Here is a 127,044-nt window from a genome sequence, read left to right on the forward strand (position 1 = left end):
GCATTTGGAGGAGATATTCATTTGCAGTAAATTAAAGTATTTAAAATCTTGGAGTTAAACTGAGAAGAACACAAACTCTAACAGAAAACTTTGTTGATACGTTTTTGTTAGTGGTTAGCACTATTGCCTTGCAGCAAGAAGATCCCCGGTTCAAATCCCGGCTTGGGCCTGGGATCTTTCTGCATGGAGTTTGCATGTTCTCCCTGTGCATGCGTGGGCTTCCTCCCACAGTCCAAAAATATGCTGAGGTTAATTGGTTACTCTAAATTGCCCGTAGGTGTGAGTGTGATTGTTTGTCTGTATATGTAGCCCTGTGACAGACTGGCGACCTGTCCAGGGTGTCCCCTGCCTTCGCCCAAGTTTGCTGAGATAGGCTCTAGCCCCCCCGCAACCCTAGTGAGGATAAAGTGGTGTATAGAGAATTGATGGATGTAGGGATGAGAATTTCAACTAATTTCCCCACCGACTAGTCTCAAATTTTATTTGCGACTTGTCGACTCGTCTATTAAGCCACATAATGACAGTGAAGAAAACATTTTCATTTATATTCCGCTCCGTAAGTCTGGATGGGATCTGTAGTGACTTTGTGCATGCGCGATTCATCTGTCATCTAGCCGCGGAGTGATGTGGGTCTCCCCTAATCAGACACTGGGACTGCTGCGGGGTTACTGGATTGATATCCTGTGCTTTGGGAGGGGGAGAAACTCACAGCAGCACCTGCTGCTCGTTGAGGACAGTAACTGCAGAATGATCCGAGTTTTCCTGTCAGAGTTAACCGACTAGTAAAATACTAAACGTTTAATAAATGAGTAGGCGATTAAACGACTAGTCGCGCACATCCCTAGTGTTCATCATTACTTTTGTCATATTCCAGAAGTTTATTTTTTTCAATCTACACTGCAGGAATATGTACTACAACATGTGAATCAATCATTAAACAATGCTAACAACTAGAGAGTAGATTTACTGTTTTCTCCAGTTTAACTTCAGAGACTCAGCAGATATTCAGGACTACTGACAACACAGAACCTTAACCTTACCGTTTTAAACACATTGTGGTTTTCTAAATGTTACATTAATGTGAACCAGCGTTTTGTATCTCTGTCACTGTTTTCTATCATTTTGTAGTTGTTTTACAAGTGTATTTGAGAAAAAAAAAACACACAACCATTCATTTGTATTTTAATTGAAAATATCATACAAGGCATTTTTCATGAACATAAATATGGAGGATACAAACGCACACTGCACATTAATGTCCACAGTTTGGGCCTTCTGCATAAATAAGCACGTGTTTGGCTACCAGTTAGTCCACAGCAGTATTACAATCCATCCTGGTTTACAGCTCAGTATTCACGAAACATTTATGATTTATAAATTCTGTTCTGTGCTCCTTATGTACTACTGTATAAAAATAAAGGCTTGTCTTGAATAGATTTCAAAGTTCATAATGTACACTTTTTAAAGGACCCATTCACAATTTCTAACGCCAAATCAGAAATAATTCCAACTCATCAAAAGCATTTTCTTTTAAAGTTAAAAAAAACCTCAACAAAACCATTGATAGTTCACGTTATAACTACAATTTGCTTTAACTGTCCTGCCAAGCTTATTTTCACTAATGGTCTGTACATGATGCTTTAACAGTGTGTTTCTCTTCAACATCATTAAATGATCCATTTCAGAATGGTTGGTATCATAAATGGAAAAATTTCATTGCACACTAAAGAAAATAAAACAAAAAAGCCAAAAAGTAAGATTAAGCTCCAGTGTAGTGACAATACAGCAGAACAGATAGCAGGACCCACTTTTATCCTCCCTCCAAATCCTTAGAAAAACAAGCAATTCAAATTAACATTTGGATTTCAGTTCTTAACTTTTGCAGATACTAAATTTCATATTTATGGTATTGAATCTGTCAGTATGCGTGTGGCAGGATCACTCCAGCTGTTCGGATACATTCTTACAGAAGTGAATGAGGTTTACAGATACGATTCAAAACGTGCAGATATTCTCAGATATTCTCCTTTCCCCACACAATTTTTGGGCACAAATCTAGTGCTCATTTACAATATACTATATTATAGTTTACCAGCAAATATTTGATGCAATATTCTGTGGTTATTCTAAACAGACATAATGACTCAGAACTTTGCGGAATAGAGCATCTTATCTTCCCTCAAACTAAAAAAAATAGTACAAAAATCACCAATTAGGCACATCGAGGCTCGAAAACATCCTCACATTAGTTTTTGTGCCAGAGGAAATGGAATCAGCTTCTTGTCACCATTTCCTCAAAGTTTTCGACAATCAAATAAGATCGTGAGCTGTAGTCATAGTTACAATGACATCACGTCACAGAAATCTTAAACAAATCCATGGATCCACACTATGAGCAACATCACTGCCAGAATTTAACCACGTGGTCCTTGTGTTATTTCTGACCTTTCCAAACAAAAATTCATCCAAATCCGTTTTTGAGTAATGTTGCTAACAGACAAACGTACGCCGATCGTCACATCACTCTGCCGTTCCTTGTACGAAGTTTGTCTGAAAGGGTTTTTGACAATGAATCACAATGTCCTGTTGCTTTCCATACTTATTTACCCCTACACTAGAAAACAACCTAACACAAAAAGACAACAGTCTGACATAAAGATGAGACTCATTGCTGTATATCTTTGGCTAAATATCCAGTGTTGCAGGCAAACTGGTCACCTGTGTCATACAGCATGTTCCCTACAGGTTATAGTCAATAATATTCTATGCTCTGTCACACATTTACCACAAAATAAATATCATATTTACAATTCCAATGCTGCAGACAACTGTAAATCATTACAACTCAAGAGTGAGCTTGCGTATTAGCAAAGTCACCAAACTGCAGTTCTGAATAGTGTTCAATATTATAAGAAGCTTTTGCTAATCTGTGTTTTAAGAATTGAGTCTAAGAGCATTTCGTAAGATGAAAACCTGACAGAAGTAAAGCCAAAATGAAGATTAGGAAACCATGCTGTGCTAAACTTTATCGTATGTATGGCAGAAACATTATGTTGTCGTTGCTTTCTTTTCATAAGCCTGCAACAGAAATGTACTTCTCAATACATACATCTTCATATATTACACCCGCTACCCTTGAGCAACATTCAACACACTGAACCACACTGTGCTTTATCATATTTTGGTCTTGATGAGTCGTCCTTCAGGTAGTTTTTCTTGGTACAGATGATGGATATAGCGTATCGGACTGGCACCACCATCTGTGAGACTTAGATCCACATGAAAACCTCCAGTGATGTTTTAGCTGCTGCTCATAGGAGGAAAAAACATTACATCGAAAAAGCTAAATATGAAAAAAACAAACATTAGAAATGCACTGATAAAGTAGAAAAGAGGATACTGAACAAATATATGAAAATCTATACATAGTTTGCAATGTATACAGTGCAGAATATAAAAGACTTGAGTATACTTAAAGCAAGTAAACAGTGAGTCTGTTGGCTTGAAAGCAAGCGGCAGTAATTGACCTTTTCATCTATAATAAATCTTTGCTTAATAGTTGTGAAGTAAAGCGTTCCCTTTAAAAAAAAAAAAATCAGCAGCTGACCCTTGGTAAAATTGTACAGGGGCAGTATTTCACTGTTTCTTGTCAGCGCTGGCTGCTGTTAGACCAGGGACCCAGCCTGGTTCTGTGCAGGCACCATAATGGGCACCCCTCCCATGCGGGTGATGTTGGAGGCTGTGATGGTGGAGGTGGGCAGCGGTGGGGGTGAGGGAGCGACCTGGAGCTGCAGCTGTGGCTGGCTGTAGGTCTGTGGCAGTGCCTGGGCCTGGGGCAGCTGGGTGTAGCGCTCCGGCCCGGGTAGGGAGCTCCCGTTGGTGCTGGCCACGGAAGAGACGGCCTGTCCGCGCGGCAGGGTGCTGTTGTTGTTGTAGCTGTAGTGGGTGGGGGTGGAGGCACCGTGCTGGCGGGACGGTCTATAGCCGGCCGTGCTGCCGGTGGCAGTGATGATGGACGCTGTGTCTGAGGGCGGGCGCTGAGGGTACTGCTGCAGGTGGTGGTGGTTGTGGTTGTTGTGGTGGTGGTGGGGGGGATCTTTGTGGTGTGGGCTGGAAGCGATGGAGGACAGGGTGCCGTTCTTGGAGATGATGTCAGAACCCATGCCGCTCTTAGCCCAGGACACCCGCTTGGGAGCCTGAGCATCCTCCCTGGAGGGGAAGAGGACAAAAACTGTTTGCCTTCATTTCACAAGACGTTCTGCAGCTGCATTCTGAATGTGTCGGACTGTTTTCCACTGCCATTTGTGTGCCCTATAGGTATTTATTGCAGATAATCACACTGTGAAGGAAACATTACGCTCTTTCCCCTTACTAAGGTATTTCCTTTTGCTGTTAGCTACTTACTTCTCTCAAGCTAAGACTGTGAGCACGTTTAGGCTTTCTCTCCCTCTAATGTTTCCCTGAGAAAGACAGATGCTGCAGAAGACAACTCCTGGTCGAGGTTAGGTATTGTCTAGTCTGACGTGTCTGAACAGATAAGTTGTCCCCATGTCCACATGTAATCTAATTACAAATTTCCTTCCAATCCAATGTATAGAATAATACAGAATGCTCAGAATTGATGCTGGCAATGCTCACATGAATGCGTCGCTTTGTTGTATAATTTCTCCTGAAATCAGTAAACCTTATTCTCAGCCTAAGCCATCTGAGTCTCCAGTGTGTCTGTGTCTGCTCCACAACGATGAAATTCCACAACAAACAATATGTAACACAACAAAAACACCATTTTAACCCAATGTAACATCATGATATCCTCCTGAGAAGCGAGGAAAAAAAGCATCTTTAAAAATGTAACTTTTTTTTTGTCATTTCTTGTCTTTTACAATATAAAAATATTTTTATTTTGGAGACAACAGAACAATTTTACTATGAAAAAAACAAAAGAGCAACACTTCAAAATCAAAATAGGCTGACAAAAAAAAACAAGAATGTTTATCCATTTTCTACTGAAACTTTAAGAAACTAAATCAAATAAGAACAGTGGAAAAAAAATTAAAGGTTGAATGAAACATAGCAATAAACAACTATTTATTTATTACATGAATTACTTTACATTCAACGTGTTCATTACCCCACAAAGAAACGTGTTTTGGGGCAGAAATTTGAATGTAAACCAAGAACCAGCCAGCTAGTTAGCTCTTAGCTAACCCCATTTAATCGTTCTAATGTCCATAACAGCTGGCATTCATAAAGAGGTTAGTATTTTTCCTGACAAAACGTTTAACTGAACTTTGACCCCAATTTCTAATTCCCAACATATTCATTAACAAGATGATTATCTTCAATAAAACAATATCTTAACCATTTTTGACTTAACTTTTCTCTTTTTCTGGCAGGTGCATTTTGCTGCCGTCTCCTTTTTGTCCCATTTTCCCACCCAGTCACTTCAAATATCATTGGAAAGGCCAGGATGTCATCTATTAAACATGTCAGGATTTAGCAGGGTAGCTCAAATGAGTCAAAAGATAAAGATCAAAAACAAATGTCCAGCACAGAGGGCATAAATGAATGGGCCAGGTCTCAGGCGGATATACATATGATACAGGTAATTGCAGAACCACCTCTCTGACTGTCTAAATATTACCTTTAATAACTATCTACACCTGCGTGGTTTCGGCCACTGGCCTGTTTGTCGGTCATGTTGCTTTGGCTGCCAGCGGTTGCTTTTTTTCCAATGAGCAACAGTTGAGCTGCAAAAAGCATCCAGTCAGAGCTTTTTGACACTGATGGTTCAGTTCAGTCACTGACAAAATAAATCCTTCAGCCACTTCTTATTAAGAAAATACGATTCTTTATACAGCACCCTCCATAATTATTGGCACCCCTGGTTAAGATGTGTTATTTAGTTTCTAATAAATTCAGTTTTTTTCTAAATAATATAGGACCACAATGGAAAAAAAGAGGAAAATCCAACCTTTAATTCAAGTGCATTTATTCAGTGGGGGAAAAAAATAAATAAAAAAATCACATATTAAGAAATAATTCTTTTACATCAAATTATGTGTGCCACAATTATTAGCACCCCTGATGTTCACACTTTGTACAACCCCCTTTTGCCAACAAAACAGCACCTAATCTTCTCCTATAATACATTTTTCTACAATCTTCAGTGTGAGAGTATGCTTCTGCAATAAAAGGCTGATTTATTTTAAGGCTTTAAACACATCTTAACCAGGGGTGCCGATAATTATGGAGGGCGCTGTATAATTCTGCTTGGATTTAAACCACATGAACTCACTTGATTTCATTTGCCATGTCATCCTCGTTGTCTCTCCGCCTCTTCACCAGGAAGACGAGGCAGATGAGGATGAGGAAGAGGAAGCCGACCACGGAGCCCACCGTGGCGCCAACAATCATCCCCACATTAGTGGCTGGAATTAAGGAAACACAGTGATCACATGTTACCAAACAGCATAACTGTACACGGCGTACACATCGTTGCTGGCAGTGGTATCCGTGTTGCCACGTACAGGTGACGATATCCAGGTCGATGATGCAGCTCTCCGACCCGGCTGTGTTGCTCGCTGTGCACACGTACTTTCCTGACATGTTGCCACTTAGGTTGCTCAACTTCAGAGCGCCAGTCTTCTCATCTAAAACAGCAGGAGACACAGAGGAGGCCACGCATACACGTCATTCTCTGCATATATATCCACATACAAGGTAATCCAGGCATGCACACAACAACCCAAAATCAGACTGCACCCACTCCTTTGACACTTTGGACTGAAGGCATTAAGACAAGTCTGCAGTGTGAAGAGGATGCGGTGGTGCTGTGAGTTAGATGGAGGACTGTCAGTTCACAGAGCAGGGTTTGGATCCTGGCTGAAGCTTACAGACTAATGTCGACTTTGAGCTTTTCCATCACTGCGGCAGGTGAAGTGCTGTGCATTTGAAAGCTCTGCGTTTTATTTGATTTTTTTTTTTTGTAGCCTTTTTCCAAATTTCCACTGCAGACTGATTATGGGCAAAACAGAAAAAAAAGCTAAGCAGTTATAGAGAGTGCTCCATATAAAATAACTCAATCAGAATAATCACTGACATTCCTTTACTTCATTTAATCAGCTTATTCATCAGAAAAGGTATTTACCAAACCACATTTGAAACACGTAAGAAGTGTTATTTCAGATGAATATATGATTTAACGTTTAGTCAGAGAGAAACTATCTGCTGCTTTTATTAATTAAGTGCCCATTTTGGTCCTTACAAGGAAAAAGGCTCAATATCTGATGGCTTAAGTTCTCAAATGTGATCATTTACTGACTCTACATCACAGAAATGAAAAGATAATCGGGTTGTGGACTTTTTCTGTGACAAAATATTACATTACATGTTGTCACAATGGGTTTCAGGAAATTGCAAAAGTACAACTATTGATATTTGAAGCCCCATTTAACACAGAAATTATTGTACACAATTTCTTATGACTAAGGCAAACAGTCCGCAAGGCAAGAAATGTGCAGGCTAAGTTTTATGACCCATTTTAAGTTTTAAAAACAAAACAACAACAAAAAACATTCATGGATATTCTCTTTATCTGTTTTGTTTTCTTTATCTTCTTATTTGAAGAGAGAGCAGAACAATATGATCATAATCATAAAACAGGATATCAATAGATAATTCCATCAATAACAAGAAAAGCACTGGGAGAGTGCAGTGTATATATATATATATATATATATATATATATATATGCATGCGTGTGCGTGTGTGTGTTAATAGACTGTACATACGCAACATTAGGTCACAGTAAGCGTTCACTGAGCTCTCTGCTGGTAATATTTACAACTCCTACTGCTGTTATTGAAAAAACAGCCAGTTAGTTAGAAAGATGCAATAAACTACTAACTTTCGTTGCCCTAATTAGCATTGCTGTCCGAAAAAAATACACATATGAAGAATATTTCAGAAGACGTCTTGTGCTGTCAACACCTGTAAATAAAGATTTGTGAAATTTTAATAAACTTAATAAATGTAAACTCATTCTGTGCACTCACTGAGCATGGGGGAGAAGAAGACCTCAGAGGTTGGACTGGTTTTCTTCCATTTGTACACAGGGATGGGTTTCCCAGAGCTGGATTTACAGTTCAGAGTCACGTTTCCTTTCAGCACCGGCTTCCCTGATAGAGAGCACTTAGGAACAGCAGGAGGGACTGAGAGAAGAGGAGAGGAGCATCTTTAGTGTGTTAGCTTTTCCGGCCTAATGTACGTGATTCACTCTTCCTTAGTTAATATAAGAAGTGCAGCTGTGGGGCAGACAAGATGAAGTAAACTGCACTTCATTTCTCACCTTTAACGTCCACACTGAGATCACCAGAGAGACCATCCTTTTCAGGAATGATGACCTGACAGAGGTAGCGTCCTGAGTCGGACTCCAGGGTGTTGTTGATGTACAGCGACACATTGCTGGAGGGCATGTTATTGGCAAAACCAACGCGACCTTTGAACTGGGAGCTGACCACACTCATGGAGCCTTTGGTGTAGGAGATGATCTGTACAGGAGGACAGAAAGTCGGTGTCAGGTGGAGCGTAAACAAGCAGCCAAAGAGGCTTTTGAGGTACATCTGAATATTGTTTCTCCAGTGTCACGACAGCTCACGCGGTCTGAGAGCATTTGCATGACAGAGGAAACTGTTTCATTGGGTTTGGCGGTTTTGCTGGGTCAAGAGTCAGAGGGATTTGCAATCCCAACATCTCTTGCCCAGAAAATTGTGATTGTTTGCCATTTCGCCGACATTTGCAAATGCATTACAAAGTAAACTTATGTGAACACAATTTGATTCGACTGACAAAGTCACATTTTTGGTCCATTTCCATTAGCCAAAGAGCTGCTCAAATGCAATCTCTGGATTTGCTGTTTTTTGTCCGCCCCATGATATAATACTAGAAGGTCTTGGCCTTACTCTGTGAAGTGCCCTGAGATGATTTATGTTGTGAATTGGTGCTGTAGAAATAAAACAGAATTGAAATTAACTGAACAAAGTAATTCCGCTCAAAGTCGGATTCAAACTGAAATAAAAAAAAAGGATCGTACACATTTGTGCTTGAAGGAAAAACTCTCCTGTCTGCCGCTGTGTTTGTTCCATCTTCAGCTGTATTTCAAATGTACACACGTGGACAAAATTGTTGGTACCCCTCAGTTAGAGAAGGAAAAACCCACAATTCTCACTGAAATCACTTGAAACTCACAAAAGTAACAATAAATAAAAATTTATTGAAAATTAAATAATCAAAATCAGCCATCACTTTTGAATTGTTGATTAACATAATTATTTAAAAAAACAAACTAATGATGTAGGGCTGGACAAAAATGATGGTACCCATAACTTAATATTTTGTTGCACAACCTTTTGAGGCAATCACTGCAATTAAACGATTTCTGTATTTGTCAATGAGCGTTCTGCAGCTGTCAACAGGTATTTTGGCCCACTCCTCATGAGCAAACAGCTCCAGTTGTCTCAGGTTTGATGGGTGTCTTCTCCAAATGGCATGTTTCAGCTCCTTCCACATATGTTCAATGGGATTCAGATCTGGGCTCATAGAAGGCCACTTTAGAATAGTCCAACGCTTTTCTCTCAGCCATTCTTGGGTGTTTTTGGCTGTGTGTTTTGGATCGTTGTCCTGTTGGAAGACCCATGACCTGCGACTGAGACCAAGCTTTCTGACACTAGGCAGCACATTTCTCTCCAGAATGCCTTGATAGTCTTCAGATTTCATCCTACCTTGCACACTTTCAAGACACCCTGTGCCAGATGCAGCAAAGCAGCCCCAAAACATTACTGAGCCTCCTCCATGTTTCACCGTAGGGACAGTGTTCTTTTCTTCGTATGCTTGGTTTTTGAGTCTATGAACATAGAGTTGATGTGCCTTACCAAAAAGCTCCAGTTTGGTCTCATCTGTCCAAAGGACATTCTCCCAGAAGCTTTGTGGCTTGTCAACATGCATTTTTGCAAATTCCAGTCTGGCTTTTTTATGAGTTTTTTTCAGCAGTGGTGTCCTCCTTGGTCGTCTCCCATGAAGTCCACTTTGGCTCAAACAACGACGAATGGTGCGATCTGACACTGATGTACCTTGGCCTTGGAGTTCACCTTTAATTTCTTTGGAGGTTGCTCTGGGCTCTTTGGATACAATTCCAACGATCCGTCTCTTCAATTTGTCATCAATTTTCCTCTTGCGGCCACGTCCAGGGAGGTTGGCTACTGTCCCGTGGGTCTTGAACTTCTGAATAATATGAGCCACTGTTGTCACAGGAACTTCAAGCTGTTTAGAGATGGTCTTACAGCCTTTACCTTTAAGATGTTTGTCTATCATTTTTTTTCAGATGTCCTGGGACAATTCTCTCCTTCGCTTTCTGTTGTCCATGTTCAGTGTGGTACACACCTTTTCACCAAACAGCAGGGTGACTACTTGTCTCCCTTTAAATAGGCAGACTGACTGATTATGAGTTTGGAAACACCTGTGATGTCAATTAAATGACACACCTGAGTTAATCATGTCACTCTGGTCAAATAGTTTTCAATCTTTCATAGAGGTACCATCATTTTTGTCCAGGCCTGTTTCATTAGTTTGTTTTTTTAAATAATTATGTTAATCAACAATTCAAAAGTAATGGCTGTTTTTGATTATTTAATTTTCAATAAATTTTTATTTATTGTTACTTTTGTGAGTTTCAAGTGATTTCAGTGAGAATTGTGGGTTTTTCCTTCTTTAACTGAGGGGTACCAACAATTTTGTCCACGTGTGTATGTGTGTTAGAAAAAAGAATAATTCAATCAGTAACAAATCCACAACTGTAATGACACAGACACTTGAAGTACTTTTAAATCCAATCAGGCCAAAAGACAAAACAACATTGGGTAATGCTGGAAGGGGAAGACAGATTTCTGACCTGCTGAATGTATACGCAGATTTACAATAACCTGGCCTCTCACCCACTGTCTGCTGGGATGTCTGCAGCCAAGGCAGGACAAAGTGAGTGTCGAAAATGGACGGAGGGAAGGACAAAAGCAGCTACCTCATTTTATCTGCATGGCTGTGAACCACACATCGCTGCTACAAACACAGAAAGCTCTCTACAGACATTGTGGCGGCTAGCGTTTGGCTTTGAGGTAGTGACAGTTTGTTCTTTTAATTCATCTTTTTGGCTACAGGTGACAGTAGAGCAGAGTGAGACACTGGATATGTGATGAGAGAAAAAAAAAAGAAAGAAAAAGAAAAGTCTTTTTTAATCTACTGTGTCTTTTGCAGCTCTGAGTTCCCCGCCTGTTTTCTGTTTGACTGTGATCCTCTTTTTGGGTCACCCATCTGCACAGCCCAATAATCTGACCTAGGCACATACGTAAGCTGGGCCACAGCCAGGTCACTAGATGATGTGTAAAAGGACGAAAACAAAAACAATGCAGGGTTGAAGAGGGGTGTTTTCAGCAGCTTTATCTAAAGCTGTATCGCTATAATGATTTCATAAAAAATTTGATGTGGAAAAAAAAACAACTTTCTTTTGGCATTACTTTCATAGCAAAGATGAAACACACTCTAAAACACACTTGCTAATAAACAAAATAAATCTGCATCATACATTCCATATACCTTCTAAAAGCTTTAAGCCTTTTTTGGCTTGGATTAATTTCTAAGGGTTTACAAAGTAAGAGCTTTGCCAGATTAACAGCATAAGAACAGGCAAGCATCCCTTCACTGTAATCCCAGATATCGTCGCCACAGATGGTAAAGTAAAAAGATTTTACTGCAGGGCAGATACAGTACAAACGTGTGGAATGACACTGCAGGTGAACATGTTTAACTATTGACTTCATCAAACAGTGTCCTTGAATGCCCTCATTTCAAAATATTAGACTCAAGGTTTCAACAAAGTATCTCTCTCTCTTTTTTTTTTTAAATCACCGTTTATATACACAGCCAGAAAAATCCTTCACTTCATGTTTTAGGAATAAAATGCTCTATAAATCAGGCTGGGATCGATATATGAACAAACCCCTCTGTAAAAACCTTCTAAATGTATAAGAGAATAAAACTTAAATATTTGGTGTATGTAAATGCTGCCGTATTGATATTATATAAACAAACTAGACTCCACCCCCTCGTGACCCTAATGAGGATTAAGCGGTGTATAGATAATGGATGGATGGTTATAAGGCTGTTTGCAGCATCTCCGTTTGGATTTCTCACCATCTGGGTGGGGTTAGTGACGAAGTTCCAGACGACGGTGTGGGTGTCGAGATCACTGCCAGGGTTTGCGTCGTATGAGGCCTGCAGCACCACCGTCTGACCCTTGATCACATCTACACTTTTTTGGGGCATCAGGAACTGGACCTGGGCCCATATGCCTGGAAGGAAGAGAAGAGAAATGAGAGAAGAGTACTCATTCATATTATCGTCATATTCATCGCTGCAGAATGTTCACAATCTGTATTTAGAGCAATAAGGCTGCTATAATTCTTTACTAAATCTGATTCCTGACGATCAGAATATCCAAGCAGCACGTGTGTTGTGCTCTAAAATAACACCGTAATCTAGAATTGGCTGAGGGGATTGTGTGGGACTTTATGTGGCGCTCATATGTGATGCTGATACGCAAACAACACTCTATAAACACTTCATAAATTCAGATTCTCGCATGAAATAGTGAAGAGTTTGTGAAATGTTATCCTTTATTGAAAAGCAAAGTATTTTCAAATACAGCTGAATCAATCTATTTTAACTATTTTTTTATCACAAACCCTAAATATTTCACGATTACATCTACACTACCGTTCAAAAGTTTGGGGGTCACCCAGGAAATTTCATGCTTTCCATGAAAACTCACACTTTCATTCATGTGGAAACATATTTGCACAAGAGTTTTCTAATCATCAATTAGTCTTTCAGCACCGTTAGCTAACACAATGCAGCATTAGAACTCAGGAGTGATGGTTGCTGGAAAGGATCCTCTGTACCCCTATGGAGATATTCTATTAAAAATCAGCTGTTTCCAGCTAATTTACCACAATAACAATGTCTAGGCTGTATTTCTGATGAATTTCAGGTTATCCTCATTGAAAAAAAATGCTTTTCTTTAACCCTCCTGTTGTCCTGCGGTTCAAATTGACCCGTTTTAAAGTTTTAAAAATGTGGGGGGAAAAAAAATTCACAGTGAAAATTTCCACATTTTCAAACATTTTTAGGAAATTTTTGAACATTTTTTGGTGTAAAAAAAAAAAACACATTAAAAATGTTTAGGAACATTCAGAAAAATCAACCAAAATCAAGTGAATTTCGCTGTCAAATTTGGGGATTTTATATTTATAAATATAAAACTTTTGAGGGAAACTTTTCAGGAATTTTCTTTCTGAAGATTTTGCAAATTTTTATAAATTTGGGGAATTTTTTTCAGAATTTTTGGACTTTTTTTCAGTCAAGGCAACAACATTTTTTGGTAAGGACAACACGAGGGTTAAAAATAAGGACATTTCTGAGTGATCCCAAACTTTTGAATGGTAGTGCACATAAGATGAAATGTGAAGGTTTCATTTTTTTACATTTGAAGTCCATAACACAAAAATAAACAAAGCATAAACACAGATAAATGAGAAAAAAAGAGCAAGTAATTCAATCATAATAAAGTAAAATGGATGACTGCACACAGAAGAAGAGTTTAATGACATAATAGACACAAAGGCCATTTTCCGCACTGAGTAATTAGTTTTCAGTTCTTGGTTCTTGTTTCTTGATAAAAATTAAATTAAATACTTTCATTGAATTAAATTGGCTCTTTAGTGCTTTTCCCCTTCTATTAAAGTATTTTAAACATGTGGTATTAGTACTTTTACAGGAGTAAATGATTTGAATATTTCTTACATTACTGTGAAATATTTAATATAATATTTGTGTTGCAGTTATTCTGGACACAATCATCTCCTTTGTCACTGGTATATTACTGGATGATCACAGGAGAAACTGACCTTTACCTGGACTCAGTCTATCAGGACAAAGTGTAAGCAGCCATAGCGCTGTTAACACTGAACTAAAAACTCTGTCCAATGCACCAGTCCAGACTGACCTATGAGCTAAATAATTAAGGGGCTGCAGACATTGAAACTGGAACTGTGCGGCTCATTGTCAGGGGAAATGTAGTGCGCATTTATGTCCAGAGGGGGGCAGCAGAGAGCCAGCACACGTCTACAGCTGCTCACTGACACATACAGTCAACTACACAAATGAGAAAAATGTACGTTAATGTTTACATTTATGGGTTGTATCCACTTTGTAATCATGTATTGTGTCAGAAACATTAATAACATTCTGTCAGGTTCAGGGTCACGGTGTGGCTGCACATACAAGACAGGGACTGTGAATAATCTGTGGCTGACTGAGTAATTTTGTGTTTACTGTAATTAAACATACTCTCAAAGGAATGCTAGCCCCTCCTTCGGTGAGAAATGACAGTGCTTTGACTCATGTTATGAGTAAACAGATAGCGTACATCTCCTGTTTACCGTCTGTCCACGGCAGCAACGATAACACAGAAAATCAGAGATAGTGGGAAAAAAAATTATATATCAGGACAAACACAGCAGAGCAGCTGTTTTTGTCCCCTGAATTGTAACCCTTCTTCTTCTTCTCTGGCACTCTCCATCGCTCACACAGCCTCTCTTCCTGTGTTCTTTTTTCCTTTTTCATCTCCAACCTCCCTGCTTCCCCTGTCCAGAGGAGATGGTGAGGTTACAGAGGTGCCTTTCAGTCTCTACCTCTCAAATGATATTCCTTTCAAACAACCAAACGCTGAGGAGAGGTGAAACTTATTCATTTTTGATTATTCACATTGCTGCCAGCTCCACAGTGTGTTTGGTTGTGAGTGTGTTCAGCAGAAATCACTGTTTGTTGAAATACAGCAGGTGTATGCACATTTTTCTACAATGAATTGACCTCCTGTGTGTCGGACTTAGATGTGAACACACAACGAAAAAAATAATTAATCAAGCTAACCACCTACAAGCACAATCAGTCTTCATTGACCACAGGATATTTCAAAATGAGTGTTTTACACACAAATACACAGGATGCCCCTAAAGTCTGGGCACATAGGAAATGTCATTAACTTTATATTTTTTTTGCCTCCACAGATGAAATATGGCTTTGTGGAAAGAAGAACGAGTTGAACTGGTACTTCTCAGTGGATGTGAAGGATGGACATATCGAAAGCTGGCAGATGAATTTCATTTCATTTCTTGAAAACATGCATTTTTGCCTATGTGGTCAGACTTTAGGGACACCCTGAACATATTGCACTGGCCCACTTCACTTTGCTGCAACCAAATCCATCCATCTATTCTCTATACACCGCTAAATCCTCATTAGGGTTGTGGGAGGGCTGGAGTCTATCCTAGATGACTTGACCCTGGACAGGTCATCAGTCTATCACAGGGCTACCTATAGATATTGGATTTTTTTTTTTTTAATTCTTTCAAAACTATAAAAACAAAATAAACCCTCTCTTTCATGTCAAGCTTGGAAAACAAACCTCAAAACACGGCAGCTTTTCACACCCCTAACCATAAGTGAAGATGTCATTAGAAGTGGATTAAAGTGTCTTGGACTAACAGAGCAGCTTTTAATCAGGATTGCGCTCTCGTATGATGACACACTGAAAACAGAAATTAGACCCTTAGTGCAGAGGTAGGTGTATGCTTTCCATCAGTAGTGAATTAGGTTTGCTAATATGTCGACTGTTTAGGCTTTAAAAAGAATTTCAAACAGAGTGAGAGTTGATTTCAGTGATATGGAGTGACAAGACTAGCAGCATAGTTTTTGCATTATGGATCATGGATTAAAGGAATACTCTACTTTTTTTTTTTTTTTAGCACACTTTGTCGTGCAAGTAGAAATGCTTATATGAATGACCCCAGTGAAATTTCTGCACGTTAAATAGACATACAGACAAACAAGGAAGGGAGGAAGCCGGAGAATCTGGAGAAAACCCACGCATGCACAGGGAGAACATGCAAACTCCATGCAGAAAGATCTAGGGACAGTGGGGATGCAAACCGGAGAGCTTCTAACTACAAGGTGACAGTTGTAACCACCAACCACTGTGCAGCCTGAAAGCAACCAAATGCAAGTGCAAATTGAAATTGAAAAAATGTTTTCAGTGGCTGAACCTCTTCACTGCCTTTTCAGCGGCTGGACGCTACAAAGAAGAAACTCGGTCTGCTAATGTGACGGCATGTGGCTTTTGGGTTTTGAAATCCTCAGTACTCGTACAGTTGCCTCAGGCTTGCTGCCATTCAGGGCCACCAGCTTGAAAAGTCTCAGTGTGCTGCTTGAAAGTCAAAATGAAACGGCAATTCAGAAGTGTGTTGCTTGTTAAGTCTGTGCTTGTAAAACTCAACTGTTCCTTTTTTTAACTTTTTGACTGAATTTATGAGTTTATATCCAAAATAGTGATCAAGGGCTATAACTCTGTTAAATATTATCGCACAGGTCTCATTTTCGAACTTGATCAAGTTGTCCATGGTATGAAGCTACACACTAAATTTCGTAATCCTAGCTGTAATAGTTTCCGAGAAAAGCTGTCCCCTTCATGTTGGATGGACGGACGGACGCACGGACGGAGGCCAAACCTATATCCCCCTTTTCCACTTCGTGGAGGCGGGGGATAAAAATACATATTTACTGATAGTAATGAATTTGTTAGATCATTTAAACATAAAGATTGGTAATAGAGTCAGCCACAATAATTAAAGCAATAAAGCCAGACAGGCATGAAATACATGCAGCAATGTGATGTGACCTGCATGTTCTAAGCTCACTTCATCATATAAAGTGGATTATTAGGGAGACTTTCCAAGGGCACTTTGAATGTGAGCGCTGATAATGTTTTGGCACTTTTAATAAAATTTTTAGCAAACGCAGAGGATTTTAGAAATAACATAAGTACAAACAATCCAGTTCTACTAGTACTACTGGGAAAAAAAAGATCATATTAAATCCAGTCAGGATGAATTGCTTGCTGTTATTTCTAATTTCGGCTTCTGCACGCTCTAATTTGTACGAGTGTGACAGTGAAATTAGAACTCCAACAATACACCATGTAAAGGGATCTCTGCAGCGAGGAGCTGGAGGTATCGGTTTCTGTGTCACAAGTGACAGTGATGAGGGAGTGTGAGAAACTGTGTGGGCTACACTCATTAGAGAACATTGCTTCTAATAAAGAGTCAGACTAATGAAATCATGAGGATATCGATGGAGTAAAGGAAAGGCAGGAATCTTTCTGGAACAGAAAAAGGTGCTGCAGAGGGGGAGAGGAGACACAACGGACATGGGACGGCAAACAAAAAGAAGAGATTCATTGTGTCAATTGCTCCTTAGACCCTAAGAAGATTTGCTGTAGCAGTGAGAGGCAGCCCCGTTGTCTGCAGAGGTGCTGACTGATGGATGGATGGCGGGATCAGTGGACATGTAGAGATGACAGAAAGAGGCTTAAACATAAACGCAATGAGTCACTGTAGAGCAGCTCACTGATGATTGCTTTAAGCTTGTAACCGACTCCACGGAGAGGCTGCTGTAAGTCTGAGAGAGAGGGATGAATGGAACAGAAAATATGAATCTCTGGGACAAGGAAGATACTACGAGACACACAAGTATCTATCTGTATTCAAAGGCTAAAGCAGCAACAAGACTATTTGTTTGAATGCTTGCAATGGATGCAATGATGGCTCGCTGAATGTTTGGAAAATGTTCTTATCTACAGTATGTTTTTCTTCCATAGTTTACCAAGAAGGTAGAAAAACAGCAGCTGATTAGTTGTTCGGAAAACGTTCAGCATGGAGCTGCCCAAATCTTTGGACAGATCCTTTGTGCTAAGCTAAGCTGAGCATGTGCAGGCTTTAGCTGCATGTTGATGGGGAAGACATCCTGCCAAATCACTCACAAAAACAAATCTATCCATGCACTTGCTGGAATGTAACCAAAGTAACTACATGATATGCAACCATTTGGCACCAGGCAAAACAACCTGGACTATCTGTCTACCATGCTTTGGGTTGACCCTCTTTGACCACTTGGACGTGCCATAAAAACCTCAAGAAAGTCGCCCATCCTGCTCAAAACTAGGGCTGGCCCGAATAGTGGTTTCTGGCCTCTGAATATTCGGGCCCTATTAAAGACGAATATCCGAATATTCGTTCCGCCCCGTAGCGGTGGCAGCGGGCTTGTGTGTGTGTGAGCCTCTTAATTCAAGGATTCAAGGTTCTTTATCTTCATACCAGCACATGCATTCACTTCAGATGGCATGAAATTAGTACTCTGGTCTCGGTTGCAAGCAACAGAAATAAAGAAAAAAAAGGCAAATTACAAAGCACTGTAAAAACAGTATTGGAAAGTATAGATATAGTATAAATAGACAAATGAAACTGTGCTACGAGGTAGATGCACCAACAAGGAGCAGAACTCTGAATTTCAATGTGTTTTACATAATATAATGATGATAAAAGCGTTCTATTCTACTTTATTCTATTCCACTCATTCTTCATTCAGTCACCACCCAAAGCTTATGACCATGAATGAGTGCTATAATGTGGATTGACTAATAAAGTTTATTAGTTTGTCTCATTTTCCATTTCCCCCTCAGTGTGAAGACCCAGTGTTTAAACTCTAACTTCGGGGAGCAACTCACTCCCAACCCGGAGGCACCAATCCAATGTTGACCAACAGAGAACCGTGGCCTCGGACTTTGAGGTCATTCTAACATCTTCACTCAGCTTCAAAATGCCCCAGTGCATGCTAAAAGATTGATGAAAGCTGACAGAACAACACTGTCTGCAAAAAGGTAATTCTGAGGTTCATACAAACTATTCCCCTCTTTGTAAAGTCAGAAGGACGCAATAGGTCCAGTTATCGCTGGTGATCCTAGATTTAGATACAGAGCTAAATCACTACTGTGAAAAAGAAAAAGTTGCCTTGTTATTCAACTCAAATTTTAGATTTGTGATGCGTAGACATGCCAAAATAACCTAAGCTTCAGTATCAAAGTTCTGAAAACACAATGGAAGCTTTTCAGAGGCTCGGAAAATGTGACAAAAACCCACATCAAGTCCTGTAACTGTGTTTATTCTTTTTCCAGTTGCTGTTGAAATGCATTAATTTATTTTTTGTTGTGGTAATGAATGAAATTGGTACAAACTACAACATTTCTGATATGACGACATCTTTTGTAGTGTGCACCAGACTTCCCAGCAGGGCTCACCCAGACAGTTACATTTCATTGGGGGGGAAAAAAGGGCCAAATCCTCAGCTCCTCATTAGTGTGGATAGGCTACTCCTTATGATTTAGCCTGATCAGTCGGGCTTTTTTCCCTTTTTTTTCTTTAAAAATCTTGCCAAGTGCTACTTTAAGAAGATTTTCTGACAGAAATCCTTAATGATTCCGATGAGAGTGCATCCCACTGGTGGAAAAAGGATGAATGAATGCAGAGAGAGATGGAAAATGGAGGGATAAATAGAGAAATGAACAAGGCCACAAGGATCACATTCATAACATTCACTCTTCACTCTTAATTTGGTCACTGAGGCTTAATCTTTCCCACCGTGGCAGGTCTGAAATCCACTCTGCAGGCTGCATGACGATTGGCTTTAAATATTCCATGGTGACTGATGGCAGGACAGATGGGAGCGAGTTCACTGAGGGGAGTAATGACTTCTGGATGGGTCTCACTAGAGCTAATGGGAGAATCTTACTAAGTCTGATATGACAAGGTTTTTCATGGTTAGCTAGACAAGGTTTGATTCATCCTTCTACTTTAATTGATGAGTATATATTTTTACCAATACTTCATTTTGAAAGGTATCATTATAGGCTTAAGGTGAAAATTTGATTAGCAGAAAAGCCCATGACCCAATGTTTCCAGTGTGATCCAGTGGTACCCGACCATTCAAAAGTTTGGGGACATTTAGAAAGGTCCTACTTTTTAGAAGAAAAACTTTTTTCCCCAAAGAATATGACATTAAATCAATCAGAAACACAGTCTTGAAAAAACCCTTGTGCGGTTATGTTAGCACATGAATAAAAGTGTGAGTTTTCATGGTTTACATGAAATTATTTGAGTGACCCCAAACTTTTGAACGGTAGTGTATGTTACTGTGCTGCAGTATGCACAAAGCCGGCAATAATGATTAAAGGAATAGGCTGTGTGGATTGTCCCACTCCACCATGGCAGAGCTAATCACAATTTAACTTAAGTATATCTGTAATCTTTCTCCCTCTCACTGAGAATCAACAGCCTCCTGAAAACATTTATTTCACTGCTTCTGACAGAAATCTGAGAAGAAACATCAGCCTAAAATAAGGAAACATGTCCCCTTGTAATTCTGTGTATTGAAAAACAGCCCCAGGTTTTATAGGCTTCTTTGTTTTAGATTAGCTAGCAATTACATTTGCTTTGTTATGTCACATACTCTTGCGCTGCTTTCATGTCTCTGTGGGCTAAAGAAAACACTGCCTTACAAAGCTACACATTTGAAACTGAGTTCTGACTATTTTCTTTTTAAAGAGTTTATGTTTCTAATTTCTTTATTAGAACTATTAGAAAAGAATGTGAGAAACTGTATAGACAGCAAATAGAAAAAAAGAGGTAAAAAACAAACCTCATGCTGTGGTTGGACTGATTAAGGTCAGTCTGAGTGCAGTCACAGCTCGCCTTAGTTAAAGCAAATTACATCAACAGCTCAGAAACGGAATTTGTCAAAACACATAATAGAGAAAAATAACACACAGAGTCCTGCTAAAATGAATTACTCTTGCTTAAATGTCCAAACTGAGAGAACAATATCAAATCTCAACAGACAGATTCCTTTTTCTTTTGGAACGCTTATCACTTTAAAAGATGATTTAATGACGGTTTTGAAATGTATGTAGCTCTTCAATGTCGCAACTAACTGTGCAAGGTCAGGCTGGAATAACATCACAACACAAGTGCAAAACTATGTATAGAACTGTCAAAAAACGTCAAACCATTGACATGTTATGTATAGAATCTAATGCAATAAATTAACCTCATTTTCACTTCAATAACATTACTGTGCCCCATCCTGCTCTAGTCTACATGAACAAGGTTTCCAGCAGGTTAAATATGATGACATTTGTTGGGGAAATGTCTTCATAACAGTTTTGTTCAGTGCATGCCATTACACAGAACTCCACTGACATCTTTTTAACGTGAGTGACTAATCTGTGAACTTTTCTGGCAGTAAAACAACAAGACTGGCTCATAATGCTTGAGTAGGACAATAAAAAAATCAGCCAAAATACCAAAGAAGTCATTATTTGTGCATTGAATTCAGCTTTCCGAGCACAGCGTCTCAGACACGTGTAATACAGTATCATTAAAGAATCTCAGCGAAGTACAGTTGATGCAAAAGACATCAGCCAACATATCAGTGTTCTGAGATCAGCTGAAGCTGTCATCAGATTCTTCAGCTGAACCTCAGAGCCAAGTGTATCTTTGCCTTGATGAAAACAGTTTGCTGTGTGGGTTTCTGTATGTGCTAATCGCCTAATTACAGGAAACGCTTCCGATTGAGCCTGTTTACTTCTCCTGGCTTCATGGAGATAAAGCCGAAACCAAGCAGCCTTTGATGGGAGTGACCTTAGCTAACGTCTTTCATGCTAAAAAAGATGGGTGGAGTGGGTCGGCCACTTCCTCTGAGTATTATCAGCTGCTTTGGCCACACTGCAAGAGCAAAAGAGCCGCTGTAGAAAGCGAGATGGAAAATGAGAACGTCATAGCCAAGTGAAGTTTCTACCTCATTTCAAATCCATCTGTTCATAACCTCCGACTTGAATAAAGAGCTTCGGAAAAACTTCACCGCAGCATCATTACAGAAGGAGAGAGGATGACAAACGAGAACAAGGGCAAAGAAGACAGATAGGAAAGATGATAAAATCTGGATGATCAAGAGTGGGAAGTACTGCAGTGATACAAAGATGTCCCCATGGAAGGCCACTAAGTCGTCTCTCTGGGGGCTGGGTGTAGACGTGAAGCCATGCTCTCTCATGGAGATAAACTACTGAACCAACTCCAGGGACAGCTTATCCCATTTTCTACAGATTTGAGTTTGGATTGGTGGGTCCTCTGTGCAAAAATTTGAAAGATTAGGAGTCAGAAGAAATGATAATTGCTTGCCCTGTTGTTAATTCTGAGGTAAATGGCTGCACGGGAATGTCTTTCATGTTCTCCTTTATATATCAAGACGCTTACAGTACTCTGTGGTGTTTCAGGGAGATGAAAAATGCTCATCCTGTCTCACAAATAGAATTTGAGAGTTCTATTAGATATATTCGGCACATGTCTTAGCACCATACAAGTGACTTCAGGTTCAATATACTGAACATAACTGAAAACAGCAGTTGTCAATTCAACAGCCTTACGACCTACAAACATACAGCCAGCGTGTTTATATAGCAGAGATGCACAAGAGGCCGAGCTGGAAATTGGTAGAAATGATTCTCTTTAGTGACACAAACTAATGAGCCAAAAAATACGACCTCTTCAACATGCTGGGTTTTTAGCTCCAACAGTTCAGACTACCAGAGACTCTACAGGATCTGCTCTGTGCTACCTGGCACCGAGAAGTTAGCAGAATAAGTCAGGTCGTGAACTGCAGCCATTATGGATCAATCTTGTTTCCGATCATCCCTAAGCATCCTGTTGCTGGTTCATAGTTCGCCTCTCCTCTGACCAGTGCGTACTTACTACTGCTGACCAGCTGTGCCCCTCAACCCTCGTTCTTTCTGAGATGCTGTGATTCAGCTGACTAGCCTTGATGACTTGGCCCTTGTCTAACCCTTGCCTGCCTTTTCCTGCCATATCCAACATGTACACGAACTGGTTCTTCACTGACAGCCCAATGTTCACAGCTTAATAATACAAGAGACCCTGACATGCAACGTTCTTACAAGATAATAGATCATCTGCGGTTATTTGAGCCATTCTGTCTCATCAGTGTATGTGCTGCTGTTGTTGTTACATCCATCCATCATCTATACACCCCTTAATCCTCATTAGGGTCACGGGGGGCAGGAGTCTATCTCAGCGGACTTAGGGTGAATACAGGGGACACCCTATAGAGGTCACCAGTCTATCACAGGGCTACATTTAGAGAAACAATCACACTGACATTCACACCTATGTTAGATTTATCAGTTAACCTTAGCATGTTTTTGGACTGTGGGAGGAAACCGGAGAACCCGAAGTACACCCATGCCTGCACAGGGAGAACATGCAAACTCCATGCATAAAGACCCCTCGAAGGCCGGGACACAAACCGGAGATCTTCCAGCTGCAAAGTGAAAGTGTTAACCACCAAGCCACCGTGCAGCCCTGGTTTGAAGAATGACTTTGAAAAAAGAGAAAGCTATAGACAGAAATCTAAACAATTATTTTAGTGTTGTTGGTATACTAATGAGACAGAATAGTAGCTTAGATAAAGCCACCAAGGTACCAGCCTTCACTATCAGATCATGTAGCAAAAATTACACATGTGCAACATCAGCTAAGCTTTATCCTGCACTGAATGGAAAGGGGGAAAAAAGGCTGCTCCTGATTACCCACATTAAATATCTGTGTATTGGTGTACAACTTCTTTATTTACATTTCTGCTAATCTGCATCATGGAAAGTCCTGCTGCTTTGGCTGCTGGCTCTTCCTCTTCACACTGCACACACAGCAATGATATGAATCCCTTTGATCCTGAAGAAACGGTGCGTTTGACTTAGTGGTGTGACATTTACGGCAAACTGGTTTTTGTGGTTACCTGGTAAACAGGCCAGTGAGAGGAAAAACACATATCACTGCAAAAATTAACAAAGCATTTCGAATTAAAAAGTGACCATTCCAGCTGATGCACTGCTTTCCCTCTTGTTTTACTGCACACACGTACAACCATGCATAATATAAAACATACACTCGTGTTTATACATTAACAGAAATCTCTCTTCTGTTCAAGTTTTAATTATTTAGACACACACCTAATATCAGTTATTCACAGCTATAGGACATGCAGAAAATGCTTTCACATTTAGCCTTCACCTCTAATTTGTAAAACGTTGCCTGTACAGAGCATGAATATTTGATAGCTCACGTTTATAACAAACTAACCAACAAGTACTGCTACTAGTTACAAATTATTCACTGGAAAAAAAAAACTGAAAGAAGACATACAGTGTAGCTATATCAGCTTGCCATTTTAAGAACAAGCTTTAGGATTTGTTGGTGTTTACTGCAAATTAAAACTGTACCATTAAATGTCATTTAGTGCTGTGCCTTACATAGCCAGCTTTCAAGATGTTGCACAGTCACTGAGACAGAAACAATGAGATGTTTTGAGTGAAATTAAGCGCAGTGTTGGTTATTTCCGCTGAGATCTTTTTGTCTTTTTGTCAAGTGTAACATTAGCAGCAGATTTACACAAAGGCAGAACAAAAGCATCGTGAATAATAGATAAGAGAAAAGTGAGAGCAGAGGAAGAAGACAGAAACAGTGGCACAGTCCAGGCATCTGCTTTAAAGCATTTCAACATGCTTCAAAAAGAAATTAAAGATGAAACCACAAACCACAAGTGAATGGTGGCTCAGATCAATCAAAGCTAAAACGTCCAGGTATCCTCATAACATTTGACTGATTAGGACATTAATTCACATTTGAAACAATGTTGATGCTGCATTCACTCCTCCCAAACACAGAAACAGTCCTGAACTCATCCCATTAAAATGAGAATAAAAATAAGAAAGCGCCAACTTCAGAATCTTACTCCATCAGGCCCTCATAAAGACAGAAGCACAAAAGTAATGACACACACTCATAGAAGCTCTCATTCACACACAGGGCTTAGGGCCAGAGACCGAGGCACAGCTCATCATCTGATAACTGTGTGAGCGCTGTCCCTTGCAGGATAATTAAAGGACAGACAGCGGTGGGACTGCTGGAGAGAGGAATGTGTCGTCTCTGTCCTCGAGCTGCAAAACGACCAGCCGCTCATAAGCTGGATATACTGAGAGAGAGACATGAGAGGAGGAGGGAAGCAGCTGCTTAATTGGGAGAACAGAGATAGTGTGAGGCCAGGAGGGTCAGCGGTGTGTGTGTGTGTGCAGTTGTACACGTCTTGCATGTGTGCTCATATCTATATGCCTTTCAACCTACCTTTGATACAGATCTCTAGTGCTGGACTCGTGCAGTCTCCCTCAAAAGCTGCAAGCGTATCCTTGGATGCATACTGAATGCTTATTCCGCCCGCATTTCTGACTTCTAATTATGAATAGCTATATGTAGACATACGGTCTACCATTTTCCTGCCATTGTTTGAAAGTGGGTAGAGGTTTTGTCTTTGCTACAATGACCATGTTCAGGAACCCACATTTATATGGTGAGCCAATAAGTGACCTCTACTGCAAACAAAAACTGCAGTTATGTTGTATTGTATACAAGTTCATTAGCATTTTCACGTTCAAAGTCACCAGAATGTCAGAGGGAAACGTGTAATGGTTGAAACTCGGTGCAGACCATCAGCATATTTGTCAGGAGAATAAACAGGCGATTTGCAAAGCTTCCATCACCAGCAGCTGTCAGCCAATCAGATCCATTTCTGCATGATTCCCTGATGATATGATTTGGTTTGGATCATTCTGTCTGGCAAACGAAAACTGGATCAGAAGCTGATTACAGCATTTCACAGCTCTGTTCAGCTGTTGATGGCAGCGTTTCTGCCTCATGCTGTGATCTACAACTGTTGGAGGGTTTACTGTGGTACTTTGTCCAGATATCTATGGTGCCCCGAGGATCAATCCTAATGATTTAAGTGAGCCTTTACTTTTCCTCGAGTATTATTAGAAGCCCAGAAATTTCACTTGTCTGGTGTAATATCTCAATATCTAATGGCTAGATTGGCACAATTCATTTTGAATAAACATTAGTGGCTGCAAGATGATGGATTCCAATGAATTTACACCAAACTCTAGTGCCTCCATGTGTCAGAGCACCTGGTGCTGCTGTAACTGCTAACCTGTTAAGACTAAACTAAAACAAGAAAAGCACTCAGAGTGCAGTACTCTGCCAAGGCTGCTCAGTCATTGTATCATTTCCAACGGATGAAATTCTGAAAAACTTCATGGCAGAAATCACGGCACCATAGAATGTGACCATTTAATATAGATGTACCCACAAACAAAATGACCTCACGCTGAGCACAGGCGTGTATTATGCATGTTTACGTTATGTACGGATACCAAATCACGTGACCTAAATATGTAGCAGACGGCGGGAATTGAGACTCCGAAACACACCCACATTTTAATTAATTGTTCCTTTAAATAACTGTTCCTTGTATCACTTGCGATGGATAAGTCCCGATAAGTCGGCAGTGGTGAATTTGTAGTAGGATCGCAATCATGTGATCATCAGCAGGCAGCTGATGTAGTGTTCAGTGGCTGTCACAGTTACAGTGATGCTGTGCCGCAATGATACAGAAATCATTAACAAATCTGTGGATCCAGACTACAAGCCACATCATGGACAAACGGATGCAGATCATCACATAGTTCTGCCGTTTCTTGGCGGAGTACTAACTAAACGGTTGTTTTCAGAGCATGGCATACATCTGTCCCTTTTACTAGGCTGTCTTTTTTGTACATTACTATTTAAATCTTTGCATTAGAATCACCATAGAAAGCATAATGCTGATCTGACTTCATTTTCCATGAACATTATGAATAAAAATCCCGTCTCCAAGAAGCAAGTTTTCTAGACTTAAAATGTGACAGCAAATACATTTTGAAGGAAATTAATGTGAGGAATCAAAACATTTGGCAAGTTATAAATTGAACAAAATTTGCTATAATGATGATGACAATGTTATTCAAAGAAAATTTGCCCATGAACATAAAGCAGTCATACATTATCAATTTTATTACTTAGTTTGTTACCACAGTGTAACTGTGTAAACTATTTACTGATATATAGAAATACTTGGTCATATAACTTCTGAAGACTACCGTACACTACTGACTAGCAGGCCAAATTAGCTACCGATAAAAACATCTAATATAGTCAAACAAAAATGTACAGGTCATAAAACATATGTATGATGATGATCCACAGTAATACATTGAAACAATAGTCCTTTTCCCTGTTGTTCATTAAGGATTGCTATAACTTTCAGCATCATTACCTCCTCATCTGTGTTCTGTTGTTAAATGCAATACCAACTTATAAAAAAACAATTCACCAAAATAAATCATCTTTTGCAGCCCACACAAATGCACCAGCACATCGTTTGCACTATAAATGCCTGAGTATGGGATCATAATCACAATAAACTGCTTACACCAGCCATGTCTTGCATTACAATTGCAATTCTGTTCTCTGTGCTCATTAGTGCTGAGAGATGAAACAGACACATCCTTGGCAGGTGACATGATTCTTGTTCTCGTGTTTCTGTTCTCATGTTCATGTGACATTGTGATGTGCAGGTTTCTGATAGCAGACGAGCTATTAGCAAGAACAGACGCAGCTTTGGTTAATTGGAGCTGCCTTCCATCTAATCGAGACATCATGGGAACTGCTGCCGAGGAGAAATGACTAAATGCCTTCCAATTGACCGAGCTTGAAGTACTTATTAAACACGTACTGCAGATAAAAACCCAACCTCGTCAATCTGACGCAATCCGTCTTATGAAGTGGCAGAAAACAATGAAACCTCACTCCCAATCCAGCTGCAGACAGAAAAGAAGAGTAGTCAAGTCTATAATGGCTCCAGTTTCATCCATTAGAAGTGCAACCAGGCAATGAAATAGCAAACGTTCATCATTTATTATCAAAATCAAAGGCTCTCTCCCTCTCCCCCTCCCCCCCCCCTCTCTCTCCCCCTCCCCCTCCCACTCACTCACTCACTCTCACACACAACTTCCTCTACATTGTGTGGTTGCTGGCAGGGAGGAAAAGCTGTGCGTCCTGATAGCACTGTGATGGAGCTTTATTCTAGGATTAGCCTGTTTGTCTTGGTAGGTAGTGTAAAAGTGAAGTCCAGCAGTCGGGGTCGGACGGGAAGCGGCCTGCTCTGACACACCGACAGTCTTAAACACTCCCACATTTGAATAATTCACTGACCTTTCCTTCCAGGCAACAACCCTATCAGCTAACATTTATAAAATGCTTAACTAATAATAACACTAATTTGTAACATTACAGTAACTTTATTGTTTCAAATTAAACAACTGTTTATTCTTTGCCAATTTAAAAGAAATGCTGGTGTAGTATTTACTTTGCTAAACTTCTGATTAATTTTCATCTATATACATAAACATGACCATTCAAAAGTTTGATGCCACTAAAAAAATTCATGTTTTCCAGGAAAATTCACGCTTTTACTCATGGGTTTACATAATTGCACAAGGACTTTCTAAGCATCAATTAGCCTTTCAACATCATTAGCTAACACAGTGTAGCATTAGAACACAGGAGTGATGGTTGCTGGAAATGTTCCGCTGTACCCCTATGCAGATATTCCATTAAAAACCAGCCATTTCCAGCTAGAATAGTCATTTACCACATTAACAATGTCTAGACTGTATTTATGAGTCATTGAATGTTATCTTCACTGAAAAAAAACAGCTTTTCTTTCAAAAATACAGATGTTTCTAAGTGACTCCAAACTTTCAAACAGTAGTGTATATCAATTCCATACACGGTCACAGTGTTTGAAGCACAAAAAGTAAAGTGAAGATGCTTGAAATATAATACCAAACACATAGTTTCATCAGTTTCATACCAAGTACAGCAAAGACAAAAAAAAAAAAAAAGTCAAATGAGTATTTGCCATGAGCTCCCGTTGCCTTTAAAGCACACACCATTCTTCTGTGCTTTTTTTTTCTTCTTGATGTTGACATTATGGCTCTGTCTTACTAATTAGATTCCTGTCTGATATGAATCTAAAGCTTTTGCACAGTACTGACATCCATGCAGAGAAAGTTGTTAGTCTCGAGCAGAGGTGTCAACACGAGGCCCATGGGACAAAACCGGCCAACCAGAGGGTGCAGTCTGGCCCGTAGGACCACTGGGCAGAGTGCAAAAATTACAGGGCAAACTGTAAATTTGTACAACTGCAAAATTTTAAATAATTTATAGATCTTGACAAATTGTTTTGATCATAAAGTTAAATACTATATCATTCAGTTCCAGAAAATTGAGACCTAATGTTTAGTGCCTTTTGTACACACATTGATCTGTACGTTTTATTTATAAAATCAGTTTGACACCCCTGGTCTAGACCATGATCCTCAGCTGTCACACCAGACATATGTCACTGAAAATATTCTGGAAATGTCTTGGAAAACTATTTATTGATATACATGTACTGATCATCGCTTATGGTCCCAAAAACCTAATGACAGCTTGCAGTTATGCCACTGTTTTATAAAGTACGAAAAATCCAGCAACTGGTTTCAGCCCATGTCACTGTCCACTGCGCAGCAAAAGAAAATGTACTAAATGCAGACTTTACTGTCATGTAAATTACCATAAAGCTTGCTGCGATAAGACTCTTCTCATCGTAACTGGCTGCGGACGTGTCACCTGGCAAGTCAGTTCTCATTTCTGTATTTACATTTATTCATTTGGCAGCCACGTTAGTCCAAAATGAGGCACAGACGAGGTACAATCTAAGCCACAGTAGATCAGATAGAAGTCTTGAGAGAAAGCCCCTCTCCACTCTGATCCATGTTCCACCCGACACCCTGACACATGTACCTGCAGGTGCAAGTACATCCAAGTTCATGTGACAATGTTTTTTTTTTCCCTCCTTTCTTTTGTAATCCCCTGGGAGGAGGAATACATATCTTGCAGGAGTGACAAGTTATCCTTATTAAGCCAAGACTGTCACAAAGAGATCTGATAAACCTCCACACACTTGTGGTCTTCCCAGGAACTTTGGCGCTGTGACAATTACCAGAAATACATCACACAAGTCAGCACTTGACTCCCCACAAATACTGCAAGTGAGAGTACTGGAACAAACCCACAGGCAAGACGGAAGATTGAAAAGATCATCTTTATCTGAAACTGAAAGGAGGTGACAAAGTTGATTACTGAAGTATTATTCTGCAAATAGCTGCGGTGCTTGAAAGTTCTTACAGTAGTGCTGAACTCTTTTCTGATGCTCCATAGAGCCATTTAGAATTCATGCGGCACACGACAAAGCAAGTGCTAATATGTGAGATCCTACGAAAACTGCCATCTGGACCATTAAGTAGTAAACCCACCTTGTTTTGTCCTGTGAGTACGCTGCTGCCCCAGGTTAATCAGTGTCAATTTGAAAAGCACAGAAGCGTGAGGCAACATTTCCTGCATTTATTTAAACCTGAGCAGCAGGACATTGAAGTGCCACTGGTACACAGAAAGCAGAAAAAGAAAATAAAGCAAATGAAGCCAGCGAGTATTTCACAGACACTCGCACAGTAAAGACATTTTTTTGTGTGTGTGTGTGTGTGTGTGTGTGCGGGGGCAGCTGCTGGAGTGAGATGACAGGTGACATGATCTGCTCAGGACACCACTGGATCATTGTGAATTCAGCCCAGGGTTACTCTACTCCACCCCCCCTCCTCCATCTACTGGAGTATGACCTGACATGAAAGTGTGTGAAAGCCAGCGAGAGAATCAGTGTGCTGACACAGAAACCCACAAGCCTTCCATCTAGGAATCAGGCATCGTTTCTCCACTTTAATCAAAAGATGGGAGACATCACTGTATGACGTTATTGTCGAGGAAGATGGACGGAGACGTGCCCTCACTGGTGACTGTGTGTGTGTGTGTGTGTGTGTGTGTGTGTGTGTGTGTGTGTGTGTGTGTGTGTGTGTGTGTGTGTGTGTGAATGCCATTAAAGAGATGTGGTGGCCTGGTTGGAGGCTGACACCGTTAAAGCAAAACAGGAGAGATGAATTCTACTGGAGATGAGGGAAGTAAGGACAGTTGAGTAGAATGACAACATAAATGGATGACCAGTAAAGAGGCGTGTGCACTTTGATAATTGGATCTCAGTAATGGATGCTACCTCATGTACAGCATTTGTTGCGTGTGTTTGTTTAGTTGTCGTGTTATCCCGGCATCACACTCGATCCATAATGCATTTGTCCTGCTGTCAGAAGAGCTCTGAGCCAACACAAAAAAACAAGATGTGGCGTTCGCGAACGACTCAGTCATTTGAACGGCTCTTTTAAGTTGCGAGCCGTTCGTTTATGCAAATTGCCCATGCTTTCTTCACGTGTTACCTGTGTGTCCCATTGTCCACGCTGCCTTTATGTGAACGACTAACGACATCTTCGAGTTCGAGTTGTCCACAGCATGCTCCATTCACGTGAACACAGCTATACATGAGCAGCTAACTTAGAGGAGAAGGAGTGTGAGCACCACCTGACTCTGACTGGAGACTGGAGCGGAGTTACATTTACTGCTTTATCAGAGAGGAGGAGACATTAGCGATGGGAAAATTAAAAACATAAAATGAGCCAGAATCAAAGGAAACGTAGCAGAATTTGGATGCACTTTTCTGAGGACGACACGCAAGGTAGAGAAAGCACTCATAGTACTTTCGCAGTGCTCTGCCAAGGATTCTCAGTTGTTGTATAATTTCCGATAAGTCTCGATAAGTCCGCAGCAGTCGATTGTAGTTAGTTGTAAGTAGGATCGCAATCATGTGATGGTCAGCAGACAGCTGATGTAGTGTTCACTTGTTGTCATAGTTACAGTGCCGTTGTGCCGCTATCTCACAATGATACAGAAATCTTTAACAAATCCATGGATCCAGACTGTAAATCTAATCACTTGGTCCTTGTGTCATTACTGACCTTCCCTGAAAATGTTATCCAAATCAGGTAGTCTATTTTTGAGCAATGTTGCTAAAAGACAGACAGACAAACATACGCCAATTGTCACATAGCTCAGTCGTGTTCCTTGGCGGAGCAAAAATAAAAAAAATTAAAAACCCTATGTAAACCACAAAAAAACATTTTAACAATACAGAAACAAAACATAAAAGTAATAAATGAGAATAAAATGCATATCCATATATAAAAATATAAATGAAACTCAAAAAAGTTATCTTGGTGGGATGTGTATGTTTGAATTATTCTGATCAATATCGTATCTTATAACCGCTACCATTGATTGTTTCCTTTAAAAAAACAAAAAACAAAAAACAAGTTACCCCTTGTTGTCTTCTAAAAAATAAATGAATATAAGAACGAGTCGGTCTGTTGAACGGCTCTTTAAAAGAATGGCTCGTCAGTATTCGGCTCCCTTCAAAGAGCCAGAAATCCCCATCTCTAACATGGATTTCCAAAATTTTAGAGAAAGTTGTTCATGCCCAGCTGAAGTCCTTTTGGATGAGCACAATGTATTGGAGGTTTTCAGTCTGGTTTTAAGACCCTGCATAGCACGGAGTCAGCACTGCTGCGCGTTTTTATTGATATTCTCCTGGCAACAACTCTGGGGATTATGTGGTTCTTGTTCTCCTGGATTTAACGTCTGCATTTGACACAGTGGTTCACAATATTTTAATATCTCGCTTGCAGCACTCGGTGGGCATTAATGGTAGTGCACTGCAGTGGTTTAGGACCTATTTGTCTGGCAGAACTATGAGTGTGAGCCTGGATATCTTTGAATCCCCCCTACGCCATTGTCTTGTGGGTCCCGCAGGGTTCAATTTTAGGGCCTCTCCTTTTTCCTTATACCTACTTCCTATGGGATCCATCCTCAGGAAGCACGGCATCGCTTTCCATTGTTATGCAGATGACACTCAAATTTATGTGCCATTGAAAAGAAAGACTGTCAATCGGTCACACCGCTTCTGTCCTGTCTTTACGACATTAAAGCCTGGATGGCCTTAAATTTTCTACGTTTCAATGAAAAGAAAACAGAGGTAATGGTGTTCGGTCCCAGTGGCCCTTGTGAGTCTCCCCCTGTTGACTTGGGCCCCTGGCTCACTATGTTAAGCCAGTGGTTTCCAATCTGGGTTTTAAAATGGACTCCGATTTTAAATTTGACCATCAAATCAGGGCAGTGGTGAAGACTAGCTTCTTTCACCTACGTCGATTAGCCAAGGTGAAGCCCTTTTTAACACAAGAGCACTTTGAGATGGTCATCCATGCTTTATTACCACCAGACTGGATTATTGTAATTCATTGTACTTTGGAGCCAGCCAGTCTGCCTAGCATGTCTCCAGGGTGCTCAAAATGCTGCTGCCCGTCTTTTAACCAGTACTCAGAAATATGAGCACATTACACCCATTTTAGCTTCCCTTCATTGGCTCCCCGTGCGTTTTAGGGTTGATTTTAAGGTTCTTTTATTTGTTTTTAAAGCTTTAAATGGTCTGGCCCCTCCCTACCTCTCTGAGCTGCTCCATCCTCATGCCCGCTCACGAACCCTCAGATCAGCTGATCAGTTGCTTCTGGAGGTTCCAAGGTCCAGGCGGAAGTTCAGAGGAGATAGAGCCTTCTCGGTTGCTGCTCCCAGATTATGGAATAATCTCCCTTTGCACATCAGAGAGGCTCCCTCACTTTTGGTTTTTAAAACTAATCTTAAGACCTATTTTTATTCACTGGCTTTTAAGACAGCTTGAGACTCTGCTCTTGTTTTATTGTGCCGCTGTTTTAATATGTGTATGTTTTATTTGTTGTTTTTTAATGTTTTAATTTATTATTTATTGCTTATTGTACAGCACTTTGTTTCAGCGGCTGCTGTTTTAAAAGCACTTTATAAATAAAGCTGAGTTGAGTTAACACAAAGCTAGCACAGACTGGGGTAAATCTGATTAGATATGTTGATCATCAAAACTATCTTTCATTTTTAACTTTATCAACCCTGGGAACACACTTTCATCAACAAAAAAGCTAAGAGAGGTGCAGGAATTCAACCAGGCCTTGGGGAACGGAGGGCTGTGGAGCGATACACTTAAAAAGATACAGCAGAGGAAGAAAGACTTGGTTTTGAGGAGATGAAAGCAGTTTGTCTGGCACTGGAGGAGCGGGCAAGGTCCATAATGACGCCATTTGGTCCTCCCATGGTGCAATGCACACCCTACATTCGAACCGCCTCTTCTCTCTGAGCTAACAGATGCTGATGTTTGGATGGTTAGTTCAGTGTGTGTGTGTGTGTGTGTGTGTGTGTGTGTGTGTGTGTGTGTGTGTGTGTGTGGTGGCAAATCCATCTTCCTTATTGGAAAGAAAGACTTCAAGAATCAGGTATGTGCACAATAAAGTCAATCATCCGAGTCTGATCCTAATCCTAATATTCTTGATTAGCATTTTCTTGCAAGCTCATTTCCTGAAAGATCTCGAGATTCTAGCAGTATCCTCCTATTAGGATTTATCACTTCCATCTTATTTTAAGTGCTTTATTAGGTATTATACATCCTTTCAGATGTAACCCTTTCGTGTTGAAAATGGGTTTCTCCATAATTAAGAGCGGAGTTTTACACACCCTTGAAAGAGGCGAGGAAGCAGAGAGGACGACGATGCTCGGAATCAAAGATAAGAGCTCTGCAGTGAGAGAAGGAGAGGCATTCATCTTGTTTGACACAAAGACTGATAAAGTAGGGGGTCGGGGGGCGTATAGAGAGAGAGGATGGGGTTGTCTGCCAGGTACTGATGCTAACTGAAGATGTCAAACAACTTCACATGCAAATTTGACCTCAAATGTCAGTGATGAAAGAAAATTTTAGCCATATGTGGCTTTTTCCTCAGTGATTAAAACAATAAATGAAGATTACATGATCACAGGTATCACAGCAGTGGATAATATATCTGAATTGAAAGGGTCACTCCCTTCCCATGTGGCCCTGCATATTATCAGGATAAGAAAATTATTTTTACTGTTTTCCGTCAGGGCTGCACAGTGGCTTAGTGGTTAGCACTTTCACCTTGCAGCAAGAAGATCCCCAGTTCAAATCCCGGGGTGGGCCTGGGATCTTTCTGCATGGAGTTTGCATGTTCTCCCTGTGCATGCGTGGCACTCCGGCTTCCTCCCACAGTCCAAAAATATGCTGAGGTGAATTGGAGACTCTAAATTGCCCGTAGGTGTGAATGTGAGTATGATTGTTTGTCTGTATATGTAGCCCTGTGACAGACTGGCGACCTGTCCAGGGTGTCCCCTGCCTTCGCCCGAGTCAGCTGGAATAGGCTCCAGCACCCCCGCGACCCTAGTGAGGATAAAGCGCTGTATAGAGAATGGATGGATGGATGTTTTCAGTCAGTAAGTTTGTCTTCTTGGTCAGCTATATCTAGCTTCTACTCCTGAGAAAAAGCTAAAATTAGCATGGATTAGCAACGCTGTTACTGTGGTTAGAGTAGAGTTAGCAAACAACAAATAAAACGTAGAAAAAATGGTACCATTGATGTGTAAGCTGAGCAAATCAAGCCTTTGATAGTTTATTACCTATTATTGATGAATATGCAGCGGAAGATTGTAAAGGAGAAGGTTGATTTTTCAAAAATTTTGAAGCCCAAATGTCCTCCAATTCTGGAATGACACATTTACAGAGAGGCCCACCCTGATAAAGAGGATTATCAGGGAACTTTGGAGGGCATATACATGATGTTTCTCTAACAACCTTGCAACAACTATATTTGAAATACTGACGTCAAGAATTAATGAATCTGAGATGTCTTATTATGCAGCTCAGGGAAAAAAAATGGAAAAAGGTGTTTTCTTTTGGAGGTTATTGAAGCTTTAAAGGAGTATGGTAGAAATTTGTCCAGAGCCACATGAAAAGATTGATACCCCATTGATATCTGTTCATAAAATATCAAGCTAAAGTCAGCAGCCAGTTAGTTCAATTTAGCATTAATACAGAAACCTGGGTGAAACAGCTAGCCAGCTCAGTTCACAAGTAAAAACCTACCGGCGACTTTAAATCTCAGCAACTGTCACATTACGTATGTCTTGTTTGCTTAATCCATATTTGATCTGACCTTCTGACCTCTATACTTACTATATCCGAAGCTAGCAGCTTCCCCATATTGACAGGCTCTATGCTAGGGTGAGTTTTTTGTCTAAACGGCTGCTAGTTACTGCACCAACTTAGTGATGCAGACAGATGGAATGGTGGTATTGATGTCTCATGCTTCCTGAACCGCTCATTCTCAGTTTAAGCCCCATGAATCCTGGCATTGGCATCTTGGAACATGCCCATGCCACCAGGGAAGAAAAACTCCATTGATGGAAAGACCTGGGGCCTCATTTATAAAACATTGTGTAGGATCCATACTAAAGTTTGCGTACGCCGAAAATACGGAAAGGGCGTATGCCCCTCGCCCCTGATTTATAAAACTTTGCGTAAGCACAGCTGCACGCAATTTCTTGATAAATCACACACCAGCTGGAAGATTGCACAGGTGGATCCACCTCACATTCCGCCCACAACACACCCACATTTTACCATGAATGGTCAATGCAAAGTAACTCATGAATGTATCTGTATATAAATAAGCTGCTGATCCACGGCATTTCACGCAGCGCCGGCCGGCAGTCTTTTCACTGCTGTGTGTCAGGATGAATGAATCATGTGTTGACCCAGGCCACCCTGCCACTAAATTTGTTATGATCATGTCCGATGTACAAATAATTTGCACACTGATTGAATGTGCATTTTTTCGGTTCACATAGAGAATTTCATTTTCACTCGGGATTTGTGGTGTGAAGCATGTGTGCCTGCGTGCCTGTACAGGGCTGATTAATGGTTGGACGCTCATCCCATTCGGCCGCATATGGATAAATAAACAAAATTCTTTACTTGTTTTTGCCTTTTTACTGTGATAGTTGCAGTGAAGAGTGACAGGAAATGGGGAGAAGAGTAGGGGGAAGACATGCATAAAAGTGCCGCAGGCAGGAATCGAACCCGAGCCACTGCGTCGGAGACCACCCCTGCAAATGGATGAGCCATACAGGCGTCGGGTGATCAGTAAACAAAATTATTTAATAAAGATCACCGCACCGGCCCCAGATACCGGCCCTTCGGTCAAACGACCGAATGAAATAACGTTCAATCCGCTCCTGTTAATATATGAACATAGTTCTGCAAATACAGTCGTCAGCCGAATGGCGCACTATAGGAACATCTACAACAATGAGGGTTTATGATTATCAGGCTCTACAAGTCTAATATGTGATAACAATAAAGGTTTGAGATCAATCTGGTTTCAATTCGCCACTTCACCCTCCGGCACTGCCGTTCCCTCTGTCTCCAAAATGTGCTTAAGCAAGCATCAAAGTTGGCGTACCGGTGCGCACATTCTCACGCCAAGTTTTTTTTAGAAATCACAACGAACACAGCGTACGCCACTTTCTACGCAAAGTTTGTGATTTACGCCCTGTTTTGTGCGTAAAGAAGCATCAAGAATCAAGGTTGGTGCACCGGTGCGCACATTCTCACGCCAAGTTTGTTTTTATAAATCACAACCTTTGCGTAGAAAGTGGCGTACGCCACTTTCTAGCCCTGTTTTGTGCTTACGCAAGCTTTATAAATGAGGCCCCTGGTCATTCAGTATATTCAGGTAGTCAGCTGACCTCAATCTTTGGGAACATAATGTTGCTGAACCTGACCAACCCCAGATAATAACCCTAACCCCCACAGGGTTGTGGGCACTAGACATTACTCTAAAACAGGGTAAATCTGGACTCATCAGACCATAGTAGCTTCTTTCAGTGCTCCAGAGTCCAATCTTTATGCTACCTAGCAAACTGAAGCTTTTTTTTTCTGATTAGTCGCACTGATCAGTGGTTTTCTTAGAGCAACACAGCTGTTTGGTCCCAGTCCTTACTTTCACTATTAAACATAGCCATGAGTTCAACTGTTGATTTAATACGAATCCGATCATCTAAGATTAACCACATTTCTTCCTCAAAAATGATGGTTTAACACTATCCTTCAGCTTTTAATAATGCATTGGATGGTTCTAAAGCCAATTTTAGTTGTTTCAGAAATCTCCTTAGCTGTTTCCTTTGCTTGATGCAGGCCAATAATTTGACCCTTCTGAGACAGATTAACATCCTTTCTGCGACCACAGGATATGGGTTCCAACATGGTTGTTTAAGAAATGAGAAGCTCCTCACTGTGTCAGCTAGTGTTAAATAAGTTGTTGCAGCTGAAACATAATTTTCACTGCAGAATTATCCAATGGAAGGCTCTGACCTATTTACTTAGTTAAATTCAGGTGGTGACTTATTTTTTTGGACAGCCAGTGCATTTTCAAGCACCGGCTAACTGCTGCTTTGTAACTTTAAAATTAAATCTGCTGCAGTCCATAGATGTTAACTTACCCCCATTACAATACACAACTTAATGAGAAACTCAGTTTTACAGTGTTGTGCTGCATCCCAAAAACAAATTGAGACACATTATCGCTGTCAATATCATTTAAAAACTATCAATCAAAAAAAATCATCACACTTCACTTGAATTCTTTCAGTTTCTAATTGACAAAACCAATATTTCCCCCCAGAAATCCACTATAAGCACAGTTTCAGCTTCGTAACAAACATACAGAGGGATGAGCTGACTGATAAACATGCTTTCAGTTCCTAAACTGTACATCAATCACATCACCATACCACACTGAGGCACCCCCAGCATCCTCTGAATACATCCTGTCTTTCCCCCTTACAGAACACACTGCATATCCTAATTAGGGAGCTCACAATCCCAGAGAGAGTATGTGGGGGTGGGGGCATCTTAAACAAACAAAAGAGCTCTAAGTGGCGGGAAGTGACAGACAAAGTTCACTGTCCCCAGAGGAAATGCTTATTTTTATGTTTGGTCTCCGATATCCCCTCCAGCCTCAGTGCAATTGAACTGTCTTTTATTGTTTAGTTCACAGCAGCTCTGATGCACTTGAAGATGTCACCTCAGAAAAAGAAAAAACACCTGAAGATTGAGGCAATAAATGAGCATGGCTGGAGCATAAGCCTCTAGAGATGGAGAAAAAACACAGTCAGTCTCTTGTGTATTCATGACAAGCTATCAAAGAGCCACTTGTGGATGGATTATTCAAAGGGAGATCCATCTGATAAAGCTAAGTCTCTCAACTCAACTGTGAGGAATGTTTACGGAAAAATACCAGTTTGCTGAGAGTCAGCTCTGTGCTGGCAGCGATCCAGGAAATATGACCGAAGATAGACTTTTCAGAGAGACTATATTAAAGATACATGCAAACTGTCATCTAAAACACACAGTACTTCTTATACTGAAGAGCGGATGCAGATTTAAGACAGTTCAGGCCTTCTATAATTTGTCTGAGAGGCTTAAAAGCAAAAGAGCACACTGCATTATTGTCAGTGAAGTTCAAACATAACCTGACTGTAAAGATATTTCTGACTGTCTTTCTGTATTGCCTGCTTCCCAAGCTGTTAAAAGCCTTTGATAAAAGTGCAATTTATTCACCTGCTCATGTAACTGTGGCCTCAGAAGTTAGAGTTAAGACTTAAAGGCCTTTAATCTATCAGCAGATACACAAACTGCTTAAAGGAAAAGCAAAGATTTGGTACCAATTTCGCCTATAGGCCACTAGCATAAAGTTCTCTTTGTGCCACTGTGAACAGTACTAACACCAACACATCTTTAATTACCAGGATTAGTTGTCACCATCAGAAACGGAAGGCCTCTGTTAGTGATTTTGAGTTACAAAATGCATTTCCTTTGGCTACTTGGATAAATTTTGAGTACAGGGCTTCCTCAGTTTACGACATCCTTGACCTGAAGCGTTTTGTTGGAACTGGTTACGCTGCGTGGAAGTCGTTGGCGAGCAGAGCAGCCAAATATGTTGTCACACGGCGTTATAAAGAGGAAGCTTTGTTTACATTTGCCAGTTGTATACCACATGCAATATTCATGACTTTTCCGAAGAACTGATCGACATCATGACGCATGTCGTGAGTTAAGACTTGCAGCGCAAAATCGACTTCCATTGTATTGTAGGAATGAAACTCTGACTTTCATTTTAGGCTGTTCAACACTTTATTTTTCTACACTAAATCTCCGTCAACAGCTGGATACTACTTAATTTTCATATTGAAACAGTTAAATGGAAACTGCAACATTTTAAAACAGACATCTACTATTTTGTTAAAACTTTTCGATCGAGGTGGTTTCGGACTTATTTCAAAAACAAACTTAAAGGGAAGTCATTATGCCTGGACTATTTAAAAAAATAGTAAACCTCACTCCTAAACATCAGAAAACAGTCTCAAAGTGTTTCTGTTGCTCTGGATCAGTCTGTCTTCAGTTAGCTGATGTTATCACTGTGTCCAGTGGATTTTGCGGTTGTCACAGATAATTTTGACGATGAACATAAAGCTTAGCTGTCTGAGCCGTATGCTGTTTAAAGGCAGGAGTGAGAAAACAAGTGTTCTGCACTGTCTCAGTTCAGAAGCGGGGTGTGGCTCATATTTCATAATGAGTAGCAACTTCATAATGTAGGAAAAATGTATTATGATAATAGCAATTGTGTCATGTAATTACACACTGGCTGTTGTGGCTCACTGCGGGGCTTGGGTCAGTTTGGCTAGAACAGCTGTTAGTGAACACAGTATAGAATGAACCCCAGGGAGAGCCTATATTTATGCTGTAATTATTGTTGTTGCTGGAGAGAATATAATTATCATACTATAGCCCCGTCACTGACAAAAAGCCAGGCACTAATGGAAATACACTCAGCAGTGACACTGATCACAGTTCAGTATAGCACTCTTTTCCATAATCTCATTTCCCTGCGTCTCTCAGACAACACATCCCATTGCCAGGGTCACTATTTAACACAGCTGTCACAAAGGGTCACAGAATGAGTAGTCTCGCTTGGCTAGATTACGTAGAGCATTATGGGCTGGATGCACCACACTGTGTGCATTATGCTATATGTTTGTATTCCTTTAAACCAATCACAGTCTTTATGGGCGGGGCCAAGCGAGGGACACAGCTTTAGTGTTCCCTGAAAAAAGTGATTAGTTTGATAGTTGTGGAGGAACACTTTCAAGCTGGGGGACGAGCACTGTGATTAAAATGGATAATCCACTGAAAACTAGCAGGGCTTGCCTGACTGTACGATCCAAATCCTCTGCAAAAGTTTTAGTTTCATTGTCAGGGCAGTAGGTTGAAGCCTGCAGCTTGTTGCTGTTGTTTGCCACGGCAAAGAAAACAGAAGCACGCAGACAGTGGAAGGGGTGGGGGATGCCGACGGAGATTATCGGCCACAATCCTTGCCAGCTCTCTGTTAATGATGCATTTCTGTCTGATAGTGTGCATAAAGGCAGAGTAGGGTTGCTTTACTGACTTCACCTCAACTGTGACAGATAACTTAAGTCATGACCATCTCCAACTGCACACTGCTACTTCCAGCTGTTGCACAAGTAACCTCCACACTTCTTGTATTGTAAAATGCGTGGCACTTATTAAACGAGTTTAGCCTTCTTACTAGCCGAGAGCTAGCAAAGATTAGCTCACCCAAAGATTCTGTTGGGACTCAACTTTACAGACAGAGGTTAACATTAGTCAGAACGATGAAACGTCATATTTATAAAGTTAACAGTAAATCTTTGTCAAATATTCCTGAATGGGATCCATCAATTTACTACTCCGCCAAGGAATGTGGCAGAGTTATGTGATAATCAGTGTTGGTTTGTTTGTCTGTCTGTTTGCAACATTACTCAAAAGCATCAGCAGGATGCAATGGAACGAGTTTTTATTCACAGAGGCCCCACTGCACAACCCTAAGTACTCAAAGGACCCACTGCCAAACCCCACAGGGCACCCTGAGAGGTCCTTCGGTCCAGGCCCAATGGTTCAGAGCATTTTTGACCACATAAGAGGAACCAACACAATGACAGGCAGGTGGTCATAATGATATGGCTGATTAATGTAGAACACACACACATAGACACACATACAAACACACTACAACAATTAATTGCTGTAAGAGAACCTGTCTAACCAAAGATTGCATCACTAGTATGCCACGCTAGCCATGTATGATTTCATAGACTGTGAATCCAACGCGTGTTCATAAATACTTCATTTTAAACACAGCAGGATCTGTCACACATTAGACATTAGATGTGAAATGATTATGAAAAATGACATTCAGTTCCACTAAGAAAAACACTAAGCTGCGAATGGAAATATTGTGTATGTGTGGACAGAAGTGTTGGCATGGTAGCTGCTGCACTCAGAGTTGATTGGGTTAGATGGTGAAGCAGCGAGGACTCTTTGCTAAGCCTCAACACTCCTAATCCTATCAGTGTTCAAAGGCAGAGCTAAAGGTAAGGCTCCCCAAAGAGACAAGCACATCTGGTGATGGGGTGGAGGAATGGTAGCAGCAGATGGAGTGGATGTCAGACATATACATACAGTCATGGTGAACCATACGCTCAAATCCACCTGCTAACACATGAAGCTGATAAAACTTTGCTACTGGCTATAAATAAAACTGACTGACAGTAAACACGTCACTGATGGAAATCAAACTCGCAGTGAGAAATATTAGCAGCACCATGTTGCCAAGCGTTATCAATCACCAAGCAAGCTGTTAGCCTGTCATCAGGAGATGGGTTTTTAATGAGATTAAATGAAAAATGTCTTTTTATCTTTCTGAAATGAAAAATAACAAGAAGGCAGAAATACTGATGTGCATTGAGGAGTGACAGTCAGTTATCAATTAAAGATTTCTTTGTACAAAAGCACAAATTACACTTTCAATATAAGTTTGTCTAAAATAGTTTGTTTTGAAGAATTGATTGAATGAAAGCCTCAGATGTGGTTTTTTGTTTTACATTTATTTCAAATGATTTTTGTGTATTAACCCACTAAACCCCAAACCCACCAGCAGGTTGGAGAGGCACATTACCTTTAAAACATTTTTTTTTTTTTAAATCACACCATTTATCAGCCAGAAACTGTAAAAATAGAAAAAAAATATCAGATTCCTTGAACTAATCATGTGTGATCTATCTATCTATCAGGAAAATTAACCAAATTTAAATTGAAAATCACTTTACTTGTTACATCAAAATTGACCAAAGATGAACCATTTGCAGTGTTAATGTGTAAACGGGGAGACGAGAGCTTACCGCATTGAGTAACAGAGGCATGAGAATCAGTGATTTCTACTGTCCTCGATCAGTTGCTGTTGATAGCCTTTTAGAACCACAGACAGCTTTATTCAGGTTTGTATTGGCCAGCATGGCTTTAGGATCAGGCTTATGTCGCGACCTGTTGTTCTGGCATGCCTACCAGTGCTTCAATTGCAGTTTTGCTGTTTCATGCAGATGAAGATGATATTTGAGAATGAATGTGGGAATAGCTTGTTCAAGAAAAAATAGCCTTCTATATCCAGACCAGAGGGGTCACGCTCATTTTAGTTCAGGGGCCACATTCAGCCCAATTTAATCTCAAGTGGGCCGGACCAGGAAAATCATAACATAATAACCAATAAATGACGAATAACTCCTAATTTTCCCCCTTTGTTTCAGTGCAAACAAAGTATAATTGTGAAAATGTTCACATTAAGGAACTATTTTTATAGAGAACATTATGAACAACCTGAAAAATAAGTTCAGTTTCAACAAGAAAAGCACTCAGAGACTGCAGTAATCCACCAAGCCTGCTCAGTCGTATCACTTCCAATGGCTGAAATCTTGAAAAAATTTAGAATATCTACATTTAATATAGATGTACCCACAAACAAAATGACCTTGCAGTGACCACAGCCGTATGCTATGCATGTGTACTTTATGTACAGATACTGAGTCACGTGACCTACATATGTAGCAGGCAACAGGAATCGATGGGACTCGGAAACACCCCCACAATTTAATCAATTCTTCTTTGTATCATTTCCAACAGATAAGTCCCAAAAAGTTGGTTGATTTGTAGTAGGATCACAATCATGTGATCGCCAGCAGGGAGCTGACGTAGTGTTCAATTGTTGTCTTAGTTACAGTGAAGCTGTGCCGCTATCTCGCAATGATATAGAAATCTTTAACAAATCTGTGGATCCAAACTGTTAGCTGCATCAGTGCCAAAATCTAATTACTTGGTCGTTGTGTCATTTCTGACCTTCCCTGAAAATTTCATCCAAATCTGTTAGTCCATTTTTGAGTAATGTTGCTAACAAACAAACACACGAACAGATGGACACACGTATGCCGATCTTAACATAACTCCCCCATTCCTTGGCAGAGTAACAATATTATGCCTCAGTTTATCATTTATTTACACATTACAACTTACAGATCACAGTGTATCGACAAAGGCACAAAACATTTAGTCTGAACGTTATAGTATTTTACTTTCTGATCAAAACAACTTCTCAAGATCTACAAATTATTTTAAATTTAAGATCTTACAAATTTAAAATTTGCAGTTGTAATTTTTACACTTTGCAAAGTTGGCTCACGGGCCAGATTAGACCCTCTGGTGGGCCACGGGCCGTATGTTTGACAGTCCTGGTCTAGACTAAGCTCATGAAGTGAAAACCAAGTTCACAAGAGCTCAAAGAGACACAATTATAAATGGTTGTTGCTAGAGGTACGGACCCGTACCCGTAGCCTGTGGACTACGGATACGGCACTTCCCATTTGCCAATCAGATACGCGAGATCTGGTCACGTGACTCCCGGTAGACGCTAGCGGTACGGACCCGTAGCATCGGTACTACAGGTACGGACCCTAAACCTAACCCTAACACTAACCCTAACTTTAACCTTTGCTTACCTTTCAACAGTTTGCAGTGGTTAGTAGCTTCTGGACTCGCGTACGGGTCCATATCTGTCTGGCAAATGATTTACTGTCAAGTGCTGTATCCGTAGGCCACAGGTTACGGGTACGGGTCTGTATCTGTAGACACTACCATTATAAATAGAGGTCAAAATAAAATAGAAGAATGATCTCAGCTGTACATTGCTTGCTCTTTTTTGCAGTAATCACCGTCCTCCTCTGACCCTCAACATCAGTCGGTGACATTAAGGCTTTTTTTCTATAGCACTTTTCTGAAGATAGTTTAAAGCTTGTTTCACCATCAGCAAGAAAGGAAAACTGTGGCAGAGAGACGGAAATGCACTGTTCAGTACAGCACAGAGAACAAACAAAAAAAGACCAGAGACAGTGTTACACAGGAAACAGGAAAAATAAAAATGGCCAGGAAAAATAGGTACAATGTCTCCTGAAATACTGCAAGGGGTAAAATTGGTCTTTCCTGCAAAGAGACTCTCTGAAGGGCTTGTTATTCAAGGTTGAAGCACAAAGCATTAAAATGCCACAGTTAAAACCTGTGCTTTCAAACCATAGTCAACCCAGAGATCAACAGGTGAGGTTATGTGAGAACTGGTTTGATGGGATCTGTTCTGTCAGCATGAGCAGATGTTCTGTCTGCTGTGTCCCGGACATGCAGACGACTGCCGCGGTAACGACACAGAGACAAAATGTGAATGACTCTTCCTGTACTGCGTAATGAGAAAATGTTAAGAGGGTTCTGGGATGACAGAGCAATGTTTCCTTGTTTTAGCATCAAACAATAGGTCAGCAACAAAGAAAAAAAAAGATTTGTTTTAACATTAGCAGCTCAGAGATTCCTGGCTAGGGTTCATTTCACATCATGTTATTATCATGATTTGGCAATACAAACTAGAATTTGCATCACTGGACAGGTTTTCATCGAGCATTGCCAGTTGGTCAGAGTACTGGTGGTGGACAGTGGTGCACAGAAACTGCTGAAATGCTTGTCACGCAGATCACTGTACTACTGTGTGTTTCTGATGTGTATTAGTGAGTAGAAGAGCAGATTGAGGAATCGTGAACACAGTGTGAAGTGGGCCAAGTCTCTTCACGTGATGCACCCAACATATTATATACAGCACTGTTCTAAAGTTTGGGTGTCACCATGAAAACTCAAATTTTTATTCATCCATCTATACACCACTGAATCCTCACTAGGGTCACAGGGGGCTGGAGCCTATCCCAGCTGAGTTAAGGTGAAAACAGGAGCTACACATACAGCCATGGCCATAAGTTTGGACACAAGTACCATGACGCTTGTGAATCTTAGAAAATACCACAAAATTGTCACTTACAATATACTTATGTTCTGTAATAGACATCAAAACAGACATAAGTCATGCTGTGTCCAAACTTATGGCCATGGCTGTATATTGTAAGTGACAATTTTGTGAAATTTTCTAAGATTCACAAGCCTCATGGTACTTGTGTCCAAACTTATGGCCATGGCTGTAGAGACAAACAATCACAATCACACCTACAGACAATTTAGAGTTACCAGTAAACGTCAGCACATTTTTGGACTGTGGGAGGAAGCTGGACAACATGCAAACTCTATGGAGAAAGATCCCGGGAAGGCGGGGACGTGAACTGGGGATCTTCTAAGTGTAAGGGAAAAGAGCTAACCACTGAGCCATTGTGAAGCCCTTTTATAAATGTGCTAACATAATTGTACAAGGGTTTTCTAATCATGAGTTAGCCTTTCAACACCATTAGCTAACACAATACAGCATTAGAACACAGGAGTGATGGTTGCTGGAAATGTTCTTCTGTATCCCTATGTAGATATTCCATTAAAAATCAACTGTTTCCGGCTAGAATAGTCATTTAACACACAAACAATGTCTAGATTGTATTTCTGATTCATTTGATGTTATGTTCATTGAAAAAAACTGCTTTTATTTCAAAAATAAGGACATTTCTAAGTGACCACAAACTTCTGAATGGTAGTCTATACAGTACCAGTCACAGGTTCAGACGTGTTCAAGGGTTTGACTATTTTCTACAGTAGAAACATCACGGACAACATCGAAATTATGTAACAACACAAATGGTATTACTCCAGGTAGTGAACCAAAAATGTTAAACCACAACCAGATTCATATTTTAGATTTGTCAAAGTAGCCATAACTGTCCGAGGTACAGGTGTGTCTCTGTAAAGCTGTGTCATTCAATGCAGCTTGTTGTCGATGACGTTCTGCGTTGTACTGAAGAAGATGTAATTACTGCTCAAATCTGATGCACTAACATCCATCTCCAGCAGCATTACAGGCTCCTCCAAGCCAAGTATAAAATGAATAATGAAGGAAAGGAAACTACTTTACTGACATTTAATTCAGGTTAAATGTCAGTCAAGTGGTTTCATGCCTTTATCTTCTACGCACATAATGAGCAAACTGAGCACACACACTTACACACATCTATTTCAGTAGGCTACTAGATAATGATCATCTTCTCTTCTTTAAAGAAACAGGCCATCACTGTAGTAGAGTCTCCCCATAGTAATTCCCTCTTCACTACTCTGTTCCAGCTGGCGTTTGATGCACTTCTGCAGCAGGAGTTAAGACCCATCTCTGCTCCTTTCCAGGTAAAACAGCCTCCGTTTTCTAAATTGAGTCATTGTGTGCATAGCAGCCTGCTCCACTACCCACAATCCCTCAGGACAATGGACAATGGGGTCCAGCTCCAGTTACCCACCTGTACGCTTGTTCAAAAAGCAGAAACAGGAGACGGAGAGTCTGACACAAACTCTCGTCATGAGTTCAGACCCCCTCTACCCCCTCAGCAGCTACCTCCAGCAGGGATCCAGTTGCAGGAAGGATGGGCGTGGTGCCGCCTCCATGCTGTCCGAATAAACACACCCTACTTGCTTGACTACTAGCTCAGTTTCATCACAGAAGCCTTGTTACACCTTGACATATCCATCACCCACAAAAGGTTACAAAATATCGATTGGTGCTTGCCGAGCAGCTGAGGCCACTTTAGCGTGATAAAGCTCCACAATCACTCCTCCATGTGTTATTCTTCACCACATACCCAGCATGGGCTGCCGCTTTCTCCACCATGCTACGACAATGGAGGCTTGTTATTCACCAGCAAGCGTCGTTCCTTTGTATTGAGATGCGGAGAAGACAGAATGTATTTACTTTGGTGACTAACCGTTATCAGAGGGATTGATCGCTGTGGGCTGGAATTGGTGTTGGATGGAGCAGAGAGCGACGACAGGAAGGAGGAATGTACTGGAAGGCCTTATCTGGGAGCACCAGGCCACTGTGACGGGAAGTGGAATGTCAGGAGGGGAAAGAGGAAGTAGGCTGGGATGCAGTGTGCAAACACACGTATAGACAGGCGTGCAAAAACACACACATCCGAGGAGGCATGCACACAAGCACATCGTTTTTCCTGCCTAATTGGCAATGCAAGTGAAACAGAAAACTCCCATCTTTCCCCTGTCTGAGATTTTCAGTTTTAGTTCCCCCATCGTCTAATTCATTTTTCCAGACTCTCAATTCCCACTTCCCCCGTCTTTATCTGCAGGTTTTAAATTGAATGGGGAAGCAAATAAAGGAATTGCAATGTTGTGGAACTCAAGGTCTTGTGAATATCAAACCAAAGGAAAGATGTAACTGTGAACAGTCATTAGGGGTGTAACGGTTCACGTGGTTGTATTCAACCATTTCGGTACAGCATGTTCGGTTCGGTCCACTTGCGCACCGTTTCGGTTCAGATTGCATATTATTTTCTCTTCAAATTTATGACTAGAGTGATCTAAGCGCTCCGTCGGGAAATAAAGTCCTTAACGTGTTTTCACACGGACGCTTTAGAGTGTCGGACACCACTTCTTGGTCGGACACCACTTCTTCCACTTCTTGAAGAAGTGGAGGTGCTGCTAGCAGGCGTGTTAAATGCAGTGTTTCCCCTCCTATATGACCGACGAGGCGGGCCGCCTCGCTGGTATAGGCCACTGCCTCACTACAATTTTGCCGAAATTGCCTCCTCACTGGTCCGCGCCCCGGAGCTGTCATTTTTAACTCTGCGGGTCCGCCGGCTGCTCTCCCCCGGTCTCCCCCGCTAGCTGGTCGGCTAACAGCTGCCGCTGCTCGTATGCCCGGGACAAACCGACAAACAAGGGTACCGTAGATGTCATATTGCTTCAGAGCACTGTCCAGTGTCTGCATACCACCTTTAGATGTGCGAGACAGAATGAGGTGAAATGACCAACATGAATAAATAAATAGGTAATTAAAAAGTAATAAAAGAAACCTTGCGTCCAGCTCTGTAGATGAAAGAAGCATCCCATGCTTTGCTCAGTGTGCACCGATGGAGTAAAAACAATGTTTACGTCAGCTAGCCATTCACTCAGAGTGTAGCGTCACCCTATTGCCCAATTATGATTTAAATCGAGCCTAATGATGCATTGTTTTCTCATTTCAAGTGAATGGGTTTCTCTTCCAGACAACGGGCTTTTACACACCATTGCAGGAAATGACAGCTCAAAGTATCCAAGATCAAAGAATGATTTGGACAATTAACTCATGCCATTAAATCCTCCTTACAGAAAATGAACAACTCAAGAAACGAGAGAAGCAGGGATATTTTGCATGCCGTCTTTTGCTTGCAGACCTGGCAACAGTTTTTTTTTCCTCTCTCCCAACAACTTCACTAAATCCTGTCCAGTCCTAATCCAGGTTATTTGGCTGTGAAGTATTCTGTACGCTGTGAGCTTCCACAGTAGCAGTAGCATAAAGCCGGAAACACACACACACACACAGATGCAGGAGGAGGCGTCCACCCAGACACAAACATCCACACAGCAGCACACGCCTCTCGCTGACACCCCAGCGTCTGTTGGCATTTGTGCCTGTGTGCTGGGCTGTCACTTGCTGTGTGAAATAATGCATGGGCTCCAGAGCAGGGCCACTTTCTCCCTCTCATTCTCCTGAGTGGCCTGACAGCAAGGGCCAGCTTTGTCACAACAACCAGCCAGACATTTTTAAAACCCACCCCCATTCCTGGATCCACACCACTCTGGAGACGGGGCCGGTTAATGGAACCCACAGGTTCCTCGTACTCCATTCCCATAACCCAGCGAAGTAAACTACAGGAGGAATAGAGCATAGAGAGCAAGAGGGGGAGAGGGTTAAAGTAGACACCACCACAACAATCTGTGAACACACGGCAATTTGTGCTGACAGAGCAGGAACGACAATGACGCCTGACAGCACCATGTGATGAAAATAACAACCGCCATGCATAATGCAAGACACTCTCCTTCCACTGAACCGAGCACTACGGACTCTCCAGGATGCCATTGTCCCTCCCAAAAAGCCAGTCACCGTTCAGACGCTTTCATAGTTGTTGTCTCCCCATAGACGACGACGACTGTCCAGCAGCAGCGAAGAGCTACTGGAGGGGGCTGTAATTATGTGATGACAGTGATAACACTGCGCTGCTCTAGCTTCAGAAGACTGTTGTTTGCACTTGATGTGCCCAGCGGGTCCCAAGGGTGGCGGGAATTACTTTGCCCGATTGCTAAAGAAACACTCGAGTAATAAAGAGATACAGGTGTCTTACAGCGAGGGCAATTTCAGACCCTGGGATAAGTTTCAGGGAGGGACGGGGTGTTCACAAAATGAAGACCGTAATCAATGTAAAATGAACATATTAACTATTGCAAATGATACAAATAAAGGCAAATTCATGGTTTCCGTATGACTGATGAAGACTTTGAAAGCCCATGTCTGTAGGTGTTGTAGGTATGTGTTGGTATGCCAAGCAGACGGTCACATTTCCCCCCATATAGACCACAGGAATACACACAGGGTTTCTATGTACAATTTATTTATTAAAGATTTCTTTCTTGGCCTTTTGTTGGCAGGTTGGTCGAGAGGCAGACAGAAAAGTGAGGGAGCCCCTGCATTGGAGACTATAGCCCCTGTTTGTGGGTCGCCTGCTCAACCAGTTGAGCTAACTGAGTGCCCTGTAGCATGATTTTTAAAGAGTTTTGACGGTGTAGTTTTAGCAGAATATTGCACTTAGGTACAGAATGGGCTCTAGCACCATATCAGTGGGTCCTGAGACATGCTGAGCACAGTAGGCAAACATGTCACAGGGTTTCTGGGGAATTTAGAGTTTCCCGCTGTGTTTGCGCACCACTGATGAGAAGCATCAAAGCACCTTCAAAGTAGCAATGAATACATCCATTATCTATACACCGCTTAATCCTTATTAGGGTCTCGGGGGGGAGCCTATCCCAGCTGACAGTCTATGTGGGAGGAAGCCAGAGTACCCATATAGCACCAATGCATGCACAGGGAGAACATGCAAACTCCATGCAGAAAGATCCCAGGCCCAGGCCGTGGATGTGAACCAGGGATCTTCTAGCTGCAAGGTGAAGGTGCTAACCACCAAGCCACTGTGCAGAGCAATGAATACTTAAATACCTAAAATTTCAATACTGAATTATAAAGGTAGAGCGGCACGGTGAAACAATGGCTGGCACTGTCGCCCGTCACAGTGTGGAGTATGTCTGCTCTCTCTCTGCCTGTGCAGATTTTCCGACAGCCTCCTACAGTCCAAAGACATGCTGAGGTTAACTGGAGATTCTAGCTTGTCTGCAGGTGTGAATGTGGCCCTGTGATAGACTGGTGACCTGGATGAACCCTGCCTCCACCCTGTCAGCTGGGATAGGCTCCAGCCGCTGTAATCTTACAGAAGATGAAGTGTTGTACAGATAGTGGATAGATAATAAAGGTGTGGATGACTGACAATCTCCTCACACAACATGACAAGCATTTGTTTTAAGCACTATTTATTTTCCCAACACACATGTAGTTGATGCACATGCAGTGCTAACAAACCACATGGTGCGCAGTTATCCACAGAGGGGTCCACACTGTCCCTCACAGATTTGACTCGGTGATGAAATTTACATCACACATACCTTTGGAGACACACAGACAAGGACAGCATGAACTGGCCTTTAATCAAGTCATTTACATAGCATTTTAAAACAGTCTTGTGCCAAAGTATTTTCCAGTAAAAAATAAAATAAAATAAATAAAAAGTACATGACCGGTGTTACAAATGAACTTAAGGTGTAAGTATTGGGTGAAGACTCAAAGGTGTAATTTATAACATGAATATACCTGAGAAATGTACATAGCAATGATTTAAAACCTACAAAAGTAATATAAAATACTACTTTACATGACTACATATCATGAGCAAGAAGGGATAAAAAAAAAACATTTAAAAAAAGGAAAGCAAATGGAAGACATAAGAGACACTTTGGTGGTGATCTCAAAAACAGACTAATGAGCTGTAGACTACAAGCCAGATGATTGAAGGCTATTTCAGAGACGCAAGGACTCCAAACATAACTGTTACTAAATGTGAACCCTCGCGTAGCTTCGAGGTAGAAATGATCAGCTTTGTTGTTGTTCTAGCATATAAAAAACACCATATGGACATATACAACCATATACAGGTTTTCCACGACACAGAGAATGCTTTGAGATCACAATCAATCTCCTTGAAGCTTCCAAAATGCATTTTTTAAAATATAAGAGCGGTTTAAAAACTTAGCTCTCAAATCAGACTAAAAGGAAGCACGGAAATTAGCTGCCTAAATGCATGAGGGATCTCCATTTAGGGAATTGAATAAATCCTGTCTGTGTTTCTATCAGTTTGTAAGGGTGTTGTGAGATATGCCGTTGAAGAACAGCATTGCTAACATGCAGACAGTTTCTCTGGCTTGGCAACAAGAAAAATAATGGCACTGACCACATTAAATATGTGTGATCGTCCATCCATCATGACATACAGTTCACTAAGGCCTAAAGGAAGCCCAACAAAGAGTTGCTCTGATTGTTCTTGTAGCTTCCTCAGTTTTTTTTCCTGTCACTTCCTGGCTTGCCATAGAAGGTGAAAAATGGGTTAGAAGAGCAGCAAACACACACAAGCGTTCGTCTAGCAGCGAGGAAGTTGTGCTGGCATGGTCTTGCAAATGCAAGTACCCACAAGCCCTGTGGTGAAGTGTGTGTGGCATGGCATGTGCAAATGTGAGACGATGTCCGCAGCCTGTTAGCGAGTCCTGCCCAGCACTGGGGCGGGAAACGAACAGGCGGGGTCCATGTGAACGGACTGTGATTCAAACAGACATGAGGCAGCCGCGACTCCGGGGGCTGTGAGGGACTAAAGCAAAGCAGAGAATCCAAGGTGCTACTGCTGGCTGGAAATGAGCTCTTATGTAAGGAACTTCATCCTGTCCATGACACACACACACATCTTTGAGACCTTAATACAGTGAGTATGGGAAGTATTCAGACTCCTTGAAATTTTTCACTCTCTGTGTCATTGCAGCCATTTGCCAAAATCAAAAAAGTTCATTTTATTTCTCATTAATGTACACTCAGCACCCCATCTTGACAGAAAAAAACAGAAATGTAGAAATTTTTGCAAATTTATTAAAAAAGAAAAACTGAAATATCACATGGTCATAAGTATTCAGACCCTGTGCTCAGTATTGAGTAGAAGCACCCTTTTCAGCTAGTACAGCCATGAGTCTTGGGAATGACACTACAAGTTTTTCACACCTGGATTTGGGGATCCTCTGCCATTCTTCCTTGCAGATCCTCTCCAGTTCTGTCAGGTTGGATGGTGAATGTTGGTGGACAGCCATTTTGAGGTCTCTCCAGAGATGCTCAATTGGGTTTAGGTCAGGACTCTGGCTGGGCCAGTCAAGAACGGTCACAGAGTTGTTCTGAAGCCACTCCTTTGTTATTTTAGCTGTGTGCTTAGGGTCATTGTCCTGTTGAAAGGTGAACCTTCAGCCCAGTCTGAGGTCCTGAGCACTCTGGAAGAGGTTTTCCTCCAGGATATCTCTGTACTTGGCCGCATTCATCCTTTCTTCAATTGCAACCAGCCGTCCTGTCCCTGCAGCTGAAAAACACCCCCACAACATGATGCTCCCACCATGTTTTACTGTAGGGATTGTATTGGGCAGGTGATGAGCAGTGTCTGGTTTTCTCCACACATACCGCTTAGAATTAACACCAGAAAGTTCAATCTTGGTCTCATCAGACCAGAGAATCTTATTTCTCATAGTCTGACAAACTCTATGCGGGCTTTCATGTGTCTTGCACTGAGGAGAGGCTTCTGTCGGGCCAGTCTGCCATAAAGCCCCGACTGGTGGAGGGCTGCAGTGATAGTTGACTTTGTGGAACTTTCTCCTATCTCCCGACTGCATCTCTGGAGCTCAGCCACAGTGATCTTTGGGTTCTTCTTTACCTCTCTCACCAAGGCTCTTCTCCCACCATTGCTCAGTTTGGCTGGACGGCCAGGTCTAGGAAGAGTTGTGGTCGTCCCAAACTTCTTCCATTTGAGGATTATGGAGGCCACTGTGCTCTTAGGAACCTTGAGTTCTGCAAAAATTCTTTTGTAACCTTGGCCAGATCTGTGCCTTGCCACAATTCTGTCTCTGAGCTCCTTGGGCAGTTCCTTCGACCTCATGATTCCCATTTGCTCTGACATGCACTGTGAGCTGTAAGGTCTTATATAGACAGGTGTGTGCCTTTCCTAATCAAGTCCAATCAGTTTAATTAAACACAGCTGGACTTCAATAAAGAAGCAGAACCATCTCGAGGAGGATCAGAAGAAATGGACAGCATGTGAGTTAAATATGAATGTCGCTGCAAAGGGTCTGAATACTTCTGACCATGTGATATTTCAGTTTTTCTTTTTTAATGAATTTGCAAAAATTTCTACATTTCTGTTTTTTTCTGTCAAGATGGGGTGCTGAGTGTACATTAATGAGAAACTAGAAAAGCACTCAGAGAGTGCAGACCTCCGCCAAGGATAGAGAGGAAAACAGGAAACCCATGCAGTAAAGGATCATGAGCTGGAATCGAACCTGCGTCTCTGACACAGTTCTGTTTACAAATCACCTTTTTAACCAGTTGAGCTATCTGGACACCTTGCTCCAATTTGTTGGACGACGTACTAACCTATGATGTTTTTGTCATATTTTGGACCACATACTAAAACATACTAAAAATTTCAAAGTGATCCAGAATCCAGAATCCTTTCCGGATTGCCACCAATATTAAATCAGTTCTTCCTCTTACCATAGTCTACATCCCATCAAGATTTCATCTGAATCTGCCCAGGCGTTTTTGAGTTATCTTGCTAACAGACAGACAGACAGACAGATGCCGGGTGTCACATAACCTCATTGGCGGAGGTAATAAAATGAACTTTTTTGATTTTGGCAAATGGCTGCAATGACAGAGAGTGAAAAATTTCAAGGGGTCTGAATACTTTCCGTACCCACTGTAAGTCATAAGTCAGATGTTTCTCTTTTGCACCCTATCTATCATCATTCACAAAGGTGCAGAGTCAGTTAGGCTGAGGTGAGTGGCAGGCGATTTATATTCTTCTCCTCCACGACCAATAAACCTACTACAGTCTAGCAGACTTTGTGTGTGTGTATGTGTGTGCTTCCTAAAGTGTGTGTTTCCTGTGCAGAGCTGCTGTGTGCGTGCACGCATGCATGTCTGGCATGTCATTGCTGATTACACCGTGTATGGAGGACTCACTGGACTGTTTCTGCTTTCATGGGTGCCTGACCTACCTGCTCTGATCAGGTTTCATCGGCGCTGGACTGCTCACAGGACTGGAGCTACTCGCTTCAGTTCAGTCTTTAACTGGAAGCTAATTCCTGCTGTTCTGGAGCATTTACAACTCAGTGGTCACAAAGAACCTCCCTGAAAATTGCTTTCAGAAGTAAATTGCTATGAATTTTAAAATTAAGTAAAAGTGAGCAAGGACGTGAACATAAGTAAAATTACATCAATAGGAAAATAAAGCAGCATTTCCACTGTGCATATCTGCTGACTGCAGTGTGCAGTGTTCATGACATCTAGGATAGTAATTACCACAAGTTAGGTTTGTATATTGGTATACTGAATTACAGGAGTCCTTTTTTGCATCATTGTAAACCAGAGGGCTGCAACAAATATTCTTTGTAGACTAGACTGCTGATTATTACTCCGCCAAAGAACACAGCAGACTTATTTGTTGATCAGCGTACATCTGTTTGTCTGTTAGCAACATTACTCAAAAATGGATTAACGAGTTTTGATAAAAATTTTCAGGGAAGGTCAGAAATGACACCAAGACCAACTGATCAGATTTTAGCAGTGATGCAGCTTATAGTCTGGATGCATGGGTTTATTAAAGATTTCTGTATCATTGCTAGATAGCAGCACAGCGTTACCGTAACTATGACAACAAGTCACCTGCTAACAAAACAGCTGCCTGCTCACAATCGCATGATTGCGATCCCACTACAAATCAACTGCTACAGACTTATCTGGACTTATCCATTGGAAATGATGCAAGGAACAATTGATTAAATTGTGGGGGTGTTTCAGAGTCCCAACAATTCCCGCCACCCGCTACATATTTTGGTCACGTGATTCGGTATCCGTACATAACGAACACATGCATAACACACACCTGTGTACAGCGCAAGGTCATTTTGTTTGTGGGTACATCTATATTAAATGGCCACATTCTATGTTGACATGATTTCTGGTCATCAAATACTAATAAATAAACAAAAGTTGCATTTCTCAAAAAAAAAAATGCTGCATTTCTGACAATGCCATATGGGGGAATGAACAGCCTTGGCGGAGTACTGTGCTCTCTGAGAGCTTTTCTAGTTTACAAGAGTAATTGGGCGATAATTAATGTATAAAATTCCTGAAAAATATGAAAATTGGCAAACATTGTATTCTAAAGCACAAGCGGACATCCTTAAATGATTATCAATAAACCGTGGCATTTTTCTTTCAACAGACCAATCAAGTAATTAATCAGCCAGAGTGAAACTGAAGCCAAAAATATGTGAACAGGTTTTAAACGGGTTTCCAAGAAGGAAAAACAGCAGAAATAGATTTTGTTGGCTATTACAGAGTAAGCTGTAATGTCACAATTGCTCTATTTCCTCCAATACAGCAGTATAGTGTGTCAGTGCATTCTCTGATACTGTATGTTTCAACGGACACCATAAACAATGTTCCCTCATTACTTATGTATAACACACACACTTTGCTGTCTGGTCAAATGCTTTGGTTTTGTCCGCCTCTCAGATTAAAGCTACCGGGCTAATTTGCTGCTATGTCGCAATTCCTACATAATCCGGCTCTAATCCCCACCGACTCGATTAAACAGCCAAATCTCCAACTCAGTATCTGGCCCTATCTGTCGCACTCTTCATTTTTACTTCCTCTCTCCTCCACTTTCTCTCTCTCTCTATCCATGCCCTCCCCTCCACCTCTTGACTCTTAATAAAATCTCCCTTTATCTTTCTCTGCCTCGTCTGCCTTCTTTTCCAGCTGTTCTCTTGCTGATTCTCCACTGTCCTTTTTCTAAAATACCTCTCATTCTTCCTCAGCATCCTTGAAATGTTCCTGCGCATCTTTTTCTTTTGGCACAGACAAAAAGTGAATCACGTTTCTGCCACAACAGCTCGACCATGAGTTCACCTTCAGAAGTGTTGTGAGATACTCTAGAAAAACGAAGTCCAAAACTGCTAATAAAGCCCAGCTGTTTTGATTAAAGTAATGCTTCTCTTTAATAGGTCAAATGTGGGTCCAAAATGTTTTTTATAAAGCCCTTTTTCAGAAATCTTCTTTACAAAAAAATCCTACTAGGCCTCATCGGTTTTGAAGTTTTGTATATATAAATACACCACCATTCAAAAATTTGGGGCACAGACAAACACTACTGTCTGGACTTGTGTGAAATACCCCATGAATCTGTAACCACACCAGAAGTGAGCTGAGAACACTGAAAACAGGCATTACAGTCAGTGGACGGCTGCAGAAAGATTGAGGCCATTCATGTCCAGTACCAGAGATCATCTCTGGTTACCTCCCCACTAACGTGAACACCTGTTACCATGTGAGAAGAATCCCATGCTTCCATACATGTTACATAATCACGACTAAGCCCTCACCATGACAAGTGAGCAAATTCCATCTACTGATGAGGACAGCAAGACACGGGGAAAGCTATAGAAAACATTAATCAGTCAACTTTCTTGGCAGCAGCCCTGCTTTAGGTTCGTGGAGAACCTTGCAATTGTGGAAACCAAGTATATTTACTTACTCAACTACAGAACTGAGGTACTTCAGTAGTCCAATTTCAGTCTGATACATTTCAGTTCCAATATTTACTCTGCCAAGGAACGGGTTATGTGACGATCAGCGTTGGTTTGTCTGTCTGCTTGTCTGTCTGTTAGCAACATTACTCAAAACTGGAAAACTGATTTGGATGAAATTTTCAAGGAAGGTCAGAAATGACACAAAGACCACCTGATTATCTTTTGGCAGTGATGTGGCTTATAGTCTGGATCCATGGATTTGTTCAAGATTTCTTTGTCATTGCGACAGAAGAACTGTAACTATGACTACAAGTGAACACTATGTCAGCTCCCTGCTGATGATGACATGATTGCGATCCTACTACAAATCAACCTCTGCAGACTTTTTGTGACTGTCATCAATTCCCGACGGCCTCTTCATATTGAGGTCCTGTGATTCGGTATCCATACGTAACTACACATGCCTGTGCTCAGTGCAAGGTCATTTTGTTTATGGGTACATCTATATTAAATGGCCACATTCTATATTGCTGTGATTTCTGATCATCAATAACTAATAAACAAATGCTGCATTTCTATATAAAAAAAAAATGCTCCATTTCTGACAATGCTCTATGGAGAATGAACAACCTTGGTGGAGTACTGCGCTTTCGGAATGCTTTTTGTCCCCCGCCACACGAACGTGCGAAGAGGGGGACCGAGTATTCGCCTCCGTCTGTCCGTACGTACGTACGTCCCGCATCCTTGTCTGCGCGATATCTCATGAAGGAATTGTCGGATCTTCGCCAAACTTGATGTCAACATGCATTAGGATGATTCCCCGACACCAGTCAATTTGGGTGACCTTCGCATAATTTTCAAGGTCACACCGAGCGTTTGTTGACTGTGACTTTCAAATCCATGTCTTTGGCGGGGGACATAGACACGTTAGTGTCAAACACTTGTCTAGTTTAAACTACATCACCTCTACTAGCTGCAGCTGAAAAGACTTCACTCTTCAATGCATCAATGATCTTGAAAGTTGAAAATTACAAATGTAAAAATTCTACTTCGATGAAACAAATTTGCTTGCAGTCAGTTTACAATAATGTGTTTGAAATGTTCCTGATCCGTTTTGCATGTATATTTATATTTGAAGTAATTTTATGAAATGAAATTTTACCACAAACTCACACCAATCATCCCATTGAAATCTTTGATTGCACATGATTACATGAAAGAGTAAGAACATATTTTGTGCCTAGGTTGACAAGGGTTGTCTCATTATCATCTGACCAAATGCCTCAAAGTTGTCCTAGCAGATCCTTGCACGTCCTAGACATGTCCACTGAATATTAAACGTTTCAGATCAGAGTTGAAAAAAAATAACTTAATCTGGACAACCCTACATACCACATGAGAAAACACAGAATATATTGGAAAATCGTCAGATGTCCTTGTATAAAATTTACTCTGAAAACCCACTCAGGGATCATTTCAGAAGCCCTATTGAACCTAATCACACAGACACATTTGGACTGCCAACTATTTACATAACCCATTAATCAAACAGGGAAGAGAAGATAAATGAGCTGTCCATTAGTGATAATAATCAAAGATTAAAATTCCGTCTGTGTGTGTGTGTAAGCCTAGAAGTTAGTTTCTAGTTTGTACACTAGTGTTACGTGAATGTCTTCACAAGTGCACCAGAGGAAGTATGCATCCAGTCTTATCACACGTTCTGTGATTGTCGCTTGTTCCAGTAATTGATTGCATAACTCCAGCTTTAAACTTTCTGCAGCAACATAAACAGAAGTTTGATGAAGGACAACAGTGTAATCACCAGCTATCCTCATGAAAGCAGCGGACATTCCTTCTTCACTTTGATTAAAAGGCAGATGCACGTTCCGGTATTCATCACGCATTTTGAGATGAAAACCTGGAAAACACTCTCCGTGAAGAGGAAGGCCTTCTGCATCGAGTAGAGGAAGAAACAAGACAGATTGGACTCTTCCTGAATGCTGGAAAGACGAAGTTCATGCACCTTAGGCCAATATCTGAGGATACTAGATGCGTCTGAAATTGAAAAAAGTTGGGGGCTACACCAACAAAGCACATGATATAGAAACAAAAATTGGTAAAGCTTGGAGAGCACTGCATTCCCTGTCAAAAATATGGATATCTCCAATTAAGATATCAACCAAAATGAGAGTATTCAAGACATCAGTGGAATCCATCTTGCTTTATGGATCTGACTCCTGGTCAGTAATGAAGACATTCTCAAAAAGAATTGATGAGACTTATACCAGAATGTTACAGATGGTACAAAACATCTCCTGGAAATCCCACCTCACCGACAAGTCACTATATGGCTCACATCCACGCTTGTCAACCATCATTAGGCAACGTAGACTAGCCCTTGCTGGACATGTGGCGAGACAAAAAAAGCAGCTGGTTGAGTATTGTTATGGAAACCTGATACTACCAGAAGAGCTGGCAGGCCGAGCACAACATTAAGGAAGGCACTAGAAGAAGACACTAGTCTGGAAGGCAAGGAACTTTTGAGTACAATGTTGGACAGAGGGAGCTGGAGGAAGAACTTTATTCATGTCACTGATTCCGACAGATGCAATTGACTGAGTGGCAGTAAGTTCGGGCCAAACCTCTCTCAGTCTGATAAAAAGCAAATGGAAGCAGCAGCTGAGAATAAAAAAAAAATCCAGTACTGCTGCAAACTTGTATAGACTTACATTAAAAAAAAAACATCAAATCATTTCAGCTGAATCATTTTTAGATTTTTTTTTTCTGATGCAGGCTGTAAAATACAATTGTTTTTGTTTGTTTTAAATTCAATAGAAAAATGTCTTTCTCTGGACCACAGCATTCTATTTTAATCTTGTTTTCTACACCGCCTTGAAAAGCAGGCACATTAGCATGACTGGCACGGAATGAAATGGAAAAACAGTTAATTCTGACAAGCCATTCATGGTTCCTCTATGTGACCTGTAATGACCAAGAAAAGTGCTGCAGCCAGCAAATTATGAAACCCTGAAGAAAGACAGTACAACAGGGAGGGAGAGAGAAGACATGAAAAAATGATGGTTGGTACTTGACAGCTTTGGTCTATTTTTAAAGCGGGGAAGAGGTAAAAGACAGATGAGCGACAAGTTTCTGCGGTTAAGGGGAGTTCTGATCGTTTCTCCCGCGCCTCGCTGTGTGATGTCTTGCTCGCTGACAGGTGGTGTCAGGAGGGGGAGAGCAGACAGAAACTAGTATTCCTCTGTGGGTTCCGTGTGCGTGTCGACGCCGTTATTAAACGGAATCTGCAAAGTTATCTTCCTGATGATTGTGATAGCGGAGGAGGTGCGCAGGGGGCGTTGTGGGGGACTCGAGAGAACGATTACAGATCATACGAGGCTTGCCTTTCATTCTCCCGGAGGATGTGTGTTAAAACGAGTAAGCGAGTGAATTTGTGTGCAAGCACGTGGATGGAGGGGGTGGGGATATACGGATCTGTCATCACGATTAAAGTGTTCCCGTCCAGGGAATTGTTGGGAGTGTCGTGGAAACCGTGTGGCGGTGTACAACAATATTAAGGGAGAATGAATACTGCAGTGTCGGGGTCAAAAACATGTTGCATCTAAATGAGGATTTTCATTTAATATGACAGTGTGATGGCGACATTCAATAAGACCTTTGTATGTATATATGTATTGTGCTATGCGTGTATGGCCTACACCGTCTGACAGGATCCCCTGAACATTACAAAAACCACCTTTAATGACTCTTTCGCACTGACTCAACTCCACATCATTGCATATAGGAATTCTAGTTTCTTGGGAATACAGAAATGGAGTGCAAAAGAGGTCAATTGCCTACCTAATGTAGATTAACAATTGCCTTCAGCACGTCATGCATACATACACATAAACAATCCTTCGAGTGAAAATATCTGTACAAAAAGTGAGCGCTTCGCCTAATTACTCTTAATGTCTGCAGTTAATGGGCTCTCGTGGATGGCTGGCCTCAGGAAATCAGTGAACATAATGACCAGTCACTAATGAATGCTCCAAACATCAATGATGATACTCAGCTGAAAGGCTTTGTGTCTGTTGGCGCTTCTGAAAAGAAGAGAAAAAAAAAAGCCCAGCAGCCTGTGTCATGAGAGAAGTCTGTCGCTTTTTGGTTCATGTGGCGAGTATTTCTAAATTCCCAGTCGTGAAACAGAGTCAGCAAAAAGCTAGACTGCCTCAAACCCGGACTTAATCCTGATAGATCCTGTTTAGCATTCGCTTGAGAGACTTCCACCTCTTCAAACACATGTGCAGTGGAGATTATGTGGGGCTTTCTGTGCCTCTGCTGTACTGTACTTCACAGCTTGTGTACAGTCGTGCTGCCATACACGGATACATGAGGAGAGACATGAATGAATCGTGTGTGATGTTTTCTGGCAGTAGGGGACGCGGCAAAGGCAACAGTGGCATTTAAGGAGAAGGGTAGCGTTCAATGCAACGCATAGCATTCTGTCACAGCATTTCCTTTGCACTTTCCTGCCTCATAGTTACACATCTGTTTATATGCCATTGTTCATGGCTGGAGAATGAGAAAAATAGAGCTTACGTCAGACATTCACTGCAAGGAAACTGTTCTAGCTTTTCGTCGGGCCACAGATCCTTGGTGACTCTCACAATTAACAATGGTTGCATGAGGACAGCTGGGCCTGATATCAGAGCCTTCTGAAGGGATTTTCTACAAGCAAAGGGAAGCGTCCCAATGAGGAAAAAAAACACCAACGTTTGTGCCAAATGAAACAGCCCCCACCGACATTTAAGCGATTACTCTAAAACAGCATGTGTTGACAATACCCCCTAGTAATTATACACCACAAGAAATGATCTCATAGATTGTTTGAGCAAGCAGTTTATTACAGTCCAAAGTTCAGTTTTACTGTTGAGCAGCCTCTAACGGTAACAGGACAATATAATATTGTTAAACTAAACAGCCAGCGCCTAGCCACCATAGTAACGATGGCAGGAGCAAAATAAGAGGTGAGGTGGATTGATGGATCGATAGCACACTGGATTTTAGAATGGCAGACGGCATTTGATTTCCATTTCAAGCTGCATTCTTAAACCATGGCTAAAATAACATATGCAGACCATAAGCACTGCAACACCATGCTTCCACTACAGTCAATAAAAGTGGTTACACCAGGCGTGTGGTGCAAATTCACAGTGGAAATCTTTGCTGCAAACGTAGAAATAGACGAGTCTTTTATTTATATTTTTGCAGGAGATGTGCACAGCCTTACACAGAAAAAGGTCATAAAGTGTTTAAATTTAATTACCTGTATAGAGGAAATTACTAGTTTGTATCAAACAGGGTTTGACTTTAAAGTCCCGATCACCCTATCAACATCTATTCGCCATGATCAACTGACAGTTGCTTAGTAACCGCTGTAGTCTTTGTCATTTTGTCTATATTGTACAAACTCAACCTAAATAGCTGTTTATGCTGGAGGACTTGTTGGACTCATTGGCACCTGGCAGAACAAATGTTTCATTTTTTAATCAATGCAGCTGTCTGCACAGGCTGCACAGGCTGATGATTCACTCGCAGGATACAGTAGGGCATAAGCACTAGGTCTATTTTCTTCAGCTTTATGTGAACTCTAAACTGAACCGTCTCTGTGAAGATCCTGTGTAAACAATGATGAGGACTGAAGCTGACATCATAGCTTCTCATGTCACAACACGCCCTGTGTAGCTGAACCTTAACCACAGAAGTAACAGCAACTTGTAGAGAACAATGATGTTGTCCAGTCAATAAAGGCTTCAGATCAGAAAACACTACTGTGTCACTGTAAAAGATGTGAGCAAACGGCTATTCTGTTGCAAAATGGAGGACGTCTTGTCAAAAGACTGTGCTGATATCTGCGTCTTTGTGTAGTAGAGTTTGTGAAAAGCACTTTGGCTTTTAATTCCATGACAGCAAACACATTTGTCTGAGGGCGGTTGTCACTTGTACTGAAAATGAAGAAAGAAAAATTCAATTATGACAGCGTTCACGGAGTTCCCCCTGCACGCTGAAAAAAGAGCAGCATATTAGCAGCGTATTAAAACATATCATGGCTGTCTGTGAGGGGGTGCATTAGCGAAAAGAGCCTGGAGACGAGGGCGACGGTGCAGGGGATATTTTTAATAAACTGCAATTAGACTGTATATGGTGGAGCGTGGTAGGGATAGGCGAGGGTCGTGGGGGACTGCACCTCTGAGCCATTATCACAGATAATGACATCAACTGAGCTCTCTCCGGAGTGTAGTTGTGTGTGACAGAAAAATAGATAAGAGCTTATAATTACATACACCACCCGGGGAGGAAACTAGCAGGAGAGACAGGGAGAACAAAATTTGAAAGAAAGAAGAAACGCATAAAACCGTGGGGTTGAGGACTATTGATAAAGGACAAAATACATATTTTTACAAAAATGCATATCAAGTTTAGATTATGTACGCTCAAAAACACAAGGTAAGGGGATGGAGGAGGAATTAGATACATATACACACACACACACACACACACACACACACACACACACAGATACGTATGCTGCCATAACAAAGCCCCCTCGCTCTAACCCTCCAGGCTGACCTGAGACACTGATGCTGATGAGATGCTGGAGCTGCTGCCCTCAGGAGAGATAGGATGAAGGCGAGGAGGAGGAGGTGGAGGAGGATTGGACGACAAGATGAAAAGGAAAAGGGCAAGCAAGGCGAGGAGGGGGAGGTAGATGTAGATGTAATAACGTTGATAAAAGACACAGGAAAATGTCTGTGAGCAGAAGACACTGAAGTATGAGGGACGATAAAAAAGGAGAACCATTCTAAACAGATCATTTACTTTTTGTCTGTCAATAACCAATAACAACAGAGATGTTATTAATGAAACAGCTTGCGGTGCAGTGAGGGAGCGGAGGAACAATTAATGCAGCAAGTGGTGAGATGACAGAAAGTCCTGCACTCTGGAACGTCACACGCACGAGCTGTAGAGTAATGTGATCGATGGGGCAACTACTTCTCCATGCTGGTGGTCATAGGACTTTAGGGATTGTGACCGCAGGAAGCCTCGGCTTACATTAGCCCTTAATGAAAGCGGCTATTTCATTCATATCTCAAATCACGTACGCAGGCTGAGCTCAGGAGGTGCTGACACCACTGCTGTAGTTTATGGACTGTCAGACTTCATCTTGGACTCACTACTGTAAGTTTCTGTTTTTAGTGGTCTGTACTGAGTGTAAATAGGAACCCAATGACCGATCTAACTAAAGCAGAGGTATTTACTTTGAATATTAGTATAATATACAACGAATAAGAACCCGTGTCCGATGAAACCACCCGCTGTTGTTATTTGTAGGCCCAAGTGCTGTCTGGAAATTTGGTGACAGAAAGAAAAACCTGGACCAGTTCCACCACAAGACTTTCCACCAATAGCAAATGGATATCGTTGTGCAAGAGGGGAGATTTTCCACACGGAAGGCTTAAGGGATTTACTCCTAAATCTTTGAGTGTCTTTCTATAAATAAATTACAATACAATGCATACGCTTTGTTTTAACAATGTTTTTTTTCCAAGTGCCTTAACATTGAAATATGTCTATGGTAATTAATGTGTGTAATATGAATAATTGTGTCTAACTTGCGGTCAGTCTGTGAGCAGTGGTTGGTTGGCTATTTTTCAACGTTGCATTTATTTGTTTTCTGTCTGTCAGGATAGTTTGTGAAATGTACCAGTTTTCTTTCTTGGACTGAGTTGGTTGAGAGTTTCAGGACCGTTCTCATATACACTACTAGTCAAAAGTTTGGATGCATCTCTAAGAACTCCTTCAAGACTGTCGGAAAACCATTTCAGGAGACTACCTCATGAAGCTCACAGAGAGAAGGCCAAGAGTGTGCAAAGCAGCAATCAAAGCAAAGGGTGGCTTTTGAAGAATCTAATATATAAAACATGTTTTGACTTATTTCACACTTTTTGTTTACTAAATAATTCCATATGTGTTCATTCATAGTTTTGATGCCTTCAGTGAGAATTTACAATGTAAATAATCATGAAAATAAAGAAAAACATTAAATGAGAGGGTGTGTTCAAACGTTTGACTACTACGTATGAATGTATGCCAAAGATGAAGCTGCAGCCAGAAGAAGACTGGCTTAGCTTAGCATCAAGGCATGACGCACAGGGGAAATTGCTTATGTGGCTTCGTCCAAAGATAATAAACACGCTCCGCTTAAAACATCCCCCGCCTTATATATAGTACCTCTAAGTGCAAAAAATAATAATATATACTGGACGATACACCTACAAAATGATACATCTTCACTACAATTAAAAAAAAAAAAAAACAGTCAGGTCAAGGTCATGCACCCCAAAAGGCACATCTACATTACCAACAGGCTTAGTGTGCGCAATATGACTGAAATCCGTCAAGTAGTTTGTGAGATATGATCCGGAAACCAAAAAATATTTGGAGTGCCTCACTATGACCTTGAAAATCAGGTCAAGGTCATACACCCCAAAAGGCACATCTATACTATATAGAAATGGCCTGGGTGCAATATGAATGAAATCCCTCAAGTAGTTTCTGAGAAATGCTCCGGAAACGAAATGCGGACGTACGGACGGACATACGGACGGACGTGCCCACGCCAATACCCCCCTCTGTGCCTACGGCCGGCGGGGGATAAACATACGGACGGACGTGCCCACGCTAATACCCCCCTCCGTGCCTACGGCTGGCGGGGGATAAAAAGAATTACCTAACAGCACCTTTGAACCCAACGTGTTTCATCGTGTTTATTTAATCCCTACTAAAACTGAAGTATGCAACAAGTCTGAGTTACTCCCAGTCTCTCTCATATGAAGTAGACAAACATGACAACGATATCAATCTTCCCATTTGAGTCTTACATAACTCCCAAAACTATTATTTAACTAAAAGCTTGCATGCAGATTTTCGCAGAGGCTTTGCCAGTATAACTTACCGACATTTCATGTACAAAAAGTTTTGCTAAGCCTTTGAATGTGATCTTTATGCTTGAAACCCACCAAAATAGATGTGAATTTGAATACTCCTTGATCTGCATGCCTTTGGCCTTTTCTGAGTGGGAGGGCAAGTCTCAGTAATCCATGACATTAAATTGCACTGTAGTGCTTGATCACTACTGACACCCTCCTTAATGCACCTTTCCTCCCACTTTCAGCACAGTCAGCTTCACGGCAATTTAACAATATGTACAAATTGGTGTCAGTGTGTGCGAGCTGAACATGTCAGGGCGCTGTTAGAAAACGCCACACAACACTAAAGCCGGTTCTTCTTCTGGCCCCTTGAACTCTTGTCACAGATTCTGTATGGGATTCTGTGCATTTCCCAGATTTTCCCATTTTTTGGCTGTTTATTCGATAGTGGAGATAAAAATAAGAATCAAGGGGAGATGAGCATTCATACATCATCTCTGATACAGTACATGGGCTTGTGGGAGATGTGGTGTATGATGCACGAATACAAGAAGTTACTAAGAAATGCAGCTCCTCCATGAATATCCAGGAGAGCGCTGATCATCGTATGGTAGACGAATGATACTTGGCCAGCCAGGGTGTCAAAGAGAGAGGTTTCTGTGAGCAGTAGCTGGCAAGAGTCACAAACTTTACTTGTGCCTTTTATTCTGTGTGTCTGACAGCACCTCTTCACTCATCCCGCCTCACTCAGAACACCAATACAGCCTCGGATGCCCTAAAGGCCTCGGCTTAATAGCGTGAATGTAATGACTTTTTCCACAAAGTTGCCTGCTGCCAGTTTCACCCCTTAGACAGTTACACCATCTGGCTTTCTCTGACCCGCTGTAATTACGCTTTTGATAATGCCAGCGAAATTTTTCTCTTCTCACAGGTGTCAGTGACAGTGTCTCAGAAAAAAGATGATTGCTGTGTGGATCCACATGGTGTGTGTGTGTGTGTGTGTGTGTGTGTGTGTGTGTGTGTGTCAGGCAGACGTCACATCTTTGTTCACTGTGGAGCAAGTGAGCACAGGTCTTCCAAATATGACCCTCATCCTCATATTGTATCTAACAAAAGAAGTAAGTCAACCTTGTGTCAGCCATGTATCCAATTGTTTCAAGTTGATGTTATCCTGAAAAGAAAAAAAGAGTAAACGCCACAAATGTCAAGAAATCATGACATTCTTTTGAAATACACACGTGGACAAAATTGTTGGTACCCCTCAGTTAAAGAAGGAAAAACCCACAATTCTCACTGAAATCACTTGAAACTCACAAAAGTAACAATAAATAAAATGTATTGAAAATTAAATAATCAAAAACAGCCATTACTTTTGAATTGTTGATTAACATAATTATTTTAAAAAACAAACTAATGAAACAGGCCTGGACAAAAATGATGGTACCTCTATAAAAGATTGAAAACTATTTGACCAGAGTGACATGATTAACTCAGGTGTGTCATTTAATTGACATCACAGGTGTTTCCAAACTCATAATCAGTCAGTCTGCCTATTTAAAGGGAGACAAGTAGTCACCCTGCTGTTTGGTGAAAAGGTGTGTACCACACTGAACATGGACAACAGAAAGCGAAGGAGAGAATTGTCCCAGGACATCCGAAAAAAAATGATAGACAAACATCTTAAAGGTAAAGGCTATAAGACCATCTCTAAACAGCTTGAAGTTCCTGTGACAACAGTGGCTCATATTATTCAGAAGTTCAAGACCCACGGGACAGTAGCCAACCTCCCTGGACGTGGCCGCAAGAGGAAAATTGATGACAAACTGAAGAGACGGATCGTTGGAATTGTATCCAAAGAGCACAGAGCAACCTCCAAAGAAATTAAAGGTGAACTCCAAGGCCAAGGTACATCAGTGTCAGATCGCACCATTCGTCGTTGTTTGAGCCAAAGTGGACTTCATGGGAGACGACCAAGGAGGACACCACTGCTGAAAAAAACTCATAAAAAAGCCAGACTGGAATTTGCAAAAATGCATGTTGACAAGCCACAAAGCTTCTGGGAGAATGTCCTTTGGACAGATGAGACCAAACTGGAGCTTTTTGGTAAGGCACATCAACTCTATGTTCATAGACTCAAAAACCAAGCATACGAAGAAAAGAACACTGTCCCTACGGTGAAACATGGAGGAGGCTCAGTAATGTTTTGGGGCTGCTTTGCTGCATCTGGCACAGGGTGTCTTGAAAGTGTGCAAGGTACGATGAAATCTGAAGACTATCAAGGCATTCTGGAGAGAAATGTGCTACCTAGTGTCAGAAAGCTTGGTCTCAGTTGCAGGTCATGGGTCTTCCAACAGGACAACGATCCAAAACACACAGCCAAAAACACCCAAGAATGGCTGAGAGAAAAGCGTTGGACTATTCTAAAGTGGCCTTCTATGAGCCCAGATCTGAATCCCATTGAACATATGTGGAAGGAGCTGAAACATGCCATTTGGAGAAGACACCCATCAAACCTGAGACAACTGGAGCTGTTTGCTCATGAGGAGTGGGCCAAAATACCTGTTGACAGCTGCAGAACGCTCATTGACAAATACAGAAATCGTTTAATTGCAGTGATTGCCTCAAAAGGTTGTGCAACAAAATATTAAGTTATGGGTACCATCATTTTTGTCCAGCCCTATTTCATTAGTTTGTTTTTTTTAAATAATTATGTTAATCAACAATTCAAAAGTGATGGCTGATTTTGATTATTTAATTTTCAATAAATTTTTATTTATTGTTACTTTTGTGAGTTTCAAGTGATTTCAGTGAGAATTGTGGGTTTTTCCTTCTTTAACTGAGGGGTACCAACAATTTTGTCCACGTGTGTAATATGAGGGTTGCTGAGGTTCAGGGAAAATGAGCAACAGTGCGAAATCCCATCAGTAGAGTTGTCCCCAGCTGATCCCATGGATCAGTGTCTCAAAACATTTGGGAAAATGTTTAGTAGCTGTCCCAGTTAAAATGAAACTAAGCCTTTTTGCCCTGAACAGTGGTTTCATTCACCATTCTTTCATGGGAGCATTACTCAGAGTGGGGTGAGACAATGTTGTAATCTTTATTTAAGCAAATCCCTGGAGGCCAAAATGTCATTTTTTTTTGGTCACTCACTCTTATCGTTTTGCTATAAAGGCAAGACTGCAATGTAGAACTCCATGAGAGCGCATATACTGTATAATAAGGTTTACTATGCAATCAGATGTGATTTGCTGACTTAAACTGTGAAATAGTTGCAAATGTTACGCTTACTTAACCGTTGATAAAGCCAATAAATTAAATACAATTAAATGACAGAAGTTAAGTACTCTCAGGTAGACCAGTGTGTCCTTGTTCGGCTCAGGACATCCAGTCAGGCGATAAATCACGCTACATCCGTCAAGCCTCTTGTTTTGTTTTCTTTTTATGCGCTGCAGGTTTTGGGTCAGTCTTATGTTCTTGGCAGACTGTACGACTTGCTTCCAGAGCTTCAGTTAAATCTCCAATGGTTGTAGAGAAATGGACTGAAAAAAAAAAGTTACTAAAAATCTCCCCGGTTTGCATCCCGGCCTTCCTGGGGTCTTTCTACATGGAGTTTGGACATTGCCCCTGTAAATTCATTGGTTTTCTCTGGGTACTCCACCTTCCTCCCACAGTCAAAAATACCTGCTCATGTTAATTGCTAACTCTAAATTGTCTGTAGGTGTGAATGTGAGAGGGATTGTTTGTGCGTTTATGTAGCCCTGTGATAGACTGGAGATCTGCCTTCACCCGGAGTCAGCTGGGATAGACTCCAGCCCGACCACGACCCTAATGATGATTAAGTGGTGTATGGATGATGGATGTAAATCATCACATAGTATCAACAATGTTAAGATGATAAGAATGATCGGAGTGTGTATGAATTGTAGGATAAACTGTTTTCGGAGCAGCCCAGCAAAATTTCCTTGTACATTTTATGTGCAATAAAGACATTCTCTTATCAAAATGAATAACTAAGCCTATAGAAGAGTCAGAATTCTGCTTCACTGTCACTGAATTTCTATTCTGACCCAAATTCTGTGTGAAGTTTAAAAAAGTGACAGCTCACCACCTCTGCAAACCTAATTTCTTGAGTGAAACCCTGCAGAGTCAAGATCATGCCTGAAGGCAACTATATCACAAATCAAAGTCACTTTTCTGGCAAATGATCATTTTCCTTTACTGTTGGGGGAAAGAAGCATCCCTATTCAATCAGAAGAGCAGAGAGGGACTGTAGTAAAGCACAATGCTAGTCTGCCAATTACTGCAGTGGCTCTGGATGCATAAATCGGTGCCACCAAAGGTCTAATGAAGTGGCTATTCTAATGAAAACACTCTGTCAATCTCAGTGACCAGCTAGAACAGCAGTAAATAAATGAGCAAACAGAAGTTAAAGAATGCAAAGGCTCATAAGTACAATAGTCCGTGTGATTGTAAACTTCCCAAATACTTGAAGAAGAAGAAAACCAGGATTATGTCAGTGTGTCTGAAGACATAAGTGCATCAGGCTCTAACCCCCACCCCCATCTAAGTACCTCCAAGTAAGAATAATTTAACACGGCCTATCTTTTCTAAGCCCATGCCCTCAATTCCCGTCTGTCCACGGCTTTATTAACTTATCCTTTTTTTTTTTTTTTTGAAGGACAGGACACAAGGACGTGTGGTTGTTGATTTCTTGTTGTACATCTGTCAGCGGCACTGGAAGCAAGCTGGGTTTCTTCCCAACAGGCAAGACTGGCATGGACCCTTTCGCCAAATCAAAACTCTTATAACTCCAGTCTGGATCACTGTGATCCCCCGTGGGTCAAGAACATTTCGCAAACTTCAGCCTGAGGAGACCCTTTCAAAACTCATTAGATAACTGGGAGGGGTATTCAACTAAAAACAACTATGTTTCTTAAGAAGCTGAAGATTTTATGATTTTTTTTAAAATAAACAGACAGTATTCTACCTTTCCCGTGTTCTCACAAGGTTCGACAATCACTGTCAAATCAAATCACTTGGTCCTTGTGTCACTTCTGACTTTCCTTGAAAATTTCATCCAAATCCTTTAGTCCATTTTTGAGTAATATTGCCAACAGACAGACAAACGTAGGCTGATTGTCCCGTAACTCCGCATTCCTTGGCGGACTAATAAATATAAGTTGGCTGGGGAAATATTTCAAGTTTTTACATATCTGACTGAAATTGTGGTCCATTGATCTGTCCATCCAAAAAACAAGGGCCAATGTGGATCTAGTGCTGTAATACCTGCCTACATTAGCTTTATGGTATTAAAAATTCTGCAGCAGAAAAGGTGACTACAAAAAAAAAAGCCAGAATCAGTGACAGAAAGGTGAAATCCAGATGCAGCACTCCATCTAAGGTAGCATCTTTAAACTTTTTTTCTAATTACTTTCAATTATGTAGCTTTCATTTTTGGAAGAATTTGTTCAGTTATTTAGACATGTTACATCCCATACGTTTTGGTCTAATATTTTAGTTTCCTTTGTTTTTAAGCATATTTTTTTGTACTGAAATACTAGCTTGCATATTGTGTTCCGTTTTTTGTGCCCACTCTCTACTTTTTCTCGAGAACATACAGGGAGGGTCGAGGGTTTTCTCCACCCCGAGTTGCAAACACTCAACAGAACATACTTGTCATTAAATGCCATTAAAACATAGGAGGAACTGATTTGCAGATGAAAGTTCCGACCATGTGGGCACGTGCCAGGCATTCACACGCAGCTTGAACTGACAGATAGATTGGAAAAGAGGTTTTTCACATCAGCTGTCTGAAGTGAGGCTGAGAATAGATGGAGAGTACCCAGCAAAGCAGCCAGACTGGCCTTAAGATCCACCTGATAAGCCCCCTGTGGCTCCCCTGGTTGTAAATAGTCATTAGCCAGCGTGCTGTCAAGACCGGCTACAGCAGCGTCACAGGCAACCCTGAATTAAGAGCTGGGTATGAAGCTGACATTGCTGTCTGGATTGTGATTCAGCAGCACATGCCATTATTGTGCCTTGGGAGAGACCTTCCAAATCAAGATATGTCTACAAATTTATATATATACACTATCGTTCAATAGTTTGGGGTCACCCAGGCAAATTCATGTTTTCCATGAAAACTCACACTTTGGTAGCCTAGCCGCGCTAGACAACCCACGGCAACGAATTTAATTCTCTGCCAGGGTGGGTCTAGTTACCCTCCATAAGGCTTGAGGTTGGATGCTCCTAAAACCGGCCGGACGAATCACCATGAAGTGTAGAGTCAGAAGGCGGGCGTTACTAAGTGACGACAGAGGCGTGACGATTCTGACAGAAACAACCGGAAACAACTAGACTAGCCGCGCTACACAACCCACGGCAACGAATTTAATTCTCTGCCAGGGTCGACAACAAAAACGACAACAGTTGTTGAGCTCCATTAGCACCGACTCTGAATAATCTTTCTGTTAACATGTCTGTAATATACTTGAGCTTCACCCATTGACTGTATAAATAAGGCTTCACCGAACTACCGCATCCTCTGATTTCCGGCGCTCTCGGAGCCTATTCGTTGCGCTGATTGGTTGTATACCTACCCAATTGCTGCAGAGTGATTTGATAGACAACCTTTTAGCCCGCCTCCCTCCCTGTCGAGCGTGCCTAGACCCTTCTGTCTTCAGAGCATGGGTCTAGCGTGTCTAGGCTAACACTTCGGCAGATTAATTTAAAAAATATATGATGAATAAAATAACTTCTTTTTCTGGTCCCGTAACACTGACAACAACAAAGATATGAACTAAAGGCAGAACATTTTACTGTTTTACAATACTTTGTGCTTTAGTGTTTGTTTAACTTTACAACAGAGAGGAATTTTCAAGTACAAAAACATGGAACAAAGCATGAAACATCCGGGAAATTCTATAACCTTGAAGAGTCAATCTATGAATGAGTTATGAAATACATCTTTCCTCTTGTACTTCTTGTTGCTGCAAATTAGAGGTAGGTTGCATATATATATATATATATATATATATATATATATATACACATATACATACATACATATATATGTATATATATGCTGTATATAAGCAACATAATAAGTGACGTTACTGCTAAAATATTATTTATGCAGCTCTCTGATGCCCTTTAACATTAAATCACATTTTCTCTACTCTATTGCACTCTTGACTGAGAAAGAGTTCATTTAACGTCAGCTTTCGACAGATCAGAAGTAGAATGACAGTGTGCTTATGCTTTGAAAGTCAGGGGAAAAATGTAAAGTGACTGCCTTCAAGTGACCCCAAATTTTTGAACAGTAGTGTTGTCCATTAGTTGCCAAAAGCAATTACCAGCTGAAAGTAACTGTTTTTCTAGCCCATGTGCAAATAAAATACACAAAATTATGTTTTACTGTCCACAAGAGATTTCTATCAGAGCTTGCAGGCATCTCTCCAGGCATCAATCACTAATGAGGAAAAAATATCTACGCTCATAAACAGTCACTCTGCTACTGTTGCCTTTCCGTCTTTTTGTGAAAGGAAGAAGGGGAGGGACAGAGAGAGAAAGACTGAAGGAAATAAGGACAGAAGGAAGATGCAGTAAAGACGAACGGGTGTCTGTGCCTTTAAGAGTCCCCAGGCTAGGACCAAACGTTGGGAAAGTCGCCCAGTGCTTTTCTCATGACCCCTGAGAGGAGGCCTTCTTCCTTCTGGGTCCGTGGATGGAGATGAGACGTCACAGAAAACCCAGGAAAGGGACACCACTAACTGTACATGCTATGGCTGGGATTGCATCCATCTGTTTACCTGAACACAATCCTCTAACTGTGCTGTTTCTGTTATTACTGAGAACAAATTATTATTTTCCTGCAAATGTCAGCTACACGTCCAAACATATCCAGCCAACATGTGACAGAACTAGTTATGTTTCTCCTCTGACACTTTCCCACAGTCTATCTCATGCTGGGACTAAAAATATCAATGTTTGTGTAAACTTAAAAATAGTGGTAACTCAGCGAATATAGGGCAGGAGTTGTAACTCATCAAACCTCCAATGGTTTGCCTGAACATGGTCTTTAGAGGTCAATGCAGCTTTTTAAAATGCAGCTAATACTGCAGTGCTCCACATTCTTTAATCACGGCATTAATCCTTTGAATGTGACTTTAATTAAGGTAATATAACTAGATTAAGGTGTTTACATGACCCCGGGTTTAATTGAAGTATTTTTAGAATTAAACTGAGATTAAAATATCAATGTCAGAGTCACTGCGGGACGCGATTGTTAACATTTCTTGTTGGAAATTCAGATCACTAACAGATGTAAAATGTTCACAGACACATGCAAACTGACTACTAAGAGACACCAAAAGACATGCAGAAATTACCAAAAAGATATGCAAAAAAAAGCCACAAAATGATGCAAAAATAAATAAGAGACTTCAAGCAATCACAAAGAGATACAAAATAACCACAACAAGATGAAAAAGTGCTATAAAGAGATGTTAACAGCAAAGACAAAAGATATTAAACAAAAGCACGACCGCAGTACTCTTGACAAGGATATTCATTCCCCCATATGGCACTGTTAGAAATGCAGCATTGTTTTAGAAATGATTTGCTTACTAGTAATTGACGATCAGAAATCACGGCAACACAGAATGTGGCCATTTAATATAGATGTAATCACAAACAAAATGACCTGGCGCTGAGCACAAGCATGTGTTATGCATGCGTATGTTTACGTACAAACACTAAATGGCATGTCCTAAATATGTAGCAGGTGACAGGAATTGAATGGGACTCGGAAACATCCCCACAATTTAATCAATTGTTCATTGTATCATTTCGGGCGTATAAGTCTGCAGTGGTGGATTTGTTGTAAAATCGCAATCATGTGATCGTCAACAGGCAGCTGACGTAGTGTTCAATTGTAGTTGTAGTTAGAGTGCCGCAATGATACAGAAACCTTTAACAAGTCCATGGATCCAGACTAAAATCTACTCAGGTGGTCCTTGTGTCATTTCTGACCTTCCCTGAAAATTTCATCCAAATCCGTCAATAATGTTGCCAACAGAACAAACGGACAGACAAACGTACACCAATCGTCACATAACTTCGCTGCGTTCCTTAGCGTAGTGATAACAGTGAAGAAAAGCAAAAAGCTTCAACCACAAAGAGACATAAAAAAACCCACAAAAAAATCAAAAAGATATTTACTCTGTCCGTGCCACATGCACAGGTATGCCAAAGCCTTAAATGGAATTTCTGGCAAAGTATGGATTGTAGATTTTTCAAACGCATATAATTTCTCTTGCACAGAAAAGGCTCTCTCTTTCTCCCCCAACATGGTGAGGGTGAACCTGCACTAATCTCCCTTTAGGTTCTTGTTCTTCTGAGTCCTAGCACAGGGTGCCAGTGAGTGTAAATACGAAGGATTACAAGGGGCATCGGGACACTTGCGTGGACTGACGATTGGAGAGCAAGAGAGGGAAAAAGTGGACTGTTGTATGTCTCTGTCATTATGTACTGGCAAATCCCTCAATCTCTCTCCTCAAATCAAAATTGCATCAATTGCTGGGGACACATACATGAGGAGAGCGGGCTTCAAACTGCTGTAATCCTGGCTCAAAGTGGAAAGGGGCTTTGAGCACATCCATTTGGTATTATTCTAAGAAATGGGCAATTAGAGATAAGGCTATAGTTGTAAGTTGGACAAACTGCAATCCATGGCTCTGCTTCCTGCAGTTTAAGGGAACATAAAATATATTTAGGGATTACGTGTTGTCATGGTGACAATGGAGACTGAAACAGGAAACAAACCAAATGTTACTATATCACCATATATAGGATATGCCAGTATGTCAGGCTTAAATACATGTTATCTTATAATGAGGGAGGGATCAGGACCCAAAGTGGCCCCATGTTGAAATAATACGCGTTGCTAAAAATAATTCTTGCAACACTCTCACTCACTCTTATAAATCACTGACAGTCGCCACAGAAATCAGCAGGAGCAGTGCAGGCACGCCACCTCCCAGTGGAGCCTTTTGAAGCTTGTATGGACTGACCTTGTTAAATAAGTCAAGTCCATGGCGGGACTCACCTGGAAAATAAATGAAGACGCTCTTTTGCCAAACGGCGTGTCCAGAATGAAAGAGTAATTGTAAAGCGGTCAGTGCAGTGATAAGGCGTACCTCATGGCTCTGGTTTTTGATAGGAGTCGTCTAGCTTCAAGATTAGCATGGGTAGTAATGTAAATGCACAACTGAACACTGTGTCAATGCTGAGACAATAGCTAAAATAGCAGCTTTTTCTATTACCCTCCAGGAGCATCTAAAAATATTAGTTTTCCAAGTTCCAATTTCATTAATCAATATAATTGCACTATCCCTTCATTATATTACGGACAAACACAGCAGCTTATTAACAATCTAATTTCAAACACAAATCAAAATATGTCTGAATCTATCATGAGAGCTCTGAGTAATGTGTTCTTCATTAGGCTACCTACGTGAACGAGAGGGCCTGAAACACACACCTAAGAATTAAACCCTAATTACAGATGACAAGGACACCTCAAGCACATTGGTAAGAGTGAAATAATAATAGGAAAAGATTAAACTCCCCCTGAAAGAGATTCATGTGTTAACTTGCCTCAGAACAAATGACAGGAGAGCAAATTCATTGAGGCAATTAGAAAACTGCGTAATTAGGCACAATGGCTGTTGAACCTGAGCTCATGTAATCAAATTAGCTGACCCACACACGACTTTACTGAGACAATATTAATGAGTTCATGTGATTTAAAAAAAAAAGAAGCTCTGCTATAATTTTATGCTGGAAAGGCTTCGTATAAAAACATACATCTGCTGGGAGGAAGCACAGAAGGTAAGAGTCTCTTCAATAAGTGATCTCACACTATTGTCTATTTTCAGCAGTTCCTCTTTGAACCAGAGTATGTGTGTAACTTGTTTCTGCCTGAACCAGAACACATACACTACCAGTCAAAAGTTTGGGGTCACTTAGAAATGCCTGCAGTTTTTTCTCAATTAAAAGAATATTACATTAATCAGAAATACAGTCTAGACATTGTTAATGTGGTAAATGACTATTCTAGCTGGAAATGGCTGATTTTTAATAGAATATCTCCATAGGGGTACAGAGGAACATTTCCAGCAACCATCACTCCTGTGTTCTAATGCTACATTGTGTTAGCTAATGGTGTTGAAAGGCTACTTGATGATTTGAAAACCCTTGAGCAATTATGTTAGTACATTAATTAAAGTGGGAGTTTTCTTGGAAAACATGAAATTGTCTGGGTGACCCCAAACTTTTGAACAACAGTTTACATCCCATGCTTGGATTTTTGTACAGTTACCATCGTCTTTTCATGGGTGCATTTGTGAGAAAACATATTGAAGATTAGAACTATATCAGAATTTTTAGGTTTTATTTTTGTAGATGATCAATTACAATAATTCCCTGGTCTACATTAAGATAAACAACACCAAACATTTCCTCAACCACATCCTACAATCTAAGGTAGTGTCTTACAGGGGAACTTCGGTTTTTTTCAACCTGGGGTCTGTTTTCATATGTCATTTCATACATGTGAGTGATGGAGAAATGAATTTTCGACATAGCTCCAGTATTTAGCCAAGCAGGCAGCTTAGCAGCTCAGCTAGCGAAAAGTATGGGGCAACTTGCCCCCCCCCCCCCCGCGTCAAAGTCCGCCCTAACGTGCTTTTTTCCCCACACTGACCGGCTCGGAAAGTCTCAATCAGTGTCCCACAACATACTAGAGATGAGAAGTGAACGAAAATCTCCACATTACCGGGCGATCGCTCTTTGCTTTGGTCTGTATCCAAATCACGGGACACTAGAAAGCAAATCTCGTTCCGAAATCGCGCGATAGCTCGCGAAATTTGGCGTGAGCTAACACAATGTAGCATTAGAACATTAGATAGCATTAGCATTAGATGGTTGCTGGAAATGTTCCTCTGTACTCCTATGGAGATATTTCATTAAAGTCATCTGTTTCCAGCTAGAATAGTCATTTACCACAATAACAGTGTCTAGACTGTATTTCTGATTCATTTAATGTTATCGTCATTGAAAAAAATGCTTTTCTTTGACAAATAAGGATATTTCTAAGTGACCCCAAACTTTTGAACGGTAGGTGTATATTCAACCAAAGAACGAACCCTGCAACAGATGGTCCCTACAGAGCTCTGATCTCAGCATCATGGAGTCAGGCTGGATTACATGAGGACACCGAGACAGACTGAACCCGCAGAACTGTGGCAAGTTCTCCGAGATGATTAAACTAACCTACCTGCTGAGTCCCTCGAAAAGTGTGTGTGCCAAGACAGCCAGCGCTGCTTTAAAGGCAAGAAGCGTTCACACCAAATATTGATTTCTTCTCTTTACTGCACTTGAATGAAGTTAATTAAGAAATTATTGATGGCATAGCCCTCCTCAGATAAGCAGGCACGTGAATCAAACAGTCAGCAGTGCTGGAGTATGTAGTTACTTTCCGATCTTTAATTAACAGTGAGTGCTTTCAATTTGAGGACATTATTTCTTCACTTTATATGCACATTGTGTAATGCTTTCCCTCAAAACTCTGTCCCCTTTTCTCAAATAGCACCTGCTTTGGTGCAAATCTGGTCTGCTCCTGCTCAGAAGTGTTCTGTGCTTCAGGCTCAGCGCATCACCTCACACACAGACTGCTCCTGTGTACTCGCTAAACTTCTGCTCTCAAATTTGGGCTCTTGTTGGATCTGTGTGAAACAATCCTGTCAATAGTGCCCAAGTGAAGTGCATATAGAAAGGCTTGAAAGGTGGGTGTGGATGCTGTATAGCAAAGTGATGATTTCACTGGTCAGGTTGGCCTGCTATTGGTTGGGGACTTTGGACAAATCTCACAAATCCGAGAGCAGAAGTTTGGGAAGTGACACGAGAGCCGATGCGACACAAGGAGATGCACTCAAACTGAAGTACAGGACATTTGTGGAGCTATAGTAAATCTGAGTGCAGACAAAGATTTCCAAGCATTAGCGTAACAGATTTGCACCAAAGCAGGGGCTATTAGAGAGAGGACAGGGTTTTGAGGGAAAGCATTACAAAATTTGAGCATAAAATGAATTGAAATTGAAAGACCACATTCCTGATTTAAGATAGCAAAAAGATCCATTGTGGAGACTTTGCTTTGAAATCCCATGCAGGCTTTGTTTTTAACATAACTTCAATCACTAATCAGCTACTTCTGAGTTCGATAACTGCTCTCATTTTTGCCTGAAACACCAAATGTGGGAGGAGGTTTGCTCACATCCTGCTCTAACACACTCAGCCACATCAGGGACTCAAGGAGTGAACCGCTTTCCTGTCGCCACAGGCTGCTATTCATGAACATTTCCTCTCTATATCTTGACCGCCGAGTGTTTTTCAGGACACACCTGCAGGGCGATTGATGGTGAGTCAAACGCCGAGGTCAAGGACAGCTACTGTGTTCGTGTTGTCCTGTTGTCCTGCGACACTGAATCACAGCCCGATGTTAAAACTCCAGATTAGTCAGTAGGAGACATTGCTAGAAATCACTCCATGAAATGACGTAAAGCAAAGTGTCATTGCAGGGGTTTCAGTGGTACAATGGACATGTTTCTCAGGTAAAAACTCCTCTCTTGGGGACTAACACGTGAGCGTGAGATTGTCTGTGTCAGCACATGTGGCTGTTTTGGCAACAGCACTGAAAAAACCCATACAGGCTTCAGGCTGCTGGGAGCAAATTCATGCAAAATGTGGAGCTCCAGCTTGCTTTCATGTCTCACAGGCCAAATGAAAGTCACCATCCTGTCTCTTGGAACTAACTGGCACTCACCTGAAGCAGATGGAGCACCATAACATAAATGGATATCTCCTGTTTTTCCGTATGAGAGGAGAGCGCTTCGTGAGGCCTGGTACAAGCTGAATGTTCGAGGCAGTCGCAATCGACAAAAATGCGGTTTCTGTTGATGCCGAGACTTAAATTGAGACAAGGACGACGATAAAAATGATATGCAAAATTCATGCGCAGAAGAACATACAGCTGCTGTTTAAGGAGAATGATTTTCTATTATATCTGAAGCCTGTTTTGACCTCCAGTCACTGTCTGATAGAAAAAGCCACACAACACTCCCCTCAAGAAAACCTATCTCCTGAAAAATCTTAACAATCTGTGAAATGTAAAAATCCCGCTCCACTTCGAGATAAAAAATTGACCAAAATTAATCATTTAAAACTTCTCATTCCTCAAAAACGTTTGCAAAATACTTGTGCAGCCGTACCGTGCCCCAATTTCTAAATCAAAGAGATGGCAGGGGAAAAGTAGGCTGCGTGTACTGTACAGCTATCAGAGAAAGTAGGAGTTTAATACATTGCTCGATAGAGTGACGGGGCTGAGCCAATGTTGCAGCAGCTATAAAGGGATTATTCTTCCCTGGAAGACATAATCATGTGTAACACACTTGTTTCAAATCCTGTGAAAAACAAACAGGTGTTTCAGCTTTAAATCCAGCCCCTCTTCTGCTGGCACACAAACGGCAGAAAACCCCCAGAACCAGACCTTTTCTGTCATTTCTTCACCAGTCATTAGGCTGAGATTATGACTAATTTCAGTGCTATTTATAACACATTTGACATCTTGAGATCTGCTTTTAAAAAGGGGGGTGTAACAAATGCAGTATGTCGCTTTGACTTGCTAAAAGTGGATGAAAAGGTGGTTTAATTGACTTATTAATTGACCTAAACTTGTGGAATGAAGAACACCTTGGTTGGCTTCATTAGAGTTTTCCTCAGTCCCTTGTTTGCATTATTTTAAAAGCATTTCAAATGTAAAGTTATAAAAGACTGTTTGGTCGTTTGTTGAAAAATAAAAAACACACGTGAATAAATGTAGAAATGTGAGAAAAGCAGCTCCTTACTGACCTGACAGCCCCCACAGGAAGGTAAATGAGAGCAAAGTAAGTTTCCTCGAAGTCGTGCAGACCTCCATGGTGGATGCAGCCACTTCTCAATGGGTTAATGTCCTTCGCCCGGCTTTTATATCTGAGCTCTGGTTTCGCCTCGGGCCAAGCTCTTCCAAGTCTGTCAAGAGGTTTTCCTTCAATCTCCTAGCAGACACTGGGGAAGGTAAGGGACACTTCAGGTGAGGAAAGTGTGGAAGCCGTCTTATCCCGCCGCAGCAGGAATCCTCTTTCTGACTTTGCAGAGATGAGAATAATAAAGTCAGGTGGAAACTGGATCACAACCTCCGACTCGGAAGGTCCTCCGCGACTCTTCTCCTCCTCTTTACGCTCGGCTGCATCTGCAATTTCCTCCTTATCGACGCGGCGGGGAGTACAACTCTGCAAGTTGTCATCCCGCGTCCTTTCCTAACGGAGAGAGAGAGAGAGACGTGCCACCTCAGCTGACGGAGCTAAAACTAGCTTCAATTACAACAACTGTTTCCGTTTTGTATTGTTTTAAAATAAAGCACTTGAATTACTGTCGCCGTTTCAGTGACAGCCTTTACAAAAGTCCTGCTTTTATTTTGAAAGCAAACCATCATTTTACTACATGTAAAATTTAGCTTGACGCAGTTACACCTGTTCTCTATTTCAGCGTCATGTGCAGGTGTAATGGCGACTGTTGAGACACGCTATTGTGTTTAAGTCATATTTAATTTAATTTCAATGGCAAATAGTGGAGGTGATAAGAAAACGGTACCTAGCGTGAGGACTGTTAGTCATATTGTATAACAAACAGCCCATAGAGGTTAAAGACGAAACTGAGGACATTGCACTTTATTTTATTTTATTCTATTTATTTATCCTATTTCTAAGCTCTATTTATTATTGGGACTTTTACATTTTATGTTCTCATCCTGTTTTTTTATCCCAGAGATTGATTTTATTTCCCTATGTTTTATTATTATAAATCTGTTTACTTATCCTTGCTGCTATATTGGTGAATGGCGGAACAATGAGCATGATTTTTTCTTGTCACTCACTCAAGTACCTGCCTGTCAGGTTCAAGTGTGTTTCGTAATGGAATGCCAAATCCAATACTTTTTTCTCCTAAACACATTTATACCCACGGATATAAATAAAGTGACCTTGAACCTTGGAGGAAAGCAACCCTTCCTCCATAATTTCCCTCCTGACCGTTAGGTACAATCAATTTTCATTTTAAGTCTTGCACAATAGTGATATCTTTATTTTTAAATTGCACTGGAATCATTTCACTGGTCTGAGGAAATCAGAATAGAGGCTATTCTGACAGCACAAAATGATAAAATATAAGAAAATAGCACACATGCAAAAGTGTCAAAGCAGGATGCCACTTCATTTTAAGCTTTTTATGCTGATTATTAATCACTATCACAGAGTTTATACAAAACCTCAATAAGACAAGGTGTGGCCTGTGTTTAGCCAATTTATTGGACTTTTATCATCCTTCAGTAATGTGTTAAGTCTTCTTCAGCTTTCTAAATGAATGAAGTTGTAGACTGAATGAAGCGTAAATTGTGTTGCAGTAAACAAGAAGAAATGGCCAAATTAACGTTTACTAAGGATGTCATATGGTCATACCTCACCACAGACAATGTAATGACAAACGGTTAAAATGAATCATATGTCTTTAAATGTACAAGATAGAGGCAGTGGGACTAATGGAATCAATCATTTAGTTCTGAATGGAGGAGATTATGTGAAAATTTGTTAGAAAGGTCTCAGTCAAGCTGAATTTTTCTCAAAAGTACAGAAACAACAACAGAATATGAATTATAAAACAATTCCTTTAAGTATCATGAGCGCTGTCCCAGCTGAAATGTCTCACTGCTGACTTACAGCCTGAATTTGCATTTAAATGAGATGAAAAGCAAGAGAAAAGGTGTTTAACTAAATTCTAGACAGGCATACTTTAGTGCAACTTGCCAGTTTCAAATACCCTGGCTCAAGCTTTTTCAACAATAAGCTTATTTTCAAAGCCTCACAACTAAAGCTCCGTCCTCTTCCCTTGAAAATCTTCAGCCCCTGTTCTATCATGTGTGAAGAAGCGTGGGTCTGAAAGCAGAGAAACAGACTGGATTCAGCTTGATGTGAATTCCCAAGGTGAGCTCACCACCCTGATGTAAAAATATGGACTGACCTGTGCTCTCCGAGGTGGTCAGACCCCTTTATTTCATTTTCTAAGGTTGCCCAGTTGCCTCAGCAACAAGGGTGAGGCTAATGCAGGCAGACTGCTCAATTATGAGAGGTGAACAAGGGTTATTCCTGTGATTAAATCCAAAGAAGCAGGGTCCAATCCTTGTGGGGTTGAGATTTTGTTGTGTTGTTGTAAAGTGCATCACGGCCTCCAGCTGAAATCTACAGCATTCAGGCAAAAGCTGTCAAAACAGGCCTGTTTTTATTTAGAAGAAACACTTATTTGAGCACAGCAAAGAGGCTAATGCTGGATTCTGGACAAGACCGCTAACCCAACAGACAAAAGAAAGTCTGGACAAATTATGAGCAAACCTGACACCTGGAGGCCAAACATATTGCTCGCTCCAATTAATAGTCAGCCTAAGGATACATGAGAAAATATTTCTTCTCTTCTATTTTTCTTTTATATCTTTTCCTTCTTATTTCCTCCCTATGTCCTCATCCAATCAAAACAAAAATACATAGTAATTACAATTAATTTAGTAAATAAATAAAAATACACAGTACTGTTCAAAAGTTTGGGATCACCCAGGCAATTTGATGTTTTACAGGAAAATTCACACTTTTATTCATGTGCTAACAGAATTGCACAAAGGTTTTGTAATCATCAATTAGCCTTTCAACACCATTAACTAACACAATGTAGCATTAGAACACAGGAGTGATGGTTGCTGGAAATGTTCCTCTGTACCCCTATGGAGATATTCCATTAAAAATCATCCGTTTCCAGCTAGAACAGTCATTTACCACAATAACAATGTCTTCATTTAAAAAAAAAAAAATTACCATGTTTTCACAAAAATAAGGACATTTCTAAGTGACCCCAAACTTTTGAACCATAGTGTGTGTGTGTGTGTGTGTGTGTGTGTGTGTGTGTGTGTGTGTGTGTGTGTGTGTGTGTGTATATATATATATATATATATACATGGAGAACAAACAAAAGTATTATATTAAAGTTGAGTTGGTTCTACCCTAGTTTAGAAATAACTAAGATGAAATCCTGTTAACACATAGCAATGAAAACCACCTGAAAGTGTTCCCGGTAGTGGCAAATCCCCAGAAACATTTAGTAGCTGAATATTTCTGGGGATTTGGCACACATGGCTAAGAGCTGGCTGACAATTGCATTGAGGTGCAACTGTCTATAAATACATGTAGGAGCAAAGAGATGACCAACACAACAATTTGGCTAAAAATTGCAGCAAAAATCTATCTGTGCAACTGCTAAGTACAGTCTAGAGTGCATTTACACTCACGTACTGCAGGCACCACACAAGAGTACACTATGTAACCTGTACAGACTAAGACAAATACACTTAGGTTCAGCTAAAGAATCATAATTTGCATATTCGACACTGAAGATATCTTTTAACCCTTAGAAGCATGAGTGATTGGACCCTACACTCTTTCACAAGTGGGTCAAAAATGACCCATATAAAAATGATTGTGTTTTTATGCCATTTTTGTCATTTTGGTCAAAAATAATAATTTACATTATTGTTTATATTATATTTTTGTCCACACAATAATGATTTCATGTTTGACATATGTTTGTTTTTAACTTTATCACACATTTTGAACATTTTGATAATTGAAAAAGAAGAATATGACACAAAACAGCAATAGAAGAATGTCAACATCCATTTTATTGACATTTTCCCACTCTTTTCCTCCAGCTGTTGCTGCTGCCCGTCCCTCTGAGTTTGTGCGTCACCTCTTGTATGATATTATAAGTGATAAAGAGCTTGGGGTAGTAAAACAAATAATACAACTTTTTAAAAAGTATCAAAGGTAACTCAAAAAATTACATGGAATGATGTCAAAAACATGTTTTTGAGGAATAGCTGGAATATGAAACGATAAAAACTTTTCATTGCAAAGATAGTGCAAGAAAACAACCTCACTGTGTCATTTTTGACCCCCTTATGCAGCTAAAGGTTAACGTGTCCACAGCCTAGAGTGTAGTCAACCGCAGGCCCTACAAAGAGGAAAGGAACTGTATTCATATAGAGGGTGAAGGAGTCATCACCAAGGTCTCACAATGCATTAAACCATAAACTGGCAGTTTGACATGAAGAGTGGCACTCCCTGCGGGCGTTAAAGGAGTGCTGTACAGTGGAAATTCACCTGTATTGTACATGGTTGGTCATTTGCCAGAGGCTTTTCTTTTTTACATTTCAGCTGGACAAGATTTAGATGCAGATTTGTTACACAAGACCAGAGACCTACCCACTCTTGTTCTTCTTCCTCTGGGCTTGTAAAAGAGAAGCACATAAAAGAGGGTTTACACACTTAGCTTGGCTTTAGACCACATTTTTATACTTTTGATTTTATTAACAACAGAACATCACTGCAGGACTGATTCATTAAAGGGTATTTATGATATTTATTAAAGGTTTTTATTGCTTTATGACAAAATGTCAAAATGACAAAATGCTTTTGCAGAAATTTATTTTGTTTGCATTAATGAAATCTTATTACACACTGTGAGCACGACCAAACAAGCTAAATGAAATATGCAACAGCAGGGCACCATGAAACATTTATCGAATATGTGTGTTACTTTTTTTCCCCATTGATTAGGAAACACTTCATCTCTACAATATAAATAAAACAATGTAAATAAAGGAGTGAATGGCAAAATGTGGCATTAATTATTAACTAACAAAGGGGCATAAAGCAGTACATGCCTTTCTTTTTTGTGTCCTTGTACATAAACTACATAAAGTCTAAAAGTAGATATATAAATAGATATTCTATTACATAAAATTCTTATTCTTCAGTTTTTGGTTAAAACGAGTCTGAAAAATGTCCAGATATTTGTTCCCGTTCCAAAGGCTGGCATCCAAAAGGTCAGTGGCATTATCCCTTTGGATACACATCACAGACATACACTGTGTTGTTGCACACAGTGTTGCTTTGTCTCCTTCAAATTATTAGTCCACACCTGTCCCTGTCTGTATTTCATCCCTTAGTCATGCTTTTCTAAGCATGCCTCAATATACACTGCCCAAAAAATAAAGGGAACACTAAAGTAACACGTTGTAGATCTGAATGAATGAAACATTTGTATTAAATACTTTGTTCTTTCCATAGTTGAATGTGCTGACAACAAAATCACACAAAAATTATCAATGAAAATCAAATGTATTAACCCTTGGAGGTCTGGATTTGGAGTTGTACTCAAAATTTAAAGTGGAAAAACACACTACAGGCTGATCCAACTTTGATGTAATGTCCTTTAAACAAGTCAAAATGAGGCTCAGTAGTGTGTGTGGCCTCCGCGTGCCTGTATGACCTCCCTACAACGCCTGGGCATGCTCCTGACGAGGCGGCAGATGTTCTCCTGAGGGATCTCCTCCCAGACCTGGACTAAAGCATCCGCCAACTCCTGGACAGTCTGTGGTGCAACTTGGCGTTGGTGGATGGAGCGAGACATGACGTCCCAGATGTGCTCAGTTGGATTCAGGTCTGGGGAACGGGCGGGCCAGTCCATAACATCAATGCCTTCGTGTTGCAGGAACTGCTGACACACTCCAGCCACATGATGTCTAGCATTGTCTTGCATTAGGAGGAACCCAGGGCCAACCGCACCAGCATATGGTCTCACAAGGGGTCTGAGGATCTCATCTCGGTACCTAATGGCAGTCAGGCTACCTCTGGCGAGCACATGGAGGGCTGTGCGGCCCTCCAAAGAAATGCCATCCCACACCATTACTGACCCACTGCCAAACCGGTCATGCTGGAGGATGTTGCAGGCAGCAGAACGTTCTCCATGGCGTCTCCAGACTCTGTCACGTCAGTCACATGTGCTCAGGGTGAACCTGCTCTCATCTGTGAAAAGCACGGGGCACCAGTGGTGGACCTGCCAATTCCTGTGTTCTATGGCAAATGTCAACCACGCTCCACGGTGCCGATCAGCAAGCACAGGCCCACGAGAGGACGCTGGGCCCTCAGACCACTCTCATTACATCTCTTTCCGATTATTTGGTCAGAGACATTCACACCAGTGGTCTGCTGGAGGTCATTTTGTAGAGTTATTGCAGTGCTCATCCTGTTCCTCCTTGCACAAAGGAGCAGATACCTGTCCTGCTGATCGGTTGAGGACCTTCTACGGTCCTGTCAAGCTCTCTTAGACTAACTGCCTGTCCTGGAATCTCCTCCATGTGCTTGAGAATGTGCTGGGAGACCCAGCAAACCTTCTGGCAATGGCATGCATTGATGTGCCATCCTGGATCAGTTGGACTGTCTGTGGAACCTCTGTAGGGTCCAGGTATCGCCTCATGCTACCAGAAGTGACAGTGACCCTAGCCAAATGCAAAAATAGTGAAAAACAGTCAGAAAACATTAGGAAGGAAAAAAATGTCAGTGGCCTTCACCTGTAAACTCATTCCTGTTTTGGGGGTTGTCTCATTGTTACCCCTCTAGTGCATCTGTTAATTTCATGAACACCAAAGCATCTGAAACTGACTGAAAACCTCCTCTGTTACTCACTTGACCAGATCAGTATCCCACATGTTTGACTGACTTGATGCAGTACTTCGATTAAAAAGTGTTCCTTTATTTTTTTTAGCAGTGTATTTGGTTTCTAGTGACAGGAGATTACAATCATTTCTGCCCCTCTGTGGAGATTTTTAGAAATAGCTATCTATTGCCATCTTCTGGCCATAAGAGAGAAGACATCTTGTTTTATTCTGCTGCTGCACTTGGAGCCACTGATACATGAATTTACACAGTGGTCTATCTGTTCCTAATAAGCTGTGCACCTCAATGTGGTCAGAATCTACAGTGTTTGCAGCTTTGCAAGGCTACACACAGTTCACAAAGCTTGAAGAGGACATATTATGCTAATTATGTTCATTTTCAGTTTCCTATTTTTATTTCAAGGGTACACCAGAACATACACCACCTGTCCAAAAAAAAAAAAAAAAAAGAAGACGCCACTAACTAAGCAAATAGGTAAGAGCCTTCCATTGGATAATTACTGCAGTGATTAATACGTTTCAGCTGCAACAACTTATTTAACCCTAGCTGATGCAGTGAGGAGCCTCTCATTTCTGAAGCAACCATGTCCGAAGACACATCCTGTGGTCATGGAAAGGATGTTAAGCTCAGAAGGGTCAAATTATTGGCCTGCCTCAAGCAAAGAAAGCAACAAATGAGATATATGAAACGACTAAAATTGGGTTAAGAACCGTCCAACACATTATTAAAACCCGAAGGATAGTGGTGAACTATCATCTTGGAGAAACAAATGCGGTCGGAACAAACTCTTAGATGAAATCAATAGTACAACTCATGGCTGTGTTTGTTAGTGAAAGTAAGAGCATTTCCACATGCAAAATGTGAAGGGAACTCAAAGGATTGGGACTAAACAGTTGTATATTTCTAAGAAAATCACTGATCAGTGAGGCTACTCAGAAAAAAAGACTTCAGTTTGCTAGGTAGCATAAAGATTGGACTCTGGAGCAATGGAAGAAGGTCATGTGATCTGATGAGTCCAGATTTACCGTATTTCAAAGTGATGGGTGCATCAGGGTAAGAAGAGAGGCAGATGAAGTGATGCATCATCATGGCTAGTGCCTATAAGCTTGTAGAGGTTAGGGTTATGATCTGGGGTTGGTCAGGTTCAGCAACGTTATGTTCTCAAAGATAACGTTGCTGATTGCCTGAATATACTGAATGACCAGGTATTTCTAGTAGTGGAGTTTTTCTTCCCTGATGGCATGGGCAAGTTCCAAGATAATGATACCAGTATTCATGGGGCTCACATTGTGAATGAGTGGTTCAGGGAGCATGAGACGTCATTTTCACACATGGATTGGCCTCCACAGAGTCCAGACCTCGGCCCCACTGAGAATCTTTTGGAGGTGCTGGAGAAGACTTTGCGCAGCGGTCCGACTCTCCCATCATCATTTTAAGATCTTGGCAGAAAATGAATGCAACTCTGGACAGAAATAAAAGCTATGACTTTGCAGAAGCTCATCAAAATGATGCCATGGCAAATGCGTGTCATTTTCAGAGCTGAAGGCGGTCCAATGAAATATTAGATTGTGCAGCTTTTTTTGGACAGGCAGTGTATTAAGATGCTTTAATGTACATAATATATGTGTGGGTTTTTTTTTCTGTGGCATCTATTTTCATCCTCTGTGTAAAATATCGGTTTTGTAGCTCTAGTATGTACTGTATAATGAGCTGGCTAAGACAGACAATAGCTCTAATATTAGTACTGTGTTTACATCCTTCAGTAACATCCTATTCTGTGCTAAATGAACCAAAAAAAACACAAAAAAGTGCATTATGTCCATTTAAAATCCTGGTGTTAAGTGGTGTAATGTGTGCAGTTTTGCGCTGATTCAAAAGAAGCTTCAATGCACTAAAGTTGTCCTCAGAAGTAGTAAAATAGTAAGCTACCTGAACATGGCAACCATATCAAAAGCTACTTAAAAATGTATCTTCTTAAAGTTTAATCTTGGATCCCTTGGATATAGATGAATCATGGTTTTTTTCTCTGAGTTTTACAACATTTGTCCATTTCAGATTTTCTTTTGATCTAATAAAATCTAGGTAAAGTAGCAACACACTCAAACCCATGATCACTGTGCGGCAAATGACAGTGAGTGCCCCATTTATTGTTTGTCAAACATGTAAACATACAAGACGGTGACTTTGAAACAATCACATACAAGACATGGTGTCAACCAATAAAATAGAAAATATTATATTTATCTTTATATACTGTATACCCAAACAAATGAACATTGCAAGTTTGCAAAAGCCGGAATGCTCAAGAACATTGATATTCTTAAATATATATATTATAGATATAGAAGATAGATTTCATATACATAGATTCAATATGGACTTGCTCGTTGTTTCTTTTCTACACAGTCCTTTCCTGGCACATTGCACATAACCTCAAGAATCGTGTTCATAAAGTTTGATGATTGGTCGAGGATGAGTTAACCTCTGCAGCTGTAGATCAGTGCTCTGGTTTATACCTGTAAGCAAACAGATTATCACAAACACAGGCAAGATGTAGTGTTCTCTGCATTTGCAATACCAGTAATGTGGGAGGCGCTGGTAACTCAATGCAGTCAGTCCAGTCACCCTATACCCACAAGCCCACAGCTGCAGCTAGAGATGCTCCAGAGTACTGGCCACTCATTCATACCGGCTAACCGACGGTTACGCTCCGCCGTAATGTCAATGAATTCTCATTTTGGCTGATACCGTGGCATAAAAACACACACAAGGACAAAAATCATAGCAACCTGGCAGTATTTCGGAATGTCGAGCAAAGACAAAACTCAGTGCTGTGAATGACAGATTTTGCACGTGTGCGTGCTAAACTGAACGCCGCCAACCTAGTCGAGCATTTCAATGTGCATTAGAGCTAGAAGAGACAAAGCAAAGGTCAGCAGGAGAGCGACACGCACACAGCTTAAAAAGCGTGCTCCGTTTGGTGGTGGCGTTTCTTCATCTGGATGGGAAACATGGTCAGCAAATGGTAGAGACAAGGGATGCCATGAGAATCACTTTTGATGCCAAAACTCTGAAAACATGTTGGTATTTTTTTCCCTACAGTACTGTAGATGTCACAAGTACCACAGGTGCTCAATAATCGTCTTGCTGAAAGACATCGATTTATTATTTAGTGATATTTGTAACTACCAAATTTATAGTATCATGACCTCCCTAGTGGAAATGCTGAAATAAACCTTCACTTCATCATTTCCATGTAGATTCAGCCACTCTAAGTTGTGTGAAATGTTTCCAGCATCCAGTCACAGAGCACACACTGCCCAATGCTGTCTGCATTGTACCAGTTAATACTGACTCTTTGCTTCTTGTCTGTACTTTGTACGGAAGCATCCCTAGCAACAACCCCGGTAACAGGTGCAAAACATAAGGCATAAATCAGCCGATACTCTTAGACGCCTTGTAAAATTAAGGTCCAGACCTCAACAGTCAAAGTAAAGGCAGCTTCAGAATAAATACACGCTATGGTCCCCTCGCTGCCTTGTTTGCTACATCCTACAGAGGTAGACGAATGCATACTGCAGTGGTCACCCTGCCAACTCTACACTCCCTGATGAGGCAATTTTTATCTACACTAAACAAGCAGCAAAACATTGTAGTGCACATCAGCCTAAAATAACGAGTACATACTTCTTGGATGGTGAAGCTCTGTAATGCGTAAGCTACAGATCCCCCTTTTGCACGCAACATATTTGCAATATTGTGCATCTTCGTTCGTTTACATAAGAGTCGAAAGAAACATCAGCTGCTAAATCTGATTGATCAACAGACAAAATAATCAGCATATATTCTGATAACTGACACACCTTATAAATAATTTTTTAACAAAAATCCAAACATTTTGTTGTTTTTCAAACGAGATTATTCGCTGGGTCTGCCAAAGCTGAATGGAAATGGAAGATGTTTGCCTTTTAGGCTGCTTCTTGAATAAAACAAGTGATCTGAACGCATCCTTTTGGGCTGCGGAAAATTACAGCTGGCATCCTTCACTAGTGTCTGACATTCTATGGTCAAAACCAATTCATCGGGAATACAATGGCAGACAAGATAGCGAAAAAAATTATTAGCTGCAGCTTGAAAAATAAGAAAGACTCTTGCACACACCCATGCTTTACAACAGGCTGAGCTGGCCACCTTTCATGTCGCCTTGCTGGCGGTAACGTTTGTTAGTTATACGTTGAGTCAGTACAAATCTGAACCACTGAGTGGTAGTTACAGCGGCTCTTTGTTGTTGTATTTCAAGGAGTAACCGACAGCAGTTTCGAGACACTCCACCAGGGAGCCGGCTGAGAGGAAGTCCAGCTCCACCTCAATGAATTTGATGTAGATTGCGAAACGCTGAGGCGAGTCTTCACCTCCCTCGCCGTCCTGACTTGTTCGGGCAGTGCGACAGTTCTCCTGCAGGAAACGCGTCACGCTGGAGGGCTCACCGTGGACGTAGTGTTTGCCAGAACCCTGAAAGTGCTGGAACAGACACTGCTGTATGGTCCTGTCCTCGGCTATGCCCAAGTAGCAGTAAGTGATTTTCGCTCCAGTCCTGTCCCCCTGTCCCACTCCTTCTCCATCAGACTGACTCTGAGCCCCGTTTTCCGAACCACACTGAGGTAAGCTGTTATCTTCACTATCACTCTGGGGAGAGATCTGAGCCGTGTTGCTAGAGGACAACGCCTCGTAGCCAACAGCGTATAGTCCATAAGCCTTGGGGATGTCCCCAGGGAGGAGGTAGTGAGAAGCTCCTTTGCTGCAGCCTGTCGCTCTGGACTGGGACACAGGGACCCAGTCCACCTCCATGTGCAGCTCCAGGCAGCGCGCCTCACTGATGGTAATGTCCAGGAACTTGTAGTAGACATTCTTCCAGTTCATCTTCTGAACTTTGGTCATGATAATCCGGCCCTCGGGTTTCTCCGGGTTGAAGTACTCGCGGAGCCTCTTTCCCAGCGGCACCTGTGAGCTGATTTCAGCGAAGTGGTAACGCACGTCCTCACGCCAGCGCGTATTGTAGCCCACTCCAAAGATGGCCAGCTTGTTGGAGAGGTGCAGCCGTGAGAACTCAGTCCATGTCTGGAAGTGCTCCCACTTCAGCTCCACTGACTCAAGAATACGTATCACAGTCTGCATCATGTCCCTTTTTCTGCACACAAGAATAGAGAAAGTGACACAACATGTTTGCCAAGTTAGAAAGTGCTGCACCAGCAGTGACCTAAGTCTCTCTGCCTTTTTAACCCACATAGGTAATGTCTGGGAGAGCATGCTTTGGCAAATTTTAGCTTTGGCGCCCCCCAGTGGTAGGCGGAAATATTTTTTAAAATTCTTTCAGTAATGTAAAAACAAAAATAACCCCTCTCTTTCATACATCTCTTAAATACAATGCAGCTTTTCACACCCCTAACCATATGTGAAGATGCCATTAGAAATGGATTAAAGTGTCCTGGACGAACAGAGCAGCTTTTAATCAGGACTGTGCTTCAGTATGATGACACACTGAAAACAGAAATTAGGCCCTCGGTGCAGAGGTAGGTGTATGCTTTCCATGAGCAGTGAATCAAGTTTGCTAATATGGCGACTGTTTAGACTTTAAAAAGAATTTCAACCATTGTGAGAGTTGATTTCAGTGATATGGAGCGACTGCTAAGCTTGGCGTAATGTGATAAGTATTGCTGAAAGGCTGTGGATTACAAAACCTAAAGGAGACATGCCTGAACACCTCGACAAGACTAGCATAGTTTTAGCATTACTGGATCATGGATTACTGGGTAGTACTATCAAAACACACTCTGGCAGACAGCTTTTCCACACAGAATGATTGGTTTGACAACAAACTTCAACCAATTTCCTTGGAGAGTCTTAGTTCCACTAAGATCACTGTACTTGCCCTGATCTCTTTGAACACATATTTGCTCTGTCAGACTGAGTATTAATTCCAGAAACATGACAGCAATGTGCATTACTTTAACTCACCACACAAACTTTATATCAAACATGTTCAATTTACGGACAGAGTGAAGTCGGTCTCTGTTCCAGATGACTTACTGGGTTTGTTCTGAGAGCTCTGCTTGAATCTGTAGAGCTCTGTTTTTAGGCACCTGGATTTCTTCTAGTGGGAAACAAACACAAATATCAGTTCTAGCCAACCTTTTTGTGTCATTCATTGCTATCTGTCCTCTGTTTGCTGACACGCGTCTTACCCGTCTCCATGTCTCCCTCCTGGAATGCCGAGTCCAGCACCTGGTTGCACCAGTCCTCTTGGGAGAAGTCCTCCAGGGTGCTGCCATCAGACTCCATCTCCTGATACAGCCCACTGCTGTTAATCAGCACAGGCGCACAGCTCTGGGAGTCCCAGCCTCCCTGACCGAACACCTTCTCCAGCTGCTCTATAGTGTAGCTGCTCTTCCTCTTGCCGATGCCATGCTCCTTCACACGGCTGTAGCAGCGCCGCAGCGTCTGGATGTGACAGGAGGACAGGATTTATTCAGCTGTTTGTCAAGTAACTGCTCATTTTGAAGACAGTTCTACAGAGAGGAAACTGGCTCACATTAATGACCACAGCAGTGTTAATCTGTCTATATTTTCAGACCTTTCCATAAGCACCAGCTGGTAACTACCCATTTAAATCCAGCTCATTACATTACTAAGTTAATTTTAAATTCAAATAAAACAGTTTTGATAAACAAGTTGTGATTTGCTACCACTGGCCTCTGCTTCAAAACAAAGGGAGCGTGATGGCAGAGAAATGTGAATATTTGTATTAGTTCTGTGCAAACATGCTCTATTTATTAGTTCAGGGGCCACATTCAGCCCAATTTGATCTCAAGTCGGACAGACTGGTGAAATCACAGCATGATAATCTATAAATAATAGCTACAACTCCAAAGCTTTCCTTTGTCTCAGTGCAAAAAAAAATTGTCTTGAAAATGTTCACATTTAAGGAATTATCTTTATACACAGCATGATGAATAACCTGAAATTTCTGAAGAAAAATAAGCTCACTGTAAACAGCAATATGCCTCAGTTTATCATTTCCACTTTACAACTTAGAAATTATAGTGTGCCTACAAAGGAATACAACATTTAGTCGCAAGTATCTGGAACTGAGTGATACAGTATTTTACTTAATGATCAAAACAACAAAAGTCAGACAAACAAAACAACAAAAGCAACAAGGCACAAAACAACAAAAGCGATAAACAAAATGACAAAAAATGAGACAAAAAACACAAAACATGACAAAAAAGACAAATAAATTAGACAAAAAAGTGACAAAGCGGCAAAAATATGGACAAATGACAAAAGCGAGACAAAAAAAGACACGAAACAACAAAAACTGTGCACAAAACAACGAAAAAAGCAAACCACAAGATGACAAAAATAAGACACAAAAAAACACAAGCGAGACAAAAAGGAAACATAAAACGACAAAAATGCGAGACAAATGACAAGTCAGACAAAAAAAATGACAAATACCAACAATAACAACACAAAATATTACAAAAATGAGACTCAAAACAACTAAAGAACAATGAGCAACTTCTCAAGGTTGAGCAATTGTTTTAAATTTCTAATTTTACAAATGGCATGGTAATTTCCCCAATTTTTCTCCAGTAAAAAGATATGAAAATGATTATGTTTATGTTGTTGCAGTCTGTACCAAACAAGTACGTTCTTGTTTGGTACAGACAAGAATAAGATTTGTAGGCAGGGGCACCTGTACAGCACCATGATGTCTCATTTATATTGGTATTTTATTTCCTCACCAAGGAACATGGAAGAGTTATGTGATAATTGGAGAACGTTTGTCCGTCTGTCTGTCTGTGCACAGCATTACTCAAAAACAGACCAACAGATTTGGATGAAATTTTCAGGAAAGGTCAGAAATGACACAAGGACCAAGTGCTCAGATTTTGGCGGTGATGCGGCTTATAGTCTGGATCCACGGATTTGTTCAAGATTTCTGTATCATTGCAAGATAGCGTCACTGCACTGTAATTATGACTACAACTGAACACTACATCGGCTATTTGCTGACGATCATGATTGCAATCCAACTAAAAATCCACAGTTGCGGACTTATCCATCAGAAATGATACAAGGAACCATTGATTAAACTGTGCGGGTGTTTTCCAGTCCCATTAATTCCCGCTGCCTGTCACATATTTAGGTCAAGTGTTTCGGTATCCGTACATAACGTACACATGCATAGCGCATGCCTGTGCTCGGCGCAAAGTCATTTTGTTTGTGGGCACATCTATACTGAATAGCCACATTCTATGGCGCCGTGATTTCTGCCATAATTTTTTCAAGATTTCATCCAATCGGAAATCATACATCGACTGAGCAGCCTCTCTGAGTGCTTTTCTTGCTGGTGTTATTTTTATCAAATAAAGAGATTTGGATGTAGCATTCAGCCGTATCAGTAATATTTTGATCGACTGTTCAGCTCTAGTGTTTAGCAGGCTGTTTGATTTATAAGTGAAATACAGAGAAACAGACTGAATATTGCATATTGTTATCAGAAAATATTAAACGCAAAAAGAAACAGTGAGGACAGGAGCAGAGCATCAGCTGTGACTGTTGTGTAGCAGATCTGTTCAGAACACCAGCAGTCCTTAAGCAAAAACAACTGTGTTGCATCTGCTTGATGTTAATGATGCTAAGTCCACTAATGAGTTTGTTTTACAGTTACAGCCTCTTTGGCTCAGGGCTGGGAAAAGAGTGCACTGACACTCCTGAGTTCCACTATGAGAGTAGTATCAGGAGAGGAGTCACACTGTCACCTCTTAGCATGAGGAAACTAGAAAAAAATATTACGCAAATTTCAAGTTTCTTGACTGTTCATCGGTCTGATTTAAAATTGATTTCCTCCTTTCATTGGTTTCTAAAGCTCTTAATGGTCTTGGCCCTACCTGTTTATTACATTTGCTTTGATCATATTAAACGTCTAGAAAACCAAATGACACCCCAAATCAAACCGAAGCCCACAGAGGAGCATCATTTTGCTATTTTGGTCTACATCACAGAAAATGGGACTATGTTGTTCTTTTTACAAGCAAACTCAAGTTTTTCTTCAGCCCGGTATTAAATAGAGTGTATTTGTTATTAATTCTTTGCTTGTTCTATTTATTTGTCAATGCTTTTATACATTTTATATGTTTTAAGACAAAGTAACGGCCAGTATTTCTTTTTTTAAAAGTCTTTGTGTATTTCGTTTTTGTAATACTGTCTGATTTGCTGTATATGTTTTTGTTGTTCATCATGTTTTATGCTGCCTCTTGACCAGGCCGTTATCCAAAATGAGAACTAGTTCTCAACTAACTTACCTGGTAAAATAAAGATTAAATAAATAAGTGTGCTGATGCTGTAAAGTAAATGGTCACAGATAGGCTGACAGTCAAAGCAGGGGGATCAACTTCATGTTGCATTTATATGAAGTACTGACACAAGTTTGCAATGATGACTGTAAAATATATCTGTATCACATGATGTGTCATGTGTCACAGGCAGGTAGGTGAATGAATGAATGAATGAATGAATGAGAGCTTTAGTTACATGCTGACTTTCAGCTCATTCATAAAGCCAGTTTCTGGGTCTGGCACTGATGAATGTGCTGGAAATAAAATTTAGTGACAATATAAAGGAAACAACTGGACTATAAGTACAGAAAACCCCTTACTGGTCAACTGAGAGTATGACATTATGTTGATGTCCACCATTTACCACTATGGCTGCAGAAAACACTGCACGTGAGGGCATTACACAGTGGACACTACAGGTGAGAGTGTGGTGCGGCCACAAATTTACATCTGTCAGTGTCAACAATCCATTAAGATAAGATAAGATAAAATAGACTTTATTGATCTCACAAAGGAGAAATTTACTGTTACAGAGCTCTTAGGAACAAAAAACAGAGGAGTGCCACTGATCTAAGCAAATGGGGCTGCAGTCTAACGTGTGTTTTAGCTGTCATGAAGCTGTTACTGGACTCATTTGGGGTGAGCAGCCCACCCAGGTCAGAGTGAGAGCCTCAGCTGCAGGTCCTGGTGATGGAGGATGGACATGGACCGCTACAGCCATTGTTGTGTCCTCATAACCTTTTACCTTCATCCTCTCCCGGCACTGGGACGGGGTCCTCTCGTATCCCAGCTCGGACAGGGCTCTGGACACCCGCTCGTACATGGCAGGACCGGGGGCCTTGCCGGAGAACACGGTGCCGGCCACCTCCAGCTGTTGCATCCTCGCCTCCGTCAGCCTCTCGTTGCCCCAGACCGCGATGAGGGCGTTCGTCTCGGACGGCGTCCACGACATCCCTCGGCAAGCCGTGAAGCTGTTGGAGGAGGATGAGGCCGCCGTCCGGCCCGCGGTCCCCGAGCCCACGTTCAAAGGCGAGAAGCGGTTAGGGGTCGAGGGATTGGAGTGGTATTGATTACTGTCACTCAAATCCTCCGACTCGGGGGATGGCACCTCGGTTTTCGGTATCTTTAACGGCGTCGATATCTCTGGAGAATGCTCCGCGTTACTGGACGCCGCCATGTTGCCTCTGTTGCTAAGGGGAGGGGGAGGGAGGGTGACGTCAGAGAGAGAGAGAGGAGGAAAGCACGGCGCGGATCCCAAGAGCTGCACAGGATCCCAACATATGGAGGAAGTTCTTCATGGAATGAATTTAGCATCTCAACTGTGACAAAAACACGGGGGTTTGGAGTGAGGGGCCACATCAGATAGGCCCCTACCACAGTCCTAATGACAGAGCTGCTGTAGGTATGAGGGCAGTAGAGGTGTGCAGAGCGAGACAGCATGTGATGTGAGAGTTTTTATGCTCAGTTCTGTTCATGGTTTTCAAGTTTGGATTTTTCATTGTTTTATTCATGTGTTCGATTTTTCAAGCAGCTTTGACTTGCCATAGTAAGAAGAACTTGCTCAGGTCTGCTCCTCTCCCAGTTAAGATAAAAGATAAGATAAGATAAGATAAGATAAGATAAGATAAGATAAGATAAGATAAGATAAGATAAGATAAGATAAGCCTTTATTGCTCCCCACACCAGGTGAAATTTCTATTGTCATAGCAGCAACATCTTTACAGCAGAAACAATAATAATAATATGCACAATATGTATGTTTCATGTTTGTACAAATGAATGAAAAATGAAAGAGAATGAATGCAGAATTAACACACTGTAGACAAACAGCCATAGAAATAGCTTGTAAAATAAGTCTAAAAATGAAAGATGCAGCGGTGCAAAAAAAAAAAAAATGCTGTGCAAATTTTATTATGGTTTGAGATGCTGCTGATGATACGATGTATGTCCAGTTTATGTTAACATCAGTGATGCTGATGTTGTTGAGTCTTACAGCAGAGGGTGCATGTAGAGCAGAGGGTGCATGTCTGCTGCTGAAGGAGCTGCCCCCATAGTTACATGCAGTGGGTGAGAGGGGATTGTCCATGATGGATGGGGCTTGACCAGCATCCTCCTCTCACCCACCTCCTCTATGGAGTCCAGAGAGCAGTCCAGGACAGAACCGGCCCTCCAGACCCGTCTGTTCAGTCTCTTTCTGTCCCAGTCTGTGCTCCCGCTCCCCAGAAGACCACTGCATGGAAATGAGCAGACACTTCCACAGTGTCAGAAAATGTCCGGAGCAGAGTCTTGCACACTCCAAAGGACCACAATCTCCTCGGCAGGTGGAGATGACTTTGGCCCTTCTTGTACAGGACCTCTGTATTGTGTGACCAGTCCAGTTTATTGTTGAGATGAACACCCAGGTATTTGTATGTGTTGGGCTGATTGAAGCTGTATGTTGATTTCTTGTTGTATAGAGGGACTGACTGGAATGACAAGGAGCTCAGTATTGGAGAGGTTTAGTTGAAGGTGGAGTTTTTCATCCATGCTGAAATTTTTTCAAGCGTAATGAGATCCGTGCAGCAGTGGCGGTTTTTCACGGAGGCCAAGGGAAGCCTGGCTTCCCCAAAAAATATGTAAGAAAGAAAAAATATAAATAATCTTCACCCCTATGTATTTTATGTTTTATATTTTTGTCATTCCTTGTTGTCAAAACACTACATCAGGCATTTCTGCTTTGTGAGGAGCAAAACAGCGCCCCTCTTGTCAAGCTCTTTTTGTGCATTACACTACGTCTCTCATGCCCTCTGCGCTGTCTGTCTGTTCAGAGGCCAGCTTCGCTTTGCCTCCCTTAGAGAAAAAACAGCCCGTATTAGCCAATCAGATTGAAACAAGGCTCATCGCTTAATGGTCTATGCATCATTGAAAAAAAAAACATAAGGGAGGCCAGATCAAATCTGGCTTCCAACCAATCACAAACTGTGATGAACAATACTCACACTAATGCAGCTGTCCTGTCAGGCGCCAGCAAGCCCACATAGCAAGCCAGAGAATGGATGGTGACAGGGACCTTGGGTTTCTTGTAAAAAATGACTTCACAAAACTTCCTTTTGAAGTTCATCTACAAGTCAAAAGGGACGGTAGGTCAACTCCAAAGCTCAGTCTAACTAAGTGTAGAGCTAATGGAAAAGCTCGCTCTTTTTGTGAAGCTAACTATGCCAGAAACGAGTGGCTAACGGGAAGTGCCAAGCTTAACCGGCTTTTCTGCTGGCCATGTCTCCTATTTGACCGGTCTACCGGCTCCCTGAACAACCCCTGGAGCACTTAACGTCTTTTTTTCACTGAAATGAATGAGAAGTCGGTAGAATAAAGGTACTGTAACAGTAGGCTGATTTGTTTACATGAAAATAACAGTTAAAACACCAAATCTAATTTGTTGTTCACACTGGTTTCCTCGGTAATTTTGGTCACGGGCCGCCACTGCCGTGCAGAGACAGTGTGGTCGTCCATGGGAATGACAGGAAGAGCTGGGTATCATCAGCATAGCCTTGATTATACTCCTTTGTGGACATGGACACCTATGGATGGATAAGTGTTCTTATGCTACCTTTCTAGTCCACTGGAGTCCTCTTGGAATGCTAAGTTGTATATATGTGCTGTAGCTAGGTGCTGTCATGTACACTCCTTCCAAGCATTTGTGTTGTTGCCATCATAGCATCGTCAGCATCTACACATTTTGGGCATAATGTGGACATGTACAGATGGGTCTGCCTGGGCACATGTGGACGAGAAAAGGATTACGCTGACCTTAGCCATCTCTCAATACCCAAACATCAACCTACAATAATGAGTCATTGTTTCATGTTATCACCAACAGGCGTTGGGTCTCAAAATAATAAATGAAAAGTATTGTATAGCAGGATTGTGAAGTAGGAACTAAGGTCCGTGCCATGGATCAAATGGTTTGTCCATGCATTCTTTACTCACTACAGGAACTCAGACGTTCACTTAATATTAAGCACAATAAACTTAAATTAAACTCATGTTTCCATCAAGACAATACAGTACATTGTGATTTTTTGCAGATAATAGAGTACACACGTTTTGCTTTGGGTTTTTTTTCATTCCACTGTGGAACTGAATAGATTGTGTTGATTTCAGACAAAAAGCTGGAACCAGTGCAACTACAAGCATTTGAACTGTCATTAATTGCTCTTTAAGATGAAGGCAACAACCAGTTTACAAACTTTTTTTGGGCTTCCTAAAGAAAGCAGTGTGTAGTTGTGCTCACATTTCAGATGTCTATATGTCTATGAGTTGTAAACAGCTCCACCAAGCTGATGCTTCACGGCTAAAAATAAAGATAACAGATATAGTACTATATCAGTCATAGAGACCAAACCAATACTGTCATTTTAATAGTTTATATAAATCTTTCTATGAATGCATATGTATCTTTATCTTTATTTAAGTAGGATTTTTAAGCAGGCCATTCACTTGTAATGGAGGATTTTTATTCTGCTCTACTTGTATTTTCAGTCTAGTAAAGGACTCGAATAGTCCCCTCACCACTGGTTATGAACAAAGTCTCTATGGACTTTTTCAAAACTGGACAAATGAAGGTAATCAAGGAAAACTGGGCTGCCCTGGATGAACTGCCATCAGCAGCGACTCACTGATTCTACGGTCCAGAATGAGTGCAGCCATTACAACAGGGTCGGCAACTTTTGTCAGGCAGTTTAGTGCAGTGGGTCTCGATCATTTGTGTCAATTTTTAAATGCTGAAGACAGTAATTGTTGAAATCTGAAATTTTTTGAGAGACAAATCAGTAATGGTCTATTAATATACATCTGACAACCAATTCCAATATTTACCAAGGTGTGCTTTTGTCTTTATTCACTGCCAAAAAAAAAAGAAGTGAATTAACTGTGGCCTAAAAATTCTTTCACACAAATGTTATATCTCATCAGAAAGGCTTTCATTTTTATCCTGTCTGGCGACCCTGAAAAACATGGTCACAGAGGTTTCCATAAAAGAACAGTAGATAAATGTAGCTTCTACTGCACTGTTGCAAACAGTGGGGTTTCCAGAAATGTTTCATCTGGGGGACCAGATGGGGCCACTGAAAATCTTCAGCACAAACCAAAAAAACAATCACAAACAAAAGCAATAGGGCAGCCACCACTAAAAATAGCCCAGCAGAAAGGATGCTGCTGTGTATTTGAGGAATAAAAGTCCACACATTGGTAAAATTGTTATTACTTATATTTGCTTTCAATCAGACTTTTGACTTGGGACATTAAAATAATATTAAACATTAAACACTCCGTTAGATTGGAGAGGATAATTTTGAATTCTAAGTAACTGATAAAGCTACTGCTGTTGTCTTGTGCCTAAATCTTTGTCACTGTGTCTCTTTGGAGAAGCTCACATAGATCCTGCTGCCATCCGACGATACAGGTCTTTAATAAACTATATTATTTTTTGATTACTGGTGTGTCTTATTAATCTGAATTTACTTACCTTCACACCAGTGAAGCTGTGTTTTTAATCAGTGAATTGCTGCTGACATAGAATATATGCTGTAGCTGGAGACGATCTAGTCCTCAGATGAATGTGCTTTTAATGTGGCTTATTTCCGTATTGTTGACATCACTGTCATGGAGTGCTGAGTGTTGTTTCTGTCAATGTCATGCACTAAAGTTACACCAGAGAATTTGTTACCAGCTAGTAAATAGGAGATACAGAATATGTTTTGTTTTCTCCTGTACATAATTTGTACAAGCAGGGTAAATTCAACAGTATGATTGAGACGGGAATAAATATCTCTCTCAGGCTGAGAGAGATATGAGGGTTGTAGCGTAATCAGAGTTGAGATGTCACACTGATGAAACTAATTGTAGGCAAACACTGACAATTCCCACTAGACTCAAAATATATTTGAGTCTAGTGGACTCAAAATACTAGACTCAAATATATTTTGAGTCTAGTAATTGGTTACTCTTAATTGCCCGTAGGTGTGAATGCGAGAGTGACTGTTTGTCTGTATATGTAGCCCTGCGACAGACTGCCGACCTGTCCAGGGTGTCCCCTTCCTTCGCTCGAGTCAGCTGGGATAGGCTCCAGCACCCCATGCGACCCTAGTGAGGATAAAGCAGTGTATAGAGAATGGATGGATGGATGGATAAACAAGACAGCACTCATTTGTCTTGATTGTCTTAGACTTTAATTCGTGTTGCTTAAAAGTTAAAAGTGAGGTGAATAAATGCTACCTTATCTCTTGAGTAAGTTTGGGTTTTTTTGTTGAATGATTGTACATTAGGTGATCTGTCCAGGGTGTCTCCTGCCTTCACCCTAAGTCAGATGGGATAGACTCCAGCCCCTTACAACCCTAATGAGGATTAAGCGGTGTATAGATGACGGATGGATGGATGAGTTGCAGATTATTCTCTTTTATGACATTTTGATGTTCGGACCAATCTTGAGTTCAATCAGGATTTCACAGCTCCATTGATTGGGACTAGCTTTGAATATGTTCAAAATATGTATTTTCAATCGTGCCATTTACAGCTTCAGATCGAGATCAGGCAATAAATAGAGAAAGACTTTAGGTGCCTCAAATGCTGGGAACTTGTGCTATAGTTGATAATGTCATCAAGGTGAATGAGGCAAGCAGTTCATTGTACTCCCTGGAGTACTAGCTCCATGAGACTCTGGAAGGCAGAAGAGGCATTGTGGATTCCCATGGGGCACCTAACTGATACAGGCACAGTCCTGACTAACACACAGTTTTCTCCTTGTCTGCAAGGCTAAGGGGATTCTTCCCATGATCAGATGTCAAATCAGAAGTGCTTAGGCACCAGTGCACCCAAGAAACGAAGTGTCTTCTGTCCATATGGCGATGGTTATTAGTGATTACTGAGTTCAACCCTCTGAAGTCCACACAAAACCACTATATGATTTTGAAATTTTTTGACCAAAACAGCAGGTGCTCATCGGGAGCATTATTATTTTTTTAATGATACTTTGTTAATGATAGTTGTCTAACTTCAAACTGCATCATTGCATGATTGGTCGGGACACATGGTAAGGGCATGCCTTCAGCTCTTTAGGGTGGGTTTTTTTTTCGGGAAGAGGGATGATGATGTATTCCTTCCACAGATCAGGGACACATCCAGAGTCCAAAAGGAGCTGGGGGAGTCTGGTGAGGACTCCACCTAGCTGAGTGGAGCAGATATCTCTCTAAGACTTGCAAAGGATGACAAAGAATCTCATTGCACAGTCTCATATCAAGCATTTGGAAGCAACTATTGTTTTCCTGGGGCTTGTGCAGTCATTGCAGTTGCATTGTGGATACTCACAAATTGTAGAGCGGGTGACAAAATCTGCAACACGCGTACCTTTGTGGACTCAGAAAGCATGAATTAGCCTTTAATCAGGCAGCTAATTTCTGCTGCACAGACATCAGACAGTCACTCGTATATACATGGGAGGTTGTTCAAGTAAGGCTTGAAAGCAGCCAAGGACTGAGTGCAGCAGCGCTGAGGCCCCGTTTTGATTCTCCATGATCTGCTTTCACCATGTAGCAGGTGGCATAGAGAGGGGAGGTTCATGAATTAGTGCGACTTTGTAGATTAATGTAAGGCTACTTGTAGGAGGAAGAGAGGTTGAGACGCTGATTATGGCCAGTGGAATGAGGCAGGTGCACACTTCATTCTATACTGCCGCACAAAATGACAAAGACTGAACTCCATTGGATGTCCGGTGAGTTAGGAATCTTTTTGTAGCCATCTCCTGACTTATGCTTTTCAATTATCTTTTCTCTGAGTTGCTTGGAGTGCTAAAAAAAAAAATTATATTGACCACACTTTCATGTATAAAAACAACAAAAAGGGGAAACATCTGAGGGGAGTGAATACTTTTTATAGGCATTGTAAAAGGTATAATTTAAATGAGTGCATTTTATTTTTTAGGATATTTCACAAACCCTGATGAGCTCATTTTAACATCTGTGAGCTTTAACTTTGAAAGTGTAGCTTACCTCACAGAATCCAATTGGGTTCCTGTAAATGCTATTGTTTTTTGTGGGCTATTGAATTGAAACTTTGCTATTTTATATTTAAAACATGAAACCTAGGTTACAATAGAGCTGCTCACTAAACTCCGTTATTGGGTATGGACTTTTCTTTTGAAAGTGAACAGAGACATGAAGATATTTTCTTTATCAATATGTGCGTGTGAGAAAGAGACAGAAGTACTGTTTGGTAAGGTCTTCTTCTTCTACAATCCAGAAGAGGTGGTGTTTTTATTTAAAAAGGAAGTTTTAAAGTAACTTCACGTTTATTTCTAGTAAAGGAGTGGAGTCATAAAGAAAGAATAGCGGATGGTCTAGCGACATATATGACTAACTGATCCTCCGACAAAACAATTCGGTTTGAAAATGTATCAATTTTGTTACGAGTCTTTCCCCAGAGATTGTCTAATATCAGTCCTCTTAACTGGTCATAGGCTAAGCTCCTCACTTGCTGAACATCTTCTTATAGATAGACACACAATTTACTGATGTTCCCTAAATGCCTCTAACAGCTCAGTGGATTGTTTTATGAGGCAGGGAGGGTGAATGCAGAGAAGAAGAGACTGACTGAGCCGATGTAGAGGAAAAAGAGGTATTTTAAATGATAGCAGTAGTTGCCTTTGCCAGCTGGAGGGACAGGAATCATCATTTCAGATGGAACCACGTGAAATTTTAAAATGGTGCCATTTGCAACCATTTAGGTTGCATTCTGGAGCATTGCAGAACATTACAGACACATTTCTTTCTCTGAACTCCTCTAGCCATTCTTCTACACTTTTTGTCTTCATCTTCCATTCTTCCAGTAAGGTAGGCAACTTAGGTCAAACTTACAATATTTTTACATTCGCTATAATACTCTTCTGTGAACCCTTTGTGGCATCAGCAGCTGGTACTGGCATAGATAACCTCCCAGTTGTCTTTGAGCAATCTTTAATATGATGCAGAGTTCCTAGTTAAATCAGTGAGTGCAAGCTGTCCAGTCACAGAGGCAGCAAAGCAACACAAATCTAAACATTTCCACCGGCATGTTTCTCAGCTAGTATGAGGTACATCTTCTGAGAAGCTGTTTGGTCGGAGCCAAACACATCCGCTGTTACTGCAGCCAAACAACTTTTGTCTATGATATGTCTGTCCGGAGCACAACATTTCCACAAGGCCTGCTCTTTGCGGGTGCATTCGCTGGCAAACTCTTGTTTTGTCCTAATATTTTTTCGAGACCATAAATGCCTTGTTCTGACATAGAACAAACTTGTGCAGTCTCACTCCTACAGTTGCAGAGTTACCTGCAGATCCTGTGATGAAAACAGTCTGCTGAATTGAAATCTTCAGCAACTGTAGCTGATGTTCTGAGAATGTATGTGGGTGTTTTTTATAATTTATTTTTTTGTCCTTATTGGATAGGGACGGCGTAGAGACAGACAGGAACGTAGGGAGAAGATATGCAGCAAACGGCCATGAGCGGGAATCAAACCCAGGCCACTGTTCATTTTAAATAACCTGGAGCTTTACCAGGGCTGCACAGTAGCTTGGTGGTTAGCACTTTTGCCTTGCAGCTAGAAGATCCCCAGTTCATGTCCCTGCCTTCCTCGAATCTTTCTGCATGGAGTTTGCATGTCCTCCATGTGCATGTGTGGGTTTTCTCCAGGTACTCCGGCTTCCCCCCACAGTCCAAAAACATGCTGAGGTTAATTGATAATTCTAAATTGTCCATGTTGGTGTGAATGTAAGTGGGATTGTTAGTCTCTGTATGTAGCCCTGTGAGAGATTAGGAACCTGTCCAGGGTGTTCTCCGCCTTCACCCTAAGTCAGCTGGGATAGACTCCAGTCCCCCATGACCCTAATGAGGATTAAGCGGTGTACAGATAATGGATGGATGGAGCTATATAGGCACTGACAACCCCAGTTTTATGGTGTGAGAAAGCTCTTTAGATCATGTCATGATGATGCCACTGCTTCAAGTGCAAATAAAACACCAGTCCCAAGATGTCAGAGGTTTACAGAAGACAGATTCGGTCTGTCATTCCCTAAGGATGTTCTACTCTGACACCTACTCTAGAAACCCTCATTGTAATATTGTGGACTGAAGGTGTAATAAATGCAGCAATGCATTTATTTTTTTATGTAATTGGTCAGATTTTTTTGTTTGAATTTACATTATGCAGTTTTACATTATTTGTTTGAGTTTATCACTGTTCTTAATAGGCACAATTAAGAAGATCAAGTGTTTGCTTGTTCAAATGTGTCTAAAAAGCCAACAATTCCAGGGGGTGCACCTGCTTTCAACTCACTGTATACTGTATGTAGTTGTACCAATAATTATCTCATGTTGAGTAATAGTAATAGACAGTAGTATGTCTAAATAGTAGCACACGGACTCTGTATATTTGTGCTGTGTTTTATTATCCACATCCAAAAATGAGCCTCTATCATCTGTTTGAATGTCGTGTGTAACTCAGGATATCTAAATTTACAGTTTTGAAATTGTTGAACAATACCACAGAACATAAAATGAATGAATCCAAAACCTCAAGGCACAGATATTTACTGCAGACTCTCTCCATTACTGCACCAAAGGGGCAAAGACCAACAGGGCAGGGTTGTCTCTGGCCAGTGAACAAGACCTTTTATTGGATTTTCCGTGTATAATTGGTCATTTGATGGCTCGATTGATGGATTGTGTCATTGTTTACTTCATCTTTTTCTGTGACAGTGTTTGATTGGCTTCCTTTAGGGACTACAAGTCATTTCAGGCTGCTCTGCCATCTGTGCAATGCTTGGTGCGTGCATCTGTGGTCGGAGAGGTCCTGGCCTGGCCAAAGGGACAGTAGATTTTCTTTGAATGAGGACTGCACGCTGGCTGTCCAATAAAGGTCAGAGACAGGAAACATTGGACAGTCTAACCTTTACATGCCAAAACTGGAGCTGTCAATGACATGACATGTTGTGTCTCTTGTCGGGGAGATGAAATGTTTTGGGAACACCTTGCTCCCAGGGATAATTGCTCTTGTATTTGAACTAGACCAATTTTGTTGAAGTGTGGCTCATACATAGAACAAAATTAGTCTGGTGGTACTTCATATTTTTGTCATTGTCAACAAATCCTACAGAAAGACCCAAACAAGCAATGGCTGTATCCTTCTAGCAAGTACTCTATGTGGATCCAAAGTTTCTGTACCAAAGAGCTCCATTGTTGTCCAAAAATAATAAAACAAGTATTGCACTGGGTTCTTCTTCCTTCATTTGACTCAGTTGTGCACACACCTTATGAAATATTCCGTTCACAACTTAAGCATGCTAAGCTGTTAGACTGAGATGCTAAACATGGAAACATTACCTCCTAAATATAAGAATAAAATATCAGTATGGAGTCTATCAGTATGAAAAGCATAGCATGGTGACAAGAGCATTCAGCTCAAACTTCACAGTCACTGACAAGGCTGTAAAATCTGTCTTCATTCTTTTTTGTTTTTAGATTTGCTTGCATTATGGGGTTGCACAGTGGCTAGCACTTTCGCCTTGCAGCTCGAAGATCCTCGGTTCGCGTCCCGGTGAATTTGACATGGAGTTTGCATGTTCTCCCTGTGCCTGCGTGGGTTTTCTCTGGGTACTCAGCTTCTTCCCACAGTCCAGAAATATGCTGAGGTTAATTTGCGATTCTAAATTGCCAGTGAGCGTGATTGTTTGTCTCTATGTGTAGCCCTGTTGACCTGTCCACAGTGTCCCCTGCCTTCACCCTAAATCAGCTACGATAGGCTCCAGCCTCGGCGACCCTAATGAGGATTAAGCGGTGTATGGATAATAGATGGATTTGCATCAAAAACCAGTGGGATTTGAGTTGCATGCCACAGACAGTGTTAACATGTCTTATTTCATTTATTCATTTTCAAATGCCAGCATTTTTATCTTAAATGCTTTCTGAAAGATGACATTTGTATAAATGCTTTAAAAAAAAACTAAAACCTTAAGTATTATATTTAGCAAAATTTCATCATGTGATAATGGCATGATTTTAGATGTCTGTCAATAATCATTTAATAATATTACTATATTAATTTCATATTTAAATTTGTAAATAAATACAACACAGGTATCATTCTCGCCCATTTTATCATAGAACTTTGTGCACAACATAAATCAGTCAATGGCTTTTTTATTCCATAACTCCCAAATCAGCCGAAAATGAAACTGTGGATTGCTGATCAGTGCACTCATCTGTCCGATCATGTTTAAGACTTGAAAAATTACTTTCCTTCTACAGCTTAGGTTAAAACTAAATGTTTAAAATGTCACCCATTCATAATTGCTTATTGCTCCCCAATTACCTAATGCCTACATTTCTGACGTGTCAGTGGGAAACATTGAAAATAAGAATAAAAGTGTCTCATGCAGTTTTTTTTCCACTGGCACATCCGAAAGCACTAAGGTCAAGTCCTTTGTGGCCTCATTTGTGTTTTAATATTCCTGAAAGCACATCTGAACAAAATAGTGAGGATCTGTGTTAATCTATGTACCATCAAGAGAGAGCCTTTATATTCTGGGGACATGTACAGACATAACTTAAAGTTAATGAGATGGGACTTTATTTGCACATGTTCAGGACACTGACTTCACCTTTCAGTGCTGCCTGCTTTGCTGATGCCTCATGAATTTGAAGTTTGAGAATAGCTTTTTTTGTAATTAGTGATCATAATCCTGGGCTTACCGTCAGAGGGATGAGTTGCTCTTCAAACTGTAATTGATTGCTAAGAGATTGGATTTGACAGAGACAGAGGGAAGATGTCAGTCTGGAGCTCTTTTTTCCTGAATGCGGATTCCCTGCTGGTGAAGTGTATACTTAACAGTGTTTGTGTTACTTAATTTCATATGGGAAGGATGGTTTTGATTTTCTGCGGCTGCACATTTGAAATTGCAATTTTCCTCATCACTGCAATGCCACTGACCTGAGAGAGGATTCCTGCGATTCTCATAAAATGGCAATTGGCTTGCAGATGGAAAAAAACAAAACAAAAGCAGAATATTGTTTTTTGAGCTTTCAAATCTAGGCCCATGTGAAAAGAATTCTAAAAATCAACCTTTGTATCGCTGATCGCTGACTAATTTCCCCCTTAAGCCAGGTGATGGATTTATTTTTCCTTCATGCTCATCTTTGATTGGGCCACATCTGTTCCTGATGAACCTCAGTATTAATGACAGTGCCAGGAATGGCCTCAAGTGTTTTCATTTAAGCATATCTGAGTGCAGTCCTACTTACGGCTCCAGACTCATTACTTTACATGTGTGAAGTGACATGATGATTATGGAGTTAAAGTGTGGCCTGTCAGCTTAACTCTGACAGTTTTTGGCCCATCAGACCAGCAGGTACGCATCTGCCTTCAAGTGTTCTTCTGTTTCGTTCAAGGTCATTTGATTGGCACATTAAAGTGTCGTCTAATACAGAAGCATCCTCATGCATCCTCAGTCTTAATGTGGAAAGATTTCCAGACTGCAGCTGCCCAACACAGCCCTGTTAGGAGGCTACAAGAACAGAATATGTAACATACAGTGGATACGGAAAGTATTCAGACCCCTTGAAATTTTTCACTCTGTGTCATTGCAGCCATTTGCCAAAATCAAAAAAGTTCAGTTTGTTTCTCATTAATGTACACTCAGCACCCCATCTTGACAGAAAAAAACAGAAATGTAGAAATTTTTACAAATTTAATAAAAAAGAAAAACTGAAATATCACATGGTCAGAAGTATTCAGACCCTTTGCAGCGACATTCATATTTAACTCACATGCTGTCCATTTCTTCTGATCCTCCTCGAGATGGTTCTGCTTCTTTATTGGAGTCCAGCTGTGTTTAATTAAACTGATTGGACTTGATTAGGAAAGGCACACACCTGTCTATATAAGACCTTACAGCTCACAGTGCATGTCAGAGCAAATGAGAATCATGAGGTCGAAGGAACTGTCCAAGGAGCTCAGAGACAGAATTGTGGCACAGATCTGGCCAAGGTTACAAAAGAATTTCTGCAGCACTCAAGGTTCCTCAGAGCACAGTGGCCTCCATAATCCTCAAATGGAAGAAGTTTGGGACGACCACAACTCTTCCTAGACCTGGCCGTCCAGCCAAACTGAGCAATGGTGGGAGAAGAGCCTTGGTGAGAGAGGTAAAGAAGAACCCAAAGATCACTGTGGCTGAGCTCCAGAGATGCAGTCGGGAGATAGGAGAAAGTTCCACAAAGTCAACTATCACTGCAGCCCTCCACCAGTCGGGGCTTTATGGCAGAGTGGCCCGACGGAAGCCTCTCCTCAGTGCAAGACACATGAAAGCCCGCATAGAGTTTGCCAAAAAACACATGAAGGACTCCCAGACTATGAGAAATAAGATTCTCTGGTCTGATGAGACCAAGACTGAACTTTTTGGTGTTAATTCTAAGCAGTATGTGTGGAGAAAACCAGACACTGCTCATCACCTGCCCAATACAATCCCTACAGTGAAACATGGTGGTGGGAGCATCATGTTGTGGGGGTGTTTTTCAGCTGCAGGGACAGGACGACTGGTTGCAATTGAAGGAAGGACGAATGCGGCCAAGTACAGAGATATCCTGGAGGAAAACCTCTTCCAGAGTGCTCAGGACCTCAGACTGGGCTGAAGGTTCACCTTTCAACAGGACAATGACCCTAAGCACACAGCTAAAATAACAAAGGAGTGGCTTCAGAACAACTCTGTGACCGTTCTTGACTGGCCCAGCCAGAGTCCTGACCTAAACCCAATTGAGCATCTCTGGAGAGACCTCAAAATGGCTGTCCACCAACGTTCACCATCCAACCTGACAGAACTGGAGAGGATCTGCAAGGAAGAATGGCAGAGGATCCCCAAATCCAGGTGTGAAAAACTTGTTGCGTCATTCCCAAGGAGACTCATGGCTGTACTAGCTGAAAAGGGTGCTTCTACTCAATACTGAGCAAAGGGTCTGAATACTTCTGACCATGTGATATTTCAGTTTTTCTTTTTTAATAAATTTGCAAAAATTTCTACATTTCTGTTTTTTTCTGTCAAGATGGGGTGCTGAGTGTACCAAAAAACACATGAAGGACTCCTAGACTATGAGAAATAAGATTCTCTGGTCTGATGAGACCAAGATTGAACTTTTTGGTGTTAATTCTAAGCGGTATGTATGCATTTATTTCTCATTAATGTACATTAATGAGAAATAAAATGAACTTTTTTGATTTTGGCAAATGGCTGCAATGACACAGAGAGTGAAAAATTTCAAGGGGTCTGAATACTTTCCGTACCCACTGTATATTTTAGGAATGGCCAACAGTAACCTCACATTCAAATTTCTGGTGTTCCTCTCAGCATTTTGAAATGAAGCGACATCAATTAGGGTATAAGTTTGACTAAATTTTAAAAGTCCCCAGTTTAGGGGCTGGATTGATGATTTTTATTATGATTTTTTTTTTCTTTAAATGCAAAGCATCACTGCAATCATTAGATATAACCTACCTTTTTTTTTTTTTTTTTTTTAGAAAAATAAACAGTTTGAGCAGTTATTAACTGATAAATGATCAACAGATTGAGCCACTCAACTAAACTAATTTGCCCTAACCTTATCTGTTGGCTCTCTTAGCCTGCTCTTATATTATTACATTTACAGGCCATCCAACATAAAGAAGCATTCTGCTGTAGAAGTAACACTATGCTTATTCAATATTCAGTCTTTTAAAAGCCCCTACCACCGTTTTTATGAAGTCTTTCAGGATGAGCCATCGGCCTCAGAGAAGGCGTTTCACATCCTCCATCTCTTTCAGTGTCATTTCTTTCACATCCTCTAAGGGATTTGATTGGATCATTACCAGATAGGTGTGAAATGGCTAATACGTGCGCTGCTTCCCTGATCCTGATTGCAGTAGACATGTCATCCTAAGCACACCAGGCTCAAAAAGAGCAGTAGTGGTGGAAATCATGCTTCTGTCACCTGCATTGTTTTTTTCTCAGACCATAAAATCACTCAAAAACCTCCAAAAGGACAGTACTACTACTTCAGCGTCTCTTGGATAGATGTGTCTGTCATCTGTTCAAAAGATGCTGAAGTAGTAGCACTGTCTTTAAAGTTTGCTCCTTACACTGTCAAAGAATGCCATGATGACTGGCACATATTCTCATTTTTTACTTTGTTAATGTGTGTAGATTGCTTGGATGTTTATTCTCAACATTCCTAACGATTATTTAGCTTTTGTTGTAGGTCTGGCAAAAAGAAATAACCAAGTTCAGTTCAAGCAGGTTGCTGTAGCGGTAGACACTGGCTCCAGGATAGAGCCATATGCTCACACTAATTGCGTCCTGTCCCACATACTGGGCTTTTTATACACGAGCAATAAAAATAAGCCATTATAACCATACACTATAAACTTGCTAAGTGCTGAATAAGTTGAACTTGCTTTAAGCACTGTGTTCCTGAATGTGGTGATTGGCAGACATGTTTTTCTTTGGGCTTTTTGTTTCTTTGACTGTTCAGTACACCAAACCACTACAGCTGCTGCTGAAATCAGTTCTCATTAACACACTTGCATTGAGACTTCCAGTACTGGCTGTATTTTAGCCCACATCCCAGAGAATCCATCCATCTATTCATCCATTATCGATACACTGCCTTATCTTAATATAAATTTAGGGTGAAAGCAGGGGACACCTGGACATGTCACCAGTCTATCACAGGGTTACACATAAACACAAACATTCAAATATTCACACCTGCAGACAATTTAGAGTTACCAATTAACCTCAGCATGTTTTCGGACTGTGGGAGGAACCCAGAGAAAACCTATGCATGCATAGGGAGAACATGCAAACTCCACACAGAAAGATCCTGGCAAGACCAGAACGTGAACCAGGGATCTTCTCATTGCTAGGCTAAAGTGCTAACCACCAAGCCACTGCGCAACTCATCACAGAAAATACGAAACTCAAAAGATTTTGTTTATGTGCACAATCAAACAGGAGACTTAGTGCTTGCTCTGCTGGGTTTAGATTACATGTCAGCCTGGCAAGAGTCTAAGGCCCCGTCCACACGAAGACGAAACGCTGAACAGTTTCAAAAACGATTGCCGTAAAGACGAAGGCGTCTCAGAAAACCTATGCATCTACACGAATGCACTCGATACGCATGGAAATGCTGTAAAACACATACCAGACCTCTAGGGGCGCTGTAACGATATGACGGAAACACGCAAACAGAAGAAAAAAACTGTGGGCATGCGCACTTGCGGCAAAAGTTGTAAACAGAGAGCTTCATCAGCACATTTGCTACACTGTACGCCGCCATTGTTGTTGTCGTGGCCGCGTGTGGCGCATGCGTGTCAGTGAAGATACGAAACTATGATGCAAGCGTTTCTGAAAAGCAGCGGATCGCAGCGTACACACGGAGCTGCGTAAGTGGCGTTTCAAAATCTTTCCACTCTGGAACCCGTTTTCAAAAATGATCGTTTACAGATCCCCAAAACACCGTCTTCGTGTGGATGATACGCAGATTCGGCAAGAAACTTATGCGTTTAGACCTCGTTTCGTCTTCGTGTGGACGGGGCTTAAGCCAAAATATGCGAGTATAGCTGACTGAAAATGGACATCACACATGACAATAATTGGCGTCGCCTCTTGGACATGATGCAACATATTAGTAAAAAGCTTGCCAGTTGCTGGATTGACTGTTAGGAACACATTTCAGCACACTGTAGAGTCATGACAGTTTGGAGTTGAATTTTGAACTTTTTTTATAAACAGTATTTGAGGCTGTTGAGGGCAAGGAATCATAGACACCACATTAGACACCACTGTTTCTCGTTTCCAGAGGTTGTAAAAGATGGCAAGTTCACCTCCCTATGTGTGAATGTTCCATCAAGACAATTCCCCCCATCATCATTTCAAGTGAACACCATTGTTCATCCTGTTCTTAGCCCTGCCCAAGACAACTGTGATTGATTTACAAACACACCATTGCATATTTTCCCCTATAGCAGAATGAAAATGAGGTGGAGCCAGACCATTCTATCCAGCAATGTGTTAGCTCGAGAAATGGTCTTACAAGGCAAGACCAGTTGGGGACAAACATGGTCATGTCTGTTGGCTAATTTATTGTTTATGACTCTATATTCATTTAATCTTATCTATGGGTCGTCTTAAAGGAACCTCACCTAATATGGCTTGTAGACAGATTTCTATCGTCTGTGGAGATGCAGATTTATTTGTTGTACATTATTATTATTATAACATCTATTTGGCATATGAAATATGCACAAATATGGCATACACACTTTGAATAAACACATAGCAAGGTTCTAAACAGTTCAAAGCTCTACACAAGCCAGCTAAAATGTATTTTTGAAAATTTGAAATGCCACTACAGTTTCTAACACGTCAAGGATCTAGTCCCGAGTCTCTACTAGAAAAGACACTGAATTCACCTTGGCTCTGGCATTTTGCACTGGATAATTATGTTGGATTCTCCCACATGTCCTCAAACAAAAGAACCCTCAGGAGTCCCCTGCTGACTCCCCCGATGCTAAAACTCAAACGCCTCTCTCGTCCAAGTCACCCCAATCAGCATTTAGCTCTTTAACTTCCTCCAGCTGGGCTCAGCTTTGCCCCGCCGCCTCCCTGTGGATTCCCCTAGCCTGAGCTAACCTCCCCCGAGCGACAAGGGGGCCCAGGTGCCATCGCTGAACGAGACGTCGGAGTAATTTGGCTCGACGCATCCTAACACACACAGATCAGGGGCGGGGAGGGACTCTGGACATTAAACACTGTCTCGTTAGGTTTGTTTGGACGAGACAGGACACGTAATGAGAGATGGTGTAATGACCAAAAACATCTGATCTCCACCCGCTCCAAACAAAACATCCAGGTAGGGCCAGGGTCAGGGCCAAAGTCATGTCACGCCTCCCTGCCTCTGAAGGAAGTGTCAGGGTGGGGAGATGGAGTGAGGGAATCCAAGTTCAAGCACTTCTGGAGAAGAATAAGGAGCAGTGTGCTCCAGTGAAGAGCAGCTCTTTGTTCTCTGGATTTTACAAAGCTAATTGATCCATGTTTTTTTTAGGTGGGTCTTTCGTGAATTGGGTTTAAACGCAAGGTTGGTGCATTTTTTTGTGTGTCAGCTGCCACATGGTCTATATTCCTGACTTTGTGTTAATCAAAAAGTATCAAGCACCACTTCTGTCTAAATCAGTCTTTTCTGCAAATGTTGCATGGCTAGTGAAGCAAATTTACATGATGGGAGCAAAAAAAAAGTAAATAATGCTTCAACCAGCACAGCTAAAACTTTTTTATGCAATCCAGAATGGCCACCAGCTGGGTACCATTAGCCAATTAAATCTAAATATCGCAGACAGCTTTCTGAATTAAGGACATTTCTCAGCTCATTAACATCTCATGAATGTTAAAACAAGATGCAAATAATTGGTCGGTGATGACATAGTTTGCAATGTCACCTCAAAGGATATCCATAAATCACAATCTAAACGTGGTGCTGTTTGTATTTTTTATTGGCACACAGCTGATTTTTATGGCAGGACAGCACACTGTGATATTTTATGCAGCATGATCAAGGAAAACAGATGTACCCGATTTCATGAAGAGACTTGTCAAATCAAACACCCCCATTCGGTGTCTCAGAGTCAGCTGTATGAGAATGGTGTGTTGGTTTACAATTCCCTAAATGCCAGACATCAGTGAAAAGACAAAGGAAAAGAGTTGGCATGAATGAATGAATGAATGAAGGACTGATAATAGGTCTCGCTGTCTGTCCAGCCCATCAGTGAGGGTTGTTTGTGTGGAGGCGGGGTTCATGAGGAGGTTGGGGAGATGGTTTGGTGAAGAATGAATGTACCTCCTCATAGTGAAGAGGTGTTTAGATCGTCGCTCATCCCTCTTGGACCCCAGGTGTGGAACAGCTGAACCGCCGAGGCCTCTTGACCCACAGCCTGGCCACAGCTCAATACACCATTACCCTCTGCAGCTGACCTGAGCAGTGTGGCCACATCGTCCTGACTCCTATCTGCTCTGGAAGATGCAATATCTGGTGGCAGCTGTTGGAGAAGTAGAGGCATTTGGCGGTGGAACTATGTATTAGCAGTGCTGATGCATTAACGGGTTATACTATTATCAAGGTCCATAATTTTGGATACATTTTCCAGTGATCTCCATGAAGTTTACTGAAAAAATATTGGAGAAGTACAGTCTAACTAACACACTTGAAAGTTGTTGACTCCAAATAATTGCTGGCATTGTACACTGTGTACTCTATGTACTTTCTGACATATGGCACAATGAATTCCATCAGGGTAGTAATCATACAAAGACTCCATAATTATCTGGATTTCAATGGAAACTACTGCAGATTGAAAATCCAGACTGCAGAGCACCAGAAATTACATTTCTAAAATCAAAAGTAGTGAGTTGTGTGCCACAGTGCCAGTCTTACAAGATACATTAATAATTTGTTCATGATTGGCAGCTTGAAGGTCAGTTTTCTGTGGTACACTGTTGGAGTGCTTCGGATACAGGCACTAAACAAGCTGATTGCAAATTTGCTCAAAGTGCAAAGTGAGAATTAGCATTACTTGCAGTTAATAGCCACAGTGTGCATCCATGTAAAAAACAAACAAACAAAAAAACAATTGAAGAGGTTTATAAGCAGCTCAATGCTACAGAGCAAAAAAAAAAAATTCCGGAACGGGATATTTTTTATTAACCTGAGTAAAGAAATTATCATCTCAATAGTGCGAGACAATTACCAGATGGAAGCAACTTCATTATCTTGTTTAAAAGAAATAGCAACCCTCATGCATGAGTTAAAAATGATATAAAAAAGTTAGAATAATGTCGCCTTTCAGGACCTTTGGTATCTCTAATATGCAGTTACTGTAACGAGAAACATTAATAATTAAACACCTAAATAAAACAGTGACAGATGAAAATTTTTTCGAAAAAGACAAATTTGTGCAATGAAGCTGTATGAGTTGTGAGTGGATTAATGCTTAAGCAAAAGATGATAAATGGATCTTTACCTGTGCTCAAGTGGAGTTTTCCTCATTAAATCAAGTCAGGTTTGTTTACATAGCATGTTTCAAACCAGTGACTCGGGGGTTAGCACTTTTGCCTCGCAGCTAGAAGATCCCCGGTTTGTGTCCCACCTTCTTGGGATCTTTCTGCAGGGAGTTTGCATGTTCTCGCTGTGCATATGTGGGTTTTCTCCGGGTACACTGGCTTCCTCACACAGCTGATTAATTAGGACACTTTTTGGACTTCTTCTGCAATATTTGAAAAATGTACTAAAGTTAAGATGTTAGAACCTTATAGGGAAAAGTAGTAAAAAGCCCAAAAGATTGGAAACCGCTGGCTTATACTTAAACATTGTGTTGTACTGTTTTAGCAGCTTGTTGTATTATCTAATTTGCAAATATGCATCTTTAGAAACAGCTCAGTGTACAATATTTTTCTCTGAAACGTGGCAGAGTATAAGGAGAAAGTAGCAAAAAAATGGAAATACTGAGCAAACTACATCAAAATTGGCATAGCATTTGATACAATGCGCTTACTTTATGACAGGAAAGAAAAGCAACATGTTAAAAAAATAGCATTTATTCACATTATACATACTGTACGTCTTTGCCGTTATTTTGTGGCACAAACAGATCAAAAGCGAACACTTCTGTATCTGGTGCTGCAGGGTTAGGAATGTATCAGGTTTCTGTCCATGACAATGTGCTGACAGGTTTCATACATGGTTGTCCAGCAAAGGCTCTATCAGTCTTGAGCTGTTAGTAATTAACTGGTAACTCTAAATTGTTCATAGGTGTGAATGTGAGTGTGATTGTTTTTCTCTATGATGCTGACCTTTCACTTCTGACATGTCATCTAGCATATTAAAACACCATATGACAATGGTAACATGGTAAAAGAAAGGGACTATCAGTTGGGTGTAGATGTTATTTCCATACATTTTCTGTTGCTATTTGCTGTAAGAATCACAGGTGTCCAAACACAAAAACAAAAAAATAATGCTCAGACCACTTTGGCTTGAGAATTATTGTTTTTGTTTCTTTTTGCTCTGATGTATGAATTGAATGCTCATAAAATTATTAGCATCCAATATTTTTTTTTATTTTATTTTTACATTTGGACAGATTGCTTCTGCATTTACACATTTCTCATTGGGTTGGTCCATTACAAGTCACACTGAGTCGCCGGATGTAATTTGCAGATATAAGCCCTAGCTTGCTGTGAAGCCAAAGCTGGAAGTGTGTCGATGGTGGCGGACTTCCAGTAAGTTGATCCTTCTGGTAAGCACAGGGGCCTCAGTTCGTGTGTTTGTATCCAGCAGAGGTGCACACACACAGAGCTCCGCAAATCAACTTGTTTTTCAAATTGCACTCTCCTTCTTTTCCTTCATTTCTATCATGTCACATCTGTTTTATACAACACTGAAATGTCTGGCAAAATGTGGCTATTAATGCCACTATTAGCAGATAAATGTTAAATTAATTCCAGGTTAGTGAGGTGGAATTTTTGAATTAAAGCCTCTTTGGATGAATCCTGAGCTCCATCTAAGCTGTAAGGACATTTTTATTCAGACAATTATGCTATTATGCAAAAAAATAAATTTCACTGCTTAAATGTGTGAGTGGACTGAGGTGGCATGGATGAAATTTTTAGCAGCTCAAATAATAAACTGTGGAATTATTTCATATGCTTTCTGTTTTTCAGGTAATCATAATCAATCCATGTTAACTAGATTATGTGGCCAGTTTTCTTCCTAGTGGTGGCACCGGATTACATTTTTAAAATCTAATTACAGAATTTATAATTAATTGCAATGAATCGCATTTTTGTCAAACAGCAATATTTGACACAAAACGCAAAGTTTTTCAACGCAAATAAATTTTGGTTGATGACTGAATCGATGAATAAACACATATGTGAACTTAACAAAAATGTTTGTTTCATTTATATTTATCTGTGCATTTGTCATCTGTCTACCTCATTCACAGATTACTGCAAACTCAAAGTGCAATTAATGCGATAATATTCAACATTTTAGGATTTTTTTGTAAACTCAGGTACTTTCAGTGTCTTGAAAAGTGGTCTATTGTGGGATGGCTGCACCGTTTACCGATACCAGGAGTGTCGTAGCTAACTTATGGAGAGTAGCCCCAAAGCTCATTAGCATAAAGAAGTTTCATTTATGCAAATGGGCGTGGGGATGTTAGGTTCAACGTAACACGAACTTTGGTTAAACATCTAAACTAGCCATCGTTGAACTAAAGTGAGGACAATTTCAGCAGCTTATTTCTCACCTCAAATGCTTTCAAAAATATTTTTTGTGGAACATTGTATGTTTGTGATCAAACCGCCATGTTTGTTCGACGTTTCGGCGCTGATTCACTCCCCACAATTTGCATCTGGCAAACAGACTTAAGGTGCATTACCACCATCAACTGGACTGGAGTATGCATCAGTGTTACCGGTGTGCCAGAAATTAAGGAATTGAGAAAGGTGCAGTGAAATGCGTTGTTTTTTTTAACACATTATTTTTTCTGATTAAAAAATAATTAAATCCCCAGCCCTAATTATATTATGTAGCTGAGAAATTGTTGAGTACAGAGTAATGACACGATGTCGTCTAACTGATTAGAAAAATGTCAAAAATTCTCCACATTAGCAGGCTTCAGCAGCTCAGACACTAATTCTGCACCACCCACATGTGGTTCTGCTTGCAAGAACAGAGAGGTCCAGTTAGTGAGTAATTGACACCCTGAAAAATGCTTAAGTCTTCGCTACAATTACGCACATGGGCAAATACTCTTATATGGTTTCAAATTTCATATTCCCCATACATCCCCTTGAGGATTGTTTTCAGAAAGCGCATCTGGTGAAAGAGAAGATCTGATGGTGATGGTATCTCATGTATTCAAACTAAATCCCTCCTTGAAGTGACAAAAATGGATCAGAGTTGATGACCTTCAGGTATCAAAACCCCCACCCTCGCCTTCTGATAGATATGAACTAACACAATATGAAGTGAGCACCTGGCATGTGAAGTCAAACCACCATGCTAATTTATCACAGACCCAGTGGAAAACTAACAGGAAATCCTCATCTGTCCTAGTTCATAACAAAAACATAAGATATTTGAAAATTCTTACCTTTTTGTGATAGGGCTTTCCTGCTGCTTTTAATGTTTTGGACTCTGATTTTTTATCATTATGATAATTTTTACAGGATGTGTATCAGGGTGACTTAGTGACATGACATGTCCTAGTAAGGTTAAAGGTCGCTGACCAAATGTCAGCAAGCAGAGGAGTCCAGGCAGATGGTGAGCTTTATTTTAGTGTATAATAGTAATTGATCATGTCAATGAATTTAATGGACAGAGACATTTATGTTTGAAACCATGCAGCTGCAAAGGTAGGGTACAATTTATCACTTAATTTCTTTTCAGTCTTAGAAACAAAGATTCTGTCTATTTTTTAAATAACTGTATTGAAAGTTCAGCTATTTCTGTTAAAGACTAAAATTTCCAGACACTAATTTAGATATAAAAGAAAAATCAGCACATGATGTGATCAGTATGTAATAGTTTGACCATCTTGACCTATGTCTTGTTGCCACATGAGGAAACTGAAAGTGTACTAACTGTCAGTCACTTCTTTATAATTTAATTGCTATATAAATTCATACTCATAAGAGGTAAATATTGAGACTTTTCAATGCCTCATAAAGCACCTATAGTCCTAAAGCCGATGACTTCGAAAGATCCCTTGACAGATCACAGCGCATCAGAACAGTCTTCTCGGAAGACTGCTGGGACAGCCGATATCCAGACCCCCAATTTAGGAAGAAATGGAGATGACACATTCATTGAATAATGAAGCAGAAAAAGGTATGCGACTGTCAGTTTATATGAGTACATTCATGCATCTGTGTGTGAGTGATGAGTGGTGTGTGTGTCTGTGCAGTGTCCCTGCTGTGAGTCTAATTAAAAGGCATTGCGTGCAGAGGGGGCTGCTTTGGCGTCCAACCGAGTCCCTTTATATCCCCACTATCCGTGCCTCTCTATCCAGCGCCTTTGATTACCACAGAGCACTAATGCCCCTCAAACACAGCCACACATGTGACCCCTCTGTGGCTGAAGAAAGGAAAGGGAGAGGCTTTGTTGTTATAGCTCACTACTAATGTGAACGGGCCTTGAGCTATCAAACTGAAATGTTTGACAAGTTGAAGAAAAATGATGAGCCCTTGTGTTGTTTTATGGTAAAAAATGACTCAGCCACTATGTTTAACAGCACTGAAAAACCCTTAAATGACCCTTTATTTAAACTTGAAATTTGATGATTTTTCCTAAAGTGCGTCCACCATTAGAAAAAGTAAAACAGTGTCTACTGAAGCCATGAGTGAAAGTTTTTAGTTTTCAGTGACCAATAAGTCATAGATCAGATTTTTTGGATATCCAGGGGGTAAAACTGTAAAACAAATACTGTGTGCTGCACATGTGATGAATACATTTCTATAGTCCATGCAAACACTCTGCATATTGTCCTAAATAAATCAATTAGAGTCTGACATGCGCTTTATATTTCCGCTTTTGCATGTATTGTTGTATTTTATTCTTCCTATTGTTGTGGACTGGAGCAATGATTCAAAAGATGTGAGAAGACCCGTGTTTTGTAGTTGAGTTTTCGTAGTTGAATTCTATTGTACAGTATACAGAACACTTTTGGTGTTTCCTTTCAAAAAATGCACTTAAAGCTACTTTCTGGTTCTTTCTGAGGATTTACAAGTACTATCTTTTGCTAAAAAAAAATAATGTTTACACCTATGCAGTACCTTTATCAGCAATAATAGTGATAATAAACCTCTAGTAAAGAAAATAGTTATAATCTGTAAGATGTCATAAAAATGAGTGGTGTCCACTGACTAAATGCAGTCATTCTGTACTCTGAATAGGGAAACACACAGACATCCAAAAAGTGTGTGATGCATAATAGGGTGTTTCTTTATGTAAAATAAATTCTGGATTGAAAGAATGAAGCTGCCTTATTTTGGAGGCTCAGTGGAGACGGGTCATTTCTGACCGTTAGGACAAGGGGAATGTACAGGATCTTAAGACAACTGAACAGAACACACAAAGCAGACTTGGCTGAGATTGTATTAATCAAAAGTGAGGCATTTACACGTTATTCCTCCTGACAGCCACATTTCATTCAACTTGTCAGTGTGAACTTTAGACTTTAGCTGCGAGGAAATGGAACTTATGTGTTCACCACTCGAGGTAGAAGTCACAGCTGTCTGACTCAAAGAGAGATAAAACCCACGTGGATCTGATGGAAAATGAACTTTAGTGTCTGGAACGTGCAGGCTGTTCAAGCCACACAAGATTTCACTCGTTCTCAAGTGTGAAACCTGAAAATTCACCACTAATAAAAGCTACAGTCTGAGTAATGCAGCCAGCGGTCAGTTTAGCATGAAACAGCAAGAGAAAGCTGAGGCCTTTCCTTTAGATTCACTTCTCCTCAAAAGAGTGCTATCACCAGATTTTCCTTTCTTCCTCCGTCAGCACTTCAAAGGTCAGACATTGTACCTGCAGTGCTTGCTTGTTTTCTTTTTTCAGTGCTCTATAGTCTCGATTAGGCTATAATCAAGTCTGTTTCGTACATTTTGCTAGTTTTTTTCAGTCTTGTTTGGTTTCTGGCAAGGAGGTCTGATTGAGTAATTAAGAAATATTGAAAAGTTCTCTTTTAATTATGCGTGTAAAGCAACAGATGTGGGTAAGCAGAGGCTTTATGGATGTACACATTCCAAAGAAAGTAACAGTGTGGAGTTAAGGATTATTTTATGGAAAACAAGAGACACACTCAGAGAGAGCAGTTTTCCGCCAAGACTGCTCAGTCGTTGCATGATTTCCTACAGATAAGTCCCAATAAGTCCACAGCGGTCAGTCTGTAGTAGGATCGCAGTCCTGTGATCATCAGCAACTGATGTAGTGTTCACTTGTAGTCATAGTTACAGTGACATCATGCCACTATCTCGCAATGAAACAGAAATCTTTAACAAATCTGTGGATCCAAATTATAAGTCACATTACTGCCAAAATCTAATCATTTGGTCCTTGAGTTATTTCTGACCTTCCCTGAAAATTTCATCCAAATCCATTTGTCCATTTTTTTTAATAATGTTGCACATGGACAGACAGACAGACAGACAGACGGACAATTGTACATTGATCGTCACATAACTCCACCGCATTCCTTGGTGGAGTAAAAATGAATATGTAACTTTAAGACACATAGATGAGTTTTTAGTGGTTACAGCAACATCCAGAGGATCTTTAATTAACCCAGATTGTCTCCTTCCGCACTCACACCAACCACCCTGTTGGCTCCTAAAGGTGCATATTGAGTATGTTGAGTTGAGTTTCCACAGACTGGGGAGGGTTTTGCCATTTACTTACTTGTCTGGACCATAATCTGACCTTAAAGGGATCTCCACCAATGTCACACATAAAAACAGTATCTAGTTGTTATGAAGTACTGCTGCACATGTCAAAAGAGTTCAATAAATCCTTCAGTGTCTCACCTGATACAGTAGCTGCTATGTGTTCCACTTAGTGGTACACCACTAAGGAATGAATAGGGCGTAGCAGTAAGGACGGAAATGCCACCCATAGGTGTGGGATCAAGGGGTGTATATACACCATTGTTCAAAAGTTTAGGGTCACTTAGAAATGTCCAAGAAAAGCATTTTTTTTCAATGAAGATAGCATTAAATTAATCAGAAATACAGTCTAGACATTGAAGTGGTAAATGACTGCTCTCTTATATTCTAATGGTACATTGTGTTTGCGAGTTGTGCTGAAAGGCAAATTGATGATTCGAAAACCCTTGTGCAATTACATTAGCACATGAATACAAGTGTGAGTTTTCTTGAAAAACATGAACTTGTCAGGGTGACCCCAAACTTTGGTACGGTAGTGTAGGTCTTGGGATGTTCTGTATTATATGCAAGAAAAATGCTCAACTCAACTGCACTCATTAAGAATCTAATTCAGTGAATTAAATTAAAGGTTGTGTACATATAAGACAGTACTCTCTCATCTAATGGTGCATCAGAGAGACTACATACTCATTCACCACTGCTCTCATATTTTGGCTTCACTTTTAGATCACATCTCTCCAAATTACTCATACATGACAGCTGTATATTCATCAAAAATTGGTCTACTATCTTTAAAATGTCTAAGATTTATACATGTTTTTAGAAGGTAGACAGCTTTAATTTGTAAATATAGTTGTGACTTTTTTAAAACTATTTCTTTCTTTCGTGTCACTGCTGACACCACTGAAGGGGACATAGATGATGTTGTGCAATGCTGAAATACCACTACTGCTCTTGTTGCTGAAAAACAGTCACAAGTCATGTTGCATTAACGTCAGAAATGCCCTGACACCACTCAGAACCCAGTATCAAAGTCTCTCTGACAACAGCAGATTTTCATGATGTTGAAGCTCTGTGTGCACTGTTTAGCATCCTGCTGCAAACAGGATGCCCAGCCTGGCTGATGAAACAGAGGACTTGAGGGGGGGATCAGCTGCCAATAACAACCTCTTCCTCTTTCACATGCACACAGAAAAGTACACTTAAACACACACTGTGGCCAATTTGAGTTTGAATAAGGGACATAATCCCCCGCTGTAATTGCATTTGGGAGGTTTCTGAGAGGCTTGATATACCGCTGAAGCCACTTTAGCAGTAAAAGATGCAT

General features: G+C 40.9%; 2 protein-coding genes across 4 annotated transcripts; both read right to left on the reverse strand.

The window, feature by feature from the left end:
* Positions 1–1,166: 1,166 nt before the first annotated feature.
* esama (endothelial cell adhesion molecule a) lies at positions 1,167–82,518 on the reverse strand. Of its 2 annotated transcripts, XM_051937165.1 has the most exons (8): positions 82,364–82,518; positions 82,041–82,235; positions 12,244–12,401; positions 8,351–8,552; positions 8,058–8,213; positions 6,531–6,653; positions 6,299–6,431; positions 1,167–4,209 (listed from the first exon to the last, which is right to left on the reverse strand). In XM_051937165.1, exons 2-8 carry the CDS (start codon positions 82,105–82,107, stop codon positions 3,666–3,668), a joined length of 1,383 nt encoding a protein of 460 aa, XP_051793125.1. In that variant the 5' UTR covers positions 82,108–82,235; positions 82,364–82,518; the 3' UTR covers positions 1,167–3,665. The 2 variants fall into 2 exon arrangements, with proteins under 2 accessions (XP_051793125.1, XP_051793124.1); XM_051937164.1 differs by having other exon boundaries at positions 82,041–82,518.
* An 8,376-nt stretch (positions 82,519–90,894) lies between these two features.
* LOC110965847 (myb/SANT-like DNA-binding domain-containing protein 2) lies at positions 90,895–99,408 on the reverse strand. 2 transcript variants are annotated; one of them, XM_022215014.2, is made up of 4 exons: positions 98,933–99,408; positions 94,993–95,281; positions 94,871–94,934; positions 90,895–93,971 (listed from the first exon to the last, which is right to left on the reverse strand). In XM_022215014.2, the coding sequence occupies exons 1-4, from the start codon at positions 99,362–99,364 to the stop codon at positions 93,053–93,055; spliced, it is 1,704 nt and encodes a 567-aa protein (XP_022070706.2). In that variant the 5' UTR covers positions 99,365–99,408; the 3' UTR covers positions 90,895–93,052. The 2 variants fall into 2 exon arrangements, with proteins under 2 accessions (XP_022070706.2, XP_022070705.2); XM_022215013.2 differs by having other exon boundaries at positions 95,026–95,281; positions 98,933–99,407.
* Between the last annotated feature and the right edge of the window lie 27,636 nt (positions 99,409–127,044).

The sequence above is a fragment of the Acanthochromis polyacanthus genome, chromosome 17 (assembly GCF_021347895.1).
Source record: "Acanthochromis polyacanthus isolate Apoly-LR-REF ecotype Palm Island chromosome 17, KAUST_Apoly_ChrSc, whole genome shotgun sequence".
Classification (NCBI taxonomy): Eukaryota; Metazoa; Chordata; class Actinopteri; family Pomacentridae; genus Acanthochromis; species Acanthochromis polyacanthus.

Excerpts from the sequence above, each read along its gene's own strand:
- esama (XM_051937165.1), bottom strand. The coding sequence starts at position 82,107 with ATGGAGGTCTGCACGACTTCGAGGAAACTTACTTTGCTCTCATTTACC. Across the intron at positions 12,402-82,040 it reads CTTCCTGTGGGGGCTGTCAG|GCATATGGGCCCAGGTCCAG; the intron begins GTCAGTAAGGAG and ends TCTTCCTTCCAG. Across the intron at positions 8,553-12,243 it reads TCACTAACCCCACCCAGATG|ATCATCTCCTACACCAAAGG; the intron begins GTGAGAAATCCA and ends CCTCCTGTACAG.
- LOC110965847 (XM_022215014.2), bottom strand. The coding sequence starts at position 99,364 with ATGGCGGCGTCCAGTAACGCGGAGCATTCTCCAGAGATATCGACGCCG. Across the intron at positions 95,282-98,932 it reads AGTGCCGGGAGAGGATGAAG|ACGCTGCGGCGCTGCTACAG; the intron begins GTAAAAGGTTAT and ends TGTCACATCCAG. Across the intron at positions 93,972-94,870 it reads GAGCTCTCAGAACAAACCCA|AAAAAGGGACATGATGCAGA; the intron begins GTAAGTCATCTG and ends TCTTGTGTGCAG.